Genomic DNA, 130,335 nt, shown 5'->3' on the forward strand with positions numbered 1-130,335 from the left:
ACACGGGACAGGGAGGCAGTTAGGAGCCGTGCAGGAGGTCAGGGGCAAGGCTACCGGAACCCTGACCCAGGCCGGGCCGCCGGGGAGCAGATTTGGCCAAAAGTGGGCCAAGATTTGGCATCTGACAGAGAATTGGGGAGGAGGGAGGGGGAGAAGGAGTAAAGGCTCTGGCAGGCTGACCGGAAGGGGGCGCTGCCCTCCCCAGGACGCGAGTTTAAGGCAGATGTGAAGTTTCTGAGGTGCCTGTGAACGTCCAAGTGGAACGGCCCGCGGGACGGGGGAGGCTGCAGCTCCCGCTCAGGAGAGGGGCGGCCGGACTTAGAGGGGTGGGACGCCCACTGCAGCCGTGGGAGCCACGAGGAACTCAGGTTGGCAAAACCTGGAGGCCCTGGCAGAGCCGTGGCAATGATTACCTGCTGCCATTGGAGCAGCTGGCACCTTGGTCTGCCTCCCTCCCCCCAAGAGGAGGACCTGGGGCCGGCCCAGGGCCCACGGGCTAGGAAGGGGAGGGCTGGACTGCTCCTCCCAACTGTCCTCCTGTCCTCCAGGGGGCGCTGCCCTTCGACGACGACAACCTGCGGCAGTTGCTGGAAAAGGTGAAAAGGGGCGTGTTCCACATGCCTCACTTCATCCCCCCGGACTGTCAGAGCCTGCTGAGGGGCATGATCGAGGTGGAGCCCGAGAAGAGGCTCAGTGTGAGTGAACTGGGGCGGGGAGGCTCCCACACTGCCCCGGGGCCGGGCCCAAAGCCCAGCGCCCTCCCCGGCCACGAGAGGGCGCCACACGCTTCGGGCAGGCTGCGGGCCTGGGCTCTTCCCAGCCCGAGCTAAACCCTTTTAGCCGTGGCCGCTAGGGGACGCCGGGAGCACCGGCAGCATTTCCCAGGAGGCTGGCTGGGGACCGGGCAGCCGCTGGCAGCTCAGGACATGAACGCTAGGGGGAGACAAAAGGGCTTGGGGAGGTGGGGCAGGAGGTAGGTTAATGGGGTTGAGACCCTCTCTCATATTGCTTCTCTCATTCCTTCCCCCCCTCTCGCAGCTGGAACAGATTCAGAAGCACCCCTGGTACCTGTGAGTTTGGGGCAGGGCTGGAGGACAGAACACCCAGGGTTCAGATGGGGCAGAGCTGGGGTCTTCCGGACCGGGTAGGGGGAGCCTGGAAGGGGGGGAGGACTCTGAACCCAATTCGCTCTTGCAGGGGAGGGAAGCCGGAGCCTGAGCCCAGACTGGAGCCGGCCCCCGGCCGGCGAGTGGCCATGCGGAGCCTGCCGTCGGGCGGGGAGCTGGACCCCGATGTTCTGGAGAGCATGGCATCCCTGGGCTGCTTCCGAGACCTGGAACGGCTCCACCGGGAGCTGCGCAGTGAGGAGTGAGCCTCCTTCCCCCTCCTCGTGCACGTCCTGGGGTTAGACCACAGAGGGAGGAGGGAAGGGAAGGCTAGGCTAAAAGTGTGCCCCCCCCCACACCCGCCATGTTGGGGAGACGAAGGGCAAGCCGAGAGGCAGGAGCTTCCCCGGACCTGGGAGTCTGAGCTCTCCCTAGGATGGGCGAGAGTCTTTGAGGAGATTTTGCCTGCAGACCCTCACAAAGGCTGGAGGAGGCAACAGAGAGCAGTCAGAGCATAGAGACCAGGAGCAGGGCCAGCAGGAGGCAGCAGAGAGCACAGTCGGAGCAAAGATTCCAGGAGCAGGGCCAGCAGGAGGCAGCAGAGAGCAGTCAGAGCATAGAGACCAGGAGCAGGGCCAGCAGGAGGCAGCAGAGAGCAGAGCCGGAGCATAGAGACCAGGAGCAGGGCCAGCAGGAGGCAGCAGAGAGCAGAGCCGGAGCATAGAGACCAGGAGCAGGGCCAGCAGGAGGCAGCAGAGAGCACAGTCGGAGCAAAGATTCCAGGAGCAGGGCCAGCAGGAGGCAGCAGAGAGCAGTCAGAGCATAGAGACCAGGAGCAGGGCCAGCAGGAGGCAGCAGAGAGCACAGTCGGAGCAAAGATTCCAGGAGCAGGGCCAGCAGGAGGCAGCAGAGAGCACAGTCGGAGCAAAGATTCCAGGAGCAGGGCCAGCAGGAGGCAGCAGAGAGCAGTCAGAGCATAGAGACCAGGAGCAGGGCCAGCAGGAGGCAGCAGAGAGCACAGTCGGAGCAAAGATTCCAGGAGCAGGGCCAGCAGGAGGCAGCAGAGAGCAGAGCTGGAGCATAGAGACCAGGAGCAGGGCCAGCAGGAGGCAGCAGAGAGCAGAGCCGGAGCATAGAGACCAGGAGCAGGGCCAGCAGGAGGCAGCAGAGAGCAGAGCCGGAGCATAGAGACCAGGAGCAGGGCCAGCAGGAGGCAGCAGAGAGCAGAGCCGGAGCATAGAGACCAGGAGCAGGGCCAGCAGGAGGCAGCAGAGAGCAGAGCCGGAGCATAGAGACCAGGAGCAGGGCCAGCAGGAGGCAGCAGAGAGCAGAGCCGGAGCATAGAGACCAGGAGCAGGGCCAGCAGGAGGCAGCAGAGAGCAGAGCCGGAGCATAGAGACCAGGAGCAGGGCCAGCAGGAGGCAGCAGAGAGCAGAGCCGGAGCATAGAGACCAGGAGCAGGGCCAGCAGGAGGCAGCAGAGAGCACAGTCGGAGCAAAAATTCCAGGAGCAGGGCCAGCAGGAGGCAGCAGAGAGCAGAGCCGGAGCATAGAGACCAGGAGCAGGGCCAGCAGGAGGCAGCAGAGAGCAGAGCCGGAGCATAGAGACCAGGAGCAGGGCCAGCAGGAGGCAGCAGAGAGCAGTCAGAGCATAGAGACCAGGAGTAGGGCCAGCAGGAGGCAGCAGAGAGCAGAGCCGGAGCATAGAGACCAGGAGCAGGGCCAGCAGGAGGCAGCAGAGAGCACAGTTGGAGCAAAGATTCCAGGAGCAGGGCCAGCAGGAGGCAGCAGAGAGCAGTCAGAGCATAGAGACCAGGAGCAGGGCCAGCAGGAGGCAGCAGAGAGCAGAGCCAGAGCATAGAGACCAGGAGCAGAGCCAGCAGGAGGCAGCAGAGAGCACAGTCAGAGCATAGAGACCAGGAGCAGGGCCAGCAGGAGGCAGCAGAGAGCAATCAGAGCATAGAGACCAGGAGCAGGGCCAGCAGGAGGCAGCAGAGAGCACAGTCAGAGAACTACAGAAATGGAGATTAAGAACTATAGGAAAGAAGGGGATACAGAGGCCTGGGAGACAGGGGGGTGATTCGGACCCTGAGATAGCACCAAGGGAACAGACTGGAGAGCAGAGCCTCAGTAAGACACCGGGACGGGCAGGGAGAAAGCAGATTGGCCTCTGCCTCCATATTTTGTTCTCTGCCTCTCCCCGGCCTCAGGGAGAACCAGGAGAAGATGATTTACTACCTGCTTTTGGACCGCAAAGAGAGATACCCGAGCTGCGAGGATGAGGACCTGCCACCGAGGAACGATGCTGGTGAGGGCCAGGCCGGACGGGCCCGAGCGGGCCTCGGTTTCCCCCTCCTTCATGGCGAGGAGAAACAAGAGCCCGTGGGGACCTTGGCCACTCTCCCTGCTTCCCGCAGACCCTCCGAGAAAGCGGGTGGATTCTCCCATGCTGAGCCGGCACGGGAAGAGGAGGCCGGAGCGCAAGTCCATGGAGGTGCTGAGCATCACGGATGCGGGCAGTGGTGGCGGAGGCTCCCCTGTGCCCACCCGGAGAGCTCTGGAGATGGCCCAGCACAGCCAGAGGTGGGGCCTGCCCCCCAGCCCCTCTCCCCGCACTCCTGCCTTGGCTAAGGCCCGAGTCTTGTCCCTTCTGTGAGCTTGGGCTGGGATGGGAAGCCTGGCTTAGATGCTCTCTTACCCGCCTCGCTCTCTAAGCACCCTCCCCCAGTTCCCTTCCCTGACCCCCTTGCTCCTGCTCTTTCCCCGTTCCTCCCTGAAATACAGATCCCGCAGCGTCAGCGGTGCTTCCACCGGACTCTCCTCCAGCCCACTGAGCAGCCCCAGGGTGAGGCGAGAGAGCCCTTGCTGGGGCCGGGTCACTATGGGCCCTCTCTGACTTCCCGGGGGCTCCGGGTCTCACATGGGAGGAAGGGAGGTGGGGGGACGGGGAGGTCTTTTCCAGCCCCCCAGAGTCCCCAAAGCCTTGAGGCAGGGAGTCCCGTCCCTCCGTACTGAGTGGGGGGCGGCGTCCCCAGCATTCAGACCAGTTTGGTCCAGAATAAGCATAACACATGCTCGGGGACCGCTGCTACCCAACCCTCTCTCTCTCTTCCCGGCAGAGCCCTGTCTTCTCCTTCTCCCCGGAGCCTGGGGCCAGTCCCGGGGAGGAGGCCCGGACTGGAGGCTGCCCGTCTCCCACCCCCAAGACTCAGACGCTGCCGTCTCGGGGTCCCCGGGGAGGGGGTGCGGGGGAGCAGCCCCCGCCTCCCAGTGCTCGCTCCACCCCCCTGCCTGGATCCCCCCGGACGTCTCCAGGGGCAGCCACCCCCCCACCCTGTTCCCCGCGGGCCAGCCCCACTGGCACACCAGGTGCCACCCCCCCTCCTAGTCCTGGAGCTGGTGGAGGCGTGGGGGGTGCTGCTTGGAGGAGTCGGCTCAACTCCATCCGGAACAGCTTCCTGGGATCTCCCCGATTCCACCGGCGCAAGATGCAGGGTGTGTGGCCTGCCCACCCAACCCCGGGGGGGGGGGGCACCATACTTGATGCTCTAAGCTGAAGCCAGCTGAGAGCCAGGCATGGTCCCCAGGGCGCCAGGCCCTGACCTGAGCCGTCTCTCTCTCTCCCTATCCCTCTGTCTCGCATCTCTCTCTCTTTTTTGCTGTCTCTGTAATTGTCTCTCATCATCCCTCTGTCTCTCTTTTCTGTCTCTACGTCTCGGTCTCTTTCTCTCTCCTCATCTCTGTCTGTCTCTGTTCTGTCTCTCTGTCTCTTTCTCTCTTCCTATCCCTGTCTCTGTCTCTGTCTCTGATCTCTCTGTCTCCTTCCTCATCTCTCTGTCACTCTCTTTCTCCATCGCTCTGTCTCTTTTTTTTCTGTCTCTCTCATTTCTCTCTCTGTCTCTGTATCTCTTATCTCTTTTTCTCTTCTCATCTATCTATCTCTGTGCCTGTCTCTTTCTCTTCTCATCTATCTCTGTCTCTGTGTCTCTTTCTGCCTCTGTTTCTGTCTTTCTCTCTCCTCATCTCTCTGTCTCTTTCTCATCACTGTCTCTGTGTCTCTTTCTGCCTCTGTTTCTCTCTTTCTCTCCCCCATCCCTCCATCTCTTTCTCTGTCTCTCCTCCAAACACTTTACCTCTCTGTCATCTCTTCTTTCCTCTCTGTCTCTCTCCTCATCCCTCCATCTCTTTCTGTGTTTCTCTCCCAACTCTTTATCTCTCTGTCATCTCTTCTTTCCTCTGTCTCTCTGTGTCTATCTCTCTCTTCAAACTTCTTTGTTCCTGTGTCTCTCTTTTTCCTCATCTCTCTGTCTCTCTCCGTCTGTCCCTCCCTCTCTCTTCTCCCTCCTCCTCCCTCCCTCTTTCCACACCCTCTCTAGTCCCCACCGCAGAGGAGATGTCCAGTTTGACACCAGAGTCATCCCCAGAGTGAGTCACGCTGTGATGTGGGAAGGGGGCGGGGCCATCCTATGCAGACACCAAGACTCTGGCCTGGACTTGACCTTAGAAAAGCTAGTGTCCTCTTGGGGTGGGGGGTGGGCCGGTGTAGCTTATCCTTCTTCGAGAAACAGGGGGGAATATCCCAGATTGCTCGGAGCAAGGCTCCTTTCTTCTCTGGGCCTCAGTTTCCCCTCTGGAAATGAGAGATTGCCCTCAGTTATTTCTGAAGTTCTCTCTGGAGAAATGAGCTAGGACTTTTCCCCTTTGACCCACCGGGTCATAATCCCATAATCCTATGGGATCCTGTGGTCCTAAACAGGCCCCTGCTCCTCTCTGGACCTCCTTTCCCCCCATCTGCAGAAGGGACAGGCTGAACTCAAGGATCTCTAAGCCTTCTCCCCTCCCCCCCAGGCTGGCGAAGCGTTCCTGGTTTGGAAACTTCATCTCCCTGGACAAGGATGAGCAGATATTCCTGGTGCTGAAGAACAAGGCGCTGAGCAGCATCAAGGCCGACATCGTCCACGCCTTCTTGTCCGTACGTGGTCCCGGCCTCTCGAGCCTCTTTCTACCTAGCCCTCTCATTGTGGTTGGGGGTGGGGGCCCAGTCTCAGAAGCTGAAGGCTGGAAGCTGCCACAGAGGCTAGCTAGACCCATTGGTCCATTTTACAGATGAGAATACTGAAGAAAGGGAGTGAGATGATAAATGTCAGAGAGGAGGTTTGAACCCTGGTTCTCTACCTGGAGGAGACGGTCCCCTAGTTAGACTGTAAGAAATCTAAGGCTAATGAGTATAACCCTCCTTCTCTGCCCCTCCCCCCCAGCAGCCGCCCTAGGACCCCACAAATTGGCTTGAGCTTCTTCCCCACCTCCCACTCACCTATGGAAATTTGTTAGGGAGAGACCCTTACCCTCTAGGAAATCTCCCTCATCCCTTATTCCAGGATGGGGATGGATAGGGGAAGATTGGCAGTGGGAACTACAACTCCCATCCTGCTTTGGGGCCACCTGCCTTCTTTGTCTGGCCTGATGGGAGTTGTAGGCTTTGTCAGAAATTCCCTCCTCCGAGGTTTGTGGATGAGGATAATACCCTTGTGCGGCCACTAGGTGGCGCCACACTGCACACAGCAGCCATTCTGGAGTCAGTCCTGAGTTCAAATCCAGCCTTGGACACTTCCCAGCTATGTGACTGGGCAAGTCACTTCCACCCTGCCTGCCTCAGTTTCCTCATCTGTATAATGAGCTGAAGGAAGAAACGACTCCATCCCCAAATGGGGCCATGGAGAGTCCCCCATAAGGTCCTCGTGGAGGCTGAGGCCATTGGGTCGTCCTGGCGCTGGGGCCGTGGGGAGCCTGGTGCCCCTGGGGCCCAGAACGCTGCAGGCTCATTGGTCAGCCCGGCGGCTCCGCTTCCGCCTGGGAGGGCTGTGGATTGCAGGGCCAGAGGTGGGCAGAGGGCTGGGGAAGGTGAGCGACAGGGAGGAGCGGCCCGTGGCCTCCAAGACCTCGCTGACCACTCCTCGGGCTTTCCCTGGGGCAGTCAAGCTCTGAGTTCTTGCGGTGAGCGGCCAGGGCCCGAGGGGAGCAGCTGCCTAGCCCATGGACTGACGGGACCTCTGTCCAGCCTGGGGGCTGTAGCCGTGAACCACGGGCTCATCCTCCCTCCCTCCCAAATCAGATCCCCAGCCTGAGTCACAGTGTGCTGTCCCAGACCAGCTTCCGGGCCGAATATAAGACCAGCGCCGGCCCCTCCGTCTTCCAGAAACCCGTTCGCTTCCAGGTTGACATCAGCTCATCCGAGGGCCCCGACCCCCCTCCCAGGCGGCGGGAGCGGGACGGCAGCGGGGTCTACTCAGTCACCTTCACGCTCATTGCTGGTGAGTCCCTCTGGGTCAGCGGACCCTCGTGGGCCCAGGGTGGCCCTTCCGTGGGTGACGAAGTTCCCCCGCTCAGGCTGCACAGACTTGTGGGAGGAGGCCACGGCCCACTTTCTGCCCTTGCCCAGCTCTCACTCATGGCGCCCGCCGCCTTCCCTCCTGTGCCCCTCAGGTCCCAGTCGTCGGTTCAAACGTGTGGTGGAGACGATCCAGGCCCAGCTCCTGAGCACCCACGACCAGCCCTCGGTGCAAGCACTGGCAGGTGAGGGAGCCCCGGCCGAGCCTTAAGGGAGGCGGGGAAGAATACGTGCCAGGATGGTCTTGGCCAACAGGGTTGGTCCTCGGCGTGGGGGGCCTTGGATCGTGCCTGGGCTCGGGGAGAGGGAGTGGGCCACTCCTCCACCATGTTCTAGCCATGGCAGGCAGCTTAGAGTCCCAGAGGGCACCCAGAGCCCACCCTTTCCTGCCACATGGCACCTAGGCCGGCCATGTAAGAGAGCAGGGGCAGGTGGTGGAGCCAGCTTTCTCAGACACCTTAGAACCCATTACCTCTAAGGGGCTAGGTTCAAAGGGCACAGGGTCCTGAGGAAGGCTCCCTACAGGCAGTTGCTAGGCAACAGCCCCTCCTTAGCAACCATGATCCTATCAGGTGTCCCCAGGGGTGCATTATGCAGTCTCAGTAACCAAGGTTTTACCAGGGCAGCACCTCTGAGGAGGACCAGAACTCCCTAGAAACCGTTGCTAGGCAATGACAGCACCTTAGTAACCACAATCCTAAGTGGGTAATGTCTGTGTGTGTGTGTGTGTTGGGGGCAGGGAAACCTGGGCTCCCTGGATCCTGTTGCTAGGCATTGACAGCACCTTAGCCAATATTCTAAGCCTGGGGCATCCCCTGAGCCAGGTCCAGCCCAGCATCCCCCGCATGGGGAGATCCCATTGGTCAGCAGCCTTGGCCCCTGGGGCCATAGGGAGCGGTGCTCCGGGGAGATGGGGCCTGCTGCCCCAGTGAGCCTGGTAAGAAGGGGCTTCTCAGACCCTCCTGGGGTCGCCCCCTCCCCTTGCAGCACCAGGCTTTGGGGCACAGATAGGCCTGGAGGGGGGCCATCTCACGCCTGCCTTCTCTCTTCCCATCGACGTGACGGCAGATGAGAAGAACGGGACCCAGCCGAGGTCCCCGGCCAGCACCCCTTCTCGAGGGCTGCAGCCCCCGGCAGGCCGGCCCGAGCCCCCTGACCTGGGCGGTTCTCCTCGGCGGGGGCCACCCCCCAAGGACAGGAAGCTGCTGGCGGCCAGTGGGAGTCCCCAGCCCTGATCTCCACCTCCCTCCCTTTCCCTCCTACATTCTGATCCCCGGCCCCCATTCCCTCCCCCTCGGGGGTCACTCTGGCCACAGATCCCCCATCCCCCCTTCCCATCAACCCCCACAACTGTGAAGCTGTAAATACGGCCAGGGCATGGGGTGGGGGCCCAGGGGTTCAGTGACCTTTGCAGGGAAGGGGTGACTGGGCTGGGCGGGGGTGGGGTGGGGAGCCATTTCTATTTTATTTATGATTAATTTATTTATTTATCTATGGGGAGGGGGAGGGCAGGGGATGTGGGTGGATTAGCCAAGGGGGCGGGGGCGGGGGGGCCCTCGTCTCCGTTTCCCAAGCCCCCCTCTTCCTTGTCTCTCCTCTGTCTCCCCCCTTGCGCTCTGTACGGATTTGCTCTTGCGAAATGAAAAGTTGAATTTTCGCGCCTTCCGTCTCATGTCTCCCGATGCCTTCTCGCGCCCCGACTGCCGTTGCCCCCCAGGGTCTGACACGTCAGGGCAAGGGGCCTTCCCCTGGGGTCCCCCAAGGTCCGTGCCGAGAGCCAGAGAGTGTATGGTGGGAGGGCAGAACGAGGTCCAGTCTCTGGTGGCCACGACAGACAGGTGTGGCTCAGGGGTCAGGAGCCCTCGGCCAGGAGACGAGAGCGATGTTCTGCTTTCCTCGTGGTCTCGGGCCCAGGCTCGGGTCAGAGGCCAATGAGCTGAGGCCCAGGGCAGGGACGGAGTCAAAGGGGGAGCTTGCATCGGCCGCCTCGGGGACTGGAAGATGAGGGGACCGCGGCAGAGCAAGGGGGCTAGAGAGAAGGCAGGTGAGCAGCCCCCGAGGGGCAGGAGCGGGGCCTGCTCTGCAGGCTGATGGTGAAGCCAGTCGTGTCGGAAAAGTCCACGGCCAGGAGGCCGAAGAGGAGGAAAAGCAGCATGGCCGTGGACCACTCGCACACGGCCGCCTCGGAGTGCCTGGGCCAGAAGTGCAGCACGATCACTGGGTGCCCGCGTCAAGGATCACAGCTGGGCACGGGCGTGGCTTTCCTGCTGTTCCCCTCCCCCAGCTCCCCCCCAGGGTGTCCAGCTGCTGCCCCCCAGACGCCCTGAGTAACCTCCAGCTGCCTCCCACACTCACCAACTAACCCCCAGCTGCCCCCCACATTCACCGAGTAACCCCAGCTGCCCCAGATCTCCCCGGCCCATAAAGATTCCCAAGATGGAGCCAGAGATGGTGGGAAGGAAGAAGATCCAACTTGGGGGATACAGGGCTGGCTCTCTGGCAGCAGGGGCCCAAGCCTGATCCCTGTCCAGCGGGTGTCCGAGAACCTTCTGCTCAGGCACCCCGGCCGCTGGGATCCTCCCCAGAGGGCAGCGGGGCTGACCAAGGCTGCCGTGTGGCGCCAGTGGCCCCCTCCCCGTGACCGTCCACCCCGGGCGTCTCCAAGGGGCTTGGGCCCTCCCCACCCCCGCTCCGTGCTAGGATACTGGCCACCACCAGGGCCGTGCAGAGCCCGCAGAGCAGCAGGCGCAGGGTCTCGATCCAGGGGGCCCCCGGCTGGGCCCGAGGCTTGGCCAGGCGCAGCAGCACCACCTGGGTCCAGAAGTAGGTCACCCCCACTACAAAGGCCAGGAAGGACCCAAACAGATGCGTGGAGAACTCATTTGTTTGCTGCGGGGAGAAGGGAGAGAGCCCATAGGTCAGAGGGCAGGGGTCACCTGGGGCAGTGAGGGGAAAACCCGGGATCAGCCTGGGAGCAGTCCGGGCTCTGGCCCTTCCCAGGGAGCTAGGGACTTGGTCCTGGCCTGCTCTGGGGAGGGCAGCAGTGAAGGGTACGGCCAGCAGGACACCCTGGGCGGGTGTTACCATGAGGGTAGGGGGTGGAAAGGGGGGAGGCCCAGAAACCTTTGCTGATGATTCATAGTTGAACCCAAGCAGTGACTGAGTGGACCAAGGGTTGGCTATAAGGGTGGGGCTCAATGTTGTCTGATAGACGATGGTCTTGGACTAATGACCACTGGGATGCTCCCTGGCCAGCTCCGGGTGGGTGGGGGTGGCTTTAGACGCCCCCCCCCCAGTCATACTTACTCTGAGAACTTAAATGTGTTTGTTGCCTTCTCTGGCCTCAGTTTCCCCTTCTGGTCAAAGAGACCTGCAAATTTCTTTTAACCTCCCTCCCAGCTCAGAAAGCTCCCCCCAACCCCTCGGGGCCCTGACTCCTGAGCTGTTCGGAAAGACCCGGGCCAGGACCCCAGAACTCTAGCCCCAGGGACATGACGGGAATCGTTGGGCCGGAAAGAGCCCCGCCAACAGAGGACCGATCCCTGCTTTGCTGCGTCTCCGCTTCGGAGGCTGCGCTGAGCGCATCATCTGCAAACAAAAAGGGGTGCACCAGCGTGCCGCCGCCACCTTAGCCTTGGTCTTGGCTTGAGCCTTTTCCAGTGGGGGGATTCCCATCAGCGTGATGGCTCCGAAGACCGCTAACAGCCCGGGGGCCGTCGGACTTCCGGCCTGAGGTCCCCGGCGCTCCAGTCTCACCTGGAAGTTGCCCACGATGGAGGCCCCCAAGGCACAGAGGAAGCCCAAACCCAGACACAGCCGATTGGGAAACTTAGGGATGCCCCATTCCCGGAACTGGACGTAGCGCAGGACGCAGATCCAGGCCACTTAGGGGGAGGAGAAAGGGGGGGTTCAGGTCGCTGGCGCTCTGGGCCCCACAGGGACGGGGCTCAGAAGGCCGGGGCCCTGAGGGGCTGTCAAGTCGGGGAGTTGAGGGGGGGGCGAATATAGGGTTAGAGTCGGGAGGCATTTAGGGGTGAGGCGAGCCGGCCTACTCACCCATGGCAGCCCCGACGTTCAGAAACTGGCTGAAGATACAGCTCTGAGGAGGGAAAGACCCACAGAGGCTGGGGAAGGAGAGAGGAGGGGTCACCCGCCGGCCGCACCCCGGCTGCCCCAGTGCCGCTTTCCTGCCCCGTACCTGATGTAAGGAAAGCCTTCCGTGAGATTCACCATCTTGTTGGACACGGCCAGCGCAAAGCTGCGGGGGAGAGCAGGGCCTCGTGTTCTGGGGCCGAGCCCCTCGCTCCCTGCCCCATCCATCCCCGTCCCAATGGGGGGGGCCTGGCGTCTCAGGCCCCGTCCCTCCTCAGGGCCTAGAACGGGGCTCCAGGAGCCTGCCCCCTCCTCCCCAAGCCCCCAGCATCCCCTGGCCGTGACTCACATTGTCCAGACTCCAACCGTAGCCCACAGCGCCAGGCAGAGGGGGAGCAGGGCCAGGGAGCCCCACATCACCAGGAGGCCGCCTGTGGGGAAGGAGCACAGAGGGCACCTGTGGTGGGGGGGGAGGTGAGGGCAGCCTCCCGGGAGGCCGCGGGGGATTGGGGAAAAGGGAGGGGCAGGGAGGAGGAAGACAGCTTCCCTCCAGGGGTCAGGGGCCTGCTCAGTCCTGGCCCAGATGTGGCCCCCGGTTTGGAGGAGGGTGCTCCGCACAGAGAACGGAACCTGGGGGCAGGCTCTGCCCAGGAACTGGAGGCCCCCCTCCCCATCACCCCCAGCCACCTCCACTCCAGGATCCGGGGTGGTCCAGGGGCCCGAGCCCGTCTGTTCCCCGAGTGGCTGCTGATTCTGTTCCAGCGTCTAAGGGGAGACCTCAGCCCTCAGCAACTGGGTGGGGCCCGGCCAGAGGGGCCAAAGCCTGGGAATACCCTCGAGAGGCTGGAGGACCCTAAGGGACTCTTGGGGTCCATAGCCTGGAGTTCAGGGAACCCCCCCCCCCCCCCCCCCCCCCCGTTGCTCTATCTAGAGGGAAAATAGGAGCCAAGAGGCAAATTACAAATCCAAGGCTGCACAGAGCCGGGGGTAAACATGGCTTTCTTCTCCACAGACTGGGGCCCCGACACCCCAACTCTTGAAATTGGGAGAAGCAAGGCAGGATGGGAGGGAAGCCTCCTGCTGCGTGGGGAGGGGGCGGGGCTTCAAGCCGAGCGAGGACTGGGGAGCCAGGTGTTCTGCTTCTGAAGCCCCCCCAGCTCCGAGGCTGTGTTTCTGTGGGAGCCCAGGCACGTGGCTCCCCCCCATCTCCCCAAATTCACCTACCAGCTGCTGCCCCTCGGGGACCGGCTCCAGTGTCCCATTCCCCGGGCCTCACGGGGATGCGGCTTCCCGGTATTGCTCGGGGCTCCCGGAGCAGGGGCCTCCAGCCCACCTCCTCCCCCGCGCTGCCTCCTCGGCTCTGCGGAGAGAACCCGAGCTCCTCTGGCCTCCGTCCTCCCCCAGCTGGACGGCCCGCGCAGGGTGTGGGTGGGAGGAGGACGCTAGGCCCGACCTCGCCATCCCCAAACCCTTCCCAGCGGGCCGAGAAATCTCACCTCTCAAACTCCCTCCCTCCAACCCTCTGGGGCCGGCGCGCCCCCGCTCCCTCCCCTCCCCACCTGGGCCGAGGGTCCGGCTCCCGGGGCCCCCAGCGGAACCGGGCGAGCCAGGACTCGCTTTCCTGAAAACCTCGCAGCCCCCTTGGGCGCTGGCCACTCGGCCATTTACAGGCGCTATGAGGGAAGCGCTGAGGGCTCAGCGTCCATCCTGGGAGGGCTGGGGAGGACAGATGGGGGAGGGTTCGGGACAGCGAGGCACGGGGTGGGGGGGGGGAAAGGAAGTGGGGGAGAGCAGAGGGGGCATGAACGGAGGAATAGATAGAGCAGTGATGGGAGGAGGGAGGGGGAGGAGGAGGAGGAGGGAGGAGGGAGAGGGAGGAGAGAGGGAGGAGGGAAAAGGAAAGGAGAAAGGGAAAGGAACCAGGCCAGAGAAGCAGGTGGATGGTCCTGGTGGGTTAGGGAAGGTCGGGGACTAGAACAGAGAGGAGGACGGGAACAGCAGGAGGGAGGGGGGGAGGGGGATGGAGCAGAAGCCTGCAGAGGGGGCGGCCTCGGGCTGGATTCTGAGGCCTGGGGCTGGAGGCCAGGGGCTGGGACAGCTGGGGCGGAGGCCAGAACCCCTCGGGGAGGACCCTGGCTTCAAGTCAGCAGTACTTACTGTGGAGCCTCAGGCCAGCCCTTCACCTCCCCTCCGCTGTAAAATGAGGAGGGGAGAGTAAACCAGATAATCTCTGGGATCTCCTCTCACTTGAGATCTCTGGGTTTGGAACTTTGTCCACTCAAGTCGCAGCTAAAAAGCCAGGGAGCTGTGCTTCCCGAGAGCGGGGGCGCCGGTCTAAGGGGCGGTCGGTGGGCTGTGGGTGCGGAAAGAGGCCCCTGGCGGGGGGCGCGGGGAGGGGGCGTGGGGGGGGCAGCAAGGGGGAGCCAAAGAGCCAAGCTGGAAGGAACTGAAGAGGCGAGGGGGAGGGAAACAGATACAGGCTGAGCTGGAGGGGGAGGGGCGGGGCTTCTGGCTGGGAGGTGGGAAGGAGGCAGGAGGGGCCTGCTCTGAGGGGAGAGCCCGGAGGGCGCGCACACACCTGCACACACTCACATACACACTCACACACACCTATCCACTTATGCTCATACATACACATGCACACAAGCACACACACATAATGTACACTTCTCCACACATACACACACAATACACACATATACTCACACACAGGCACTCACACTCGCCCACTGACGTCCCCCCTGGCTTGTGTCTGCAGGAGGCCTCCCCGCGGCTCCATCAGCTTCTGCTTCTTCTCCAGAGCTTATCTTGCATCTCTTCCATTGGTATCTTGGTTTTGTGTCCACATCAATAAGTGGATTAGTTTAAATAAGCAGCATTAAATCATTAACCACATAAATGTGCAAATGGCACAGTTTCCTCCTTAGAATTTTTATCAAATCCACAGGCCTGGAAGCTAACTGTGGGCAGAGTAGTTCATTAAGTGCTGAGGACACAAAGGCCAAAACCCAACAAAAAACAAACTTAGGAAATCTATCCCAGTTCTCAAGGAACTTTCAGGCTAAAGGTGGAGACCTCCAGCAAAGCAGCAGGAACAAACTGGATAAAGACAAGGGTTGTGGTGTCACAGTTTCTTTCTAATTGTCCTGCCTCAGTTTCCCTTGAATGGTCCTGCCTCATTTCCTAATTGTCCTGCCTCAGTTTCCCTTGAATGGTCCTGCTTCAGTTCCTAATTGTCCTGCCTTGGTTTCCCTTGAATGGTCCTGCTTCAGTTCCTAATTGTCCTGCCTTGGTTTCCCTTGAATGGTCCTGCTTCAGTTCCTAATTGTCCTGCCTCGGTTTCCCTTGAATGGTCCTGCTTCAGTTCCTAATTGTCCTGCCTCGGTTTCCCTTGAATGGTCCTGCTTCAGTTCCTAATTGTCCTGCCTCAGTTTCCCTTGAATGGTCCTGCCTCAGCTCCTAATTGTCCTGCCTCAGTTTCCCTTGAATGGTCCTGCCTCAGTTCCTAATTGTCCTGCCTCAGTTTCCCTTGAATGGTCCTGCCTCAGTTCCTAATTGTCCTGCCTCAGTTTCCCTTGAATGGTCCTTCTTCAGTTCCTAATAGTCCTGCCTTGGTTTCCCTTGAATGGTCCTAATTCAGTTCCTAATAGTCCTGCCTCGGTTTCCCTTGAATGGTCCTGCTTCAGTTCCTAATTGTCCTGCCTCAGTTTCCCTTGAATGGTCCTGCTTCAGTTCCTAATTGTCCTGCCTCAGTTTCCCTTAAATTGCCCTGCCTCAGTTTCCCTTAAATTGTTCTGCCTCAATCCCCCTGGTTGCAACATCACCTTCCCCCCCCCCCATCATTAGAACTGATATAATTTAGGGCTGGCTACACTAAGATTCTAAACTGTAAATGTTTAATCCAGATAAGGAGAAAGACCTTCTTAGACACGATGACCCCGGACCTTCCCAACTTATAGAATGTCGGGTGCCTCCCCCCCACCCTGTCAGAAGCGGTTCCTGCTCTCAGCTCCTGACTCTGCTCCCACCTCGGTCTACCCCAGCAGCTTGGATGCTGTGAGACATCAGCCCTGACGGCAGCATGCCCCCAGCACAACCTCTCCCTCTCAAAATAGTAAAAACTCTAGCTTGCCTCAGTTTCTCCGGCATTCTCTGGGGAAAGGGCTAGAATAAAGGCTTGGGAGAGAGGGCATCTTGTAGAAGCTGAGGATGGTGGGAGACAGAGCCTTGCAGGGCACCCAGAGTGGGTGGGCATCGCCCAGCTGAAGATCCAGCCAAGGAAACAGAGCAGAGGCCAGGAGGAGATTTGGAAGAGGGCAGGCTCACGGGAACCTAGAGGGGATGGAGCATCAGGAGAAGAGAGGGATCCCATGATGGCCAGAGTCGGGGAGAATGAGGACTGGGAAGGGACCAGTGGCTGTGGCCATGCGCTCCGGACATGAGTGGTCCTGCCCAAGCTGAAAGGGCTGGTGGAGGAAAGGGACCAGGGAAGCTGGGTCAACAGGAGGGAATCAGGCCTCACCGAGTCCTGGGAGAATTGGGTGGGGATCTAGTTGCCCCAAAGTTATGAAAATTGGAGAAACCGAGGAAACCTACATTAGAAATTCAAATCTAATTAACGGGAGGCTGGGATCTAGAACAAAGGATGTTATGGCGGGGGAGGGCTTTTCGATTTGAAAAGGAACCCTGGGGAATTTGCCCCCTTTCCTGGTTCCTGGTGTACTCTTCCCCCACAAAAATATAAATTCTTCTAGGGCAGGGACTGATTTTCAGCTTTTATTGGCATTCCCTGGGTTTGTGTTGGTACCTATTAAAAGGATGTAATCCAGGGTGGAGAATCAGGGGAGGTACTTTTGAGAGGTAATGAGTAGAAATTCAGCATAATTTCTATACTAGCTAATTAATAGGGAATGGGGGAGGGACTTCCTCTTCAAAGATAGCAAATAAAAGCATGCCTTTGCAGTTTCAAAAATGTGTCCACTAGCCTAGATACCCTCTCTGGCAACAAAGTAAAGTAAATCCTTCTAGGAGTCATGTGTGAGTCCTTGGAGTTCTTGCTAAAATGGTTTCCCCCAGGTGGAAGGAAAGGAAGAGAAAGGGAAAAGTCTATTGTGGAAGAGAAACAAAAGTAAAAATCTTTTGGAAGGAAATGGACTGAGGATAATTCTGCCTTTCCCCCCTGGGGGACACCTCACACCCCCTCAGAGGAAATGCTCCTTGCTATGGAAAGTGGCTTTTCTGAGTTGTGCCACAGCTCCCTTTTAATGTTAGGATAAAGGTCTTCTTAGACCTTAGGCTATCCTTATTCCTTAATGTTTAATGGGATAAAGGTCTTTATCCATTTTAGACTCCGTTTAGATTATCAGGAGCCTCTCCAATACCTGCTATGATGTCATCCTGGGTGCCTTCCCCATTGAGTCAGCCCTCCCTCCATCCAATTACCCCCCCCCATTATGTCATTGTTCTTGTTACCCTATAAAGAATCTGGTGTATCGGACATTGATGCTGGATTCTTGGAGACCATAGTCTCCTTCAGCCCTGGGACCAACCATGGATCCATTGGGTCCCAGTAAATCACTCCATGTAATAAATTATTGTTCTCTAATCTCTTTATCTTTCTCAATTTCTCCAGCATTACATCTGACCCTTGTGCAGTTTGATCTAGAGCTCTGCCAGGAGCTTCATGGATTCTTCTTGAATGGTCCAAGAGAATAGGAAGAATTGTTACTTTGAATTATATTTTTAACTTTTCCTTATTCAAGATTCCTTACAAAGTTACTTGGATGCATCTGGAGGTAGATCCTAAGAGGGCATGAAAAACTAGATCAGTCTGTACATCATCTCTCCAAGTTTACATAGATTGAGAAAATTTTCTGGCAGAACTGACTCTGAACACAAGGTACGCTATTAATAGTAATTTTTCATCTAATTTTTAATTTCTTCCCAATTACATATACACATTTTAAACATTCTTTAAAATGGTGGGTTTCAAAATTTTCCCCTCCCTCTATCTCCTCTTCCCCCTCCCTGAGATGGAAAGCAATTTGATCCAGGTTATACACGTTCAATCATGCACACATACAATATAGTCATGTTGTAAAGGGAGAAAAACAAATAGTGAAAACTAGCAGGATCTGCATTCAGAGCCACAATTCTCTCTCTGGGGATGGAGAGCATTTTTCATCCTCAGTTCTTCAGGAGGGCCATTATACTGCTGAGATGAGCCAAGCCATTCCAAGTTGATCACACAATCTTGCTGTTACTGTGTACAATGTTCTAGTTCTGATCACTTCACTCAGCATCCAGGTTTTTCTGAAATCGAATGTCATTTCTTAGTGATATAAACTGGGGGGGAAGGGTTAGAAAGGCCCTGATTTAAATTGTGTCCCCTTCAGAGGGAAGGGTGCTCCCCACTCTCAAACCCTCCCAGGTACACCCTTCTCAGACAACACCCAGATAAGCTCATTCAATTGGAAATCTCCTCCTGGGGCATCAATAGCGTTGCTCAAACTGCTTCAGGCCAAGACTAACCCAGGTCTTGTCAACCCATCTTTGCAGAAGTCCTAACAGAATATTGCCCACTAATGAAATTCTCAGTGTAAACTCATCTTTGCAAAAATCATCTCAACGGGATTCTTTGCCCACTAAGAAAGCTGTCTTAGTATCCTGTTTAAACAAACCCATTCTTTGCCACAAACCTTGCACCTGTATTTATTGGGGATTGCGAATTTTCGCAAAACCTGCCACTAGCCAAGGGGATCTCTTACCCTCAATTCTTGCACCTCATCATTAAAGAGCATAATATTCCAACACAGTTTGCCCAGCCATTCCCTGGATGGGCATCCCTTCAATTTCCAATTCTTAACTAGCACAGAGCTGTTGCATGTGTTTTTGTGCAAATAGGTCTTTTTTCTTTCCAATATTCAGAATGTGAGCTCCTTGTTGAGTGCAGGATCTGTTTCTGCCTTTCTTTGCATCCTCAGCATTTAGCGAAGTCCTGATCCATAGTAAGAATTTAATTCTTGTTAACCCTATTTTCCTAAAGGAAAAAATCTGGAAAAGTTAGGCTGGAGAAATATTTACTTCTTTTGCTTTTCAATTGGTTTAATGTCTTGATGACACGGAGAAGTGAAACGTGAAGGCAAAAGAATTGTAGCCCAAAGTATACCGAAATACAGCCAGAGTCAGGGGAAGGTGGGAATAAGGTGCTACAAACCCTGATCTTGACACTGAGTATGAGGGGTTCATGGGAAATCCAGGAGCACCTATTCAGCAACCAGGTGGAAATGATTTGGGGGCTGTTATGGTACACTGAGTATGAGGGGTTCATGGGAAATCCAGGAGCACCTATTCAGCCACCAGGTGGAAATGATTTGGGGGCTGTTATGGTAAGATACACAGTAGACATGGACACAAAGGGAAAAAGTAATGGAGACAAGCAAAAAACTGGCCTAGCATTTCCCAACTTCCAACTCCCAACTCCACCTGCCCCAATCCTTCAAGGCTTTGTTCAAACAGCCTAACTCCTCTCACTTTAATGTCTCTTTTAAAAACCATTTGCTTAGTAAACTTTTCTTAGAGCTGACCTGGGACTTTAGGAGTGAATTTCTAGCTTCCTTTGGTTTTTTGACAAGAGTCAGCCTGTTTTAACCTGATCTTCCCCTCAGTTCTGATCACTTAATGTTTAATAAGGAAAGAAAAGGTTAGGAGGAAGGAAGAGAGGAAGATAGGAGAGGAAGGAAGGTAAGTGATGGGAGGGAAGAAGACAAAGGTACAGGAGAGCAAGGGATCATTATTACCCTCCTAGCCTGGTGCCTGAAGGATCCTCAGTACCTTTTTCAGAGGATCCAACACTCTCGGTGTTGTAGTACTGAATGTCCAGTTTTATTGTGTGGGGGAGCCCTAAGAGCCAACATCTCCCTGTCGTTCTTGCTAAACCACACATCATGCTATTCCTAAATGTGTCCCAAATGAACAAATGTGTCCGTGTCCAGTCTCACTTTCCTGTCACCAGCAGGGCCCAAGACTTATCCCCTATCTCACCTTCACTTCAAAGATCCCCGAGTCAATGCTATAGTTCTTCCACAGCAGCTCTAGTTCTTGAGCCCAGCTCTCCCAGACCCACCGAGCCTTCCAACTCACACATCTCATCCCGAGATTGTAGTCCCTGGTCTCCAAGAGCCATCCGTGGAGGCTCCCCACAGCCAGCTTCCCCAAAGGTTTGCAGAGCTGCCTGGGACCATTTGGGTAAGACCTAATGGGATGGATGTTTCAGCAATTCCTGCCTTCTGATGTGTAGACTGGGCCTGTATCAGTTGGGAAACTTCAGGGTCACCTCACCTCATGACCACCTAGGAAAGGCTCCCTCCTCCAGCACCACCACCTTGGTGCTCACCAAGCATTTAGTGCTGTCAAGATCACCCTCAAGTCATCAAGGCCGGTGTCCTGGGGGTATCCTGATACCCCCACCCCCACCTCTTTCCCTTGCTTGACCCCTTGATTTCCTTTATTTTTTCTTTATTTCTGGTTCCTGGTTTCCTGGCATTCCTAGGACCTCATTTCTCCCCAGGCTCATTTCTGGCTTTCTCCTTTTGGTCCCCATTTCCTCATTTTCAGCCCCATTTTATTTCTGCTCATCAAGGAAACTGTCACACCCAAGATTTCGGCATGGTCCTGCTGTGAGCACCCTCCAGACCCCAAGTACCAGTCTGGGGTTTCCCCTCGAGTTCTCAATGGCAGGCTTGCTTTTTTACAGCCCTTAAATCTGTGTCCATGAATACCGGAGTCATGAGAGGGGGTTAGTTGAAGGCTCCAGGTCATGAAGAGTCTCCTATTAGAGGTCAAATGGGAGAGGAACATTTGGGCCCAGAGGTCAAAACGTGGAACAAATGGATAAGCCAAGGGGCGGCTAGAGGTCACCAGAACTTCCACAGAGGAGCTGTATACGGTTGAGGGAATGTCAATTTCTCCCTCCCCGGAAATCTTTAAGCCTCGGATACATAATAGACACTAGTCGGGCCTTCTGGGCTAGCCAGGCCAGAAGCACCCGGGCCTAATGGAGCCCTGCAGCCGAGGCCACCGTGGACCTGCTGCAACCACGAGGGGCCGGGCCGGCTTCCGCTTCTCAGCCCACGCTCCCACCGCCAGAGCCGCTGGGAGCCACTGAGCCCAAGCCCAGCTCGCTGGGACCCCAGGTACACTTCCCGGGTGAGTTTCATGAGATTTTAGCCAGTCGTCAGGGATGAGAGAAAGTTGCTCATCAGGCTTTTCAATACGCCTGAGGCCTAGTTATCTGGGCCGGGACTAGAGCTTCCTCCCCGCCCCGCTCCAGGAGCGAGGTGCAGCTATCCATAAAGTTTTGGTTGTCATGGCATCCTCAAGCCCAAGACCCAGGAGAGGGGGAGAAGGGAGCTGCGCGCGCAGGCTGGAGGGCGGGGAAAACTCAAGATGGGCAGCCGCGAGGTCCAATGGTGGAATGCACCACCCAGAGGTCCGGAAGGGCCAGGCTTCCATTCCCCAGGCTCGAGAATGACAGCTACCGACGTCCAATGACGGGAGGCACCATGGTTCTGGGAGAGGGCGCGCCGGCTCCCAATCCGCAGCGCCCTCTATTCTCCCTGGATCTGAAGGACAGAGCTTCTGGTCCAATGGCAGGAGGCTACGTCCGTCGACAAGCCAATCGCTTTGGGACTCTTGAGGCCTGGGAGGTTCCACCTTCTCTCACTCAAATCCTCGGGTATCCCGAAGGCTATTTAGATGGACGTGGAGAGAGACCAATAGTATGAAGGTGCTTTAGCGGAGAGCCAATCGCTTGCGAAGCTATAAGGACCCGCTTCCCAACCCTTGCACAGCCACAGCAGAGATCTGAAGAACAAGGAATTTAGACCAATGGAAGCATTCGGGCCTTAGGAGGCGGGACTTGGTCTCTCAAGCAAAGTAGGTGGCCGTTGAGGGTGTTGGGAGGGCGGGTGTATGACGGCGGCGCACAGGCACCATGGCGACAGTGGATTGACAGCACCAAGGACCAATGGATAGCGGCGCTGGGGCAGCGAAGCAGGGCGGAGAGGGCCGGCGCGGGGCGGGCCGGGGCGGGAGTCGCGGGGCCGGGGCGGCGGGAGCAGGAGTTGGAGGAGGCGGCGGCGGCGGCGGCGGCGGCGGAGGCGGCGGGAGCCGGAAGAGGAGGAGGGGGAGGGGGAGGTGAGAGACCGGGGAGGGCGGGGCCTGACCTCCGACCTTCGTTCCCCAGTCGCTTGAGTCCCTCCCCCACCCCGCCTGCCTTCCATTTCAACCCCCCCCCCAAGAAGCGTTCAAGGAGCCCCCGCCCGCCCGCGTTCTTTCTCCCTCCGCCCGCGTTCGGTGCACACCCCTTCCCACCACCCCGTTAGGTGCACATTCTCCCTCGGTGTTCTGTGCCCCCCCTCCTGGCCTCCCCCCTCCCTTCCCCCCCCCCCCCCCCGTTCGGTGTACACCATTCCCCTTGTGTTCGGTGCTCCCCCTTCCCCTCCTGTGTTCCATGCACACCGTTCCCTTGGTTCCGTGCTCCTCTTCGTGTTCCGTTCACCTTCTCCCCCGGTGTTCTGTGCTCCCCCCTTCGGTGCACACCCCTCCTCCCCATCCCCCACCGTGTTCTGGGCACTCCCTCCCATGCTCTTTCCCCCTCCTCCAGTGACCTATCGCTCCTGTGCACTCATGCATGCATACATACACGTGCCCCGTCCCCCTCCCTGCTGCTCTCCCCTTCCCCGGGTGCCCTGGCCCGACACCTGGGCTTTGTTCCCCTTCTCATCCCTTCCTCCTCCCTTTCCTCCTCTTTTCTCTCCTCCCTCCCTCCCTGCCTCCCCGCCTGCCTTTCTTCCTTCCTCGCTCCCCATTTGGGGGGTGTCTGACCCCTCCTCCCCTTCCTTCCTTGGGGACACTTGGCGGGGGTTCCCTGTGGCTGCCAGCTCCGCCCACTGAGCTCCCCCCTCCCCAGGGCTGCCGAGCAGCATGGTCCAGGCTGCACCATGGGGCCAGAGAGGGTGACAGCCAGGGAGCTGTGTGAGAACGATGACCTCGCCACCAGCTTGGTCCTGGATCCCTACCTGGGCTTCCGCACACACAAGATGAACGTCAGGTGAGGGGGGGGCCCCTCCCCGGGACCCTCCGGAGGGCCTGTGGCCGCTGCCCAAGTCACCTCCTTGGGAACGATGAAGTGAGGAAGCGGGCTCAGAGAGGCCCACCGGGGTCCCAGGCAGGCCAAGCGAGATCCTGAGCTGGGGGGGCGTCCCACGCTGCAAGGGGCAGCGTGCAGGGGGCCGCGAGTTTCCTGCGTCTGGAGGCTTCCACTTCTGCAGCGGGGCGGCCCAAGGGAGGGCCTTCCTCAGACACTGCTGGGACCCTGGGCCTGCGCTCAGCTTGTTTCCCCCTCTGGGACGTGGGGGCCTCCCCGGCGGCTGTGAGCATCACAGAGGGGGGATAATTTCACTTTTGTAAGGGCCGTGGAAGTGCACGCTCTTCACAGGGCTGGAGCGGCTCTGCCCCGGGGGTCCCCTGCCCCAGAGGTCAGCTCCAGCAGCGCCGTTGCGTCAGAGCTCTTTGCTGGGCTTGGGGCCTCTGACGTCGCTCTCTGTCCTGTGCCTCCAGCCCAGTGCCCCCTCTGCGGCGTCAGCACCACCTGCGTTCGGCGCTCGAGGCCTTCCGGAAACAGCGGGACTTGGAGGCCGCCTACCGGGCCCTGACGCTGGGCGGCTGGATGGCCCACTACTTCCAGAGCCGGGGCCCGCAGCAGGAGGCTGCCCTCAAGACTCATGTGAGAGAGACGGGGCCCCGTCCCTTCCTCAGCTCCCCAGCGGGAGGAGGCCCGGCACCCCGACCCCTTCCCTGCCATCCGGGAAGTTCCTTTAGTGACCCCGGGGTTGGGCTCCGACATCCAGGCCCTCTCCCGGCAGTCCTGGCACCGAGGGATGGCGCCGCCCCGTGACCCCCTCTCACCCCCTCCCTCCTCTGCCCTCAGATCTATCGGTACCTTCGAGCCTTCCTGCCTGAAAGTGGATTTGCCATCCTTCCCTGTACCCGATACTCCCTAGAAACCAATGGGGCCAAGGTCGTGTCCACCCGCTCCTGGTAAGGAAGGTCAGGGCACAGGGAGCCTGAAGTGCCAGACCAGCCCCTCCCCTATGGGGCTGGGCTGGCTTGGGGGGAGGGGGCAGAGGAGGAGGAGGGTCGCCTCTGGCCCCAGACCCCAGATGAAAAGCTCAAGGCTGCCCGTACCCTCGGGCCCAGGAAGAAGAACGAGAAGCTGGAGCTGCTGGTGGGCTGTATCGCCGAGCTGCGGGAGGCCGATGAGGGCTTGCTGCGGGCCGGGGAGAACGACTTCAGCATCATGTACTCCACTCGCAAACGCAGCGCTCAGCTGTGGCTGGGGCCCGCGGCTTTCATCAACCACGGTGAGGGCGGTGGTGGGGAAAGGCTGAGGAGCTGGGGAGGGTGGCGGCGGGATGGCACAGAAAGGATTGGGAAGGTGGGGAGGGTGACAGAAGGGGCTCGGGACATTGGGAGGGCTGGGGGCAAAGGGAGAGCAGTAGGGGTTAGCACAGAGGGAACCCCTGTGGGACCTGGGGACTGGCAGGAAGGATGGGCAGAACCTCACTTGGGTCCGTTTTTCTTTTCCATTTCCCAACCGGCCCAGACTGCAGACCCAATTGCAAGGTAGGCTGGAGGAGAGATCTGGGGGGCAGGAGCGGGGTGGTTCTTGGCTCTCACCTTCCCAGGGAGCAGGACGGATCTCCCGACTCCGCAGCTTCTGAACCAGGACTAAGGCCTAGCTGGGGGACAGGGCAGGAGAACTGAGAACCGGGCCTCAGCCACCCGGGAGGGCCGCCCCTGGATCAGTCCCCTCCGTGGGGAGAGCTGAGGAGGAGGGCCCCCTAGTTTGTGCCTGCAGACGGGAACGCGGCCTGCGTGAAGGTGCTCCGAGACATCGAGCCTGGGGACGAGGTGACCTGCTTCTATGGGGACGGCTTCTTCGGGGAGCGCAATGAGCTGTGCGAATGCTGCACCTGTGAGAGGTAAGGCCGGAGGGGCGCTCCGGGGGTGGGAGCGGCCCCAGCCCCTTCCCTCCCCCTTCCCGCCCAGACCCCCCCCTGCATCCTGGCTTCCTTCGGTTGCCCTCAGGAAGGGGGAAGGCGCCTTTCGATTGCGGCCCCGGGATGCGGCCACTGCCACCCCCAGGACCTGTGAAAAGTACGACCTCCGGGAGACCGAGCACCGGCTGCAGCGCTACTGGGAGTCCCGAGGGCTGCGGCAGGGCCTCGGGCCCCTGGGGGCCCAGCGCTGCTCTCACCTGCACACCCTGCACCGCCTGGACCTTTTGTGTGGTGAGCCTCGCCCCCCGCCCCGGCCCCCCCTCACCCCAGGAGGGCCCTGCTTCTCTCCTTCCCCAAACACCCCCTCTCCGGCCTCCCCCCCCGGCAGCCATCTTGTTTTTCTTCCAACAGCGCTGTGCCAGCCCTTCCGCCTGCAGACTTTCAGTACCCATTTGGACCCTTCTGCCTTGTGGGTGCAGTGGCTTCCCCGGCCTCACCCTCCCCACCGCCGCCGCCGGCGCCGCCGTCCCCCCCGCCGTCGACTGGCTCGGCCGACCCCGCACCCCCGCGTCCCCCGAGTTTCCCTGCACCAGTGGGGAGGCTGTGGTCCACAATGCCGCCTTCGGGGGGAGGTCACCGTGGCCTTGAATCCGGCCCCCGCCTCGGCCCCGGCTCGGCCCGCCCCGCTGCAAGACTGGCATTGGGCCCGGCGATACGGGCTGCCCTGTGTGGTTCGGGTGGACCTCAGCGGTGCCGCCCCGGTCCCTGCTGTCCCTGCCAGCCTTAGGCCTGCAGGCCCAGAGCCCCCAAAGCGGACCCTGGCCTTCGGCCCTTTCTCTCCACCCAAGCGTCTGCGCCTGGTGGTCCGCCACGGCTCGATCGCCCTGGATGTGAATGGAGGCCACTGAGGGCACGCTGGGGGGCACCTCTTCTGCCCGCAGCCGGCTCAAATTTACGGGAGGCAGGAGTTGTAGGTGTCCCGCCCCCCTGGCTGCCTCTCCAGCCACCGTCCTCTGCAGCCCCTGGAGTTCTGCCTCAGGGTGCCATCTCCCTCCTTCACCCCTTGAGAGTGGCAAGGCTCGAGGGGGGGCCGGATTTCTCTTTTCAGGGCCACCCTCTCCTGGGCTTGAGGGTCCCCGTGGACAGGTGACCTGACCCTGTGATTCTGCCAGGGCCAGACCCGCCATTTCTCTCTCTCGGGCCAGAGGGAGAGGGCACCTCGTGGTGCTGGTTCAGGGCTTCCTTTTCCTTTCTAATTCCCAGCTGCCTGGGGTCCCAAGGAATTGGGGTGGGGGTGCATAGATTGCAAGGTGCTGCCTCTCCCTGGCCACGACTGGGCCTCTTTAGGGCCCCTCAAGGCTTCCCCCCATTCCCCCCTTGGGGCGCCATTTTGATCCCCATACCTTTCACTAGGAGCCAGCTCCTTCAATTTGAACAGGACTAACCCTAGCAAGAGGTCCCTGCCCCTGGGGGCCGGGGCCTGGCCACCCTCCTCTCCCTGCAACCCAAGGCCTCCGACCTCAGCAGGCCCCAGATGGGGGAGGGGAGGAGCAGAAGGCCAGAGCCCACCCTTAGGACCCAGCAGGGATAACCTTAAGGGGCCAACCCCTTGACCCTAGCAGCCCCCTCCCGGGGGCAGAGGGGAGCTCTCTGCCTCGGTGGCAGGAAGACAGAGCCTAGGATCTGTGAGAGGGGGGGCTCCACTCCCGAACCCAGCAGGGAGGGACAGGCAAGGATCCCCCTCCCCCAAGCCTCAGGATGGTTCTTGACTTTACCTCCCGCCTCAGTGGCACACCGCCCCCCCTTCTTCAGGGAGGAAAGCCATAAAGAAAGGGGGGGATGGAGGGGGAGGGGCCCCGCCGACGGCAGTCTTCCCCCTCTGGTACACCCCTCTGGCTCTCAGGGAGGCCGCCCCACCTCATCTTTCTCATGGTGCTATAGCTCTGGTGCCTCCTGGGAGTGAGGGGAAGAGGGGGCCAGCACAGCCTGGGGCCCTGGGCCTCACGCCCCTCCCCCCGGGAGGGGGACACTGGGTGATGGGCAGTTTGCAACTTTGGTTTTTGATAAAAGTCCTTGTTGTTAAATGTTGTGTCTGAGCATCTCTTTGGGGGCGGGGGTCCCTGTGGGGCCGGCAGCCCTCTCCCTCCCCGGTGACAGCTGGTTTAAGCTGGAGGGAGGCCCCGCCCCGCCCCCCCCCCCCTCCCCCCCCCCCCCCCGGCTGGGAAAGAACAGCCGGCCCCGGAGTTGAAGGACATCACTTTATTCCGAGCGCCGGCCGGCCTTCAGATCTTCCCGGGGAAGGTGCCCTCCTGGATCTGCTCGTTCCAGCGCTGCACCTGCGGAGGGGGAGGCCACATCCAGAGCCCGCCCGCCCGCCCCTCCCCCCCGCCCCGCCCGCCGCCGCCCCGCCGCTCACCCAGCTGAGCGGGCACAGCGAGTGGAAGACCTTGCGGTAGTAGTCACAGGGGGCCACGTCCTTGCCCCTCCTCTTCATGTTCCGGGTACAGCGGTGAAAGTCTGGGGGGGGGCGCGGGAGGTCAATCCGGCACTCCCTGGCCCCCTCCCCCGCCCCGCCCGCCGCTCTCCCTTCCCCTCCCCCACAAACCCACGAAGTTCTGGTAACAGTTGCGGGTCTGGTTCTGGTTGGGAAAGCGGGGGTCGAAGGGCGGGGTGGACGGTTCGTCCATTCTCTCGGTCCTAGAGCCGGGTGGGGCTGGGGGCCTGGGGAAGAAGCGGGAGAGAGTCCACCGGAGTCCCGGCGGCCCCGCCCCCAACGGGCAACCCCTCCCCACCGTGGGCAGCCCTTCTCCCAACCGTAGCCCCGCCCTCGTCTGGCAGCCCCGCCCTCACCTGGCAGGCCTGCCCCAATTGTAGCTCCGCCCGCCTGGCGGTCCCGCCCCACCCTCCCGGGCAAACGCTACCCTCACCCGGTAGCCGGGAACTCGCACCGTGGCACCAACCGCCTTTGGATCCAACGAGGAAATGCGGCCCTTTGGCCCCCAGGTGCCCCGGGGACCCGGAGCGAAGCCTGATTGGCTCCGCGGGCGGCAGCCCGGCCAATGGGCTCCCAGCACGCGCAGAAGCTTCCAGAGCGCCTCTTCCCCAACTCTTGTATGGATCCCATTTCCCCGGCATGGAAGCCGAGGCTGCTGGGAGAAGGGAGGGGCCTCCTCCCGCACCCCAGCAGCCCAGTTGGGGGGCAATTCAACCGAGAGCCGCTTTCATCCAATCCCCCACCCAACCCTTTCTGTCCTTTGGTCTGGGATGAAGCAACACAAGGCTGAGCCCTTCTCCTCCTGCTGGGGGGTCCAAGGAGCCCCTGGAAAAGCACCCCCAGGGCACCCCTCTCCCCCTGCGAGTCCTGCCCGGCTCCTCCAGCACATGACCCCTTCTTTCACGCCCACTCTTCTCTTCTGTCCTCCTAAAGAACCCCACACTGATCCTCCTGCCAGGCGGGGCCTCCTGGGGGCTAGAAAGAAGGAACAAAAGTGCTTAACTTCGAGTAGCCTCCGCCCAAGGTTGGGTGGGGAAAGGGGGACCTAGGAGGGTGTTAGAGCACTGCGAGACTTTAGAGAAGGGACGGAAGGTGAGAGAGGATGACGGAAGGGGTCATGTGTTGGAGGTCATGGGGAGGCAGGGGGAAGCAGAGAAGCTGTCTCTGCCAAGTCCTTCATTGGTGTCCAAGGGAATGAATCCCAATGCTGTGCAGACCTTTCTGGATGTCCTCTGCCATCCCATAGGCTGGTAGCTCTGCTCCTAGACCCACACTGGGCTGGTTTACTTCTATCCCAGCCATTGGTGATAAAACAAAAACTAGAGCAGGCAGACAGCAACTGGGCGTGGCCATCAGGGACACTTCCACTGGAGACTCCTCTTCACACTGAACCATTAATGGCGGCCGTCCAACCAGCTGGCCTTATTGTCTCCATCTCCCAAGTGGGATCATCAAAAATCCTGCTAGAGGGGGAGCTAGGTGGCTGACCCTGGGCAGCTCAACCCCAAAGGCCTCAGCAAAAAAAAAAAAAAAAAAAAAAAAAAAAAAAAAAAAAAAAATCTTGCTAGAACCCATGGAAGTTTTGTCTATATCATTTTCCTCATCTCCAGCTCCTCCTTTTTGGATGTGGTGCCTTTCTCCTTACTCCTTCCCCATGCCGTGGGCTTGCTCCCCTTAACTCCACTGTGCTTCCCAACCCCCCTTCTCCTCCTTAAACTTGTAACTAACTCTTTTAGGGTGCCGAGTCCCTTTTGGGATTTATCCAGCCAGCTTATCCATGCCCCAACCTCCTGGGGTACTACTCCCTTTCTCCTGGGTAATTGTGAGTTCCACTGAGGAACGCTCGTATGCTCTCTCAACTAGATTTCATATTTACCATTTCTGGCGTCTTTGTGTCCCTTCATTTTGTCTGTAACCTACTCCCCTAAGGAAATCTACTTTTTGCCAGAGAGAATGGCCACGGTGAATGCTTCACCCCAGCTTTTGCCACGTGCCATTATTTGGTGTCTACATCACCCCTATCAGCAGAGCCAAGCTGGGTTCTCCTTCTTCTTTCCCTTACCCTCTATATCCAATTGATTGCTGTTTTTTCTTGTTTCTGTGTTTGGATTATCTCTTATTTATGCATGTTCCTTCCGCTCAAGCAGCCATCACCCAGTTCAAGGCCTTTATCGATTCTCTCCTGGACCTCAGGAAAGCTGCGCTTTCTTTCTCAAGTCGTTCTCCATTCCAATCTATTCTCCACTCAACTTTCAAGGTGACTTTTCTACAGCATGAACTCAGCCATGTCTCACCCCAATCTCCCTTTCCCCTCTTCCCCGGTGAGCCCCATTGTCTACTGAGAGAAATTAATATTATACTATTATGATAATAACTAATTATTAGTTTGTGATCTACCCTTTCCCCTCCTAGTTCTGTTAAGGTCCAGTTCCTGAAATAGTCTCTGAAGGACATGACTAAGGAGATTGCTCCTAGTTTTCCAGGCACTTACTTTTGGGATGGACCCCAACTGGGAGACCTAATTTTTCCTTAGAGTATAAACAGATTCCAGTCTGGGAACCCCAAGTCCTTGATCCCCTTCGTTAGAGTTTAAGGCAACTCAGTCATGAAGGAGAAAACTAGCCACATATGTTCAGATGGGAATTGGTTTCCCCTGGCCCAGATGCTTTGAGATTTATAATTAATTCAAATTCTCAGCAGGAACAGCTGAAGACTTTTTTTTGGGGGGGGTACTTAATAGTATTTCATTCATTCATTTATATTTCTGAGGCAATTAAGCTTAAGTGACTTGCCCAAGGTCACACAGCTAGGAAGAGTCTGAGTTCAGATTTGAACTCAGGTCCTCCTGACTTCAGGGCTAGTGCTCTATAACTGTGCCACCTAGCTGCCCCAGTATTTTATTTTTTTCTCTAATTTACATGTAAAGATAATTTTCAATATTCATTTTGTAAGATTTCGAGTTCCAAATGTTTTCGTCCTCTCCTTTCCCTCCTCCCGTCCCAAGACGGCAAGCAACCTGATGTAGGTTACACATGAACAACCACTTTAAACATATTTCTGTATTAATTATGTTGTAAAAGAAAAATCAGAACAAAAGGGAAAAACTCCGAGAAAGAAAAAAATCAACAAAAAGGTGAAAATATATGCTTTAATCTTCATGTCGTCTCTATAGTTCTCTGTGTGTATTTGAATGGTATTTTCCATCCCAAGTCTAGCCCACCTCCTCATTAACTGTTTATCGATCAGGTTAATTTCAAGAGAGTTCCCGTTAATATGGGATTTAAGGCATTTCAGGTCTCCCTGGGTGGCTTTGGTTCCTGAAAGCAGCCAGTGGCCATCAATTTATTAATTGTCAGATAGTCTAATTCATTAACTGATTATTAATTACCCAGAAACTCTTGTTTCTTGGGCTTTTATTTGTCTCACACCTAATTACCTGCAAGATCAAAAATAAAGTGCTTCCTATTTGTGCAAAAATATTTGGAGTTCTTCTTTTGTGGTGGCAAAGAATTGGAAATTGAAGGGTGCCCATTAGCTGAGGATTGACTGAATGAGTTGTGGTAAATGATTGCAACAGAGTCCTATTTGTGCTATAAAGAATGACCAGTAGGATGGTTTCAGAAAAATCTGCAAAGATTGATATTATATGACTGAAGCAAAGAACCAGGAAAACTGTACACATGACTAGCCACATTGTCAGTGATCATCTGAAACAAGCCTCTGATCAAGACAGTTCCAAAGAACTAATGCTGAAAAATGGTTTCCACCTCCAGAGAGAATCCATAAACTGAATGCAGAGTGAAGCAGATTCTCTCTCTGTCTCTCCCTCTGTATGTTTTTTTTTTTTTTTTTTTCTGAGACAATTGGGGTTAAGTGACTTGCTCAGGGTCACACAGCTAGGAAGTGTTAAGTGTCTGAGACCAAATTTGAATTCAGGTCTTCCAGACTTCAGGGCTGGTGGTCTATCCACTACATACCTAGTTGCCCCATGTGTATGTTTTCTTTTGCAAAATGGCCAATATGGAAATGTTTTACGTGATTTCACATATAAAATCAACATCAAATTGTCTCTCAAAGGATGGGGGGGACTGAGAGGAGAGAAAGAATTTGAAATTTTTAAATAAAAGGTTTTCAGTTCCAATTGTTCATTAATGAAGAGAGCCTTCTATACACACAGAGAGAGGACTATGGGAAATGAGTGTGGAGCACAACATAGCATTTTCACTCTGTTATTGTCTGCTTGCATTTTTGTTTTCCTTCTCGGTTTTTTCCCCTTTCTTTCTAGATCCTATTTTTTCTTGTGCAGCAAGATAACTGTGTAAATATGTATACATATATTGTATTTAACATATACTTTTAACAGATTTAACATGGATTGGACTACCTGCCATCTGGGGGAAGAGGTGGGGGGAAGGAGGGAAAAAGTTGGAAGAAAAGGTTTTGCAAGGGTCAGTGTTGAAAAATTACCCATGCATATGGTTTGTAAATAAAAAGCTATTATAATTAAAAATAAAAATAAATAAAAGGTTTTTACATGTATTTGGGAAATACTTAATGAAAAAATATATAAATTGAGTTTTTTTGTTTGGCATTTAAAGCAGCACTTTTTTGGCTTTTTCCAATCTTTCGAGTCTTTTGTCACTTGCATTTTCTTTTATATCTCATGTTCCCCTGAGATCCAACTCCATTGTCCTGCTTTCAGATAGTTCTTAGAACATCTCCTTTACCTCCAAGTCTTTGCAGCCACCAGGCTTTTCCTAATCTCAGAATGCTCCTTCCCCACACCTCCATGTAATTGTTTACTTGGCTTCCTTCAAGCCTTAACTCTAATCCTGCTTTCTGTAGGAGGCTTTTTCTGACAACTGATGTCTTCCCCTTTTCAGAATTCCTTCGTGTACTCTGTGTGTATCTTGTATAACCTAGCTATTTACATGTTGTTTTTCCCATAAAAATGAAAGCTCTTTGGCATCAGGGACCACTGGTTTTTGATTTTCTTTGTATCTGATGCTTAGCTCAATGGCAGAGACACAATAAGTAAAATGAATGTTTCTTAACTGGTTGTTATTACCTCATAAATCAAAATATAAAATCTTGTAGCGAGCTGTTGTCTCCAGAAGCTGCCGGATCACTCTCTGGGAAGAGATCTGTTGTGTCTACTCAAATCTCTCAGGCAGATTCTTCTTCTTGTAGTGAACCGTTGTCTCCAGGCAGTTGCTGTTAACTCTTGTCCAGAGAAGTGACTTCCCTTCCTGCAGAGAGCCCAGTCAGGCCTGATGTAATGCAGAGACTTCTCCTCTTCCTGGAGTGCTATCGTCCAGCCCTTGTCCTTCCCCAGGCAGACTGCTCTCCAGGCCCAATGTTGCCTCTTTTATCCTCCCAGAGAATGGGCGTAGGATAATGCAAGGGCTTCTGGGAAGAACCACTTCAACCAATGAGCTTGCTCCTTCTAGGATTCCTAAGGTGTAAACTCCCTTTATAGGTCTGAGCCAGAGAACTGTCAAGTCAACCTGAGTTCTCACCTTATAATTGTCCAGACAACCTGAGTTCTCACCTAGTAATCCTAACAAAATCTCTCTCATTAATTGAACAAATAAGCTCTGAACCTCTGGTCTTAGGTTAGAAAAACTGAAGAAATCTATTTTCTCATAACTTTTTTCTCTTACTGGTGTAAATCAAGAGGCTCTGAGAATCAGAAAGTCATTGTTGAGAGAGCAGCTCAGTTAGCCATCAAGATCACCAATCCAAATGCTAGACTGAATGAAGAAAATGAGTATGAAGCTTTGCCCAATTTTATTTGTGAAAAAACCAAAACTTTTCTCTCTTTTTTTCTCAGTAACAAATTGTGGCATCCCTAGATGACTTATTAACAACAATAGTTATTGCCAAGCTGTATATGTAAAGATATGAATATTTGACCAATGTATCAACTGTGAGTAAGATCACAGCTTGTGTCGGCTTCAATCATTGGTGGCCATTGCTATCTTCTCCAAAGCACAGAAATCACAGGTCAGTGAAACTCGATTCACTCAGAAGGGTGCCTAAAGTCTCTTCTCAGGATGTTTTCTCCAAAAAGCAATTAGTTTTCTCAAAATGTCTTCGCTACATCTTTCAAATAGAGCTTCTAATTTTTGCATTTCATCTTAAATTTTTTTAAAATAACAATTAATGCCCCCAAACTCAAAGTGTCTTTAGTCTTTTCCTAGATCTTACTTGTCACATGACTTAGCTTTGATCTTTTCCGCATTACTTTTTCAGTCTACATTCTGAGTTTCAGGGCATTTAGGTGGTGCAGTGGATAGGGCACCAACCCTGAAATTAGGAGGACCGGAGTTCAAACTGACTTCAGACACTTCATGCTTCCTAGCTGTGTGACCCTGGGCAAGTCACTTAACCCCAATTGTCTCAGAAAAAAAGAAAAAGAAAAAAAAAGTATCTGACTGCTGAGTTTCCTGTACATTGGCCTATGTTTCCATTTGGTCCACACTAGTCTACATTTGCTTTTGGTTCACGTTGGCCTATGTGTCCATTTTGCCTACATTCATGGCTAGATCATTCTTCAGTCATTCAGCTATGGGAGAAGATGAAAAATCTCATACTAAGTGTCAGTCACTACACATGTTTTCCTTATTTTCAGAACTAATGAAGCTTTATAGCCTTTTAAAAAAACCCATGCAAATCTTCTTTTCCTTTTCTTAAAGTTGTACAGATGACATTTTTTGCTGTATTTTATTTTTCCCAATTATATGTCAAATTTTTAGCATTCATTTTTGAAAATGTTGAATTCCAAGTTCTTTCTTTGCTTCCCTTTTCTTCCCCTTCCTTCAGAAGAAAAGCATTTGATATAGGTGATACATATGCAATTAAATAAAATTTCAATATTAACCATGTTGTAAAAGAAAACAAACAAACAAAAAAACCCAGAAAAAGAAAGTTTGAAAAAGCATTATTGGATATGCATTTATATTCTACCAACTCTTTCTCTGGAGGTGAAGAGTACTTTTTATGGAAAGTCCTTTACTATATTGCTGAGCAAATTTAGGGTTAAGATTAGGGTTAGGGTTATACAATGTTCTCCTGGCCCTGCTCACCTTACATTGCATCATAAGTCTTTCCGGATTTTTTTTTTCCTGAAAGTATTCTGCATAGATAACTTATCCAAGTAGATAATTATACAATGTTACTCTTAATGCTTCTGCTCACCTTACTTTATATCAGTTCCTGTCAGTCCAGGTTTTTTCCTGAAAGCATTCTGCATAGCTAAGTTATCCATATAGGTCATCATACAATGTTACTCTTACTATATACAAAGTTCTCCAGGCTCTGCTCACCTTACTTTGTAACAGTTCATTGAATCTAGGTTTTTTTCTGAAAGGATTCTGCATAGCTAAGTTATCCATGCAGATCATTACACAATGTTACTCTTTCTGTATACAATGTTCCCCTGCCTCTGCTGACCTTACTTTGTATCAGTTCATTAAGTCCAGGTGTTTTTTTTTCCTGAAATCATTCTGCATAGCTAAGTTATCCATGCAGATGATTATACAATGTTACTCTTAATGTATACAATGCTCTTATGTTTCTGCTCACCTTACTTTGTATCAGTTCACTTAAGTCTTTCCCCATTTTTTTTTTCTGAAAGCATTCTGAATAGCTAAGTTACCCATGTAGCTGATTATACAATGTTACTCTTAATGTATCCAGTGTTCTCCTAGGTCTGCTCCCCTTACTTTGTATCAGTTCCTGTCAGTCCAGGTTTTTTCCTGAAAGCATTCTGCATAGCTAAGTTATCCATGCAGATCATTACACAATGTTACTCTTATTATGTACAATGTTCTCCTGGCTCTGCTTACCTCACTTTCTATCAGTTCATTTAAGTCTTTCCAGGTTTTTTTCTGAAAGTATTCTGCTCATAATTTCTTTTAGCTTAATAGTTTTCCATCCCAATCATATAATACAACTTGTGAGATGTAGAGATGTTCACGGAGGCCTAGTACCTCTGGTATGAGGGCTATCGAGGCCTTTTCAGGATTACTTTTCAGTTTTGGTCTACACCTGCCACCTAATTCTCAACTGTGCATTAAAAATCCGGAGCATGCTTAGTAGTCAGAAATTATTTTTGACAGATTGACAAGTTGAGGGTAACTGATGGAGCCTCAAACCTGTTAGTAATTGATGGGCTTGACTACTTCAAGCATGTGAAAATTTCCCCTCGTGGAAAAGATGGATGAGAAACAATTTGTTCCAGTGTACATGAGGGTGACTGAAGTAGACATTGTGGAGTACTTAGAACCCTGTTAGATGTTGAAGATGGCAAGGACATCCATTGCACCCAGATCCATTACCCATCATCGTAACTTTAGTCTGGCTGCTGGATCTTAGCTGACTCTGCAAGAAAGAGTGAGGCTGATAACTCTACAGGATTCTCACTCATATAAATACAATTTACACATGAATCAAAAGACATCACTCATTTTTGACTTATTTCAAAAAATCCTGTGGGGATTGGCAAGTGATGAAATAGTAGGTGTAGATAGCTGGGAATTGTTGTCACAACTCTACCTATAGGCAGCCAAGGCCTTCTTGTGTCTTCTCACTGGAAGCAGCAGTGGGATTGGATAGGCCCCTCAATGGGTGAGCAGCCTTCTATGGATAGTACTGCTCATCTCCTGATGTGAGGAAGGGTTTAGAAAAGGTGCTATAAGCACCTTCTGCTTACCCAACCCTGGCAGGTAGTGACAGCACATCCTTTGGTTTTTTTTCTTTCTAGTTTTTTTAAATTTTCTAAATTTTTATTGAAGTTTTTTATTTTCAAAACATATACAAGGACAATTTTTCAACACTGACCTTTGCAAAACCTTGTGTTCCAATTTTCCCTCCCTTCTCCCATCCCCTTCTCTAGATGGCAAGTAATCCAGTGTATATGTTAAACATGGGGGGAAATATGTAAATTGAATATAGGCCTATATATTTATACAATTATTTTGCTGTGCAAGGAAAATCTGATTAAAAAAAGAAGAAAAATGAGAAAGAAAATAAAATTCAAGCAAATAACAAGAAAAGAAGTGAAAATGCTATGTTGTGACCCACACTCATTTCTCACAGTCTTCTCTCTCAGGGTATAGGTGGTTCTTTTCATCACAAGATCATTGGAACTGATCTCAATCATCTCATTGTTAGAAAGAGCCACGTCCATTAGAATTGATCATTATATAATCTTGTTGCCGTGTACAATGATCTCCTGGTTCTGCTCATTTCACTTAGCATCAGTTCGTGTAAGTCTCTCCAGTCTTTTCTGAATTCATTCTTATAGAACGACAATATTCCATAATATTCATATACCACAATTTATTCAGCCATTCTCCAATTGATGGGCATCCACTCAGTTTCCAGTTTCTTGCCACTATGAAAAGAACTGCCTTGAACATTTTTGCATATGTGGGTCTCTTTCCCTCCTGTAAGATCTCTTTAGAATACAAGCCCAGTAGGAACACTGCTGGATCAAAGTGATGCATAGTTTGATAACTTTTTGAGCATAGTTCCAAATTGCTCTCCAGAATGGAGATTAGTTCCAAATTCCAGCAACAATGTATTAATTATAACAATTTTCCCACATTCCCTCCAACATTTGTCATTATTTTTTCCTGTCATCTTAGTCAATCTGACAAGTGTGTAGTGGTATCTCAGAGTTGTCTTAATTTGCATTTCTCTGAACAGTAGTGATTTGGAGCACCTTTTCATATGACTAGAAATTTAATTTCTTCATCTGGAAATTGGCTGTTTGTATGCTTTGCCCATTTATCAATTGGAGAATGTCTTGAATTCTTATAAATTTGCGTTAATTCTATACATATTTTAGAAATGAGGCCTTTATCCAAACCCTTAAATGTAAAAATGTTTTCCCAATTTATTGTTTCCCTTCTAATCTTGTCTATATTAGTTTTGTTTGTACAAAACCTTTTTAACTTTATATAATCAAAATTATATATTTTGTGTTCAATAATGAGCTCTATGTCTTCTTTGGTCACAAATTCCTACCTTCTCCAGAAATATGTGATCCTTTGTTCTTCTGATTTGTGTATATAATTCTTTATATTTAGATCATGAACCCATTTTGACCTTATCTTGGTATATAGTGTTATGTGTGGGTCAATGCCTAGTTTCTGCCATACTAGTTTCTGATTTTCCCAGAAATTTTTGTCAAATAGTGAGTTCTTATTCCAAAAGCTGGGTCTTTGGGTTTGTCAAACACTAAATTACTATAGTCATTGACTATTTTGTCCTGTGAACTAAACCTATTTCATTGATTGACTACTCTATTTCTTAGCCAGTATCAGATGGTTTTGATGACTGCTGATTTATAGCATAGTTTTTTGTTTTCTTTTTTCTTTTTTTCTTTTTTTTTTTTTGCTGAGGCATTTGGGGTTAAGTCACTTGCCCAGGATCACACAGCTAGGAAGTGTAAAGTGTCTGAGACCAGATTTGAACTGAGGTCTTCCTGACTTCATGGATGGTGCTCTATCCACTGTACCACTAGCTGTCTCTATAATATAGTTTTAGGTATGGCACAGCTAGGCCATCTTCACTGACATTTTTTTTTCCCATTAATTCCCTTGAAATTCTTGACTTTTGTTCACCAGATGAACTTAGTTATTATTTTTTCTAAATCTGTAAAATAAGTTCTTTGGAGTTTCATTGGTGTGGCAATAAATAAGTAGATCAATTTAGATAGTATTGTCATTTTTACTATATTCACTTTTGAGCACTTGATATTTTTCCAGTTGATTAGATCTGACTTTATTTGTATGGAAAGTGTTTTATAGATGTGTTTATATAGTTCCTGACTTTGCCTTGGCAGATAGACTCCCAAATATTTTATATTATTGACAGTTATTTAAAATGGAATATCTCTTTGTATCTCTTGTTGCTGGACTTTATTGGTAATATATAAAATTGCTGATGATTTATATGGATTTATTTTGCATCCTGCAACTTTGCTAAAGTTGTGAATTATTTCTAGTAGTTTTTTAGTTGATTCTTAGGGTTCTTTAAATATACCATCATATCATCTGCAAAGAGTGATAATTTGGTTTCCTCATTACCTACTCTAATTCTTTTAATCTCTTTTTCTTCTCTTATTGCCAAAGCTAGCATTTCTAATACAATATTGAATAGTAATCATGATAGTGGACAACCTTGTTTCACCCCTGATCTTATTGGGAATAGTTCTAGTTTGATCAACACTTCTGCAAAGAAGCACTCACCATCATTATATGGAATGTGTGCATACTTATAGACAAGGTGAAATCCAGTAATCTTCAAAGACAAATAGCTCCTATCACAAGAAATCTCAATAGATGTTGCATCTAACAGCCCTCAGTAGAACAAGGCTGGCAAATGAAGGTCAGCTTACCAAAGTCAGAGCTGAATTCAGATTTTTCTGGAGTGGTCATAGGGATGGAGAGCATCATGAAGGTGGTTTAGATTTTGCAATCAAAACTAATCTACTAAACAAGCTCACGTGCCTTCTAAAAGGAATAAATGACAGGCTCATGACAATGTGATTTCTATTTGCAGAAAAACACCATACAATGGTCCTCAGTGCCTATGCTCTCATCATAACAAACCCTGATGAGGTCAAAGAAAATTTTTATGAAGACCTGGAGACCCTTATCATCAATGTGCCAGAAAAGGACAAGCATATAATTCTGGGTGACTTTAATGCTAAAGAAGGATCAGGCTATCACACATGGCATGGGAGAAATGGAGTTGTAAATAGCACAGCAATGGTTATCTACTATTGAAGACTTGTGTACCTTATGACCTTCTTATCACCAACACAGTCTTCCATTTACCTAAATGCATTAAAACTTCACAGATGCACCCTCACAGGGAACATTAGCATTTGATAGACTATGTGATTGTAAGGAGAAGAGACAGACAGAATGTAAGAGTTATATAACTTAATAACTCTTACATTAAGGCAACATGAGGTACAGAGTGCTGGACTGATATCAGTAAGACTTATCCTCTTCAAGCTGAATATTTTCATTTAACGGAAATGGCGGCTCCAAGGCAAAAAGGTTATTAGAAGAATTAATGATGACAGATTAGAGGGCTTTTCTGAGAGGGAATCATTTGTTGCCAACTTGGAGAGTAAGTTGAGCTGACATACAACTGGCAACAATGGAGCAGAAAAAGAGTGAGCAACTTTCAGAGATGTGGAGTACAGCACTGCATTTGCTCATCTGGGTCAGAACAATCATAAACATCAAGATTGGTTTGATGAAAATGGGGAAATTCAGAAACTGCTAAATGAAAAATGAGAACTCCATAGGCTGTACCAGCAGGATAGTTTATCTATCTCTAAGAAGGCAGCATTCAATTCCATCAAAAATAAAGTACAACTGAAACTAAGAGAGCTGCCGGATTCTTGGTTCAGTAAAAAGATAGATGAAATTCAATTTTATGCTGATAACAACAATTCAAAGCATTTTAATGGTGCACTGAAGGCTATTTATGGGCCAAAGAGCTATGGTGCATCTCAACTACTCAGTGCTAATGGTGCCACACTGATTATGATAAGGGCCTGATCCTAGAGAGATGGGTTGAAAACTTCCATAATGTTATCAACAGACTATCATCAATCAATGCTGAAGCTATTGACTGTTTACCCCAAGTTGAAAGCAATCGCTCCCTAGCTGAAGCTCCAACTGAATTAGTTTTGAAGGTAATTATCCTACTTTTGTGTGATAAATCATTGGGTGCTGATTCTATACCAGCTGAGATTTACAAGGTAGGAGGGGTCCATTACTCATATAAAAACTGACCAAAATCTTCCAGATCATATGGCAAGAGGAGGGTATGCCCCAAGAGTTCAAGGATGGCTCCATAGTCCATCATTTTAAAGGTAAAGGGAATAGATTGTGCCATGATAATCACAGGGCTGGGGGCTGTCTCTCAATCATTGCTGGCAAAATTCTTGCCAGAATTTTCCTTAACAAGTTGATCCTATACAAAGGGAAGGAGAGATGTGCAAAATTAGAGAAGCCACCCCAAATTACCATATAGACCATTTGTGCCTGGCTTGTGATAGAGCCTTCCAAATTCATATTGCTCTGGCCAGTCACAAATACATCATACCTTGACTCTCACATAGTAACATTATTTTGGTCCTTTTTGAGTATGAAGGAAAACCACTGACCATACAACAATTTGTTTAGCCATTCCCTAGTTGATGGTCACCTCTGGATTTCCAATTCTTTGCCACCACAAAAAGAACTGCTATAAGTATTTTTGTACATGTAAGTCCTTATCTTTTTGAGATACAGGCCCAGTAGTGGTATTACTGAGTCAAAGGGTAAACACAGTTCAATAGCCCTTTGGTTTAGTTCTCGTTTTTTTTGTTTTTTGTTTTTTTCCCCAGAATGGTTGTACCACTTCACTCTTCCACCAATAATTCTCTAATGTGCCTATTTTTCCTGTGGTTTCCTGCTTTCCTTTTAATCATGGCTGCATTGTGTGTGTGTGTGTGTGTGTGTGTGCAAACACCTTTAAATTTAATTAAAACTATCCATTTTACATCCCATAATGCTCTCTGTGTCTTGTTTGGAAATAAATTCTTCCTTTATCCATAAATCTGACACTTTGAAACACATAGTTTCTAGAGAATTGTCATTTTATTAATAAGGTCAGCACATTTATTAATAAAAGATCATTTGGCATGTCTCTTAGACTAAAGATTCCTCACGGCAGTGAGATTATAGTTTATATCACCTTGGAAAAGCAGGGATTCCTGAAGGTGGCAATTTTTGATTGGTTAACAATCAAATGAGATAATATATTTTCTCATTGAGAGAGTGGACTATATTACAGTGAGGGTCTTAGAATACTTGAGTTGAATCACCCAAATCTTGGTCAAAGAGATTTATTAATTTCCATGTCACCTTTCTTTTTTTTTTTTTTTTTTTTTCATCTTTAATTTTTTATTTTATTTTATAATTATAACATTTTTTGACAGTACATATGCATAGGTAATTTTTTACAACATTATCCCTTGCACTTACTTTTATTCAGATTTTTTCCCTTCCTCCCCCAACCCCCTCCCCCAGATGGCAAGCAGTCTTATATATGTTAAATATATTACAGTATATTCTAGATACAATATATGTATGTAGAACCGAATTTTTTGTTGCACAGGAAGAATTGGATTCAGAAGGTAAAAATAACAGTTTACATTCATTTCCCAGTGTTCCTTTTCTGGATGTAGCTGGTTCTGTCCATCATTAATCAATTGGAATTGGATTAGCTCTTCTCTATGTTGAAGAAATCCACTTCCATCAGCATACATCCTCGTACAGTATCATTGTTGAAGTGTATAATGATCTTCTGGTTCTGCTCGTTTCACTCAGCATCAGTTGATGTAAGTCTCTCCAAGCCTCTCTGTATTTCTCCTGTTGGTCATTTCTTATAGAACAATAATATTCCATAACATTCATATACCATAGTTTACCCAACCATTCTCCAATTGATGGACATCCATTCATCTTCCAGCTTCTAGCCACTATGAAAAGGGCTGCCACAAACATTTTGGCACATACAGGTCCCTTTCCCTTCTTTAGTAGTTCCTTGGGGTATAAGCCCAATAGTAGTATGGCTGGGTCAAAGGGTATGCACATTTTGATAACTTTTTGGGCATAATTCCAGATTGCTCTCCATAATGGTTGGATTCTTTCACAACTCCACCAACAATGCATCAGTGTCCCAGTTTTCCCACAGCCCCTCCAACATTCATCGTTATTTATTCCTGTCATCTTAGCCAATCTGACAGGTGTGTAATGATACCTCAGAGTTGTCTTAATTTGCATTTCTCTGATCAATAGTGATTTGGAACACTCTTTCATATGAGTGGAAATAGTTTTAATTTCATCATCTGAAAATTGTCTGTTAATATCCTTTTACCATTTATCAATTGGAGAATGGCTTGATTTCTTATAAATTAGAGTCAATTCTCTGTATATTTTGGAGATGAGGCCTTTATCAGAACCTTTAACTGTAAAATTTTTTTCCCAATTTGTTACTTCCCTTCTAATCTTGTTTGCATTAGTTTTGTTTGTGCAGAAACTTTTTAATTTGGTGTAATCAAAATGTTCTATTTTGTGATCAATAATGGTCTCTAGTTCTCCCTTGGACACAAACTCCTTCCTCCTCCACAAGTCTGAGAGGTAAACCATCCCATGTTCCTCCAATTTATTTATGATTTCATTCTTTATGCCTAAATCTTGGACCCATTTTGATTGTATCTTAGTATGTGGTGTTAAATGTTAGTTTCTGCCATACTAATTTCCAGTTTTCCCAGCAGTTTTTGTCAAATAATGAATTCTTATCCCAAAATTTGGGATCTTTGGGTTTGTCAAAGATTAGATTGCTATTTTTATTCACTATCTTGTCCTGTGAACCTAACCTATGCCACTGATCAACTAGTCTATTTCTTAGCCAATACCAAATGGTTTTGGTGACTGTTGCTTTATAATATAGCTTTAAATCAGGTACACTTAGACCACCTTCCTCTGACTTTTTTTTCATTAGTTCCCTTGCAATTCTTGACCTTTTATTCTTCCATATGAATTTTGTTATTTTTTCTAGGCCATTAAAATAGTTTCTTGGGAGTCTAATTGGTATAGCACTAAATAAATAGATTAGTTTGGGGAGTATTGTCATCTTTATTATATTCGCTTCCATGTCACCTTTCTGACAAAAAGAATAATCAACACTTTTCCAGATTTGTAGGAGTAAACACTTGTTTGAGTAAAGCACCTGTTACCTTAAGCTTACAATTTCTTTTACTGTTTGATTAGATCTTGGCCTGGGTAAATCTCTGCCTAAATTTCCCACATTGGTTGATTTCTGAATGAGGAAATAGAAACAGGAAAAAAACCTTGTTTCTGATTCAACTACTAGTTTAAGACAAGAAAGAAATAATCATTTTCCCCTCTTCTGCTATTCCCCATGGCTTAGGCCCCATTGATTCAATGTAGCTTTAACACACACACACACACACACACACACACACACACACACACACACACATACACAGAGAGTGGGAATAGGGGAGATAGAGACATAGACATCCAAATTTCTTTCATTCATAGACTTTTAATAGGTTGATCTGGGAACCACAAGTCCCTTATCAGTCCCCAATACATTTCAGACCAAGAGCATGTTTGGATTTCATCTTCCAGTGGGGTAGGGAAAGTGAAGGCATGTCCCCAACACAAAGATACCTATGTAAAGAGGAAGGTGATAGTAAAGGGATCTGGTGGCCTAAGGTCTTCAGGAAGGACAGAGCTGTTGGCCTGGACTCTGAGGAATAGCAAAGGGAATTTGAAGACTAGGTGAGTCTGAGAGGGTAAAGGGATGGAAGTTTGGACTCTAGAATCCATGAGCATAACATTCATTACCTTAACTCAGGATCCTACCATGGAATTTTTGACTGAGGTTGTGAGTCATGGGTGTGAGCAAAGGTAAACTGGAGGGATTGAGAGAGAGGAAAGCTGCAGTTAGTCCATTTTAAGTCCTTAAAGAGGATGGGATTAAGACAAAGAATACCCTATTCTTTCAGGGAGCTTGAGATTTGGGGAGAGATGATTTGATTTCAGAGACAAGTGAGGATTGAAGGGGAGGAATACCTAGATCTCTAGGAGGAATTAAGGGGTGGGATACTTGGGACCTTGAGAAAGCAAGGGATAGAAGGCTTGGGACCTTGAACTTTCTTATACAGAGGCTTAATCTGATCCCAGAATGTCCAGCGGATGAGTCCCAGAGCCCATGGAAAGAACTCCCCAATTTGGGGGTACATTGGATTGACCATGATTCACCAACTTGGTATGACATGAGGCCTTTGTAGATGGGTAAGATGAAGCCGTTCTGGACCGCTGGGTAAAGTTCTGCCAGATGGTTAGGACAAGGCTCTGGGGAAGGCTCTGTTGGATGAGGCTTTTGAGATCATCTTGGACTGATCAGATAAAATCTTGGAGGGTGGGTAGGATGAAGTCCTCTTTGAGTGGCTGGGGGAGTCTGGAGAGTACAGTGTGTGTGAGACAGTAGTGGACTTAAGGGAGTGACTGGAAGGTGACCTGTCTGCCTGGCTAGTGGAAGCCTTCTGGGGGTATGCATTTGAATCCTTGGTAAACTGGTCAGGTGAGACCTTGGTAGTTGGATGGAAGGAGGATTTCTTGGAGTGTTTGGGTGAAGCTTTGGTGAACATGTGGAAGGAGGACTTCTTGGAGTGTTTGGGTGAGACTTTGGTGAAGAGGTGGAAGGAGGATTTCTTGGAGTGTTTGGGTGAAGCTTTGGTGAACATGTGGAAGGAGGACTTCTTGGAGTGTTTGGGTGAAGCTTTGGTGAACATGTGGAAGGAGGACTTCTTGGAGTGTTTGGGTGAGACTTTGGTGAAAAGGTGGAAGGAGGACTTCTTGGAGTGCTTGGGTGAAGCTTTGCCGAAGAGGTGGAAGGAGGACTTCTTGGAGTGTTTGGATGAGACTTTAGTAAATGGGTGGGGTGAAGCTTCCTTTGAGTGAGCAGTGGAGTCTAGAGAGTACAGAGTGAATGAGACAGCAGTGGACTTAAGGGAGTGACCAGAGTGTGACCTGTCTGCCTGGCCAGTGTAGGCCTTCCTGGAGTGTGTATTTGAGACCTTGGTAAACTGGTCAGGTGAGGTCTTGGTAGTTGGATGGAATGAGGGCTTCTTGGACTGTTTGGGTAAGGATCTGGTGACCTGGGGGGGTGACACTTTGGTGGACTGTTCAGGTGTGACCTTGGTGGAGGGGGTGGACTGTAGGACCCTGGCAGAAGGGGAGGGTTGTAGGACCTTGGTGGAGGAGGAGGGCTGTGGGGGGGAAGGAAAGGGTTGTGGGGTTTTGGGGGAGTGGGAGGGAGAAGGCCCTGAAGCTTTAATAAGATGGTTAGGTGAGGCCTCAGGGTATGGGTAGAGGGAAATCTTGGTGAAAATGTGGGACATTTTGGTAGACTCGGAGGATATGGGCTTGGGACTGGACTTCTTTGCAGCTGTCAAGGACTTGTCCTCTTGCTGGGTGAGCCCCTCATGGACTAACTCTGCCACTTCCTCAGGCTCTGTAGAGGCCACAGTCTGTTCTAAGTGCAACCTGGAATCACAAAACCATACACGTCCCGTCATTGCTGAAAACCTCGGCTCGTACCACTTGCCTCTTGATTTCTGGGGGCGTCCCTCTTCCAAAAGACCTAGAAACAGAGAATCTCAAGACTGGTAAGGTCTTCAAAGGAAATCACCAAGTCCCAACTGCCCTTGAATACCTCCAGTGATGGGGTATAATGGGCCAGAACTCTGGAGAAAGGTGTTAACTCAATAGAATTGATAAAACAATGGTTATCTAGTTTAACATAGTGATTAATAATTCTCTAGTTCAGTATGATTGATTTATTCTTACAACAAATAATGGTTCCTCCCCCTTTTTTTTTTTTAAAGTCCAAAGTCTTTATTGTCTCCTTCACAGTCTGTCTCCTTCCCCTGGGGCCAGGCTAGCTTTCTAGGGGACCTTCAGATGGGCCTTGGTCTTAGTGGAGGAATGCAGGAGGTAGAAAAGCTGGTCAAGTCTTCTCCTCCATGGCTGAGTTTGTCCCCAGTTTATATACTCTGTTACAATTAAATCAATTCATCATACTGAATATAAGCCAATCATTATATCACTAGGGAAGAGTGAGAAAACAGGGTAGGAGGACAACACCCAAAATCCCATGTCCAAATTGCAACAGAGGCTTCTATTGGGCCTCAGAATGTAGACTGATTCAGGGAAATGGGATGAGGGGCCCCAGGGCCCCAGGCAAAAACCACTTGGAGCATGATGGCAGCTGAGGTTATGCCCAGAGAGTCTTTAGAAGTTCAATACTCAGACATGATCAATCAGCCAAAAAACAATCTGATGGGAGAAAGGGATTACAATTGGGGAGAATACAGGTTTTATAACCCAAAAGAAGGGCAGTGTCCAGTGCGAGAAGCTACGAGATAATCACCAGGTGATGTGGAGAGAGACCCAGAAAGTGGTGAATGGAAGGGACCAGATAGGTTAACTGCTTGGGCGAGAGGGTTTGCTTGTATCTCTACAGATGGAGAAAAAATCAGATGGGTGTGAACAAGCCATATTTGCCTCAAAAAAAAAAAATAAAGAAGAAACCTCAAGGAGGTTTCTCAAAGGAGAAGACCTAAGAAACATTTGAGACTGAGAAAGCATAACTGTTAACCCAATGCATGTGGCAATTGACTCATGAAACATCAAAAAATTGTTGATAAGACTTACAGAACTTCAAAACCCGCAGAAATCATTGGCTTCCCTAACACATAATAATGTTGTTGCAGCCCTTCAAAATTTGCAGGAATCATCAGATTCCCTGACACGTGAAGCGATGGACAATAGATTGGTTTGGGACTATTTCTAGGACTTATGGACATGTATAATTCCTCATGTTGTTTGTTATATCACTACTTGCATGTACAATCATGTACTTGCATGTCTGTTACACCACATTGAGACTGCACCGGCTGTGGGGAGTCATCACTACTAGCCTGTGCTTTATTGCTATGTGCTCATGTAATACCTCTCGTGTTGATGGATGTTTCAAATAAGACCCTTCAGAAACCCGCTAACAAAATCTGGTTTGACTTCCCATTTCCTTTTGTGGTTTCACCTCCCTTCCTGAGACTGCAGGGAGGGTGTGATCATCTCCTTTTTAGTCTTTTCATCCCCTTTCCTGAGAAGTCAGGGAGACATGATCACCTCCTTTTTGGGGTTCTCACCTCCCTGAGAAGTCTTTTGTTCTAAAACAAAAGAAAGGGGGAGATGTAGAGGGCCAGAACTCTGGAGAATGTTGCTAACTCAGTGGAATTGATAAGATAATGGTTATCTAGTTTAGCATGGTGATTAATAATTCTCTAGTTCAGTATGATTGATTTAATCTTACAACAAAATGGGGATATCACAACTTAAGTTTCTGTTTTCTCAAGGACTCCCCACCTGTTCTAGGCACATTAGAGCCACCAAATGGTTCCTCAATAAGCCCTCTCTTTTGGATGTCCCTTTGAATACCTCCAGTGATGAGGAGATTGCTACGTACTTGGAAGACCTCTTCCTTTGGGACTCAGCAGTTAGTGGAGTTTTGCTTGGAACCCCGTGCTGGCTATGTTGGACATGGCTGCTGGGCCAGGCCTTGGAGAGGCCACTGGCATGTCTCTGTGGGTGTTCATTTTTCCGAGCCATGGGAAAGTCTTTTCGGGACTGGGAGCTAGAGTACAGGTATTCATTAAGAGAGTCTGAGGAGTAAAACATTTCCTTGACTGGTTGGCGGGAGCCAGGCCAGGAAGATGAGGTCTGGTGGGGAACCACACAGGACTCAACACTGGAGCACCCTGAATTTGAAGTCATTGGCGTGGATGCTTTGGAAGCCTGGGGAGACCAGAGGGAGGAGGTTGTGAGGCTCTCTTCAGGGGTCCTGGTGTCCTGAGCCCTTGATCACCCAACCCCTAGGCTCATAGACCCCTAGTACCTTGGGACGGCTCAGGATGCTGGAGATAATGCTAAAGAGGGTCCAGATGGTGATGGTGGACTGCCCTGAGAAGGGGAATGAGGACTGTATTAGGGATCCCAAAAGCCATGGCTGGAGGGTGGGGGAAGCTGCAGAGAGCTGGGATGTAGAGCAGTACCTTACCTTCCTCTCCCACTTGAGTCCCAGAAGAGTCCGTCCTGGGATGCTTATAGAATGATCTATGGGAGTAGTTGTGTTGGACCCCGACCTTTCAAGGCCCCAGGCATCCTGAATGCCTGCTCTTGTCCCCATCTCTTAGGGACCCAAAGGCTTTCACCCCAAACCTACCGCCGCCCTTCCCTGCCTTGCTGGGAACCAGATCTTGGAGAATGAGTCAGACTGCCCCAGCCCAGCCCTTTCCCTATGCCCTGAAGCACCCCTGGACCCAGGCCCACTTTTTCTCCTCTCCTTTCCAGCCTGGGGACTCCAGCTGCGTCATGAACGGGATGGAATCACCGACTGCTCTCGACATCATCTGGAGGGAGGGGGGGAAGCTTTCCAGTCAGAGGAGGGGCAGGATACCTCATGGCTTTGTCCCAGGCCAGCCCAGGTCCCCCCAGGCTCATTACCTTGACCTTTGCTGTGGAGACACAGACAGGAGATTCAGAGAGAGGGCTTGGAACCAGTTCGAGGCAACCAAGGAGGGACAGTAGCTCAGAGACAGAGACAATCATGCAGAGATGGCCAAGTGGGGAGATATGGAGGGGCAAAGGAGAGATATAGGATTTTCTCACCAGCTTGGGACATCTTGGTCTTGTTCTGGGGAGAATGAAGAGCTGAGGTCACAGAGGAGAGCCCATGTGGGTCCCCTGCCACGGCTTCCCTCATGGACCCAGACGTTCCACAGCCCTAGCTGCCTCCTCCCTTAGGGACTTAGGTGTTCCACAATCCCAGCTGTTCCTTCCCTCAGAGACCCAGGCATTCCATAGCCCCAGCTGCCTCCTCCCTCAGGGAACCCAGGAGTCCAAATTCATCAGCCTCCTTCTCTCCAAGGGCTGAGGCATCTGGATTCACCAGCAGCTTTGTTGCTCAGGGAACCCAGGAGCCCTGATTCCTTGGGGGGATTCCCTGAGGTCCTTGTGGGGGATTGGGAACTGAGTTCCAAAAGGGGAAGAGACTGAGCTCTCCTTGTTTGCACTATGGTTTGGGGGGTCAAGGTCCCCAGATGCCAAGGTTCCCCAAGATCCCCGGCTGCGGTGCACCCCTCACCTTGAGCTTGTGGCCTGGGTTCAGCGAGCCAAGGGCTTGGTCCTTGTGGGCCCCGGGGCCCCAGGCCGGCCCGGGCCGGCGCAGCAGGTAGACCAGGTACCTCCAGCGGTTGAAGAGGAAGCAGCCCTCCCTCGGGCCAGCGTCTAGCTGCAGGTAAAAGCTGCGGCCTGAAGCCAAGCGGAGCTTCAGCCTGCGGCTGGCCACGTGGTGGACGGACAAACGGGCCAAATTCATGGGCAGCAGCCTGCAGGGACCACAGGTGAGGGAGGCGGCTCCGTCAGAGGGGGGGGCCCAGGGACAGGGGCAGGGGGGGCCGGGGCCACACTCGGTCACCTGGTGAGCTCCAGGCCCTGCTGCTTCTGGTCCCCGACGGGCCGGGCAAGCAGGATGAGGTCCGGGAGCAGGCGCCCCGGAAGGGAGGACGCCACCCCCATCGTCACAGGGTTCTCCTTGTTGTGCAGAAAAATCGGCTCCCCCCGACTGGTCACCTAGGGAGGGTGGGGCAGGGAGCTGGGGAGCCCCCTGACACGACCGTCCCCTCCAGGAACCCCTACCCCCCACCTCGCCCCGGCCCCCTGCAGCCCGGGCCCACCCCGCCCTCCCGGGGGGCACCTGCAAAAAGTCGCTCTCAAACATCGGTAGCAGCGGCCCCAAGGGGAGGTACTCCCCCTCCATCATGGTTCTCTGCAGATGGCCCAGCAGCGGGACCCAGGGCTGAAAGGAGCGCTCCATGGCATTCAGGAACAGCCCTTTGCGCAGAACAGCTGAGGTCCAGGAGGAAGCAGGGCATGTGAGGACGTGTGGAGCTCACCCTCCCCCCCAATCCCATGACCAGCTCCAGGACTTGGGGGTCTCCGGCCCCTCGGCCCCAGCTCTTGGCCCCACCTGGTGAGGATACCGGAGGCACCATTGATGCCAGGGGATCTGGGTGTCTCTAAGTAGGATCAGGACCCCCAGAAGTGGGGGGTCTGGCAGGGGAGTCCCGGGATACTCCCCGTGGGCGGGCAGGACTGTCCATGGCGGTCTGGGAGGGCTGGCTGGCCAGCACACTTGGGCTCTCTCTGGGACCCGGACCCTGCGCTCAGAAGTAGGAGGCTGATTGTGACCTCACAGGCCAGGAGCCCAAGGAACTTCGAGGGGCCCCAGCCTCAAGCGTGGAGCCAAGGGACAGCATTCCCTGGGTCCCCTCCACGAGGGGTCAAGGAGTGTGGAGGACAGGGCTGAGGATAAGCACGTGGGGGAGCATCGCAGCCCCGGGAGGGGCTGGAACTCTGAATGGGGCCCCGGAACCAAGGGGGAGGGGAGGAGAGGGGGGTGGTTAGGGTGGATAGAAGGAGAACTCCCTGTCTCGGGGGCAGGGAAATGAGGCTGGGTGCCCTGTCAGGGACAACAGGGGCCCTGTGCTGGGAGAAAGGAGGGCAGGAGCTCTGGGCCCTGAGCGGCTCTGGAGGAGGAATGGGGGGGGACCTGGGGCCTTGGATGGTGGCGCCAGAACTCCAGGCCTAGAAGCTGAGCCCAGGGTGCTGGGGGACCTCCGGGGTTCAGGGGCAAAAATGAATGGAGCTGGAGTGACCCTGGGGCCTCCTCAGGCTCTCCTTGTCTCCTTTTCAGGGAAACCTCCAAGAGAAGATGGCCTTCCTGCACAATGGACTGGAGGCCTGGGCTGTGGGCCCCCCCGGAGGCGCTTGCAGCCCCCTCTCTCGGCTCCTGGGGAGAAGGTGGCCCTGCTCAGGCCCAGTGAGGGCCTCAGGCTTTCTGCCCCTGGGAGGGAGGGGTCGAGGGGCTGCAGCCCTGCAGTCAGGAGGAGGCTGTGACACCAAATATGACCCGGAGCCCACTCGTCCCCCCAAAAAAGCTTCCCCCAGCCAGTCCCTGAGGTCTGCGCTTGGGGGTGAGCCCCTCCTGGGTGGCGGGACCTTCTCTTCCCGGATCCCAGGCCTCAGAACCACCTCCACTGTAGCTCCCCTTTCCCTCCTCCCCCTGGGGCCCTACCAAGCCCACCTGCCCCTCCCAATGCTCTGCCTGAGCATTGGCCATTGAAGTGCTGGACATCCCCTCACTGCTGCCGACCACGCCTGGCTCCCCTCCCCCACTGCTGGAATAAGGACGCATCCCTGCCCACCAGCGCCCCCCTCAAAGGTCCTGAAGCCCCTTTGTTGTTAACCTGAGGAGCCCTTGGGCCAGGCCTAGAGAATGAGGTGAGGGAAGCTGGCCCCCACGTCTGCTTTGCCCCTCCCCCAGTCTGCTTCTCCCTCCCCCACATCTGCTCCACTCATCCTCCATATCTGCTTCACCCCACCCCCACATCTGCTTCACCCCTCCCCCAGTCTGCTTCACCCCCCACATCTGCTTTGCCCCTCCCTCACATCTGCTTTGCCCCCCCACATAGGCACCACCCTTTCCCACATCTGCTTCACCCCATTCTTCCATCTGCTCCATCCCATCCCCTCATCTGCTTCGCCCCTCCCCCACATCTGCTTCCCCCCCACTTGTCCCCCCCCCTTCCCAAGCACCCCAGGCCCTGAAGAACAGCACCCCGGACCAGGCCCTGGACTTGGAGAGAAGATATCAGTTTTTATTGATCCAACTTTATCTCTTACATTTCTTTTGTACAAAACACAAGGAGAAAGAAGTACAATAAATAGGGCCCGGGGTCAGGGCTGGGGCTGGAGGAACGCCCAAGCAGGGTGGCCATGTCAATAACTTAGAGGTGGGGAGCGGGGAGGGGGGGGCTGGTCCCCTCAGCCACCGAGCCTCCCCCTCTTTGGGGGTCCCAGCATCCAGACCAACAGCTCCCCCCAATAAATAGCTATAAATAGAAAGCATTGCTGTCCAAGGTCCTGTAAAGTGGGGGTGTGGAAGGGCAGACAGGGGAGGTGGGAACTGCTCCGAGGGGGCCCAGAGCATACAGGCCAGCTCTCTAGAGCCCCAGGCTTCCTCGGGACCCCGCTCTCTGAGCCCCCAATAAATAAATAAATTAAAAGGGTATTAAGGGGGGCAGGCCAAGGACTCAGGCCCCACACGGGAGCCCGAACTTCTCTCCCCTTGGGGGAGGTCAGAGCCGAGCTTTCAGCAGCAGCAGGCCCCGCACGGCCCAGTCCAGGGTGAGATGTAATCCCCCCAGCACGGCGTGGGCTGCCTGGATCCCCCCCCAGGCTGAGCCTGGTGGGGCCAGAGGCGGGTTTGGGGCCTCGGGTGGAGGCTTAGGCAGGGAGAAACGAGCCATCTGTGAGAAAAGAAGGGACAGAAAGTCAGCAAGCCAGCGGCCAGGAGCGAATTGGGGCGGGGGGAGGCCTCCCGGACACTGGCATCAAGAATGCCCTGCTCTGGTTTCAACCCTGGGATCTCAGGGTGCCCTAGAACCCATCTCCTGTGTTCTGGATAAGGGATTGCTGGAACCTCCTGGGGGAGAAGGAACCGGACCCATACTTTCAGTCTTGGAAGAGAGGGCTTGGGTCTGTGTGTGTGTGAGGGGGGGAAAGAAGGTTCTAGGTTTGTGCCTTCATATCCAGTTATAAGACCTGAGTTGGATCTCACATCCAGAGGGCTGAGGGGTCTAGAGCCTCAAAGATCAGACTGGGGGTCTCCAGGTCCACGGTTTAGGGGCTCAAGGTTCATGGTCTCCAGGCCTGCGTTAGACATTTGGAGCTATACTCTCTCGAGAGCCAAGAAGATTCATACTCTTGAGAGCCAGGGTTGGCCAGAGGTTATGGCGTGAGGGCCCCTAGGGCCTCAGCCAGCTCCCTCATGGCAGTTCTAGGGCTTATGACCCCAGGCCTAGGTCCTGGGGGAGGGCACAATCTCATAGCCTTTGGGCTGAGGGGAGCCCAGTCTCCCTCTGCCTCAAGATAGGGGGCTGCGTTGGGGGGGTCTGGGCCCTACCAAGATTTGCAGTCTCTTGAGCAGTCGGTCCAGCCGCACTTGCAAAGCCCCCAGCTCCGGGTCCAGGCTCCGAAGGGCCGGGCCCCCTGCTCGGCGGAGCCAGTGTACGTGCCAAAGGTAGCAGAGGAGGTCAGTCCGCAGACGGGTCAGCACGCTGGGGAGCTTACAAAGGGGACGCACAGTCATCGACCTTCCCCCAGCCCCAACCACCTTCGCCGCCCCACCCCTTTGAGTTCACTCACCTGCAGGGCCCCCATGGCCCCAAAGCTCATCCCAGGGGTGGGCAAGGAGTCCAAGCTGTGATCTCCCTCTGCTGGGAACTTGGCTTTCTGCAGGGGGGGGGGGCAGGAAGGAAATGAGGAGGGGGGGATCCTTCAGGACCCGCTCCCTCATGGCTCCTGACTCAGCTTGCTCCTCTCAAATCCTGACTTAGAATGAATGTCTGTCTCCCCCTGGCACCCTACCTCCCCATCTGGCTCTGGAAAGCCGGGTCCCCGTCTCTTCCATGGCTCCATCCCGCCCTCCCTTCATTTCTGTCTCTGGATTTCCCACTGGCATCCTACCGCCCCGTCTCCCTCTGGAAAGCTTGGTCTCTTCCATGGCTCCAGCCATCCTCCCTTCATTTCTGTCTCTGGATTTCCCAGTCTCTCCCCCCGCATCATGTCTGTTGCACAAGCTCCCCTCTCATCCCTCTCTGTCCTTGCTTTTAGCCCGTGCCCACTTCTGTGCCAAGCAGCCAGCCATCTGGGGGTCTCTGGTTCTGTCCCTGAGCGTTTCCTTACCTACCTGCGTATCTCACTGGCTTCCCATCCTCCTCTGCTGTCTGTCTCTCTCTCTCCCTCTCTGGCCACCTCGGTTTGCCTTTCCGTCCTTGAGTGTTTCCTTGGCAACCTGTTTCTATCTAACTCTGTCCCTGGGATACCACTCCCTCCCTCCCTCCCTCTCTGTGTGTGTCTGTGTGTGTGTGTCTCCTCTGTCTCTCGCTCTCCTCACTCTGTCTCTCTCTCCTCTGTCTCTGTCTGTCTGTGTCTGTGTCTGTCTGTCTGTCTCTCTCCTTTCTTTCTCTCTCTCTCCTCTTTCTCTCTCCCTCTCTCTCAATTTCTCTGTCTCTATTTCAATCTTTCTCAATTCTCCTCTCCCCCCCTCCCTGTATCCCTCCCTCGCAGCCCCGCGTCTCGCCCCCTCCACCCCCTAGCTTTCTGTCTCCTTTCAGCGTTCGCCGACCCACCTCTGGTGTCTGGGTGTCTCTGTCTCCCGCCCCAGCTCTCTGGGTGCCGGGGCCTCTCGCTTTCTTTCCCGGGCGAGCCCAGATGGGGAGGGGGAGGAGGGAGGAGAGCAGAGAAGGGGGCGGGGTCTCACCAGCTGAGCGGCGAGCTGCCGGGTTTCTCGGAGGAGCCCCCGGGTGAGGAGCACGGCGCTGTCCAGCTCAGCTCGGGACTCCCCGGGGCCCGGGGCGGGGGCGCCGCGGGGGGCCCCGGGGGGCAGCGGGGGTGCTGAGGCCCCAGCTCGGCTGGGCCACAGGCTAAGCACGGCCAGGACTACGCGGCACAAACCTGGGGGGAGGAAACAGCCACGGGGAGCGACGGGCTAAGGCCGGGGCTCCGGGGACCTCGGGGCCCTGAGGGGGCGGACGGGATCGGGCTCCCTCCCCTCCTCCCTGGAAGGCAGGGGCCCCGCCCAGCAGAGCAGACGCGGCCCGGGGCGAGCAGACGGGCCGGGCGTCTCCCTCCGCCCCCGGACGCCGGAATCCCGGCCCTGAGGGGTGGGGGGTAGAGGGGAGGTGCAGGCCACGACCTGCCCCCCGCGCCCCCCAGTCCGCAGACGCCCACAGCCAGGACCCGCGGGGAGATCCAGTCGGGGGCAAGGTCTCCCCGAGTCTCTGTTTCGGATTATTCCCGTCTCCCGGTCTCTGAGTGTGTCTCTGCCCGAGTCCCACCCACCCCCAGCCCGGGCCCTAGACACAGACTGCGGGGGCAGCGGCCCGGCGCCCGCCCCCCTCGACAGCCCCGGGCGCGGGCTCAGCTGCCTCCACACTCCCGGGGAGAAGCTCACACACGGGGATTCACACGCTGGGGCACAGAGAAGCGGGAGCAGAAACCCAGAGACCTGGGGACGGAGAGACAGTGGAGGAGAGAGACAGAGACAGACACAGAGACAGAGATAGACAGACAGAGACACAGGGAGAGAGACAGAGATAGACAGACACACAGAAAGACAGAGACATAGAAACAGAGACAGAGAAAGAGACACAGAGAGAGAGAGAGACAGAGAGACAGAGAGAGACAGACAGACAGAGACAGACAGTCAGACAGAGACACAGGGAGAGAGACAGAGATAGACAGACACACAGAAAGACAGAGACATAGAAACAGAGAAAGAGATAGATAGAGAGAGAGAGACAGAGACAGACAGACAGAGACACAGGGAGAGAGACATAGACAGAGAGAGACACACAGAAAGAAAGAGACAGAAATAGAAACAGAGACAGAGAGACAGAGAGAAACAGACAGACAGACCGCAGGGAGGGAGACACAGAAAGACAGAGAGACAGAGACAGGCGGAGAAACTAATAGAAACGCCAGCCTGGGAAAGAACCCGAGGCAGGTGCAAAGGCCACCCAGACCCGAGCCCTTGAGCTAGGGCAAAAGGCAACAGATTCAAGGCAGCCCAATGGAGAGATAAGGGACAGAGCCACTGAGGCAGGGGAGAGACTTAGGGAACGAGGCTGGAGCTCCCGAGGCAGGCTTGGGGAAGGATCTAAGGAGTGAGAGGGACAGAGCTGAGAGACTGGAAGAAAACCAAAGCCCAGGCTCTCCCCCCCCCCACTCCCTAGCCCTAGGCTCAGCCCTGGGGGAACCCCCACCCCGCCTGCCCAACGGAGCCAATCAGAGGCTCCCCCACAGCCCAGCCTCCTTCCCCTCCCATCTCCTCCCCTTTCCCTGTCACCCAGAGTGTCTTTGCTCTTTCTGGGTCCTTCCGGCCCGGCCTTCGGATCTGTCTGTGGGCTACTGCCTGGCCATTGGTCCCCAGCCCTCCTGGGTGCTGGACCTCCGCTCTCTGGGGGCCGGCACCTCCGCTTCATGCCTGGCTCCCTCTCTCCCGGCCTTCTTGTGGGCTCCCTCTCCCCAGGGCTGGCTGTGGCTCCCTCTCTCCCGGCCTTCTTGTGGGCTCCCTCTCCCCGGGGCTGGCTGTGGCTCCCTCTCCCCGGGGCTGGCTGTGGCTCCCTCTCCCGGGGCTGGCTGTGGCTCCCTCTCCCGGGGCTGGCTGTGGCTCCCTCTCCCCGGGGCTGGCTGTGGCTCCCTCTCCCCGGGGCTGGCTGTGGCTCCCTCTCCCCGGGGCTGGCTGCGGCCCCCCTCCAGCTCTGGGCCCTCCACTGCCTTCACCTCCTGTAGCTGGCTGCCTGCGGGCCCCACCTTCTCTTGGGTCTCATTCATTCATCGCCCTCCGCCTGCCTCTGTCCCCCTCCCGCGTGCTCCCCCCTGCCCGGGGTCCCTCCCCCTCGCCCTCCCTCTGCCCCACGCCCTATGAACTTGAGGGAACTTACTGTCCATATCCCCACACTCAGGCTGGGGTTGGGCTCCAGGCTCCGTCCCCAGGGACGGTGGGGGAGGGGGCGTCTTGGTCTTAACCCCTCCCAGGCCAGGTCAGCCCAGTGAGCCTCACTTTGGTGTCAGGGGACCCTGGGGTCAGGCAGGCCAGATCAAGGTGGGGGGAGGCATGTGGCAGCGTGTTGGGTTGGATTGCCTGTGTGTGTGAGAGAGAGGGAGGGAGGGAGAGACTGGGAGAGACAGGGAGAGAGGGAGTGAGACAGAGAGAGAGTTGGGGAGTAAAGGAGTATGTGAGTGAGGCCGGGGGGTTATATAGGGGGCTGGGACCGGGCTCAGCCGGGTAGGGGCTGGGGCAGGGGCCAGGGCCCAGCCACCGCCCGCTCGGGAGGGGAGGGAAGGGGGGGAGGGAGGGAGCCTGACACATCCTGACTCACTCTCCCCAGCCCCAGCCCCAGCTCCAGCCCCAGCCCCGGCCCGGCCTGGGAAGGAGGGGGGAGGAGGGGAGGGGGGAGGCCGAGCCGGGACACACGGGGGGCCCGAAGGGGACCCACTGAGCTCATCACCCTTCCCTCCCTCCCACCACACCGAGCCCGAGACAGGGAGGACACCGGGAAAATGGTGGGGCACTGAGAGGCTCGAGGCTGGGGACCGGAGGGAGGGAGCTGCCCAGACACATTGGACAGAACGGATGCAAGAGGGCCCGGGCAGCTCAGAATGGGAGGGGGCACACAGACACCCAGGGACCCGCAGGGACAGCCGGCCGTGGTGGGGACGGAGGGCCGTGGTGGGGGACAGCAGGCCGTGGTGGGGGACAGCAGGCCGTGGTGGGGGACAGCAGGCCGTGGTGGGGGACAGCAGGCCGTGGTGGGGGACAGCAGGCTGTGGTGGGGGACAGCAGGCCGCGGTGGGGGACAGCAGGCCGTGGTGAGGGACAGCAGGCCGTGGTGAGGGACAGCAGGCCGTGGTGGGGGACAGCAGGCCATGGTGGGGGACGGAGGGCCGTGGTGGGGGACAGCAGGCCATGGTGGGGAACGGAGGGCCATGGTGGGGGACAGCAGGCCATGGTGGGGAACGGAGGGCCGTGGTGGGGGACAGCAGGCCATGGTGGGGGACAGCAGGCCGTGGTGGGGGACAGCAGGCCGTGGTGAGGGACAGCAGGCCGTGGTGAGGGACAGCAGGCCGTGGTGAGGGACAGCAGGCCGTGGTGGGGGACAGCAGGCCATGGTGGGGGACGGAGGGCCGTGGTGGGGGACAGCAGGCCATGGTGGGGAACGGAGGGCCGTGGTGGGGGACAGCAGGCCATGGTGGGGGACAGCAGGCCGTGGTGGGGGACAGCAGGCCGTGGTGAGGGACAGCAGGCCGTGGTGAGGGACAGCAGGCCGTGGTGGGGGACAGCAGGCCATGGTGGGGGACGGAGGGCCGTGGTGGGGGACAGCAGGCCATGGTGGGGAACGGAGGGCCGTGGTGGGGGACAGCAGGCCATGGTGGGGGACGGAGGGCCGTGGTGGGGGACAGCAGGCCGTGGTGGGGGACAGCAGGCCATGGTGGGGGGACAGCAGGCCGTGGTGGGGGACAGCAGGCCATGGTGGGGGACAGAGGCTGAAGTGAGACACCCAGAGGGAAGAAAAGATTAACTAAGGCTGAAACCAGGATGCCCAGGGACCCAGGACTGGCAGGCCCAGAGATGGGCAAGGACACACACATAGGGCCATGCGGAGTCACTATGGAGAGCAGGCGCCCAGAGACCCACCCGCTGAGCCGCCCAGGTGTAAAGCCACTGATCTGGAGACAAGGAATGAAGGAGACTTAGAGGGTTACGGCCCGGATGGGGAGAGAAAGACCTCAGTGAATCTAGAGATGGGCAGAGATGGGCAGACTAACGAGAGCAAACCAGCAGCACCTGAGACCAAAACCCTGAGCGGGGAGGGGGAAAGGTGGGAGAGGGGAGAGACACAGAGACAGAGACAGTGACAGTGACAGAGACACACACACAGAGGAGGGAGGGAGAGAAGGAAGGAGGAGGGCAGAGGGAGAAAGGGGGAAGGAGAGACAGAGGGAAGGGAGGGAGGGAAGAATGAGGGAGAAAGGTGGGAGTGTGTGTAAAAAAGAGGAGGGATGGGGTGAGGAGAAAGGGAGGGAGGGGAGAGAGGAAGGGAAAAAAGAGGGAAGGAGGAAGGGAAGAAAAAGAGAGGGAGACAAGGAAAAAGGAAGGGGAGAGAGAGAAAGGGGGAGGGAAGAAAGGGAAAAGGAGAAAGAGGGATAGAGTGAAGGAGGGAAGGAGGGAAAGAGGGAGAGAGAAGGAAGAGGGAGGAGAGAGGAAGGAGGGAGGGAAGGAAGAGGGAAAGAGAGAGAAGGAAGAGGGAGGAGAGAGGGAGAATGGGGAGGGAGAGACAGGGAGGGATGGGGTGGAGGAGAGAGGAAGGGAGGGAGGGAGAAAGGGGGAAGGAGAAAGATGGAGGGGAGGGAAAGAGGGAGAAAGAGGAGCGGGAGGAAGAGGGGAGGGAGGGAGAATCTTAGGGACCCCCGGGAGAGACAACCGAAGGGTAACCTCTCAAAGCTGGCAAGTGAGAGTGAGACGAGCCCAAAGGATAGCAAGCGAGGGGGAGGAGACTGAGGCAGGGAAGGGGCAGAGCCCCTGAAACGGAGCCGGGGAAGGAGACCCCGAGCTAGAGAGCAGCCGGGAGCGCCAGATGGAGAAAGGCTGAGAGAAGCGGCGCCAGGAGGGCAGGTTGGGTGGGGGCCCTGGCCGGCTCTGGCGGCCCTGCCGGCTTTGCTGACGAACGGGGGAGGGGCAGAGGGGGTCCCTTGTGGGGGGTCCTGGGGAAGGTGACATCATATACCCCAGCGTGGGACATGATCTCATAGGTCAGGTGATCAAGCCCTACCTTCCCAACTACAAAGGGAAACCGAGGCAGGGGGGCACCCCCGGCTCTGACCACCAGCCTCCTGGTCTCCACCCCGCAGGGGGCAGTTTCCGGGAGGTGACTCAGTGTGGGGGGCCAGAGGCCGCATCAGCCCTGACGTAGATGCCATTCCCCCACCCCCACCCCAGGTCAGCAGTCAAAGTGAGTCAGGCCCCGGGGCAGGGGGATTCACTGACTGGGGGAGGGGAAGAGCAGCTCCAAGTGTCAGGGACCTTCCCCATGGCTAGACTTTGGGACTGGGTCCTTGTTCCCTTGGGGCCCACCTGGGCCGGGGTATTCACTCTCATGGGGAGAGCCAGGGGGAGTGGGGGGGGAGGGGCTGTGTCAGAGACCTGACCCCTCCACTGGAAGAGGGGGAGGGGCTGCCTTAGCCCTGGGAAAGTCTAGAGCGCCAGAAGGATGCTTACCTGGCAAGGAATCCTATGGGACCATTTTACAGAGGGGAAAATTGAAGAGTGTGATTGAGTGTGTGTGTGTAAATGTGTGTGAGGTATGAGTGTGTGTAAATGTGTGTGTGAGATATGAGTGTGTTTGTGTGTGTGTAAATGTGTGTGAGGTATGAGTGTGTGTAAATGTGTGTGTGAGATATGAGTGTGTTTGTGTGTGTGTAAATGTGTGTGAGGTATGAGTGTGTGTAAATGTGTGTGTGAGGTATGAGTGTGTTTGTGTGTGTGTAAATGTGTGTGTGAGGTATGAGTGTGTTTGTGTGTAAATGTGTGTGAGGTATGAGTTTGTGTAAATGTGTGTGTGTAAATGTGTGTGTGTGAGGTATGAGTGTGTGTGTGTGTAAATGTGTGTGAGGTATGAGTTTGTGTAAATGTGTGTGTGTAAATGTGTGTGTGTGAGGTATGAGTGTGTTTGTGTGTGTGTAAATGTGTGTGTGTGAGGTATGAGTGTGTTTGTGTGTGTGTAAATGTGTGTGAGGTATGAGTGTGTGTAAATGTGTGTGTGTGAGGTATGAGTGTGTTTGTGTATGTAAATGTGTGTGAGGTATGAGTGTGTGTAAATGTGTGTGTGAGGTATGAGTGTGTTTGTGTGTGTGTAAATGTGTGTGAGGTATGAGTGTGTGTGTTTGTGTGTGAAGTATAAGTGTGTGTGTTTGTGTGTGGTATCAATGTGTGTGAATGTGTGTGTGAGGTATGAGTGTGTGTTTGTGTGTGAAGTATGAGTGTGTGTGTTTGTGTATGGTATGTATGTGTGTGAATGTGTGTAAATGTGTGTGAGGTAGGAGTGAGTGTGTTTATGTATGAGGTATGAGTGTGTTTGTGTGTGTGTAAATGTGTGTGAGGTATGAGTGTGTTTGTGTGTGTGTGAAGTATAAGTGTGTGTGTTTGTGTGTGTGGTATCAATGTGTGTGAATGTGTGTGTGAGGTATGAGTGTGTGTGTTTGTGTATGGTATGTATGTGTGTGAATGTGTGTAAATGTGTGTGAGGTAGGAGTGAGTGTGTTTGTGTGTGAGGTATGAGTGTGTGTTTGTGTGTGTGTAAATGTGTGTAAGGTATGAGTGTGTGTTTGTGTGTGAGGTATGAGTGTGTGTGTGTTTGTGTATGGTATGTATGTGTGTGAATGTGTGTAAATGTGTGTGAGGTAGGAGTGAGTGTGTTTGTGTGTGAGGTATGAGTGTGTGTTTGTGTGTGTGTAAATGTGTGTAAGGTATGAGTGTGTGTTTGTGTGTGAGGTATGAGTGTGTGTTTGTGTGTGTGTAAATAAATGTGTGTGAGGTATGAGAGTGTGTGTGTGTGTGTGTGTGTGTGTGTGTGTGTGTGAGTTTGCTGAAGCTTGCTGGCCATAACCCAGACGGATCTCCTCGGGCTCTCACTTTGGGGGGGCTCTGAGGGGCTGGGGCCCGAGCCCGAGGCTGACCCGGCACCGTTCTCAGGGGATTGGGGGGGGGGCCGCGAAGGAGGGGCCGGGAAAGCCCTTGGGCATCCAAGGGAGCCAGGCCGGCCGGGAGGCGGGACGCAGGGGGGAGAGAGGCCGGAGAAGGCAGGGGCCGCGGAGGCCGAAGCCGCGCAGGAAGCCGGAGCGCGGGAGCCAGGGGGCGGCTGCTCCGGGGGGCTCCCTAGGTGGGGTGGGCTGTGAGCTCAGCGGGCGGGGGGGGGGGTGTCTGCCGGGCCGAGGCCGCGGGGGGCCGTCTGGGCCGCGGAGAGGGTGACGGGCCGGCGGCCGCAGGAGCAGGGGCAGCCTGTCATTAGTGGTGTGGGCCAGTGACGGAGGGCCCGGCCCCACAGGGAGCCCGCCCCCAGCCCCCCACCCCCTCATTGATCTGAAAAGAATCCCAGGAATGGGAAGTTGGTCCGGGCGCTGTTGACACAGGAAACGCGGCGGCCACGGCTCGGGCCGCCCCCCCCACCCCTCCCACCTGACCGTGGCAACTCTGACGGAGACGCCGGCCCCTCAGCCCACATGTTTACTGGGGGGGGGGGGGGGGGGGGCGGCGGTTACCGGCAGTCTCACCTCCTCCCCATTCGCTCTGCCCCGGCCCAGGTGCCTTCCCGCTGCCTCATCGCACTCTGGGAGCCAGCCGGGGCCCACGGCCACATCCCTTCCCTTCTCAGGGCCCCCCATCCGGAGTCCCGGTTCCTGAGCCTCCTCTATGAGGGACCCCCATTCTGAGTCCCCTGCACCCGGTTCCTGAGCCTCCTCTATGAGGGACCCCCATTCTGAGTCCCCTGCACCCGGTTCCTGAGCCTCCTCTATGAGGGCCCCCCATTCTGAGTCCCCTGCACCCGGTTCCTGAGCCTCCTCTATGAGGGACTCCCATTCTGAGTCCCCCTGCACCCGGTTCCTGAGCCTCCTCTATGAGAGACCCCCATTCTGAGTCCCCTGCACCCGGTTCCTGAGCCTCCTCTATGAGGGACCCCCATTCTGAGTCCCCTGCACCCGGTTCCTGAGCCTCCTCTATGAGGGACTCCCATTCTGAGTCCCCCTGCACCCGGTTCCTGAGCCTCCTCTATGAGGGACCCCCATTCTGAGTCCCCTGCACCCGGTTCCTGAGCCTCCTCTATGAGGGACCCCCATTCTGAGTCCCCTGCACCCGGTTCCTGAGCCTCCTCTATGAGGGACTCCCATTCTGAGTCCCCTGCACCCGGTTCCTGAGCCTCCTCTATGAGGGACCCCCATTCTGAGTCCCCTGCACCCGGTTCCTGAGCCTCCTCTATGAGGGACTCCCATTCTGAGTCCCCTGCACCCGGTTCCTGAGCCTCCTCTATGAGGGACCCCCATTCTGAGTCCCCTGCACCCGGTTCCTGAGCCTCCTCTATGAGGACCCCCATTCTGATCCTCCCAGGCCCCTCAGGGACCTTAATGGCTCATCCATGTCTCCCTTCAAGGAAGGAGGCTCTACCCCAGCCTCTGGTATATGCAGCCCTCTCTTCCCTGGGGATGCAAACACTCTCTCATCTCACACACAAGCACACACTGTTATCTCACACATATTCACACACACTCATACCTCACACTCACACAAGCTCTCATCTCACACACAAATTCACTCTCTTACCTCACACTCACACACATTCACCCACACTCCTACCTCACACACACAAAGTCACACACTTTCTCATCTCACACACAAATTCACTCTCTTACCTCACACTCTACATTCACATACTCATACTTTACCCTCACACTCACATATTCACTCTCTTACCTCACACTCACACACATTCACCCACACTCCCTACCTCACACTCACATATTCACCCACACTCCTACCTCACACACACACTCATTTCACACAAATTCACACACTTACCTCACACTCACACACATTCACCCACACTCCTACCTCACACACACAAAGTCACACACTTTCTCATCTCAAACACAAACTCACTCACTGTCATCCATTCATTCATCTTAACACATACACATTAATCTCTCTCCCACACACATACACACTCACCTCACACACTCTCATTGCACACTCGTCACTCACACAAATACATTCGTCTCAGACACTCACGAACACTAATCTCGTACATACACTTTTCTCACTCACACGCATTTATCACATACACACACTCCTCTCACACACATACACATTCTCTCATCTCACACTACACAATATACAATACACACAAATACACAATACATGATACACAACACAATCACACATACACTCATCACACACTCCTCACATACATTCTCATCTCTCATACATGCACACTCTGCTCACACTCACACACATTCTCTCATCTCACAGCCACACTCCTCACACATTCTCTGTCATGCACTCACACACATACTCTGATCTCACACTTCATCTCACACACTCAAATACACTGTCATCTCAGACATATACACTCATCTCATACATGCACACTCTTCTCACACATATCCTCATCACACACACACACACACACACACACACACACACACACACACACTCCTTTCGCACACACATTGTCTCATCTCACACACACTCTCTCCCCATTGAGGTGTCCCAGTCCTGGGGGTCTGGCTCCAGGTCGAGGGGTCCAGAGGCTCCCTCCCCAACTCCTCAAAGGCTGTGCACCCCTCTCTACATCCTGCTCCCACACCCCTTTTCTCCAAATTCCAATCAGTCCCCTCTCCATCACCAACTAGTTATTGTGCCTGGCACTGGGGGCTGAAAGGCAACACTAAGACTGCTCCCCCCCCCCAGGAGCTTCCCTCCTCTCAGGAGAGGTGCCTCAGGGAACGGAGCATGAGCCTAGGGCCGGGAGGACCAGGCTCAAATGCTGGTTCTGAGGCCCTGGCCCAGCCCCCTTTCTTCTCCTGGCCGCTGCGCGTCCATCTCCTAAACCCACTGGGAGCTGTCGGGAGGTGGGGGAGAAGGCTTCAGGGAGGAGGTTGCTTTGGGTCTGAACTTGGAAGAAGCTCGAGATTCCAAGAGGAGGTGGCCAGGAGCTGTGCCAGGGCACAGCCCATGGAAGCATGGGACAGGGGGAAGGAAGAGCAGGAAGCGAGGGCACTGAGCCCCCAGGGACCCCACCCTTAGGGACACTGGTAGTCACGGAGAGACCCACCCCAGCATTCTAGACTCTTGGGGCCTGGGGCGGGGCCGGCCTGGGTTGTTTGGGTTACCGGGAGAGCTCCTCAGAGACCCCTAGAGGTCAGGGGAGGAGGAGCCCAAGTTAAGGGATCCTGGGGGGCATCATGATGGCTGCTGCCCTCCCTGCCATCAGCCTCCTGCTGCTAGTGATGGGCAGAGCTGGTGAGGGGGAGGGCATGCTGGGGGGGGGAGGCTGGAGGCTAAGAGGTTCCTAATTCTGTCTCCCCCACACACACCACAAGGCTTCCTTCTTTTCTTCCAGAGGGGAACGGAATCCAGGGTTTCTTCTACCCGTGGAGTGAGTTGGAGGACTGGAGACCCGGACCCCTGGGTCCCCAAGGGAGGAAGCGGCTGTGTACAGATCGTTGTGCCTGGCTTCCTGAGGGAGGAGAGTCCTTGAGGGAGGAGAGGGCTGGGGAGCAAGCTAGTGGGGTCCTCAATAAAAGAACAGGCTAGATTGTGATCCTTGGTTCCCAAGGCAGAGGGTGCTGGGAGTTAGGCCCCTGAATCCATTGTGGGAGGAGGGATCTGGGATGTTTGGTCCCCATCCCCTCCCATAGGCTGCGAAGGGGATGTCTGGGACAGGGAAGCATGTGGGGGACAGGCGGCCGTTGAGAACCCCAACCTCTGCCTTCGGCTGCGCTGCTGTTATCAGGAAGGGATCTGTTACCACCAGAGGCCTGACGGTGAGTGAACATGTTCCAGGAGTTGTGTGGTCTGGGCAATGAGGACCTGGAAGTTTTCCTGGGATTTCTGCCCCCCCCCCCCATTTGGGTAAGAACAAGGGCTGACTGTACGATTCCTAAGGGATGACACAAGGCTAGGAAGCCATGGGAAACAAAAACAAGAGGGGGGAACCTTGGCGCACCCAGATGGCAAAGAGGATGTAGCACTTGCCCTGAAGTTCAGGACCTGAGTTCAAATCCTACCTCAGACACTTACTAGCTATATGGCCCTGGGAAAGTCACTTAATTCCCCTTGCCTTGTGAAAAAAGATTAGGGGGGATCTGGGCCTGGGATCCCAGGCTAACTGGGCTAGGTCCCCCTCCCCCCCGGGGAGAAGAAGGAGGGCTGAGTTCCCACCCTCCCCTCCCAAAGTGGGGCCTAGGTCTCTGTGGGGGAGTGAAGTGGGGCCAGGTCTCCCCGGGGATAGATAGGGTCTTTCCCAGGATATGGAAGAGGCTGGGGAGTCCCAGACAGCCCCTTCTGCCTGCCTTCTCCCCTCCAGAGAACATGCGAAAGAAACACCTCTGGACCTTGAGCCTAACCTGTGCTGGGCTGGTCACGCTCATCTTTCTCATCTGCTTCTTCTGGTGAGGGGCTAGACTGGGGGCTCGAGTGCAAAGGGAATCGGGCTGGGAACCGGGGGACCTCACACCAGCTCCTCTCTTGACTTCCTTTCTGGGGGCCTCGCCTTTGAGGCTGCCTTCAGCTCTGCTGGGATGTGATTCTGTACTAAATTTCCTTCTAGTTCTCCATCCATGATCCTCTCTGAACCTCAGTCCCTTCCTCTGTGAAAGGGGAATAATAATGAACCCATTTTGCAAACTCTTTAAGGACTGTAGCAATGGGAGCCATTTTTGATAGCCAATCAATTGATTCAGGGGCCATTGTTGATGGCCAATGAGGGGCCATTGTTGATGGCCGATCGATTGATTTAGGGGCCATTCTTGATGGTCAAGCGATTGATTGAGTACCCGATCATCTCCTCATCCAGGTGGGCCAAACGCCGGGGCCTGTACAAGCATCTGAAGATGCCAGGCCATCTCAACAGAATAAAGAAACCCAAACTGAACAAGAAATTCTCCAGAATGTCCCCCAATTCCTTTTCCTTCAAGAAGAAGGAGAAGTCTCCTCTCCTAGGAGCAGAGGGAGGTGACCCTCAGCAGTCTGCTGCTGATGGCCCAGAGGGCACGGAAGGCGCTAAGGTGGAACGGGGACAGGAGGGAGGTCCGGATGAGGATGATGGAGAATAGGGGGCACCATGCCACTTGAAAAAAATAGAGCTTTGCTCACAGCCACCCTTGCCTTAATTTTCAGCCTGACCTGGTGTGTGCCTGTGCTCGTGGGCCTGATGCAAGGCTCCAAGGGGAAAGAGGGGGTAAGGGGTCTTCCTTTGGCCACAGCTAGATCCAGGGCTCTGGGAAAATCTTCTAGGGAGGCCCTGGAGGCAGTGGGAGATGTGCCCTGTGCTTGCCCAAGCCCCATCCCTCTGGGGAGCAGTCTTCTGGGCGGCAGGACTCCCCCAGGGAGTGGAGCAAAAGGAAATCTGAGGGAAGGGCCAAGAGCACTCACTGAGGACTCACTGGGCATTGAGTAAACCCTCCTCAGAGCTCAACGGAAACTTCAGGCATCTAGTCCAACCAGTCCTAGGCTGAAACAAGAACGCTGTTTACAATTTACCTCCACATGGTCATCCAGTTCTTGCTTGAAGCTCTCGAGGGAGCGGGAGCTCACCACCTCCAGAAGCAGCTCATTTCACTCTGGGTCAACCTCATTCTTAGGAAACTCAGATCTGCTGGGAATTTCATGCACTGCTTGGCTTCTCCCTTCTGGAGATAGAACTAAGCTGATCCCTCTTCCCTGGGGCAGCTTTCCAATACTGAATTTAGCCTCCTTTTCTCAGGGAGAAACACCCCCAGGGCCTTCTCTGGACTACTGTATCCAGCATTCCAGGCACCTTCCCTTGGGAAGAGCAGAACTAGATAGCTGATCTAATCAGGCCCCAATACAAACAAGACCTTTGCCTCCCTGGAGGGAGGGCCATTATAATGTTTTATATATATATATATATATACAATATTATAATCATAATTATTGATATATATTATACATTATAATATATATTAATATAATATATTATTAATTATATAATAAAATATATTAATTAATATAACATATTATAATAATATACTATAATATACATTATATAATGTATAATATCCTGGACATTAAGCCACTCTCCCCCCGAAGACCTAAGATTGCTCTAGTTTCTATGTTCTAGTTTCCACATCACTCCAGTGTCTTGTTTGTAGTCCACTAAGACCTTGAGTCTCTTTCTTTCTTCCCCGCCCTTCTCCAACCTCTCTCCCTATTAGACTTGTGGTTTCCTTGGTGTAAGGAAATCAACAATGAGGAAACTTCCTCCTCTGATGCAGATGGGGAACTGTCCTGTAACTTAAAAGTTTCAAGGAGCCGCTCAGGGCACCAAGAGGTTAAGTGGTTGGGACCAGAAAGCCTGTGCATGCCGCCAGCAGGTAGGTCCGGCCATCAAGGCTCCCTGTCTCCAAGGACAACTCTCTATGAGGGCCTCCTGGACGGATTACCCACGAGCCCTCCTTTCGACATGTTTGTCAGACCTTGGATTTTGCTAAATTACATTTCATCACCTTCCACTGACCCGAGACCTGGAGCAGAGAGGAAGTCATTTTTCTGAGGGTGACACTTAACTGACATAGTACTCTGCTGCCTCCTCGTGTCATGGACGTGGGCCCAGTATTTTTGCCAGCCAAGTCAGCAGAGCCCAAGAGGCTCACTATCACCACGCTGATCCCCAAGGAGCGGAGGGTGCCAGCCAGAACTGGAAGGAGACTGCGGATTGCTTATAACTCATTCCTTGGGTGCATTTTGTTCAGCTTGGCCTAGCCCAGTGGTCCTCAAGACTTTTGAAATGGGGGGCCAGTTCACTGTCCCTCAGACTGTTGGAGGGCCGGACTATAGTAAAAACAAAAGCTCACACTCTGTTTCCATCCCTCAGCCCATTTGCCATAACCCGGCGGGCCGCATAAATGTCCTCAGCCATAGTTTGAGAATCCCTGGCCTAGGCTCTGAAGAGTCTTTGGGAAGTCCTGGGGACATCCGCCTATTTCCAAGCTTACGCCACCTTTGGGCCTCAACTCTTGTGATCAATATGCCAATTTTTTCACAATACCGAGAATTTCTTTTGTGTGTGTGTGGCAATAAGTGACTTGCCCAGAGTCATATGGCTAGTATGTGTCTCACCTGGATTAGAATTTAGGAAGATGAGAACTCCTAATTCCAGGGCTGGGGCTCTGTGCTCTGCTCCACCTGGTTGTCCCTCAAAGAGGATTTCATTTGGCCCTGTACTTACGAACTTACGGCAAGAGTAGCCACAGGTTCTCTTCTGAAGTTCTCAGAGATCTCCCCTAGCCCTATCCTTTCCTTCCTGAAAGTAGAGAAGAAAAATCCAAGCAGGAGTCTAATTGTTCACCTTTCCTTCACCCATGTACTCCTGCAAACCCCCTCCCAGAGCCACTGAACAGTGTGCTCTATTTGCTGTTCTTTCCCCCAGTATTGCTGCTTAGAGGCACAGTGGGGAGCCCGCATGTCTGGGAACAGGAAAACTCATCTTCCCAAGTTCAAATCCAACCTCAGACACATACTAGCCATTTAACTCTTCACTCTGTTTGCCTCAGTTGTGTGAGCAGTAAAATGAGCTGGAGAAAGAAATGGTGAACCACTCTAGTATCTTTACCCAGAAGACCCCAAATGGGGTCAGGAAGGGTCAGATGCCACTGAAATAACTGAACAAGTACCCTTAACATTCTTTGACAACCTCAGATCATTAAATACTTTTGTCCTGATAGTTTTATAGGGCTCTGCCTCATTTTGACATTCAGCTTCAGTTACATGCTCTTAGTGTCTAACGCACATTTTCTTACAGTTTTGAGTTCTTCCAAGGGTTTCCGGTGCATCCACGTTTCTCTTTAGGTGGCGTCTTCATAATTTCACACATGAGAATTCTCCATCCCATCTGGGGCCAGTGTCCCACGCTCGTTCTTCAAACAATTTTAACTCCATTATGTCCAAATCTCTGGGTCTTTGCGTTCCCTCCGCTTACCCAGCATCCACCTCCACTACAGAGATTGATGGATAATTACAGGGATGCACACAGACAGACTCCCATGATACCTGGGGTCATGGGATCACCGATTCAGACTGAGAGGGTCCCAGGATATATATACATATAATGCCCTCATTTCATATGTGGGGAGCCCAGGAGAACAAGGGATTTGTCTAGAGTCATGTGGAACAAGCCAGAGCCTGAAGCCGGACTTAGGCCATGTGACTATAGATCCAATCACTCCCTCTGCCATCTTCAAGGAGACAAGCAATCCAAGGCGTGAGGAAGGACGAGAGGAGGAGGTCGCAGTTGGCTTTATTGCTCCTGTGTGGCAGAATTCCTATGTACCAACAGGAGGCTGAAGTGCAAAGGGAACGGGGCGTGTGGGAAAGAGATCTGGTCCTTCATCTCTCCAGCTCCAATTAGTCGGGGGGAATCTTTGAGGCTCCAAGGAAGGCAGAGTCTCCTTGGCGCTGAAAGTTGGAGGTCTCCCACACCCAGGGTTCTTAAACTGATTCCTAACATTGTCCCAAGATATACATGGGAGTCCAGGGCAGGATGGGAGTGCTTAGCCAGAGGGCAGCTGATGGGGAGGAAGGAGGAGGCAGGGAACTATGTCTCTGAGGAAAAGGGGGCTCTTCCTTGGCTCTGGGGCCATGGCGGTCTCTGTCATTCCATCCAGATTTGGGCAGGACACCTGCTGGAGAGAAAACAATGTCAGCCTTTACCCAAATCCCTCAAGAAGCAGGGATGTGCTATGCCTCGGCCATCTCCCCCCCGCCCCAAGGATGTGGTGATTGAGGGGAAACTGGAATGGGCACGTGTCAGGAACTAGCTGGGAAAGGAGGTGGGGGAAAGAGAAGACACAGAATGGGATTGGGGGGAGAGGGGAGAACAGTGAAAGAAAAAAAAATATGGCTGGGAATAGCAGAGGTTGAAGAGACAGATGTAGGAGGGGGTTCAGGGAAGGGAATGGAGGTCAAAGAAATCACACTCAGCTGAACACATCCCCTTCATAACCCCAACCAGTGGTCTCCGGCCTTTGTTTGGATACCCACAAGGCCACACTTCCATTCCTTTCTTTGGCGGGGAGACAGTGATCTGCCACATCTGAGCGGCTCAATCACTTCAGTCCAATAAAACAACTCTAAAGGCTGCCGCCACACTGAGACTGGCAGCGTGGCCTCGGTGGCCAGACCCCGGCCGCTGGGGGAACTTCCACCATCGGAGGACTCCAAGGAAGAAGCTCGTGACCAAGACGCCAGCAAGGAGGAAACGGGGGGGAACCTAAGAAATGTCTTGGAGCATTCGAGGGTCAGAAGGGAGGCAAAGCGATTGGGCTCGTCCTGTTTGGCCGCAGAGGGAAGCAGCAGGCTCAGTGGTGGGGAGTTTCCAAGAACGGAAACTTTCTAGGGGCCAGAAAGGGCTTGGGCTCCGTCGGAGGCCGAGAGGTATTCAAAGGTGAGGCAGGTCCCCCCGGCCATGCTGTAACTCGGGGATGGGGGGGATGAGTTGGACCAGACGGTCTAACTCTAACATCCTTTAGTTTTGAAAAGGAAAGGATTGAGACTGCGGGGGATGGGCAGAGGAGAGAGAAGGCAGCAGGGGAAGATGGGAGAAAGGCGGCGGGAGGTTGGGCCTTGCACACAGTAGGGGCTGTGCTGGAGCTTGGACTGGGGTGGGGGAGCTAGGGAAGACTAACCCACTTTATGGTCCATTTCCTGAGCGGGCAGACCAGGCAGTGGCAGGGCGGCTGGGGAAGGGACCGAAGGGTGGTCGGGGACGGGAGCGCAGGGTGGTCCTCCCGTTACAGAGGCCCAGATGTAACAGTGCAGAAGAGGGCCTCGCCTCCTTGACTTCATGTTTAAGGGGGTGGGAAGAGGGAAAGGGGGGTGCTGATAGAAGAGAGATGGCAGCCAAGCAGCGGGGGTCCCCGCCCTCTCACCTGGGCCTCTGTCACTCCATCCCTGCTCCTGCCGCCGAGGCCTCCAGTGGAGTCAGCTGCAGGCGTACCCGGCGCGACGTCTGGGCCTGATGCTTGGGGGCGCCCCGGCCCCCCCTTCGGCCCCCGGCCCCCCCACCGGGGCCTGGCGGGGCAGACCAGCGCCGGGACAGCTTGTGGGCCAGCCGGGCCAGGGTGCCCGGCCTGCGGCCGTAGTCCCTCTCCAGCTCTTGGCGGGAGATCTCGATGTTGCCTGTGTACCAGAAGATCCAGCCGAGCAGGCTGAGGAAGACCATGAGGGCCCCGGAGTAGATGAGCAGGTCTCCGAAGTCCCGCCCTTGGATCTGGAGGTGGGCAAAGACTCCGGTCAGCAAGGCCACCATCCCCGCCACGTCCAGGCCCACGGCCAGCAGCAGGGCTGCCCGGCAGCGGCCCAGGCCCGAGGAGGCTGGGGATGTCCGGGGGGCGGCAGCCGGGGTGCCCGGGGCCACTGAAGCTGGCCCCGGGCCTGGGGAGGAGGAAGAGGAGGAGGCGGCCATAGCCGGGCTAGCTGGAGAGGGGGGAGCCCCAAGGAAACCGGTCGGACAGGTTCCGGGGTGAGAGCCCCAAGGGGCGGGGTTAGGGGAGGAGGGAGCCAGGAGTCCTCGCCATTTCTTCCTGGGTATGGGGTGGAGGTTGAGAAAGGGGGGAGGGGCCCCCAGCTACCCGAGAATGAGGAGGGCCGGGCAGAGGTGGAAAGGTCAGGGAGCTGAGCCTTGGCGCCCAGGCCACACACAGGGAGGGGAAAGGCGGACCTGAAGGGGGCTCTGGACCCGAGAAGAAGTGGGGGTCCTGAGGGGCTGCAATGGCCCTGGGCAGCGACCAGGTATTTTGCCGAGACTTGGAGAGATTCTGGAAGTCACCCAGGCTGGAGAGGCAGGGCGCAGACGGGGTCCCTGCCTCAGGCTGTCGCAGAGTGGGTCCCCCCGTCCCTGGGAGCCTGCCGCGTTCAACCGGGGCCCAAGGGTGCTCGCGCCAAGAAGCCGTCCCTGGGTGCGCTGGCTGGGGCGCTGCCCAAACCGAGGGACTTCAGGGGCCAGGAGGCAGCACCTGGAGAAACTGAGGCACAGAGAAGGCAGCCCCTGCACGCTCCACGCTCGCCACTGGCACTCGGAGACCCTTTAGAGAAGGGGGCACAGAGGTGAGGAACTGCCCAAGATCACCCAGTCAGTGCTCAGCAACCCCGAGGGCTGGCACTGTGCCTGGCCCCCAGTAGGTGCTTAATAAATGCTGATTGATTGAGAGCCCTAACTGGTATCCTCACCTTCCACTTCACTCCTCTGCAATCTGCCCTTTGTGCGGTTGAACTGTGGGCTCTCCGAGGGTTTGGTCACTACGTCACACCCCTGCTCAGTAAACTTCAGTGGCTCCCTATTGCCCCTGCAGCCAAGTACAACCGCGTTTCCGGTTGGCACGGTCTGCATCCCACGCATGGTTCTAATGTTATGTTCCTCCCGCCCACCTCCCCACCTGGGTGGTCTTCAAACCTGCCCGGGCTGGGCCACGCCCCCTGCTCTTTGGCCTCCCTGGGGGAGAGTGACCCTCGGGACCCTGGGGAAGTGCTTCACTCCCTCTGCGCCAAGTGTTAGAGCAAAGGAGCCCTGAACTTCAGTGGGCCCCGAGGCCGCTGCCGCTCTCTTTCCTCTGGGTTGCTAAGGGGCCTGCACACAGTAGATACTTAATAAATGGAAGCCCGAAAAGGCTCAAAAGGAAAAGGCATCTTTTCAATGCTGGGTCAATTCCCAGCTCTGAAGGTTCCTCCCTAGTGACCCTGGACAAGTCCCCTACTTTTTAAAAAAGTTCTTAGCTGTCCAAGCCTGGCCTGGGAGGGAGGGGACTACTTTGTATGGCCTGGGGGAGGGGCCGCCACATATGGCCTGGGGGAAGGGCTGCCATGTATGATCTGGGGGAAGGGCTGCCATGTATGGCCTGGGGGAAGGGCTGCCATGTATGATCTGGGGGAAGGGCTGCCATGTATGATCTGGGGGGAGGGGCCGCCATGTATGGTCTGGGGGGAGGGGCCGCCATGTATGGCCTGGGGGAAGGGCTGCCATGTATGATCTGGGGGGAGGGGCCGCCATGTATGGCCTGGGGGGGAGGGGACTGCCATGTATGGTCTGGGGGAGGGGCTGCCAAGTACGGTCTGGGGGGTCTGGGGGCTGCTTTAGCACGGAGGGTGGAAAGCCAGTAGCAGTGTGACCCAGTCCTGGGCACATAGTAGGTGCTTCATGTTTTTCAGTTGCAAATCAGTCATCCAGAAGCATTTCTTTGGCCCTTCGGGGGCGGGGCCTCAGGGAGGTGTGGGGGGAGGGCACGGGGACGTTTTCGGCAGGGGAGACTAAGGCCCAGCAGTAAGAGACTGAGGATCCGAACTCGAGCTTGGCTGCCTTCCGGCCCAGAGTCCCGGATGCGCCACCTAGCGGCCGTGCGCACCCTTCCCACACGGTCGGCTTGGCGGAGCCCTCGGGAGCGACCCGGCCGAATGGCTCCGGAAATGCCCGAGCGAGCCGGGCCGGGGGCGGGGCCCGAGAGAGGCTGCCGAAGGATTCCGGATCCTCCCGAGTCTGGCCGAGCGGAACCGGAAGCGGAAACGCGCAGAGTTATTAAAGGCTCCGCCCCGCCCCCAGCAGAGCCTTTTCCGTCTCCGGGAGTCGCCGCGAGTGCAGGTAATGGCGGACTCGGCTCTCTCCTCGTGCTCCTGAACGCCGCCGCCCGAGGTCTCCGGGAGCTCCCCTTCCCCTCGCGGCCCGAGGTCTCCGGAGCGCCTCCTCTCTCCCGGCCGCCCGAGCTCTCCGGGGCCTCTCCTCCCCCTCCCGGCCTGACCCCCGGCTCCGGCGCCCGCGGTCTCCCCTCCCCCTCGCCTGAGGTCTCAGTCCTTGGCCCCCAGCCCCGCCGCCCGAGGTTCCCCCCCTCCCCGCCCGCGTTCTTTCAGCCCCGCTGACTTCCCCTCCTCCCTCTCGCCCCAGCCCCGCCGCCCGAGGTCGCCCTCTCGCCGCCCGAGATCGCCGCCGCCATGTCGGCGCACCTTCAGTGGATGGTTCTCCGGAACTGCTCCAGCTTCCTCATCAAGCGCAACAAGCAGACGTACAGCACGGTGAGGTGGGGGGGCCGTGGGGGGGGGTGCGGGCGGTGGGGGGAGGGGGGCCAGACCCGGCTCACCGGCCTCTTCTCACAGGAGCCCAACAACCTCAAGGCCCGGAACTCGTTCCGCTACAACGGGCTGATCCATCGGAAGACGGTGGGCATCGAGCCGGCCGCCGACGGCAAGGGCATCGTGGTGGTGCTGAAGCGGAGGGCAGGTGCGCAGCGGGGCTGGGGGAGGAGCCGGGAGGGCCGGACCTCAGCACAGCTAATACTGGCGGGCACCTGGATTCTGAGGGCTCGCGGAGCCCCCACGGCAGGTCCCCGGGGTGTGGCGCAGTGGTCCTTTCTCCAGGGCGCTGACCTTAGGCAGGGGTAGTGGGTGTCATCCCACTGCCCAGTCTGCCACCCTAACCCTAACCCTTTGGGGCTCCCCCAGGCTCAGCCCCACCCCGGGGTCCCCAGCCTGGCTCCCTCTCGGGGGCACTTGGCTGCTCCCTGGGCCAGGGCCCCTCTTCCAGGGTGAGGGTCCCCCAGATGGCTCTTGTTCCCCCTGCAGGTCAGAGGAAGCCCGCCACTTCCTACGTGAGGACCACAATCAACAAAAACGCCCGGGCCACGCTCAACAGCGTCAGGCACATCATCCGGAAGAACAAATACCGCAAAGACCTCCGCATGGTGAGTGAGCCTTCCCGGAGGTCACTGGGCACTGGGTGGCAGGAGGGCACCAGGTGGCACCGGGCTGACGGACACCTCTCCTTCCTCTCCAGGCTGCTCTGCGCCGCGCCAGCGCCATCCTGCGGAGCCAGAAGCCCGTGGTGGTGAAGAAGAAGCGGACCCGTCCCCCCAAGAGCACCTGAGGTGCCCAGCTCCTTGGGCTAATAAAAGTCATTGTTCTGTAGTCTGTGCCGCCTCCTGTTTCCTTCGCCCAAGCTCTAACAGTGGGTTGGAGGGAGGAGAAAAAGGGTCCCAGGCCCAAGCTCAAATGGCCTCTGCTCCTAGAGTCAGAGATGAGTTACTCTGGGGGCCGGAGCTGGGAGGACCCCTGTTCTGGTCCAGCCTCAGGTGTGATCCTGGCCAAGTAACTGACTCCTGACTGCTTCCCCAACCGAGGAACATGGCGGCTGTCGGCCCTCTGGCTCTAGGCAAGCTGGGCCTCCCCAGGAAGCATCCTTTTGGGAGCACTTTTTGGGCATCCTGGTGCCCTTCCCTCTAGCCTGGGCTGAGTGGCCAACTGAGTAGTTGGCCCATCTTTTGAACAGGGGGACCATCTGCTCCTGCTGATAGTCTAGGTTTTGCCCCTGCCTTCCCAGGTCACTTATTGGAGTCACAGCTGTTGTTCGTGATGTGTCCCCCATCTCCCCCTCTGTGGCCCGGGGGCTTAGGCCTCCATCCTTCACAGGCCTTTAGGAGCCAGTATCCACCTTTCAGGGAGCCTGTGGCTGGGGAAGTTTGGGAAGGGTCAGGGAGCAGCTCTCCACTGCTTCATGGTTCCTAGCAGCCACTGGTTGCTAGGGAGCACCTGCCTCCGGTTGCCATGGAAAAACTCATTTGGAGTTGCCATGGCTAAACCATCATCCTGCCTATGCCCCGCCCCCTCACGTTCTGGAGCTAGGGTCCTCTCTTTGAGGATTATTTAGGTACCCACCAGGGCTGGCGATGTCTTTAATTGAGGGGCTTGCCCTCTAGACTGGGGGAGCAGGGCTGGTTTTGGGGTAGCTGATGGAGATGGGTCCTGGATCAGGACACTAAATCATTTTTCCCCCACCTTTGAGTTTCCACCCATACATAGCGGGGTGATATTCAGGGGAGATAAGGGGGGGGGCTGGCGTGTCGCCCCCTGAAACAAGCCTTCGCTGCCACCAATGGGAAGGTACCTTTGTCGGGGTTGCTATGGAGTGCACTCTGTTGCTAGGGGATTGGTATAAAGTGACCCCCGTTGCTTAGGGTTTGCTGTGGAGCGATTTCTGTTGCTAAGGGGGAAGCTAATGGAGGCCCTTTGCTCAGGAGTGGGGGAGGGGGAGCAGGGAAGGCCAGTGGCACACACCTTCCTCATTATGTGGCAGGAGCCTTGTTCTGGGGGTGTCATCTTGAAGACGGCTTTGGGGGGGTGGAAATGGAGTTGGCCCAAACGAGTTTGGTGCATTAGGGAACATGGACGATGGGGCCACAATTGGCAGTCAATATGGCAAGCCTGTGTGCCAGCCACTGCCAAGAACTGGGGCTGTGGGGCAGGGCCTGCTCTTGGGGATTCTCAAATATCCAGAGTTCGAGACATTAAAAGAATAAACTGCCAAGGAAGAAAGCTTCCTTACTGAGACTTGGGGGGAAAGCTGGAGATTGGGGGGCCCCAAGGGAAGGAAGAAGGGTTTTGAACCCATCTAGAATTCCGTCTTTAGTATAAAGTAATAGGGAACCACTAGGTTTTTATTGAGTCAGGATCAGACTGGGCAAAATTCAGCCCCAGGTTTGGGGCTCGATAGAAATTGGCCTAAATGTCAAAAATAGGAAGCTACCAGTGTCGGATGGGGGAGTGCAAGCCAAGTCAAAATGCTGTCCAACAGGACCAGCAGTGGATCTAGCATATAGTGTAGGAGCAAAATTGGGGACACTTGAGGTGAGCTCACTTAGGATACCTCCAGCCGCGGGAAAATGGTCCGTGCAGGGAGGTGCTGTCCTCCTGCCTCAGGCTCCCTTTTACTCCACTTTCAGGCAGGACTGGCAGGTCCCATTATGTCAGTGCTATCACCTCCCTCCAGCCTTGGCTGTCAGAGTGCCTGGGTGAGGGATCTCCTGGCCCAGAGGCCCTGCCCTCCCTCTAGTTCAGCTGCTCCCCATGAGCCCACCCCTCAGCCCTGGTAGGCTTGTCCAGTCGGACACTTCCTTTCTTCCCAATTTGTTGCCATCCAGCCCAGCACTGTGGGTCAGGGCTGGGAGGGCAGAAGGTGGCCCCTGGCCAGAGGAATAGGCACAGTGCAGAGCCCAGGCGCCACAGCCCAAGCTCCAGCCTCAGCGTTAGGAACGGGCGACAAGTCCTTCCGGCCCGATGGCACAAGGGACGCTCAAGTCCATCCGAGCAGGCCAGCCCATGAGGGCAGGGTTCTCAACCTCAATCATCAGAACCTTCAGCTGCTTTTTCAACTTTATTTTAGAAAAAACCCAGCCCCCCTCCCTTCCCTCCCCTCCCCCCCCATAATTTAAATAACTTAGTGAGATACAAAAGCTGCCCCTCCTCCCCAGGCCCTCCCGCAATGGGGGAGCCCTCCTACAGCCTGCGCAGAGCCCGCTTCTTGTCCGTCTTCTTCTTGGCGGCCTGCTTCTTGTCTCGCTCCCCTGCATGCTTCTTGGCCATGGGGCCTTCAGCCCCGGGGCCGGGTGGGGAGGAGGAGGAAGCCCCGGCCTCTGCTGGGCCAGCCTCTGCCCCACCAGAGCCCCCCCTGGCTGCCCTCAGGGCCCCAGGGCCCCCGGCCCCGCCATGGATCTCAGTCAGCAGCCTGGCCCGAGCTGCATACTCCTCGTAGTCCTCCAGAAGCAGGCGGCCGGCCTCCTCATTCAGCGCCGACTCGGGGTTCGGGTGGATCAGAAGGCACTTGATAGTCTAAACAGGGCAGAGGGCACATTAGGGGGAGGGGCTTCCAGTCTTCCCCCTCACAGAACTTGACAGCTCAGCCTGAGAGATGAGTAGGGGTGCAGCCCCCAGAAGGGAGGACTCCAGACTGAGCCAGACTACAAATCCCATGATGCTTTCTGGGATGAGAAAGCAAGGCCCTATGGGAGCTGTCATTGTGGGGCATCCCCAGGTGGGTACTGTTAGAGCTCCCTGTCCTCTGCCTCTGCCATGGGGTCCCCACACCCCCTTTCCCCAAAAAGCTGGCCCTCCCCTTGTGCCACTAGTGGACCCCTCCTCCACTCTCTCGGGGGACAGCCCCCCATGATGCGGGGGGACTGGCTTGCCCCGGGGGGCTCGGCACTCACCAGCAGCACATGGCGGATGCCCAGTTCGGCGGTCCAGTCTCTCTTGAGCACGTTGACACAGATCTCCCCGTTGGCCCCCACGTTGGGGTGGAAGATTTTGGTGAGGAAGAAGCCCTTTGGGGGGGCTGCAGGGAAGTCCTTGCCCAGGAGGAGCTTCATGCGGAACAGGCCTCCCGCATAGGGGGTACCCTCTGACCAGAGAGAGAGAGAGAGAGAGAGAGAGACCTGTGAGCTGGGTGGGAGGCTGGCGGGGGGTGCGCAGCCGGGGCGGAGCGGGGCTCACCTGGGCCTTCAATGGTGACCTGCAGGTCCGTGACGTCTTCCTCGTTGGGAAACACCTTGATGCCATCTGGAGGGTCCGAGGTGAGCGTTGTGACCTCCTTGTACACCAGGCGGATGATGTGGGGGGGGCAGGTTCTCCACGTTGGAGTTCTGGGGGTCAAGAAAAGGAAAGGCAAGAGGATGGATGGGGGGCGGCGGTCACCGGGACCCTCCCGGCGCTGCCCCCTACCCAGAGATGTAGACACGGACACGCGTGCGCGCACGCGCACATATGCACACGCAATCAAGGGCTCATTCATTCAGCCCAACCACTGGGGGGGACGGGATCTCCCCCCCCAAGACACCCACCGGGATGTGCCCGGAGCCGCCGCCTTCCTGGACGCCGCCGGGCCTTATCCTGGCCAAGGCCACCTCCTCCAGGCTGGACACCAGGCCTGCCCCCGCCCAACTCACCATGACGCCGGGGCCCGGGGGCGGCTCCCCCCAAGCCCCCTCCTCGGGGCGACCTCCGGGATTAGGGGGTCGGGGGAGGGGGCCGCCTCCCCCGCGTGCCCGGTGCGCCCGGGCTCCGATTCCTCCTTCTCTTTCGCCGAGGCCCCCTCCTCGGCCCCGGCCCCAGCGGGCCGCTCCTACTCCCGCTGTCCTGCGTAGCCGCCGCCGCCGCCGCCGCCGCCGCCTCCGCCTCCGCCTCCGCCTCCGCCGCCGCCGCGCCCGCTCCCGCGACCGCCGCGCCCGCCCCTCGGCCGCCCCGCCGCACTGAGCCCGCCGCGCGCGCAGCGACGCCTTTTTATATGCGCCGGGACACTCCCCCCCGCACCAACGACGTGGGCACGTCCGTTCCAAGGCGTATGTGCACCCGCCCGCCCGCGCTCCCGGACGCGGCCTCGCGCGTGCGCGCCCGCCGGCCGTTGGAAACACGGCCGTCCGACCGAAGGGACGGGATCGGCCAATGGGAGCCGAGGGCCAGGAGCGGAGCCGGGGCCTCCCGGAGTTGGAAGGCCAATGGAAGAGTGGAAGGCGACGCACGCCCAGAACCGGGCGAGGACCGGGAATTGATGGGAGGAGGCAAGGGCTGATTAATACGGAGAGGGGGTGCGGGCGCCACCGATTGGACGGTTTGAACCCGGCCCGTCACGCGGCCCCTGCGGGGAGGAGAGGGGCGGTGTCTCGGGGGCGCGCGCTCCGTAGCTCGGGGGCGTGCGCGAGAGAGGGAGGAGTTGTTTACGCGAGTAACGGTCGCGGCGAGGGGCGGGGCGGGGTTTTGAACCGTCTGAGCGACGGGCAGCTGGGCCAATGAACAGAGCGAGAGTCCCGGACGCCGATCCGGTGCTCGGGCCCCAAGAAGGCTGAGCCTATCCGGGCTGGGAGCGGCCGGGACTGCGCTACCCCACTTCGCTGTGGCCCATTGCGGGGTTGGGGGGTAGGGGAGAGTTCGCCGACGCAGAGCCGCCATCTTGGATCTGGGATGCTAAAGGGGTGAAGAGATAAAATTGACAAGAGGTCAAAGGTCACCCTGGATACCCGGATTCTGGATTGCCCTTTACGGTCTCTGACTCCACCCCCAAAGCAGCAGCCTCAGTCCCCTCTGTCAAATGAGGACGGTGCTGGAAGGAGAGACGGTTCAGGTCTCAGTTTACCCTTTTCCATACCAAGAGGGCGGAGAGAAACTCAAGACACAAGTGGATGCAGCTTCAGACAATTAACTACCGGCGGTCCCAAAGGGCCACTTAACGAATGTTTGCCTGTTTCCTCATCGGTAAAATGTAATCATAATAGTGGAGAAAGGAACAAATGGGATAATAATTGTAAAGGGCGATAAAGGCTCTATAAATGCTGTCATTATAATGCTCGTTACTGTTATCACATAGATTGAGGCAAACGCAGATGTTCTGAGAGACGGGGACACTGGCAGAGACATGCGGGGGGAAGGGCGGTGCTCCCTGGGACACTTAGACGGACAGAAAGACGGACTGAGGAAAACAGGTAGAGACTCTCAGAGGCCGAGGCACGGAAAGGATAGGTGGAGAGGCCGATAGTCAAACATTAAGCCCCAAGGCCTGTGCTGAACGAGGAGGACACAGAGTAAAAGGCAGTCCCCGGCCTCAGAGAGCTCACGTTTAATGCATAAAAAGCTGACGCGGCTTAATGTGTGGGAGGGGGCGGGGAGAGTAAGGAAAGAAGAGCTGGCCACCCCCAGCCCCCTCCTCAAATGGAGGCTCTGGGAGGTTCTCCAGGCCCAGCCTTCGTTCCGCCTAGGGGCAGGGGTGCCGAGGCTGGCAGAGTTTCCGGGTGGGCGGGATCCTGCGGAGTGGCTTCCCCTCACCGCACTGGGGGCACTGCCTGGATAAAGCAGGCCGCGCCTTCCCCCGGTCTCCGGCCAGCCCGGACGAGGAGCTGTGCTTCACCATGCGTCCGCCAGGGGGCATTGCATTCTAGCAGCCCCCCGGGACCGGAGGGCCGAGGTCTCTGACACATGTATCCCCTCCCCCTCCCCCAGCTACTTCGCTCCGTCTCTGCTTCCCAGATTGATGTCGGGAAGGGATGATTTGCTGGCCACGCTGCCGGGCGCCTCAAGGAACGTGGCTGAGGAGCCCGGAGCTAACGGTGGGAAGCGCCTTCCGCCTTCCTCACCCACTGCGGAGGCCGCCCCCCTCCCCCAGCGGCGTCTTCCTCCCCTTCCAGCCAGGGCGCCAGGGCTGTGTGCCAGCCAAAGTCTCTTGGCAGGATTCCAGGCCCCGGAAAAAGGCCCGGTGCTTTCTAAGGACAAGCCCCCCCCCTTCCACTGGGTAGGCGCCCCTGGGCTCGGATGGTCTCTGAACGTTGCGGTTCTCAGAGCCCCGGCCTGGCTTCGGGCAGAGCCGGAACGTTCCCACCGTACCCCTCGGCAGGGAGGCTTCTTCCTCGGCCCCTTTGGCTTACTTCAAATGGCGCAGCTTCCCCACCGTCTCCCTTAAACAAATTGTGATCTTCAACTGATAGATAATATACATTTTAATAGTGCTTTAGGTTTTTGGTGTTTTTTTTTTTGTTGTTTTTTGCTGAGGCAATTGGGTGAAGTGACTTGCCCAGGGTCAAACCGTCACACGAGTGTCTGAGGGCAGATTTGAACTGGGGTCCTCCTGACTTCAGGGCTGGTGCTCCAACCACTGCGCCACCTAGCGGCCCTGTGCTTTAAGTTTTAAGTGCTTCCTTTATACCCTCTAAAAGGATGAATTATCACTGTTATTGAGATCATCATTTCAGTGGGACAAGGGATCATGTCTCTTGCATCCATACCCCCTAAGCCCCTTCAACCAATCAGGAACCACCAAGGCTGGTCGGGAACCCTGAACCTCAGCACCCAGAAAAAGGTCTCAGAGTATCTGAGCAGAATTTCCTGTAGATCATTCCCTTTAAAAAAAAAAAAAAAAATTATTTTCCTCAGATATATGTGGAACAATTTTTAACACTTGTTTTTAAAACTTTGAGTTTCAGAATCTCTTCCTTCCTTCCTTCCTTCCTTCCTCCCCAGCCCACAGCCCCATTGAGGAGGCACCTGGGAAGTTATGCAAACCATTTCTATAAAACCCTCAAATAATATAAAGGCGGTGGGGGTGGGGGGTGAAGCATGCTTCAATCTGTGTTCAGACATAATCAGTTCTTTCTCTGGGTGTGAATAGCACTTTTCATCATCAGTCCTTCAGAGTACTCTTGGATCATTATATTGCCGAGAATAGCAGTCATTCACAGCTGATCATCCCACAACGTTGCTATAATTTTGTACCAAATAATTCACTTTAAATGAGCTCAGGGAGAACTTTCCAGGTTTTTCTGAGAGCATCCTGCTCATCATTTCTCATAAAACATGGTCAACACATAGCACAATTTATTTAGCCATTCCCCGAGTGATGGGTCCCTCAATTTCCAACTCGTTACCCTAAGAAAGCTGCTATAAATATTTCTGTACATATTTTTTTCCATTAAAAAAAATCCCTTTGGGGATACATGCCTACTAGTGGTTTTGTTAGCTCAAAGAATGTGCATAGTTTTATGGCCCTTTGGGTATAGAACACATCTTTTAATGTTTATCATTTGGGAATGGCTTTTTTTTTAAATATATATTTGAGAATTAAGGCCTTCATCAGAAAATTTTGCTTCAAAAATCTTTTCACAATTCCTGTAGAACATTCCCAACAAGTCCTCATTTATTTTAAGATCTCTAGTGGAAAGGGACCCCACTAATTAGTATGCATTAGCATGTTCTGGTCTTGGACAGCTTAAATTCTTAGGAAGGTTTTTTCCATTATATATACACACACACACACACACACACACACACACACATATATATATGTAAAGGGCTGAAACTCGAGTCAATGCACTGAGGTCTGACAATCAAGCACTTGAGGCTAATTCCCGATTGGACAATACTCTTATAAAAATATGCTTGGAAAATGGCCCTTCCCACTATTCTGTGCTGGCCCAGTCATTTGGTGTACACAGAGAATTGTGGGAGGGACCAGGAGGTAGAGAGAGACAAGCCAGACTCACTCTGGGCGGGAGACTAAGAGGTGAGGTGGCCGAGATTCTGCTTCCATCCCCTTGATTTCTACTGCTGAAGACCAAGAATAAAGACTTTTGCTTATCCTGACTGCGGCTGATTCTAAGGCATCCAGGGTGCTCACGTGGTTGTCACATGTATAGTGAGAGAAATTGAGAGATAAATAGATGTACATGTGGGAATGTCCACATATCTACATATGTCTTATGTTGATAGTTCTTCTTTCTATTACCATGCTCCTGGCCCAGCTCAGACCCTTGTCACCTCTTTTCAACCATTATCAAAACTTCCTACTTGTTATTCCAATGCATCATTCAAATGGAAAAAGAAGATAAGCATTTATTTAGTATCTACTATGTGCTAGTCTCTGCTAGTCTCTATGCTAAACTCCGGACGATTATTTTATTTACTCCTTACAACAACCCTTTGAGATGGGTTATCATTACCCCATTTTACAGTTGTGGAAACTGAGGCAAACTGACCTTGAATAGCTTTCCCAGGATCCCACAAATGTTAGCTTTGAACTCAGGCCTACAGATTCCAGGCCTAACTGATACAATCAGTTCCTCACACACCTCCTCTGATCTTGCTCCGTGTCAACTCAAAGTCTTTTATAATTTCCCCGCCACCTCTTAGGAAAGTACTAATTGCTTATCCTGCTATTTAGGGCTCTTTGAAACGTAGCTCTACTCTACCCTTTTCTCCATAATTGAGGCCCCACAAGAAACTGGAAACTGAGTGGAATGCCCATCATTTGGGGAATGGCTGAATAAGTTATAGCATATGAATGTAATGGAATATTATTCTGTAAGAAAGGACTAACAGGATGATTTCAGAGAGGCCTGGAGAGACTTATAGGAACTGATGCTGAGTGAAATGAGCAGAACCAGGAGATCACTGTACACAGTAACAACAAGACTATACGGTGATCAATTCTGATGGACATGACTCTCTGCAATAATGAGATGATTGATGATGGTCCCCAATGATCTTATGATGAAGGGAGCCATCTGCACCCAGAGGGAGGACTGTGAGAACTGACTGTGAATCACAACATAGTATTTTCACTCTTTTTGTGGTTTGTTTGCATTTTATTTTCTTCCTCATTTTTTCCCTTTTTGATCTGATTTTTCTTGTGCAGCAAGGTAATGGCATAAATATGTATGCCTATATTGGATTTTAACATAATTTTAACATGGTTAACATATATTGCACTACTTGCCATCTGGAGGGGATGGGGGGAAAGAGGGGAAATTTTGGAACACAAGGTTTTGAAAGGATTAATGTTGAAGAAATCCATGCATATGTTTTGAAAATAGTTTTAATAATAAAAAAAAAGATTAAAAAATATAATTGAGGCCCCAGAATCCTAAATTTGACATAGATCCAGTTCGGTCTTGGAAGGTTTGCAAATCTTTCTGTTTAGCTCACTGTAAAGGGCTAGAACTGAGCAATGCACTTGGATAATGAAGCAAGTGAGACTAATCACCAATTGGACAGTTCCCTATTAATTTGTTTGGAGGTTGACCCTCCTCAGCTGTTCTGTGCTGTCTTGATTGGTGGGGCAAAGAGGGGGAAGTGACGTGTGTGGGAGGAGTAGGAGGAGGAAGAGGAATTGAAATGCTGACGCTGAGTCAGTCTCTTCTGGCGTTTGAGGGAGGAAGGTGTGAGATTGCTGGGCCTAAGCCCCTGACCTTGACTGTAAAAGATCAAGAATAAAGACATTTAGTGATCCTGACTCCGGCTGATTTCTGGGAAGACAGAGTTCCAGCAGCTCACAATGAATACAACATTATCAATGGAAAGAACAACCGTAAAACCATTAAGAAGAAGTTGTCATTCTGGGGAGTGATTTACAACTATATCCAAAGGGCAACCAAACTGTGCATATTCTTTGATCCAGCTATACTATTACAATGTTTAAATAGAAAAGAGATCATAAAAAGGGGGAAAGCCCTATATCTGTGAATATATAGCAGCTCTTTTTCTGGTGGCAAAGAATCAAGTAGATGCCCATCAATCGGGAATGACTAAATAAGTTGTGGTACATGATTGTGATGGAATATCATTGTGCCATAAGAAATGATGAGTGACTAAATCACTACTGATCAGAGAAATGCACATTAAGACAACTCTGAGATACCACTACACACCTGTCAGATTGGCTAAGATGACAGGAAAAGATGATGATGAATGTTGGAGGGGATGTGGGAAAACTGATACATTGTTGGTGGAGTTGTGAACTGATCCAACTATTCTGGAGAATGATTTGGAACTATGCCCAAAGGACTATCAAACTGTGCATGCCCTTTGACCCAGTAGTGTTTCTACTGGGATTATATCTGAAAGAGATCCTAAAGAAGGGAAAGGGACCCATATGTGCCAAAATGTTTGTGGCAGCCCTTCTTGTAGTGGGAAGAAACTGGGATCTGAATGGATGCCCATCCATTGGAGAATGACTGAACAAGTTGTGATACATGAATGTTATGGAATATTATTGTTCTATTAGCAATGGAACTCTCTGCCTCAGCAGAGAGGCCTGGAGAAATTAACATAAACTAATGCTGAGTAAAATGAGCAGAACCAATAGAACACTGTATATAGCAACAACAAGATCAACTGTGATGGACTTGGCTCTTCTCAAAAATGGAGTGATTCAAGGCAAATCCAACAGACTTGGGATGGCAAATGCCATCCAATGAGAGAAATACAGACACTGAATATGTGTCAAAGCATAGGTATTTTAGGAGTTGGTTTCCTTAGTTTAGTTTTTTCTCTCTCTCTTTTTTTTTTTTTTTCTTTTTTCTTTTTTCTTTTTAATGTACTCCCTCTCCAGCAGGCTGGGCCCTGGGGTTTTGCCTTTGGCCATTGCCATTTCCAGATGCAGTTGTTCTCTGGGGAATGTGGCAGAAATGAGCGTGATCCTCTGGGCCTTGCCCAGTGGCCAAAGGATGCTCTTCAGTCCTGCCAACCCTGAACAGTCCAGCTTAATCTGTGGGTACCCTCGTAGTCCCCTGCCCTTCCCCTTCAAGCTGCCACATGGGTTTAAATGGGAGTCTCTCATAAGATTTGCAAACTCCAAAGCTCTCAATGTCAGTCACAGTACTGGTATTATGGGAGGGGAGGACTGGCCAATGGCCCCATCCTTCTGAACATCCCTACTGTGTGTAGTTGACAGAACCCCCACATGGATTGGGAACATTCGGAGACAGTTTGCGATTGAGCCTGGTCTGTTAAACCTGGGATAAAGCTGCTGCTCTGGGGCCCAGGAGAGGCATTAGGCAGCCAGAGTCCCGGCTCCCCTTCTTTTTTGGCTCCAAATGCTGTCAGCCTCTGGAGGGGAAACGGCCTCAGGTCTTTTCCCTCAGGGGCTGACACATGGCTTGGCTGTGTGAGTTAATTCTTCCCTGCTTGGGGGGAAGGACTGTTGGATATGGTCACCCCTTTGGGAGCCTTGGAAGGGACTGCCGGCTCGCTGCCAGAGGTCCATGAGCAGGCCGGTGTTCAGGCTCCCTTGCTTCTAGACTTCCCTACCACGCTTCTGTCCCGATGGGGCCCCCTCATGGCGGAGCGTCCCACCGGACTTATGTTCTGCTCATCCTGGAATATCCTCTGCTAGGCGGCCCTCCTCTCCTTGGTCCATAGGGCCTGTGTTTTTGGAGGGGCTCAGGCCAGGAGCCTTCTCTCCCTTCCCAGTCACAACCACTTCCGCTCCCTTTTGTGAATCCCCTGCTCTCTGAGGGCAGCCATAGTCTTTCCATTTGCTTCTATCTGAATTCCCTGCGCAGCCCTCAGCACAGTGCTGGAAACGTGGCAAGCTTTAATACATTGTGGTTCCTAACTTCCTCCTTCCCCCAGCATTTCCTTGGACAAAAGTTGAACCTCCACACGGGCTCAGCCATATGCTCCCCAAATGTGTCGTTCTGCTCGTGATTTGCAAGCACTCTCCCTGGGGATGCTGGGAGCATGTGCCCCCAGTTCTCAGAGAGTGCTTCTTACCATGCCAGTTTAGTAAATGGCTTTCCTCCAAAGGCAGCTGGGCATCACAGTAGCTGGCCCCAGGAAGACAGAGTTCAAACTGACCTCAGAGACTATGTGACCTCTAATTGCCTCTGTTCCTTTAGCTGCTAATTGGTCTATTAATAGCAGCCACTTCATGGGGTTGTTGGAAGAAGTAAATGGAATAATATTTACAAAGCACTTAGCATAATGCCTGATACTTTCTACATGCTCATCATCATCATCATCATCTAGCCTCAGCTACTTCCCAGATGTGTTACCTTGATCATCGAAAGTTTCAGTTTCCTCATCTGTAAAATGGAAAGAGGACCTCCACCACAGAATTGTGATGTACAAGTCATCTACACAATACACTTAATAACCCTTAAAATGTTTAATAAATGCTACTCTGATAGAGTGGACCTTGATCTGACTGGTAAGTGCGATTTTTGCATTGTATTCAATAGGGCTGTGACATTGTTCTTAAGTTCTTTTTTATATTTGTTTTGCAGCCAATTGGAGTTAAGAACTCGGGCTAGGAAGTATTAAGTGTCTGAGGGCGGATTTGAACTCAGGGCCTCTTGACTTCAGGGCTGGCCATCTAGCTGCCCCTTGTTTTTAAGTTCTGACGGATCGGTGTGATGTCCGGGGAACAGCGGACAACGGTTGTGTCCATAGTAATGCTCCGGTTTCAGTATAACCTTTGCATTCTTAGGGGGTTTTGTGTAGTCCGGGGAAGGATCTGGCGGCTCTTAGTTGTGGAAGAGAATGAACCGCTAGTCTTACTTCTCACCACCTGGCTGTGTCTTTCCAGGTGCTCAATGGGGGTGCAGTGCCCAGTTTTTTAACACTTCCTTCCTTTGCTTTGATAACATCCTGGATCCTAAAAGATAATGGTTCTGCATCACCCTCCTTGATCTGCTTGGCTTGGCCACTTGTTCGGTGTGTGTCAACATACTCTGCTCTGAGTGGTCATTGATGCCTGTTACCTCTCTTTCCCTCGCATGACAGTCACCTGTGTACATGCTCTTCCTGCTCCCAGACTGGGACTTTCTGGAGGGCAGGGGGTTCGGTGCTCGGTGGGGATTTGGTGAGAGAGATGCGGGGCAGGAGAGAGGAGCAGAAATGTAGTTGTTTTGTTGTTTTGTTCAGTCACTTGCAAACCTTAGTGAGCCCACTGGGTTACTTGGCAAAGATACCGGAGTGGTTTGCCGCCCCTTCTCCAGCTCGTTGGGCAGGTGAGGAAACTGGGTAAACGGGGTTAAATGGCCTGCTCAGAGTCACACAGCTAGTGCGTGTCTGAGTCAGGAAGGATTCAGGAAGGTGAGCCTTCCCTACTGCAGATCCACAACTCTATCCACTGCCCCACCTGCTGTCCTCAGAAATACATAAGCCATTCGCATAATGGTGGTCTCAGATAGTGAGACAGTCTGGAATAGAACAGGATGGGGGTTCGGCGCAGGCCTTGGGTTAAACCCACAGTTAAGGAGTCCTGAAGGGCGATGCAAGATAATATGGAATAGAAAAGGATGGGGGTTCAGGTCAGGCCTTGGGTTAAACCCACAGTTAAGGGGTCCTGAAGGGCGATGCAAGATAATATGGAATAGAAAAGGATGGGGGTTCAGGTCAGGTCTTGGGTTAAACCCACAGTTAAGGGGTCCTGAAGGGGGATGCAAGATAATGTGGAATAGAAAAGGATGGGGGTTCAGGTCAGGCCTTGGGTTAAACCCACAGTTAAGGGGTCCTGAAGGGGGATGCAAGATAATGTGGAATAGAAAAGGATGGGGGTTCAGGTCAGGCCTTGGGTTAAACCCACAGTTAAGGGGTCCTGAAGGGGGATGCAAGATAATATGGAATAGAAAAGGATGGGGGTTCAGGTCAGGCCTTGGGTTAAACCCACAGTTAAGGGGTCCTGAAGAGGGCTGTGGCTCCTGACTCTATTTCTCTGGCCAACAGTTGGCAAACTCTATTCAGATTGAAGCGTTCTTGTAAACACACATCGGGGCAAGCCTTGGGGAGCCCGATGCTCCTGGTTGTCCTCAAGCAAAGACAAATTCCCCAAGAGTGAGTCTGGGGGGGTCGCGAACAGCAGCCTTAGCTCTCCTCCCACGGGGCACTGGAGTGGCTCCCTGGCAATCTGTAACTTGTTGGACTAAGGCCCTGCAAATCTAGGGTGGGGTGCCTGGGGACAGCCCTGGCCGTCCTAACGTGTGTGCTTAAAGTGTGCTAGGGAACATCCTCCCTGACCATCTGCTTAAAGGAAGCGAGACCCCCAGCAATCCGGACACCTCAGATGCGCTCCGGGGCCCCCAGGTGCTCACATCAGCAGCACTGGTCACTTTAGGACTTTTGGAGCTTTAGGGGGAGGGTTTCCTTGGGTTCTCAGAAATCCAAGTCCCTCCTTTCCCAGATGGAGCAAATGAGATGGAGGGGTGAGACGGGGCCGCGACGGAGGGGCCTGGTCCGCAGCCGAAGTGGCACACCAGAGGCGCTCCATATGCTGGAGAAGGGTCAGACTTTCCCCAGCGCCAGAGCTCCCATGGCCTAGTAAAAACAGAGCCTCCTAAAACAGGAAGCAGGAAAACACCTGTTTATTCCAAAAATCTCAAAGATACAACTCTGGCTTCACTCAGGCCGAGAGCAGAGAGAGGGAGAAGCGAGGGCTGGAGCGTCCTCTCCCATGGAGGGAGGGCTGCAGCGTCCTCTCCCATGGAGGGAGGGCTGGGTGTCCTCCCGGGGAGTGCTCCCTCTTCCCTCCTCCACCCTGGCAATTCCAGAACAGAAAAGGTCCGAAGCCGTCCTGGAGGGTGGGAGAGGCTGGATTCCTGCAGTTTTGCTCTGCTCCCCAAAGCCCGTCCCCCCTCAATCCCCCTTCCCACCCTGCCCCTGGCCCTTTTCCCATTATGGCTTATAATCATCGAGGGGGCACAGGCACCCCAGGCAGATGGGCTAGCACCCACCTGGATCCTTGAGAGGGAAACAGAGGGGAGGGACCAGGATCGGGCGAGAGACAAAATGGAAGAAGAGCTCCGGTGTGTCCGGGGAGGAGAGGAGCTCTGGATTGGGGAGGGCGGGAAGGCCCCGTTGTATGTGGGGTGCGGGACGCGGGCCCGGGGGCCTTGGACAAAGCAGTCCTGCCGTGGAGCGTCGGCTCCCTCCCCAGCCCTGACAAGGGCCTGGTCTCACCATTAAGGTGCAGCTGGAGCTGAGGGCAGAAGTGCAGGCATTGGGGGGGAGGACTGGGGACGGACGGGGACAGGAGCCCCCCACCTTGCCCTGGAGGCTGGGGAGGGTTTAGCCCTTAAGTGTTGGGGTGTAGGCACCCCCGAATCATGGCTATGTACAAGGGGGAGGATGAGTTGTGCATGGGGAATGGGGAGCCCCCAGACACCAGAAAGGTTCCCTGGGGGAGGCAAGGGGGAGATGCCTTAAGAATGGTCCCAGCCCACCCTCCTGCCGTCCACTCCGGGATTCCCTCTGCCCACTCCTCATCCCCAAAAGGAAGCCCAAGTCTGGGGGGGGAGCCTGAGGTCGAGGCAGTCCAAGGGGGCAGAGCTCACGGCAGTGAGGGCAAAGAGGCAGTGATATCACGGAGGGGGGGGGCCGCTCCCAGGGGAGGCCATCCTCAGCGGGGGAGGGGGACGCCATCGCAGGACCCTCGGGGAGGAAGCGCTCCTCGCAGGCAGACACGAGCCGCCTCCTCCTGCGGGGGTCGCCAGGCCAGCAAGCAGTGAGATCCGCTGGGGGGGAGGGGTCCCCGAGGAGGCGGCCACCCCGAAAGGAGGAGATGTCATCGGGCAGCCGTCCAGGCAGCAGCGGCGACGGCGGTCACCGAGGGAGGCAGCGACGCGTCCCTGGGGACACGCAGGAAGGAAGCGACGACGGCACGTCCCAGAGGAGACCTCCAGGCTGGCGGTGGGGGCCTCAGGCGCAGGAAGGCTCTCCTCGGGACCTCCCGGGGACCCAGACCCTCGGTAAGAGGTAAGAGTCCTCCTGCACGCTGAGCGGGCAGAGCTCACCCACCAGGCTGGGCTGGTTCTGGGAGCCCCAGGGCAAGGAGGCCGCGGATCAGCCGTGCCCAGCATCCGGAGGGCCCGGCCATGCCGGGGGAGCCTATGAGAGGATGGCATGAGTTCTTGGGGGGAACAGGAGAGCTGCCTCCAGCACGAAGGAGGTTCTTCTATTTGCCCGCGGAGGCCGGGGCTGGGCATGGCGGGGGACCCACCAAGATGCTGAGTGAGCCTCAACCCCGACTCCCCGACGACGGGAGCTGCCCCCAAACCTAGGAGATGGTCGGGGCCCCTCCCTGGAGTCTCCAAGAAGGGGAGGTCGCGGCCGGGGCTGGATGAGATGGCCGGCCATCGGGGGTTCCAGCTGCAACTTCCCTGGCTCCTTTGAGGGAGGTGAGCTCCTCTGAGGAGGAGCCGGTGGTCGCCAGGAGGGAGGAAGACTGGACGGCCGAGGGGCAAGGCCTGAGCCGGGGGGCCAGAGGGCTGGGCCAGGCTCCCCCAACGCCCCCCGCGATGGCAGCGAGTTCACAATCTCCAGGGCGGTGGGAGCCTTCAGGAAGGAATGGTGGGGGGCGGGGGGGCTCTGGGAAATGACATCACGGTCAGAGGGAAGGGCCCGGAAGGAGTGCGGGGATACTTGGCCAGTCTCCTGCTGACCCCGCTTCTCCCTGGACGCCTCCCAAAGGGTCGGAACCACCGGGGAGAACGTCCCGCAAGGCAAGGAGCCTGGGCGGACGGACGGCGTGTCCAGGAATGGCGTCGCCCAGAGATGGACTTGGTGGGGCAGGAAGGGGGGGAGATCAGCACATGGCATCGTGGGAGGGCCACGTCCCCCGGGAGGGTGCGCCGTGGGCCAGGGGGCTAGCAGCGGGGTAAAGCCTCTAGCACCTCGGGACAGCCAGGAACCTCGGGGGGATGTCGTGGGAGACGACGGCATGGGAAGAGGAGCACTTGGCAGGGGCGAAGGCTTTGGCAGTGATGTCACAAGAAGGCGATCTACCGGGGACATTGTCGAGGGGACGGTAGCCGGGGGGACGACGTCCCAGGAAGGCCCCGAGCCTCTGGAGCTCGTGGCCCAGAAGGGACGCGGTGGCCGGGGCAGAGCCCCAGAGGCGCGGCCCCCCCGTGGCCGGGCAGCCCGGCCAGAGCCTCGCGGGTGGGCGCCTCCGGGAGGGCCAGCTTCGGGCCCTCAGACCGTCACCTCATTCTTGCTGGCTGTGCGCAGGTGCTGCGGGTGGTGGTGGCCGGGGATGAACTGGAGGGTCTCCAGGCCTCCCTGGTGCTGGAAGGGCGGGCGCCGGGCCAGCGTCCCCCCCCCACCCCCCGCCTCAGGCCCCATGCCCCCCCAGGCCGCAGGGGACAGGCCGTGGCGCAGGTGGTGGGGGTGGTGGGCGTGGTGGGTGTGAAGGGGAGGGGGCAAGCCGTGCAGGGGTGTGGGGGGCCCGGGCCCCAGGAGCAGGTTGGTGTGGGAGGCCGCCAGGCCCCCTCGGGGTGGGTCTGGAGGCGGGGCGGGGCTCCGGGGTGGGGACAGGAGCCGTTCCTGGCTCTGGAGGGCCTCCGGAGAGGACAGCAAAAGGCGCTCCTGGGAGACCAGGCGGGCCCGGGGCAGGGTGAACTCGTAGTGGGACCCCCGGCCGCCGTCGGACAGCAGGTGCTCCTGAGACATGACGCGGCGGGGGTTGGGCATCGGGGCCTGCTCCTCGGGGCTGCCCCAGCCTTCCCCGGCCCCGCCGTAGCCGCCGCCCCCCGTGCCGGGCCGGCGCATGGCATGGAGGGGCAGCGTCCCGCGGGGCAGCTCGCCCATGTGCCTCCTCTTCATGTAGGCGTCGTCCAGGTCCTTCTCGGCTGGACAAAGCAGGGAACCGGGGCCGTCAGCTCCCCGGCCTCCCTGCGTCCCCCGCTCCCGACCCCCGGCTGCCCTCGCCCCTCCCAGGAAAGGGAAGGGGCCCAGAGGGAGACCCGCAAGGGAGGACAGAGGCCCGCCAGGCAGGGGGGAGTCAGGCAGGACAGGGGAGGGCCGGGCGTGCCCAAGGCCAGCAGCCACCGGGAGCTCCTCAGACCCCACCCCCAGCTTGGGAGAGAGGGAAGCTCTGGCCCTCCACCCCCCAGCGGGCCCGGGGCCCGGCAGCCTCCCCATCCCAGCCCCGCTTGGGCCTCACCAAGCCTCTTGAGGGAGGAGTAGCGGCTGAGCTCCGACTTGACGGCCGCCTCGTAGGAAGGGGGCAGGTGGGAGAGGTTGTGGAAGGACCTCGAGCAGGAGAGCGTCGAGTAGTGGAGGGCCGGGCTGGGGGGGGGCTGGGCCCGCCAGTCTGGGACCAGAGGGGGCAGCGGCAGAAGGAGGCCGGTTGGAGCCGGAGGCCTGGCCGGGCGGCCTCCCTGTCCCCTTCCCTCCTCCCCTTCCCTCCTCCCTCCCTCCTCCCTCCCCTCTCCCCTCCCCCACCACGGGCGCCCCTCCATACCCAGGGTGGCAGCATGATGTTTGGGGCTGTTGACGTTGAGGTGGATGTAATTATGATGCAAGGTGTCTGTGTGGGAGGAGGAGGAGGCTGTGCATTAGCTGGCGAATGATCGCTCTCACCCCGTCTTTAGAGAGCCCCCAAAAGGACTGAGGGCCCCCCTTGCCAACCCCGGGTCACAGCCCTCTGCAGCCACCCCCAGGAAGGTGAAGACCACAGCCACAATGGCCCCATTTTCCAGAAGGGGGAGTTAAGGCCCAGCCAGCTTCGGAGTCGGCCGGGTTGTTCCTTCCCACCCCTAGAGGGGCACGTGGCAAGCCGAGAACAGTCTGGGGGAACAGGGAAGGGGCTGGAGAGGCAGAGGAGGAGGAGGGGGAGGACGGGAGAAGGCAGGCGGAAGCTGGAGCTGCAGGCTGGGAGGAGGAAAGGGGAAGGGCCCTAGCAATGGAGTGAGGAGGCGGCAGGGAGGATGGGCGCTTGTGGGGGATGCGATGGGGGGAAGAGGCAGAGGCAGGTCCTGAGAGGGATTGTGGGAAGGCCAGGATGGCAGGGGGAGCCAGGGAAAGAAGCGAGGAGCAGCCAGGGATGACGAGACCCCCGGGGCCCCTGGCTTACCATGGTTGGAGGCCTTGACGGGATTATAGAGGTTTTTGGGGGGGCGGGGCGGGATGCTATCTGGTCCTCCCAGGCCTGGGGTCAAGGAACTGCTCCTTGCCCGGTCCGGACGGGTGGTGGGGCCCGCCTGGTGCCTCAGGATATCCACCAGGGCCCTGACGCAGGGGGTGCAGAGAGGTCAGGGGCGCTGGGTCCCAATCCCCTTAGGGCCAGCCCCTGCCCTCCCCTGGCAGAGGTCCTTCTGCTCTCTCCGCCCCCGCCCCGCCTGGCTGGCCCTCGCTCGGTGCCATCCCGGGTGCTTCTTGGCACCTCGCCTCATCAGTGGCTAGAGCTGAGGCAATCTCTGGGGGAAGCCAGAATGGCCCATAAGGGCCATGTTCCTCTGGGGGTCCCGCCCTGGGTACAGATCTAGGGCATGCAAACCTGCAGCAGCCCCCAATCTCCTGGCTGTTCTGCCCATGTGCAGTTGGGTCCTGACTCCCGGAAGCCCCTCTGTCTGGGATGACTCCAGCTCCCTTGCCCCTGCCCCCCGCAGCCCCAGCACCCCCCCACCCGGCCCCAGCGGGGATACCTGGGGACGTTGATCTCCCGGTGGGCCCGGGGAGCCCGGGAGGCTTTGCTGAAGGCCACCTTGGCGCCCACGCCCACGGCGAGAGCGAAGCTGATGACGCCGCACACCACGTAGGCCGTGCTGCCCCCTGGTCCCTCGCCGCCCCTGCCCCCAGCCCCTCCGGCTCCAGCCCCCGCCCGGTTCCCATCCAGCCAGCCTGGCTGACCGGGCCCGGGCCCCCCGCCATTGCCGCCCGCCCCGGGCCCCCCGGCATCGGAGGGCTGGGGGGTGTAGGCCCAGACCGGGGTGTCATAGTTGGAGCAGGAGGCCTGCGCCAGGCGCATGTGGCGGTGCTCGCAGCAGAAGCGGTAATAGCACGTGCCGCAGCAGAAGCGGAAGGAGCCGGTGCTGCAGTTGAAGGTGGCGTCGTACTGGCCCATGACATCGTAGTAGCCGTGGCACAACTCTGCGGGCAGGGGCGCCCGAGCCGCTTGCCCTCCGCCCCCGCCCCCCGAGGTCCCGTTGCTGGGCGCACCGCCGCCCCCTCCGCCGCCCCCCGTCACGGCCCCTGTCAGCCTGCGCAGGTGAGCCAACAGGGCTGGGAGGGGACCCGTGGCCGCCAGGCTGTCGGTGCCGTTGGGCAAGTGGGCCAGAGCCAGGGCCGGGCCCAGGGAGCAGGCCAGGAGGAGGGGGCACAGGAACAGGGCAGGAGGCATGGCCGCAGCAAGGCTTGGCGCTGTGGGAGAGAAGAGGGAAGAGATGAGCCATGGAGGGGGCAGAGAGGGGGGGCTGGCTGCAGGGGGCATGGGGAGGGCCCCAGAAGAGGAGGCAAGCTGGACTGGTGGAAGGAAACATGGGAAGGACCCCACGCAGACTGCTGGGGGAGCGCCCGGGGCACCCACACAGGGCTCAGGGGCCCAGGGAGAGCCGAGGTCGGCTGGCCAGCCACCAGGGAGTGGGCAAAGGTAGAGGCGCTGAGGAGGGAACCGAGGCAGGGCTCTCGGGCTGCTCTGCCACATGCCTCTGCCCAGAGCTGAGAGAGGGAGCCTGACAAAGAGCCGGGGGTCCAGAGAGACCCAGGCCAGAGCTGAGAGAGGGAGTGAAAGTCGACAATGAGCTGGGGCCCAGGGAGTCCCAGCCCAGAGCTGAGAGAGAGGGAGCCCGACAAAGAGCCGGGGTCCAGAGAGACCCAGGCCAGAGCTGAGAGAGGGAGTGAAAGTCGACAAAGAGCTGGGGCCCAGGGAGGCCCAGGCCAGAGCTGAGAGAGAGGGAGCCCGACAAAGAGCCGGGGTCCCAGGGAGGCCCAGTCCAGAGTTGAGAGAGGGAGCGGGACAAAGAGCCGGGGTCCAGGGAGTCCCAGGCCAGGGCTGAGAGAGAGGGAGCCCGACAAAGAGCCGGGGTCCAGGGAGTCCCAGGCCAGGGCTGAGAGAGAGGGAGCCCGACAAAGAGCCGGGGCCCAGAGAGACCCAGCCCAGAGCTGAGAGAGAGGGAGCCCGACAAAGAGCCGGGGTCCAGGGAGGCCCAGTCCAGAGTTGAGAGAGGGAGCGGGACAAAGAGCCGGGGCCCAGGGAGGCCTAGAGCTGAGAAACAGCAGGAGCTGGCGGGCCGGGCCATGCTGGGAGGAGGCGGAATCAGGCCCCTCCCCTCGGGCAGGGCCGGGCGCACCAGGAGCCGGGCCGTCACCTTGGACAGCTCCCGGCCTTTCTGCCACCTGTTTCTATGGCGGCCACTCACCGGGCAGCGAGCCCACCGTCGGGGGGACGCAGCGGCCCCCGAGCCACGCGGCCCGGGCCCCTGCAGGTACACACAACTTGTGGCCAGCGCACTTCCTTTCCCCGGATGGGAGCTCTCCGTTCCGCTGCACACGCACACACTCACACACACTTACACGCGCGCTCACACTCACAGCGCGCTCACACTCGCACGCGCACACGCAGTGACAGACGCATCCGCGCACACAGGTGCACAATTCGCTCCCACAGGCAGGAACCCATCCCCCCACCCGCAGCCACCGCAATCACGGACGTGCCCAAATACCCAGAAACCCCGAGGTCCAGCTCCGGCCCCAAGGCACGGGCGCGGAGGAGCCCCCTCCCACAAGTGGGGTCGGGCCGGAACATCTCCGGACACACCCGCGGAACCCCCCCTCCCCCACCCGCGCCCGCAGGCGGACCCCCTTAGCCCCTGACGGTTTCTGGTGGGGGGCGGCCCCCCAGGGGCCATCCTCAGGCAGGAGAGCCAGCACATCCCACCCACCGAGCGCCCACACCCAAAGGGGGAGCCGGAGAGACGAGGGGGGCAGACAAAGGAGACGACACAGACTGACGTGGGGAGACGGGGAGGAAAATGAAGTCGGGGGTGGAGAGGGCGCCGAGGCCGGGGAGGGAGGGGCAGCCCCCGCCCCAGGCTTCCTGGGAAAGCTCCAGTGGCCGCCAGCCCCCGTCTCCCGGTCCGCTCCTCCACCGGCTCATTGCCAAGCAAAGAGACTCGACGCCCCCCCTCGCCCATCCCCCCCAGCGGGAGCATGGAGACGGGCAGGGGCTGGGCGCGGGGCTCCGCCACCCCTCCTTACCCAGCTCGCCAGGGGCCCCCAGCTTCGGCCTGGGCGCGCGTGAGGGGCCGGGCCGAGTTCCGAGCGCTGTGCGCGGCGCGAGCTCGCTCCCTGTGTGTGTGGGGGGGCAGAACCCTGTGTGTGCCTGTGTGTGGGTGGCTGGGGGGGAGCTGGGGCACTTGGGGCGTGTGTGGCTCTTTCTGTGGGCAGATTCTAGGGGCGGGGGAGGATTTAGGGTTAGGGAGAAGGAAGCCTTTGGGAACGGCAGGGGCGAGGGACGGAGCGCTGGGGGACAGAGGGACAGGGGCCCGGGGCTGCAGAGTGGGGGCGGGGTTCTGGCTGAGCCCGGAGGAAGCGGCAGCGCCCGTTTACGGCCCCCCCAGGCTCCCCCCAGGCTGCGTGCCTTCCTTTGCTAGGCTCCTTCGTCCGGGCTGGCTCAGGGCTCCATCGCCTTTCTTTGTTCCAGGCGCCTGAGTCCCGGCCGTCATCTCCCCTCCATCTCTCCCCGCCGGGGGGGCTCGGCGTGGGGAGGGGGGCCACAATGGCAGAGACTCTAAGAGCCCCTTCCCTTCCCGGAGCTGGGGGGGACGGGAAGGGGAAAGTGGGGGGAGGGCCCGGCTGCGGCAGGAGCGGGTTATTCCAGGCGCAGAATAGACTCCTGTTGCCATGGAGATGGGAGCGCGGGCCTGGGGAGGGAGGCAGGCTTCTGCATAGGTATGGGGGCCAGGATTCCGGGGTCCTTGCGGGCGGGAGCTGAGGTCAGGACTCTCGGGGGCGTGGGGGAAGGGAGGAGAGAGAAGCTTGCGGGGTCCCGGGAGGAGAAAACGGCTTGGGGACCAAGGATGCCTGGGGATCAGGCCACCTGCGAGAGGGGATGAGGGGCCCCAGAAAGGAAGAGCTTGGAGAGAAGCAGCGTTCCCCCAAAAGGGTCTGGGTTCCTGCCGCGGCCCCCGAGGCAGGAGGCTGCGCCCCGAGACTTCCCAGCCCCTGAAGATTGCGGAGACGCGGTCCCCCGGTCTCTGAGGGGGCGGGGGTAGGATGCCTGGGGCTGTCGGGGAGGGGGGAGGTTGCTTCGGGTAGCTGGATCTCTCTGGGGGGGGTTAGAAACGCGGACGCCTGGGTCTCTGGGGAGGGGGGCGCTGACGGAGGCAAAGGGGGCTGATGGGCGCCCGGACTCCGGAGCTGACGTGCTGTGGACTCGCCCCCCTCCCCCTTTCTCTGTAGCTCACCTGGCTCTTCGGATGTCGGGCTTCCGGATCTCGGGACAGACGGGCTTATCCTCTGCGCCCGGTCCTGCCCCGGACGGCCCCCTGCCTGCCCCTCCCCGTCTCCAAGGATCTCGGAATAGCCGCCACGCGTCTCTTGTCTCTGAGCATCTCTAAGTCTCTGAGGACCCCCCCGCCAGTTCCCAATGGCCCCTTCCTCCCCGCGCGCCCCCTCCCGTAATCAAGAATGGTTTCGTCCATATGTGGAAGAAAGCTTTTATTCCCCGAACTCGGCTCCGAGGGTCACCTCCTCCCAGTCCGCCCCCTCTAGAGCTTAGCCAATCCCCTCCTTTTCCTCCACGATCATTTGCATAGAGGGAGGTGGTCGGCCAATGGGACAGGTGCTTTCCGCTGAGGGAGGGGGAGGGAGGGTCCGTCTCAAGTGGGAAGCTTTCCCCTCTCCCCGGACTGAGCCCTTCGACCCCAGGGAGGGGTCCCCACGCTGACTCGTGGCGGGTGTGTTTGGGGGGGGTCTGAGGGTGTTCAGCTGAGGAGCGGGCTCTGGCCCTGGAACAAGCCGAGGAGACCGCTATCGGGGGCCGGCTCCCTAATGAACCTCTGCACCTGGAGGGAAGAGGAAGAAGGGGGAAGTGGAGACAGGAGCAGTGGGCTACAGGGAGGAAGAGGAAGAGACTCCAGGGGCGGAGCGCAGGGTTGGGGGAAGCTGCAGGCCCAAAGAGGGAGGGGAGCCCGAGGGGCTGGGGGGAGGGTTACCTCCTTGAAGCGGGGATGGGCAGAATCGCCCACCAGCTGCAGTATGAGGCACTCGCTGGTGGTGAGGAAGACCCCGCTCTGGCGCATCCTGGACAAAGCCAGCAACCGATCCACCTGACTGGAAGAGGAAGTGAATTGGGGGTGGGGGTGCCCTGCCCCACGGTGAGAGATCGGCTGGCTCTGGGCGGGGGACCTGGGCTCCGGCCTCTGGCTCAGAAATGGGGGAGGGAGTGGATGACTGATCTCTCAGAATTACAGCAACACCCATTAGGCCCCAGCTGTGTACCAGGCACAGTGCTAGGCCTGAAGGAGGCAAACGGCATGGGTCTGGGGGGGAGGGGGGTGGGACCAAGAGCCCCGGGTTGGGGGAAGGGAGGGCTGCTAGAAGGCCCAGACTTCTGTGCCTGAGACAAGGAAGGAACAAGGTGCGGATCCTGCGCATGCCCGTGACACTGACTACAGGAACCCGGGGACCAGAGCTTACTTATGCAGGGGATCGAAGCCGGACCTCCCTCTTCTGGCTGCCTGGTGGTTCAGTCCAAAGGGGAGTGGGCTCCAGGGGCCTCCCCTCCACCCACCCAGGGCTCCGGGTGGTACAGTCCACTCCCTCATTCACTTCATTGCACAAGTGTCCCCAGATCTGGGCCCCTCCCCACCACTCACTGACCTTCGGGAGGAGCAGGCATCGGCCACCACGTGCACGTCCAGGCCTCTCTCCAGCAGGTCCAGGGCTGTGCTCTGGGGAGTGGTCAGAGGTCAGGGCCCACCCCAGGGTCTACCTGGGGGGGGGTTGTGTGGGAGAGCCTACCATGACACAGGCTTGGGCCTCAATGCCGCACAGCAGCACCGACTTCAGGCTGGGCTTGGCCTTCATCAGCTGCTCCACTTCGGGCACCACCATGCTGAAGGTCGTCTTGGGCACGGCTCGGATGCCCTGGGCCCCCAGCTCTGGCACTGTGGGACCAAGGCCCTCGGGGTACTGTTCTGTCAGCATCACCGGGATGTCCAGCACGCGGGCCACCTGGGGTCAGGGGGACAAGTGCAGCCCATGGGGGTCAAGTGGGGACGAGACACCTGCAGGGTGGGTCAGGTACGAATAAGACAGTGGGGGGGTAGGGGAAGACAAAACAGTTAGAGAGGGCCAAGTGGTACCATCTGGGGGGCTCAGGTGGTACCCCGACACCTGGGGGGGCTCAGATACCAGACATCTGGGGGGCTTGGGTAGTACAGACACCTGAGGGGTCAGGTTGTACTAGGCACCTGGGGGCTCAAGTATCAGATATTTGGAGGGGCTCAGGTGGTACCAGATACCTGCAGGGGAGGGGGGCTCAGGTGGTACCAGATACCTGCAGGGGAGGGGGGGCTCAGGTGGTACCAGATACCTGCGGGGGAGGGGGGCTCGGGTGGTACCAGATACCTGCAGGGGAGGGGGGCTCGGTTGGTACCAGATACCTGCGGGGGAGGGGGGCTCGGGTGGTACCAGATACCTGCGGGGGAGGGGAGGCTCGGGTGGTACCAGATACCTGCGGGGGAGGGGAGGCTCGGGTGGTACCAGATACCTGCGGGGGAGGGGGAGCTCGGGTGGTACCAGATACCTGCGGGGGAGGGGAGGCTCGGGTGGTACCAGATACCTGCGGGGGGGGGGGGGGAGGGGGGCTCGGGTGGTACCAGATACCTGCAGGGGAGGGGGGGCTCGGGTGGTACCAGATACCTGCGGGGGAGGGGGGCTCGGGTGGTACCAGATACCTGCAGGGGAGGGGGGCTCGGGTGGTACCAGATACCTGCGGGGGAGGGGGGGCTCGGGTGGTACCAAATACCTGTGGGGGAGGGGGGCTCGGGTGGTACCAGATACCTGCGGGGGAGGGGAGGCTCGGGTGGTACCAGATACCTGCGGGGGAGGGGGAGCTCGGGTGGTACCAGATACCTGCGGGGGGGGGAAGGGGGGGCTTGGGTGGTACCAGATACCTGCGGGGGGGGGGGGGGCTCGGGTGGTACCAGATACCTGCGGGGGAGGGGGGCTCGGGTGGTACCAGATACCTGCAGGGGAGGGGGGCTCGGGTGGTACCAGATACCTGCGGGGGAGGGGGGGCTCGGGTGGTACCAAATACCTGCGGGGGAGGGGGGCTCGGGTGGTACCAGATACCTGCGGGGGAGGGGAGGCTCGGGTGGTACCAGATACCTGCGGGGGAGGGGGAGCTCAGGTGGTACCAGATACCTGCGGGGGGGGGGAAGGGGGGGCTTGGGTGGTACCAGATACCTGCGGGGGGGGGGCTCGGGTGGTACCAGATACCTGCGGGGGAGGGGGGCTCGGGTGGTACCAGAACCTGGCGAGGCAGGTAGAGGGCTGGGGCGGGGCCGCACCTGGAGCATGCGGGCGGACACGGCCACGATCTGGGGGAAGAAGGAGATGACGCCTCGGAATTTCTCCTGCATGTCGCACAGGAAGAGAATGGAGGAGCCGGGCAGCACGCGGCCCAGGGCCGGGCGGGCTGCGGCCATCGCTGGGGAGGGGTCACAGTGGGCTGGGAGCCGGACCGCTCGGACCCCGCTCTGAGAGAGAGAAGCGAGGCGGGGCCCGGGACCCCGGCCAGGACTCGAAGCGGAGCCCCTTCCCCGCTCCCACTTGGCCTCCGTCCCCGGGGTCCGAAACCAGTCTCGCCGGGTACTCACTGGCTCCGCGACCTTCGCGATTTCCTCTGAAATACAAGACGTTCCGCCCCCGGAGCAGGGGCCAATCGGAGCGTAAGCGGGACCCGCAGAGCCAATCGGGGCTCAAGGACCCACTGGGCCAGGGGTAAGAGGAGGAGCTTCTAGGTCCCGCCTTTGGCGCTCCTATTGGTTAGCTGTAGATCTCGCTTCACCAATTAGAAACCTGAACTGGGAGAGGCGGGGTCAAGGGGAAAAATCCGAGGACCCCCTACCGGGCCGTAGGTGGAGAGATCTGCAGGGAGCCGGCCGCGGGCCGTGAGAGCCAAGGTTTCGAGGCTTATTGTCCGGACCAAGGAGGAGACTCGGGGTGGGTCCCGGCAGAATGACTACCTGGCAGAATGATTCCCTCCCCACTCCCCCCCCCCCCCGTGCCTGCGGCGTATCTGCGCGTGTGCAAGCGGGGCGTGAACGCCCAGAGAAAAGACTCAAGTTCAGTTCTGTGCCAGAGTTTATTTAACACCTGCTGAGTCCTGGGCGCCGCGCTAGGGGCTCGCGGGGGCGGGAGGGGGCCACCTCCTGAGAGGAGACCCAGATTGGGAAGCCCACCCCCGGGGCAGCTAGCAGAGGAGGGGGCGGGAGAGCTCCGGGCTCCTGCAGGGGGGGGCCCACGTCCCCTCAGCCAGGGGCCCCGCCCGAGACCCCCGGGCCCTGGTGGGGCGCGGTCCTGGGTCCCGGATCCCTGGGGGCAGGGACGAGACCGGAGCCCCGGGGGGCGGCGGGACAAAGCCGGACGGGTCTTCGGGAGCTGCCGGAAGAAGGGCGGGCCCGGGGCTCAGGGGGACGATCTCCGCCAGCTCGTGCGCTGGCAGAGCGCTGGCGCTCAGGGCCAGCCCCGGCCCCGGACTCTCGGGGGCCGCCAGGGCCTGGGCCACCCCAAGGAAGGGGGACGGCGGCCGGAGGGGGCGGGGCCGGGGGCCTGCGCCCTCTGGGGCCGACGGCTGGGGGGCGTCCTGGCCATGCGCGGAACTCCTGGGGAGATGGGGGGGAGGGGTGGGTCACCGCGCTGGGTCTGCCCGCCCCCCCCCACCCCGCGGCCCACCTGTCCCGCCCCCGCGCATCCCCGTCCTCGCCCGGCTCCGTGCCTGGCAGCCCCTCCGTCTGCCCCGCCCTGGTCTCTGTTTCCGCCCGTTTCCCAGGGGCCCCGCGGTCCAGTTCTCACCTGCGCGCGGGACTGTAGGGGAGTCTCCGCGGGGTGGATTTTCTCCGGGGGGGGCGAGTCTTCCGAGGCTGAAGGGTCTTGAGGATCTGGGCAGCCACCCCGCTCATGAAGGTGCACAGCTCCTGGGGTGCGGGCTCGGGGAGCCAGGAGGCCGCCGGGGTGCCGGGGTGCATTGCCCTGCCTCCAGGACCCGGGGGGGGGACTACGAAAGAGAAAGTGAGAGCCGGGAAACTGTCCCCCCTCCCCCAACACACACAGAGACCCCAGCCGAAGGCCCTCTCCACCCCGGAGGCGTTGCCTGACTCTGGGCAAACCCCTGAGCTTTTTTTTAGGCCTCAGCTTTTCCCTCTGGAAAATGGGTGGGGGTGGGGGTGGGGTGGCTTTGATGTTGCAAATTCCTGAACTGCAGTTCTCCGGTGCTAAGGAGAGAATAGGAGGAGAAAGAAAGGGAGGAGAGGTGACACGGGACTGAAAGAGAAGGGGATTGGGAGAAAAGGGGCTGGGAGGAGTAAAAATGGGACCGGGGGAAAGGGGTGAGAAGGAGAAAGGAACACGGGGTGAAAGAGAAGTGGGGGGAGGGAGGGAAAAGGTTAGGGACTGGCAGAGAGGGAAGAAGGAAGAGGGGGATGGAGGAGAGAAGGGGATAGAAAAGAGAAGTGGGGGGAGGGAGGGAAAAGGTTAGGGACTGGCAGAGAGGGAAGAAGGAAGAGGGGGATGGAGGAGAGAAGGGGATAGAAAAGAGAAGGGGAGAGGAGATGGAATAGGGAGGGAAAAGGCTCGGGACTGGGAGAGAAAGGGAGGAGAGAAAAGAGGATAAAGGGAAGGAGGATGGAGGAGAGGAAGGAGGTAGGGAAATGGGGAGGTACTGGGAGAGAAAGGAATAAGAAAAGAGAAGAGGAAGAGGAGATAGAAAAGAGAAGAAGGGATGGAAGAGAGGAGGGGTGGAAGAGAGAGGATAATAAGAGGAGAGAAAAAGCTGGGACTGGGAAAGAAAGGGATGAGGGAAAAGAGAGAGGGAAAGCAGATGGAGGAGAGAAGAGGGGAAATGGAGAGGGAAGGGAAGGGCTAGGGATTGGGAGAAAAAGGAATAAGCAAAGAAGGGGAGAAAGGGAAAGGAGATGGAAGAGAAAGGGTGGAGGAGAGAAAGCAATGAGAGAGAAAAGGGGATGGGGAGAAAGGATGAAGGAAAAGATAGAGGAGAAAGGGAGTGGAGAAAAGTATGAGAGGTGACAGGGAGAGAAAGGGATGAAGGAAAAGAGGAGGAGAAAGGGAGAGGAAATGGAGAAGAGAAAGATGAGAAGCAGAAGGAATGAGGAAGGAGAGAAAAGGCTAGGGACTGGGAAAGAAAGGGATGATGAAAAAGAAGAGAAGAAAGGGAAAGAGGATGGAGGAAAGAAGGGGATGAAGGAGAGATGGAACAGGAAGAGAGAGAAAAGGCTAGGGACTGGGATGGAAAGGGATGATGAAAAAGAAGAGAAGAAAGGGAAAAGATGGAGGAGTGAAGAGGATTAAGAGGAGAAGGGGAAATGGGGAGGGAGGGGAAAGGTTAGGGATGGGAGAGAAAGGAATGAGAAAAGGTAAAGAGAAGAAAGGGAGAGGGGATGGAAGAGAAGGTGGAGGAGAGAAAGCAATGAAAGAGAAGAAATGGGATGGGGAGCAAGGGATGAGAGAAATATAGAGAAAGTGAGAGGGAATGGAAGAGAAGGGAATGAGAGAGAAACAGAAGGGATGGGGGTGGAGAAGAGGCTAGGGACTGAGAAAGGGATGAGAGAAAAGCTAGAGAAGATAAAGGGAGAAGGATGGAGAAGAGAAGGGGATGAGAGAGAAGAAGGGATGGGGACCTGGGGAAAGATATGGCAGTGGAGGAGAGGGAAACAGCGTGGGGTCTGCAGCTCGTGTCCATACCTTCCTCCGGAGAACTGGCTTCCTGATCCACTGGGGGTGGGTGGGGACTGATATAGAGTGGGGGGGGGGAAGCATTTCCCTTCCCTGCCCCCAGTCCAATTAGTACATAACTCTGACTGGGATTCGGAGACTGGACCGAGGCGTTGAGGAGAAAGGCCGTGGAAGTGCCAATTATGGGCACAAAGAGATGAATCCAGGGCGTGGGGGGAGTGGGAGAGATCAACTGCAGCAATCAAAGTGAAGGGCTCTTAATTGGAGCTGGGGAGGCAGAACACCCGGGTCACCCAGGGCTCTGGGCTGAGCCAAGAAGGTGACGTCATGTATAAGAAGTCACTTGCCATCCCCGGCCCCCCAGTGCCCAAAACTTAGCTAGAGAGCCCCCGAAGGCCCAGCTCTCCACCTGTGAGTCTCTAGTAGTCCCATGGAGTGCTGGGAGGGTCCCTGAGTGCTGGCTGCCCTCTGACCTCTCTGGCCATCCCCCGGGCCTGGATCCCTCTCCCTTCTTCCCTGGGTGGGGGGGGGAAAGACCTCTCTGCTTCCTTTAAGTTCCAGTTTGAATCCCCAGTTCTCCAGGAATCCTTCCCACTGGGACTGCCTGTTATCCAGTGTATACACTGGATGGATATATATATGCTGTTGGGTCCTCCCCCACCAACTTTAAATTGTAAGCTTGTCGAGGGCAGGGACTGCCCTTAAATGTTTGCTGAATTCCTCTGGATTGGGTCTGGGAGGAACCATTCTGTTGGGGGCCGAGTAAAGCAAGGTCAGCAGTCGGGAGTCCGGACCCTACTTGTCCAGCTGCCCAAGGGTCATCAGCTCCACGGTGGGCCGGGGAAGGGCCGTGCTTCGACACGAAAGGGAAGAAAGCGGGAGATGGGAGCGGGTGGAGGGTGGGAGATGCAGAGGCAGACGGAAAGATGAAGGCCAAGGGGGAGAAATGAGCTCATAGGTTCCTGCTGTGTGCCAGGCTCCCTGCTGAGCACTTTACCAGTATCTCACAATGACCTTGCTAAGTGACTTCTAGGACGAGCTCCATTTTACAGCTGAGGAAACTGAGGCAGGTAGAAGGCAAGGAAGGGCAAATTTGAACTTGGACCTTTCTGACTCCAGGCCTGGTGCTCTAGCCACTGAGCCACCTAGCTGTACTAAAGCGCTGGAGGGGAACAGGGAAGGGGTCCAAGGGGTGCGTGGACTGGGGGACAGAGAGCTTGGATGTTGCCTGGCAGTAAAGCAAGCATGGGGCTAGCTACTTTCTCAGTGGGCACCTGGAAGGGCTGGCTTGCCCAGGGGCCCTGGGGCAGGGAAAGCCAAACAGGCCAGAAACTTCCTGGGGTGGGGCGGGCAGGGGAGAGGGGCTTAGTGTCCAGCAGGGACACAGCTCAGGATGGTAGGAAAAGGCGCCCCCTGGGGGCATCCTGCCCCAGAGCCTCTCTGGCCTGGGCCCTTTATTTGGAACCCCTTAAATAGCCTCCAGACCTCTGGGCCTTCCCAATCCCCCTGCGCTGACTGGGTCTGCTGGGCCCGCTCTCCCATTCCCAGCCCGAGCTCCTTGAGGACGGGGACCATCTGGCTTCTTTCCTTGCTTCCCCAGCATCCACTTTGCACATTGACTGGCACGTAGTGAATCTTAATAAAATGTATTTTGAAACTTCTCCAAAAGTTCATTCATCATCAAAATATTGCACTATGGGGCAGCTAGGTGGCACAGTGGATACAGCACCAGCCCTGAATTCAGGAGGACCCGAGTTCAAATCTGGTCTCAGACACTTAACACTTCCTGGCTGTGTGACCCTGGGCAAGTCACTTAACCCTAGCCTCAGGGGGGGGGGAAATCTCACCATTCATCATTCTCTCCCTCTTCCCTGTTGCAGCCTCCGGGTCAGCCTGGATCCTCCTATCACCCCCAAAGCCTCCACCACCAAGTAATCCTCTGAGCTTTCTAGCCTGTGACCCTGCTCATGTGCAGGGGCCTGCTTCAGGCCTGTCCTCCCCAGCTCCTCCCTCCCTCAGCTGCCCCAGGTTTGGCCGGAAGCCCCCATCCCATTCCAGGGTCAAATAAACCTGACCCCTCCCACCTCTCCATTTCTGCTGCCCTGCCCACCACACTCTGCCACGGACACTGCCGGCCTTTTCTCCACCTGTTCCTCATGGCTGAGCTTCTGGCCAGGCTCTTCTCTGTCTCCTGGCTTCTGGCTTCCTTCAAGCTTTACCTTGAATCCTCCTTTCTACAAGAGCTTTCCCCCTCCCCTTAATGTTAATGCCTTCCTTCTGTTGATTAAGGCTACAGAACATGTTTAGGGAGGACCAGGACCGTGGTGGGAGAGCTGCTGAGCTTTCTGGGGCGGTTAATCCATTATGGGCACTCACTGGGGGCCAAGCTCTCACCTCTGGCTCCGGGGCGCTGTCCCCTCCCTGGTAAACTGTCTTAAACACGGACTCAACCAGGTTGAGGGGCCAAAACCCATTGCAGCCCATTGGTGAGTCAGGGGCGTGTCTACCTCAAGAATAGGAAGACATCTCCCAATGAAATGGACTATTTAGAGCAATTCCTAGCCAAGAAGGTGGCTAGAGCAGGTGCTCAGGGCTGGAATACCACTCAGGGCTGGATCATCCACTCTGTGGCTGGCTGTCCGGGCTTTTGTCGGGTCACAGGGCATCAGCCACTCAGAGAAGGAGTAAGGCTGATGGCTTTGTACAATTCTGCCTCACTTAAACCCAGTTCCTGCACAAGTCAAGACTTCAGTTCTTAAATGTGAGGGGATGTGGGAAAACTGGGACACGGATGCTGGTGGAGTTGTGAACTGATCCAACCGTTCTGGAGAGCAATCTGGAACTAGGCTCAAAGAGCTGGAAAACTGCATATGCTTTGACCCAGCAGGGCCATTACTGGGTCTGTGTCCCTAGGAAATCATAAAGGAGGGAAAGGGCCCCCCATGTGAAAAAATGTTTGTGGCAGCCCTTGTAGTGGCAAGAAACTGGAAACTGAGTGGATGCCCATCAGTGAGAGAAGGGCTGATTGCGTCATGGGAATATTATGGTTCTATAAGAAACGATGAACAAGTCAATTTTAGGAAGTCCTGGAAAGTTTTACACGGACCGATGCTGAGTGAAAAAAGCAGAACCAGGAGTAACGGCAGCAAGAATGTGCGATGAGCGGCTCTGAAAGACTCGGTTCTGCTCAGCGGTTCAGTGATCCAAGGCAATCCCAACAGACTTTGGACAGAAAATGCCGTCTGTACCCAGGGAAAGAACTAAGGAGACTGAATGCAGATCCACAATGCCATGTTCACTTCTTTTTTCTGTTTCTATTTCTCCCTTCTGCTCTGATTTTTCTCTCATAACACAATTCATAGAGTAATATGTGTTAAAAACAAACACATTTACTAGGAAAAAATCAAGACTTCGTCCATCATCGGTCCTCTTCACAAGGGAAGGAGCAACAACGTCCCTCGGTACCCCGCATGCAGCTGGCTTGCATTGTCAGCCTGAGATAAGGAGGGCCTCCAAGGGGAGTAGCAAGGCTGCTTGCGGAGGAAAGGGGACCGAGATCCGGGATGCCACTTTAAGGTGGGCTGTCTCCAGTTGAGTGGGACCAGCGGGCCCTGCAGTGCCAGGGCTGGTGAGGGGCTGACAGAAAGGTAGTCAGAGGGGCAGCTAGGTGGTGCAGTGGATAGAGCACCAGCCTTGAATTCAGGAGGACCTGAGTTCAAATCTGGTCTCAGATACGTAACACTTCCTAGCTGTGTGACCCTGGGCAAGTCACTTAACCCCAGCCTCAGGAGAAAAAAAAAAAAAAAAAAAAGAAGGGTGGTCGGTCCTTTGTTCTCAGAGAGGATCCCGAAAGCAGAAAGGTTCCATCCCAACATGCAAGCTTGAGACAGGTACCGGACTTTGCCTTTCTTGCTATTCCAAGCAAGCTCTTAACACAGTGCCCGGCACATAGTAGGTGCTTAATAAAGGGTAGAGCGATTGATCCTGTGAAGGGACAGGGCCCAGTGGCCATGCCATGGGTTGGGGTCAGTACATGTGGGAGGGATCTGATGGGCATCCTGGAGACATGAATCAGTTGGTCTGGAGGGCATACCCACCGGCAGTGTCTCTGAGGCTCCCTTGCTGGGGCTCAATCCTAGCTCCCTCCCAGCTGGTTGGAAGGGGAGCAGGGCCCTCGGTCTGGTTTTTCCAGCTGGGGCAGCTCCTCTTGGGGTTCCTAACAACCAGGAGGAGACCCAGAGAAGGATGGCAACAAGGCAGGGTCAAGAATGGGGATCAGGACAGAGGAAAATGAAGGCAGGCTCAGGGGAGGGATGGGGATTCACATGATCCTAAAGCCCCCACTCTGAGCTAAGCGCTCCCCCAATAACACCGGATTTGATCTTTCGACGGCCCTGGGAGGTGGCTTCTATTAGGTTCCAAACTGAGGCAAGAGGGGTTAAGTGACCCGTTCTGAGTTACACAGCTAGAAGTGTCGGAGGCTGGCTTTGAACTTGAGTTTACCTGAGTCCAGGCCCAGAGGTCTGACTGACAATGTCTTTTTTTTAAAATTTTTTTTTATTTTCATATTAATTTAATTTAATTTAATTTTTTTATTTTATTTACCAGATATATGCATGGGTAATTTTACAACATTGACAATTGCCAAAGCTTTTGTTCTAATTTCCCCCCCCCCCTTCCCCCAGATGGCAGGTTGACCAATACATGTTAAATATGTTAGAGTATAAATTAAATACAATATATGTATACATGTCTGACAATGTCTTTAAAAAAAAAAAACTTTCAATAATAGCTTTTAACTTTCCAAACACAAGCAAAGATAGATCCCCACGATGACCCTTGCAAAACCTTGCGTTCCACATTTTGCTTCCTCCCTCCTTCTCCCCCTCCCCTGGACAGCAAATAATTCAGTATAGGCTAAACGTGGGCGATGTTTCTAGATGTATTTCCGCATTTATCCTGCTCCGCAAGAAAAATCTGATAATGTTTTCACTGACAGGTTTCTACTTTGGCACCCCTATAAGACAGCGTTGGAGGGCAGGTAGCCATTGGCAAGTTAAAGGGCCCCCATGTCCCTTGTGGCCTTCTAAGAAACAAAATGGGGAGCCAGCTGTGAGGGGTGTGAGCTTTGCCCGGCAGGAGCTGGCCCCCGAGTGAGCACAGTGTGCTGCATGCCATAGGTGCTTAATAAATGCTTTTGAAAATTCATTTTTAAATTCAAAGCCCTCCTGGGCTGGTATGCCGGACCACTGTATCCACCTGGCCTAGATTTCTGGGTTTCCAGACTCCCTAGGGCTCAAGGCAAACACCCTGCACCCAGAACCCTCCCAGCCTGAGGGGCCATGTGGCCTAAAAGGATATAAGATAGCCCTCCTGACTTCCTGAGTAGGGAAGGGCCGGGTCTCCTGGGTGTGCGGGCGGGCACAACCTGGGAAAATGCCCAGAGATGGAGAGCCATGCTCCTGGAACAGCAGGAGGTTCATGTCCAGGGAGGGAAGTACGTGGCATAGAGATGGTCGCAAGGTTTGGAAAGACTGGAAAGGTAGGATGGGTCATAAAGGGCTTTGAATACCAAGAGTCTGGGTTTGGTCCAGGAGATAATGGGGAGCCACTGAATGGGGGAGAGGTGATATGACCCCTGTGGGTCCACGATGCCATTTCTGTACATATCTTGGCTTTGAACTTTCAGGTTCTCCTGGAGGAAAGCTAAGTGTTTTTTTTGGCGGGAGTTTAGGAGGCCAGACCCAAAAAGTATCTTGATTCTGGGGTAGGACCCCCCCCAGAGGGACTCAATATATAACAGGTGAATTGGGGGATGAAGATAGACTATTTGTGGAAGAGACAAAGGAACTACAGAAAATAAATGGAGAAAGAACATCCATAGAGAGATCTGTCAGTTTAGTTGTGAAGGATGGGTTCACAAGGTATCTCAAAGCGAGGATGACCCCAAAAGACATGAAACAAAATTGGAAAGAAGAGCACTTGAGAAAGAATGGAAAGGGAGTGAGATTTATGGGAGAAAGAATTGGAAAGCAATTAATGGTTTGGCACAAGAATTACAAAGCATTGGCTAAGTAACAAATTCTGAAAATTTGAATGGACTAAATAGAAGTCAGTAACTCCATGAAGCAACAAGAAATATTAAAGTAAAAAGCCTGGAAAGAAATGTAGAGTAGGTCCTAACAAAAATAACCGATCTGGAAAACATATTGAGGAGAAAAAAAAATTAAGAATCATTGGGCTTTCCAAGGCAATCCCAATACATTCTGGATGGAAAACACCATCTGTATCCAGAAAAAGAATGATGGAGATTGAATGTAAATGAACACATGCTATATTCATTTCTTTTTTCTGTTTTTTTTTCCCTCTCTCATGGTTTTTCCTTCTCATTCTGATTTTTCTCACCCAATATGATTCATAAAGCTATGTGTATTCAAAACTAAATTCATTAAATTGCATGAACAAAAAAGAGTCATTGGGCTAACCGAATGCCTCAGCAAAAATAAAGAGCCTAGACATGATATTTTAAGACATTTGAAAGAAAATTGCCAGAAGCAGAGGTCAGAGTGGAAATAGATAAACTCTAATAATCATCTGAAAGAATTCCAAAATGAAAGCTCTCCAAATTCAGAGCTTCCAGGTCAAAGAAAAACAACAAACATACTGCAAGAAGCCAGAAAGAAAGAATTGAAGTACTAATTGAGCCACAGTCAGGAACATGCAAGACATAGCAGCCAACTCAGGAAAGAAGTGTAGAGGTTGAAATGTATTCCAAAAGGCAAACGATTTGGGCTTATAGCCAAAAGTACTTAACTCAGCAAAAATGAGGACAAGAATACCTGCGAGATACTGAGAGTTTGGTTCTAGACCACTGCAAAAAAGTGAGTCACAGGAATTTTTCCATTTCTCAGTACAAATAAAAGTTATACACTTAAATGCGAGATACTGAGGGTTTGGTTCTAGACCACTGCAAAAAAGTGAGTCACAAAATTTTTTCCATTTCTCAGTACAAATAAAAGTTATACACTTAAATGGTCCCTTAAGTGGTCTTATGTCTAAAGTGGTATTATGTCTAAAATGTACATTGTATAGGCTTGAATTGAAAATACTTTATTGCTAAAAAATGTTAACCATCATGGGAGCCTTCAATGAGTCACAGATAGACAGAGGGTTTTGCCTTGCTGATGATGGCTGCTGATTGCTCAGGGTGCTGGGGGCTGAAGGTTGGGGTGCTAAGTGGCAATTTGTTAAAATAAGACAGTGATGAAGTTTGCTACATTGATCGATTCTTCCTTTCATTTGAATACTTAGAGGCCAGTTTAGAGTTATGGATTGACCTCATTCCAATATTGTTGTGCCTCAGGACACAGGAAGGCTGGAAGAGGGGAAGCCAGATGTGAGACAGCTATGGAATGATCAGAATATATACAACATTTGTTGATTAAATTTGCCATCTTATATGGACACAGTTTGTGGTGTCCCCAGACCATTACAATAATAGATCCCTGTGACAGACATATCAGGAAAAAAAAAATGGAAATACGGCCAGAATTACCCAACTGTGACCCAGAGACATGATGAGAACACATGGAAAAAGGGCAGGGATAGATTTACTTGATGTAGGATTACCACCATCCTTCAATTGGCAAAAACCCACAAAATCTGAGAGGCTCATTAAAGCAAAGGAAATAAAAGGAGGTCTGCCTGTTTAAGGTAACAAAGGGAAAAAAAAGATCTTCAGTGAAATAAAAAATTCTTGGTGAACTGATGAGAGCTGAGGAAAAACTGAAATTCAGCCCCAAGAGTAAAGGGAAATATTAAAAAAAAAATTAAAAACATAAAAAATATTAAAAAAAAAAACCCCAGTAAATTCATATGAACAATGATGAAAGATGAGAAATTGCTTATAGTCAATTATAGGGAGATGATATACTATGTTCTCAGAATAAGATTGTCATCTGGGGTTCTAGAAGGAGCCTGAGTAGAAAAAGGCCAGGGGGGGGGGTGTGATTGTGTTAGAAGTTGATGATTTTAAGAAAAGAATGGAAGGAGATGAAAAGAGGAATAAACTTGCTGGGGTAGTTTAGGGTGCACAAGTAGACATCTCTACAAAAAAGGAGAAGGGGGTGCAGGGAGAGGCTGACATTTGAACCTCACTCTAAGCTGAACTGATGAAGAGAAGAAACCCAGGTAGAGAGGGATTCAGAAATACATTTTACACATTAGGGAAATAGAAGGAAAGGGAAAAAGCAAGAATAGAGAATAAAAGGGAGAGGAAGTTAAGAAAGGGACTATTCATTTCAAAAGTTTAATTATAGTTTTTTTTATTTTCAAAATACATGCAAAGATCATTTTCAACGTGCACTTTGTATTGGGGCTGCTAGGTGGTGCAGTGGATAGAGCACCAGTGCTGAAGTCAGGAGAAGCTGAGTTCAAATTTGCCTTTAGACACTTAACACTTCCTGGCTGTGTGACCCTGGGCAAGTTACTTAACCCCAATTGGCTCAGCAAAACAAAACAAAACTAAAAAATCCTTGTATTCCAAATTTTTCTCTCTCTCTTCCCTGTATCCCCTTCCCTAGACAGCAAGTAATCCAATATTAGGTTAAACATGTACAACTTTTCTAAATATATTTCCATGCTGCATAAGAAAGATCAAATCAAAAAGGAAAAAAGAAAAAGAAAAAAAAAAATCACGCAAACAACAAAAAAAGTGAAAATGCTCAGTTCCCAGTCCTCTCTCTGGGTGTAGATGGTTCTCTCCTTCTCAAGTCAATTGGAACTGCCTGAATCACCTTAGCACTGAAAAGGTTTGCCATAATCTTGTTGTTTTTGTGTACAATGTTCTCCTGGTTCTTCTCACTTCACTCAGCATCAGTTCATATAAGTCTCTCCAGGCCTCTCTGAAATCATCTTGACAAGCGTGAACTCTGTAAAAATTGTATAAAATAATCACTGAAACCATGTCCCCTTTGATCTGCAAAGAAGCGAGATCAGGGTTTCCCAGGGTCCAAGGAGTCTAGAGAGAGGGCCCATCCTTCCAGGATGAGAAAAGCAACATTATTCAAGGGCAAATCAACTCCCATTTTTCTTTTTGGGAATCACATCCTCATTCAGGAAATTCTAAATTTTCATTCAATTGGGGAATCCTGGTCTGGTTATCAATTCAAACTGCCTCAGATTTGCTCTTAAAGTGGGTCTTTGCTAGTCATTCTTTGCAAAATATTTCTTCATTAAGAAGTAGGCCCACTTTCTAGCCATATAAATAGATGCTCCAAATCATTAGTAATCAGAGAAATGCAAATTAAGACAACTCTGAGATACCACTACACATCTGTCAGATTGGCTAAGATGACAGGAACAAATAATTATGAATGTTGGAGGGGCTGTGGGAAAAGTGGGACACTAATACATTGTTGGTGGAACTGTGAATGGGTCCAACCATTCTGGAGAGCAATTTGGAATTATGCTCAAAAAGTTATCAAACTGTGCACACCTTTTGATCCAACATTGTTTTCTACTGGGCTTATATCCCAAATACTAAAGAAAGGAAGGGGACCTGTATGTGCCAAAATGTTTGTGGCAGCTCTTTTTGTAGTGGCCAGAAACTGGAAACTATGTGGATGCCCATCAATTGGAGAATGGCTGAATAAATTGTGGTATATGAATATTATGGAATATTATTGTTCTGTAAGAAATGACCAGCAGGATGATTTCAGAAAAGCCTGGAGAGACTTACAGGAACTGATGCTGAGTGAAATGAGCAGGACCAAGAGATCATTATATACTTCAATGACAATACTGTATGATCAATTCTGATGGACGAGGCCCTCTTCAACAATGAGATGATCCAAATCAGCTCCAATAGAGCAGTAATGAACTGAACCAGCTACACCCAGCGAAAGAACTCTGGGAGATGAGTGTGAACCATAACACAGAATTTCCACTCTCTCTGTTTTTTTTTCCGCCTGCATTCTTCATTTCTTCCTCAGGTTATTTTTACCTTATTTCTAAATCTGATTTTTTCTTGTACAGTAAAATAACTGTTTGGAAATGTATACATATATTGTATTTAACATTTACCATATTTAACATGTATTGGTCAACCTGCCATCAGGGGGAAGGGGTGGGGGGAAGGAGCGGAAAAGTTGGAACAGAAGATTTTGCAAGGGTCAATGCTGAAAAATTACCCATGCATATATCTTGTAAATAAAAAGCTTTAATAAAAAAAAATTAAAGAAAAAAAAAGGAAAAAGAAATAGGCCAGCTAAGGGAAAGCCTCTTAGTTAAAATAAAACCGACTCTTCTCGCCATAGCCTTTGGGGTTAGCGAAATTTTTTGATTCTGAATCTGTCTCTTGGAGCAGAAGGGATCTCATTCAATCATACACACAACTCATCAATCTTGCTGATTGTTTTTTATAGAACAATAATATTCCATAACTTATTCAACCATTTTCCAAGTGATGAGCATCCAGTTAGTTTCTAGTTCCTTGCCATTACAAACATTTTTGCACTTGTGGGTCCTTTTCCTTTTTTTTTTTTTTTTTAATTTCTTTGGGATACAAGCCCAGTAGAAACACTGCTAAATCAAAGGGTATGCAGTTCGATAGCCCTTTGGGCATAATTCCAAATTGCTCTCCAGAATGGTTCAATCAGTTCACAACTCACTGACAATGTATCAGTGCCCCAGTTTTCCCACATCCCCTCCAACATTTATCATTATCTTTTCCTGTCATCTTAGCCAATCTGAGAGGTATGAAGTGGTTCCTCAAAGTGTCTTAATTTGCATTTCTCTAATCAAAAGTGATTTAGAACATTTTTTTCCCTTATCAGCAAAAATGGCTTTAATTTTATCTGAAAACTGTTCATATTCTTTGACTATTTATTAATTGAAGAATGGCTTGTATTCTTATAAATTTGAGTCAATTCTCTATGTATTTTAGAAAAGAGGCCTTTACAGAGCCGTTGGATGTAATAATTTCCCCCCAGTTTTCTGCTTCCCTTCTAATTTGGATTGCATTGGTTTTATTTATACAAAAACTTTTAAATTTAATATAATCAAAATGATCCATTTTGCATTTCATAATATTCTCTAGTTCTTCTTTGACCACAAATTATTCTTAATCAAAATAAATTCATAAAGAGTACCAAAAAATTAAAGCTCTTTTTGAGATGGCAAAAATGGGAATCTGAAGGGCTGTCCATAAACTGGACATCTGGAGGAAGAAATCATGATCCATAAATGTGAGGGCACACTGTTGTGTTGAACTCTTAGCAGCATAATGACTAACCAGAATTCCAGAGACTCATGATGGCAGCTGCTGATAGAGAAGCACAGTGCTGGGAAGACAGAATGGGACCGAACTTTAGGACATGGCCCTCTGGAGAAATCTGTTTGGATTGACTAGACGTGTGTAATAGACTTTGTTTTTCTTCTGCTTTCAATGTGGACTGGGGGGGAAGAAGGAGAAAGTGGATCTTGACTGATTAAAATAAATTGTAGCCATAAACAGAAAACTTGGGATCTCCAGAGAGACACAATGACCAGCAATAATTCCTGAGGACTTGTGATGAAACCTGCTGCCCTCTACTGACAGATGCAGAGAATAGATTCATGCTGGGCTTTCCATATAGCCAATGAGAAATTTGTGTGCAAAACATGGGTTTTTTTTTTTTTTTTCATGCTTTTTCAGTGGTGAGAGTTAAGGGAAATGGGAAGAAGAGAAAGTTGATATTTCCAAATGAATTTATTTTATTATTATTAATTTTTTTTCCTAAGGCGATTGGTTAAGTGACTTGCCCAGGGTGACACAGCCAAGACGTGTTAAGTGTCTAAGATTAGATTTGAACTCCTGACTTCAGAGATGGTTCTGTATCCACTACACCAATTAGTTACCCCTCAAATGAATTTATTTGAAAAAAAAAATACAAAGCACAAAGGGAGTAGATTGTAGACCCTCTTGATAGTGAACCCTGAACCTATCCTTGACTTTTGGGGTGAGCCCTGAAACTCTCCTGACAGGGACCCATCCTTCAGGGCAGTTAAGTGATTTCATAAAGACTGGCCCAGGACCACTCCCTACTTAACTGGAACTTAAGTGGTCTCATTTAGGTGGAGATCTGGCCCTGATATGTCTATTGAGTAGCTGTACCCTCTACTGAACTGAAAATTAGTCCAGGACCAAGCCTGGTAGCTGGAACTTAAGTGATCTCATTTGACTGGGAATCTAGGCCTGGGGGTAGTGACAACATTAGAGTAGTTTCATTCAGTTGAAACCTCAGTCTCAGATTTCCTATTAAAGGGCAATTTGGGCTCATTTCTTTGCAAAGGCCCAAAGCCGGATCATGCCTTGTCAAGGAACTTCTCTCTCTCTCCTTGGCACAGCTGCCTGCCAGGACCCCTGCCTGCAGAGAAGACATTCTCTTCTCAGTGTTACTTCCTCTTTATCTCTCTACTAGGACCTTTATCTCTCTGCCAGGACCTTGCCACTGAATAAGTCAGTCTCCTAGCAAAAGCTGACTCCTGCAGTGCCCACAATAAACTTCCTTCTGCCAGTCTAATATTTTGGGCTCGTGAATTCTTTCACGTTGCATGACCAAAGAAAGCTTCCCACAACTCTCTGCACTGCCACTGACCGCCTCATTTGGCTCCCTAACCCCCTCAGTAGGCTTTCAGGGGCTAGCCCACACCCTCCCTGGGAGAGGCACTTCACTGCTGGGGCAAAGGCACTCCTCCTCCGGAGGAGACACCTGGGGGCCACTGGTGTTTGGCAGAAGTAATGGAGCCTCAGGCTAGGAAGGCAGTAGCATTCGAGAGAGTTTGGGGAACCATAGAATAGGGACAGTGTGGTGACTGACTTCCCCAAGCCCATGGAGGAAAGGGAAGATGAAGGTGGTGATCCAAAAGGGGCAACAGTCACTGGTCACTTTCCAGTTGTCTCCTGGGCAGAATAGGAATGAATGGAACTGTCTCTATGTGAGCCCTCTTTCCCCTTCACTGATCTGCATAAAGCATGGTTTTTTTTCCTAGAAAATCATTTATTTTAAATACATATTGCTTTATGAATCATGTTGGAAGAGAAAAATCATAGTAAAAGGGAAAAACCACGAGAGAGAAAAAATACAGAAAAAAGGTGTTTATTTCTTTTTACTTTTTACAACAACAATGTGTTGATTTACATTCAGTCTCTTTAGTTCATTTTCTGGATGCAGACAGCCTTTTCTGTCCAAAGGGATTGTTTTGGATTCACTGGAACCGAGTCTCTCATAGTTGATCATCGCTCATTCTTGTTATTGTGTATTGTGGTTCTGCTTGTTTCACTCAGCATCACTTTGTGTAAATCTTCCAGGCCTTTCTAAAATCAGCTGGTTCATCATTTTTATAGAACAATAATATTCCATGACCTTCATGTACCACAGCTTGTTCAGCCATTCCCCAATTGATGGGCATCTACTCGTTTTCTAATTCTTTGCTACTACAAAAAGAGCTGCTACAAACATTTTTGTACATAGGGTCCTATACGATTTCCTTGGGATAAAGACCCAGTAACACTGTTGGGTCAAAGGGTATGCAGAATTTTATAGCCCTTTGGTCATAGTTCCAAATTGCTTTCCAGAATGATTGGATCATTTCACAACTCCACCAACAATGTATTAGTGTGCCAGTTTTTCCACATCTCCTCCAACATTTATTACCTTTTCCTGTTATCTTTTTTTTTTTTTTTTCTTTTTCTGAGGCTGGTGTTAAGTGACTTGCCCAGGGTCACACAGCTAGGAAGTATTAAGTGTCTGAGATCAAATTTGAACTCAGGTCCTCCTGAATTCAGACCTGGTGCTCTGTCCACTGCGCCACCTAGCTGCCCCCCCTTTTCCTGTTATCTTGGCCAATCTGAGAGGTGGTACCTCAGAGTGCAAAGAACATTTTTTTTTTTTTTTTAATGCTAAGGCGACTTGCCCAGGGTCACATAGCTGGGAAATGTTAAGTATCTGAGATCAGATTTGAACTCAGGTCTTCCTGACTTCAGGGTTGGACAAAGCACATTTTTAAAGAATATTTTAGCCATCACATTACTCTGTTTGTCTCTTCACATAAGCCACACTTAGGTTGAACTTCAATATGTGCTTTTTCTTATATATAATACATATAATTTAAACCAGAAAGAGTGTTCAGGGGTAAGCAGCCTTCTTCATCTCCCAGAGAGTGTAGGTTGGGAATTTTGACTTGGACGCCAAGAATGAGATGTTGATTATTAATTCCACAACTCTCCCAAAAGGCAGAGTTCTTGGAGTACAGAATGCTTTCTCTGCCTTTTTTACTGGAAACCCAATTTCCTTTTAACCCATGAAGGAACCTCAACTTTTAGTATTTTATTTATAATATTTATTTTAGTTAATATTTATGGAGCTCAGTCAAAACACGTGATTAAATTATTTCCCATTTCTCTGTTTGGGGAGAAGATCAGAAGATCTGAGAGGAATGGGCTTCAACTGGGAGGGAAGGCCCAAACCTAAGAGGCTCCAGGAGACACAACTGTAGAGCTCTTGGCTCCATCACTTTTCAGGTTGGGGAGTTACCTCATGCTCCCCACTGACACCTAGAGGTTACCTCAGCTTGTTGAGTTTTGCTGAGATGCAGCACCGAGTCCAATTCCAAGAGAGCTCCCCTATGGGTAGTGAAATCTTCCAGCTGCTCCTGTTTTCAGATACAATTGTGATTTCGTAAATCCTAAATATTGAAGAATCTCCTGGAAGAGAGCCTGATCATCCACACGGGAAAGACCAAGTGGACGAAGGATGTCGATTGCCCACAGTATGACATACATTTGAATTGATGACCTGTATACTTGGTAATCAATATATGCATTTGTGATAGATGATACAGATGGGTGAGATGGGCCCAGAATCAAACGGGAGGAAGAAGACAGGCTGCATTGCCTGTAGGAAATCATAAATCCCCTTTAATGACGTCAAACTTCTCCCAGAAATAAAGGCGTCTGTTTGTGTGGTTGTATGATTTGGGAATTTGGAAAAAAAAATAATCCTGGGGTGAAATGACTAGGCTGGGGATGGGGCCTTTTGTTGGAGGTGGGAGATGGAATTTTGTGCAGAGAACAGCAGTTTGGCTCTTTATGAAGAGACATTTGTAGTCATGTGGAAAAGCTGCTAAAGGGTTTACAAAGACAGAGGAGCTAATATTTTATCCTGGAGGGGTGGGGAATAAGCACTTACCTGCTGCCTCCTATGTGCTAAGTGCTTTGCAGACACCTCACTACAATCTTGGGAGGCCGATGCTATTATTAGCCCCATTTTACAGATAGGGATACTGAGGCAAACAGTTATGTGATTTGGCCAGGGTCACGCAGCCAGTAAGTGTCCAATTTGATTTGGTCTTCCTGACTCTAGGCCTAGCACTCTATCCACTGTGCCCCCCAGCTACCTGACAGCCAATAGGAAGCCACTGGAGGTTCTGGAAGAGGGAAGTAACATGACAACAGATGCACTTGTCACTGTCACTGTCAGCAATGTGATAGATGAGCAAGAGAAGGAAGGGGCTCGATGCCAGGAGATGGATTGGGAGGCTATTGAAGCAGTAAAGATGAGACAGGATGAGAGGGACTGAAGGGGAGTACTTACGGTGTGAATGAAGAGAAGGGACAAATTTGAGAGACTCACAGAGAGATGTTGAGAGGGAGGGAGAAGGACCTCTCTCCTCCTTCCTCCTCCTCCCATGATGAGGTGGCTGGGCTCTGGACCAAGGCTAGTTTATCTGGGAGTCCCAGCCAGCCCATCTCCTCCAATAGCTCATCACTCCCACTCTCTCACTTTTCTTCCATCTCTCCCTCTCTATTGGCTCATTCCCTCCCTCCTACACACAGGCCCACCCCTTCCCCCATCCTGAAAAAATCCTTGATCCCTCCATCTCTGCTAACTAGCACCCATGACTCTCCTGCCCTTTGCTGCTAAGCTCCTCCAAAAGGCTATGTCCACAGTAGGTGACTTCTCTTTTCTCTCACTCTCTTAACTTTTTACAACCTGACCTCTGACCTTCTCAATCCAATGACCAAGTGGCCAACCCAATGGCCTTTTCTCAAGCCTTCTCCTTGACCCCTCTTTAGTCTTGGGCACTGTGGGCCACTCTTTCCTCCCAGATCTTCTCAGAAGAGAAGATGTGCAGGACATGGTTCTCTTCTGGTCCTTCTCCTCTTTCTTTGACTGCTCCTTGTGTCTCCTTTGATGAATCCTCCTCTAGGTTATGTCCTCTAGCCATAGGTATCCTTCAGGACTCGGTCCTGGGCCTTCTTTTCTCTTGTCCAGCTGCCCTGGATTGAATGACCATCTCTGTGTGGATGATTTCCTCTTTTCTCTTGTCCAGCTGCCCTGGATTGAATGACCATCTCTGTGTGGATGATTTTCACATCTGCCTCTCCTGCCCTGACCTCTCTACTGCCTTCCAAGAATTAGGCCAATCAGCATCTTCTTGCTTAGCTCTAGTGGGAATTGGTAGTGCTTCCTACAATCAATTCAAACTCCCACTCCCCACTCCAGGGCCTTCCCTTTGGGGACAAATCAAAGAGAAGTTGACTTCTCCCCAATGCAACCTTTCAGCTATGTGAAAAGCACCATCACATTCCCTGCGCTTCTGCTCCCTCCTGAAAGTTTTTTTTTTCTCTCTAGGATGAATATTCCCAGGATCTCCAATAGATCATCATAAGACTTGAAGCCCTTCACAGTGCTGGCTGCTCTCTTCTCAACGCTCCCCATCTTGCCGTGTCCTTGAGTTGGGAAGCTCAAAAGTAAACACAGTAGTCCAGACATGTTCTGACCAGGCAATATTTGAGCAGACATGTTTTTGTCTCTCTGCAGCATTGGACACTGCTATCTTTCTCCTTTTTCCTTTCTTCTTACTTATCTTCCTTCTTCCTTTTTCTCTTCTTCCTCCTTGTGCTCTTGGATAATCTTTGCTCTCTGGGTCTTTTGTGGCCCCACTCTTTCCTGATTTTCCTACTCTCGTCTTTTTTTTCCCTGGGTCATCATATATACTCTCCCTCTAATATTTCTCATCAACCCTTCTGTCCTCTGACACTGCCTCTAGCTTGGCCCTCACCCTCAATGCTTCATACCTGAACTATTGTAATCCCTAGCTTTCTACTCAATGAACAAATTCCAAGGTCAAATATATCATCTTCTGTTTGATTTTTTAAAACCCTTCATAATCCAGATCCTTTCCTTTCTTTCAATCTTCTTGCTTTACTCCCTACTCTTTCTATATACTCTTGTTAGTGTTACTGGCTTCCCTAAAATCTCAGCTCAAAAGCACTTTTTACAAGAAGTCTTTAAGGTTTAATGTTTGTACCTTTCTTCCGTTTATAGAAGACAAATGAACATTAGATGTCCATTTAATATGTTCCTAACAGTTGTCTGCATGTGGACTTGGAACTCCTTGAGTATGGAGACCGTCTTTACCCTTTCTCTGTATCCTCAAAGCTTAGCACGATGCCTGGCACATAGTAGGTGTTGTCTTTACCCTTTCTCTGTATCCTCAAAGCTTAGCACGATGCCTGGCACATAGTAGGTGCTGTCTTTACCCTTTCTCTGTATCCTCAAAGCTTAGCACGATGCCTGGCACATAGTAGGTGCTGTCTTTACCCTTTCTCTGTATCCTCAAAGCTTAGCACGATGCCTGGCACATAGTAGGTGCTGTCTTTACCCTTTCTCTGTATCCTCAAAGCTTCGCACGATGCCTGGCACATAGTAGGTGCTGTCTTTACCCTTTCTCTGTATCCTCAAAGCTTCGCACGATGCCTGGCACATAGTAGGTGCTGTCTTTACCCTTTCTCTGTATCCTCAAAGCTTAGCACGATGCCTGGCACATAGTAGGTGCTGTCTTTACCCTTTCTCTGTATCCTCAAAGCTTAGCACGATGCCTGGCACATAGTAGGTGCTGTCTTTACCCTTTCTCTGTATCCTCAAAGCTTAGCACGATGCCTGGCACATAGTAGGTGCTTTGTAAATGCTTTTTCGTTTGATTTACTCGATGCTTTCAGCATCGGTTTGCTAGGAAGGAGGTTGCTTGCTTAGCATCTCCCAAATTGTGTTTACCTTCTGAAAAAGTCCAAACCAGTCACTCAGCCTGTCAATGAACATTGTCAACAGCGTGATGCTATGAATCTTGGGACGTAGCCTTATGGAAAAGAAGGGAGGGAGAATAGGGGAGTAGCAACTAATCAATTCCATTGCGTGGATGGCTGAGATGGGGATGTTCTAGTTGAAGGGCTGGGAGGTGTGTTTATGCCTTTCTTAACCCTTAATTCTATTGCCTTCTCTGAATTACTGAAAATTCCCTCCCTAGTTTGTCCGTAGTTTCCCCCGTCAGCCCCGGAGCTCCTTAAGAGAAGCTTCTGTCTTTTGTCTCGGGATCCGCAGAACTTAGCCCAGTGCCTGGCACACAGGGGTCTAATAAGTGTTTGTTGCGGGAGCGTGGGGTGAGGACGTCCAGATGCGCTTCTAGGCGCTCGCCTCGGGACTGGGGCGCTTTTAATCACTGTTGGAGAAATGCCTGCACAAGCGGTGGGGAGGGGTGTCCGAAAATGCAGGTCTCGTCTCGTTCATAAACTGCAGTGGCTCCCGGCCGCTTTAGCTCTGCTCCATTTGCAGCTTTCTTGCCCCTCCGTGCACGGTGCACGCCGGGTACTGTGCATTCGGCGATTCTGGCCGCGAGGATGCTGGTCCGCATGACACCCCGCGTCTGCGCTCCCAGCATTCTTTCCTGCCGTCCCCGCGAGTGGACAGCTCTCCTTTGGCTCCACCCACTCCAACCCCACTTTCTACGGGAAGCCTTAGCCCCTCTTTCCTATTTATCCCGTACACAGCTTGCTTTGTTATGTTTATTTGCCTGAGATTTCCCCCTTTAGACGGTAAGTTCCTTGAGGGCGGGGACCCCCGTGTGCTTAGCGTTGCGCCCTACACTGTGGTCCGGGTGAGCTCCGAGCCTCCGGGGATTACAGGCTAGTCCCCTCCCCCCCCCCGGGATTTAGCATCTCCCCTCCCCCAGCCCCACCCGCACTGGGGGCTCGTGCAGAATGGGTGTGGGAGGCGGGGGAGGCAAAGCTTTGAACGCTGGGCAGATGGTGGCCAAGTTCTCCAGCTGCTTCGCTTAGGGGTTAGGTGGAGAGGGCCGTCGCTGGGCGAATGCACCCCGGGACGTGTGCACCCCAGGGCAGACTATCCGGGTGGTCTTTCCAGCCTAGAGGCTCTTGGGGGAGGAAGCGGCCATACCTCCGGCAGCCTCTGCGTCCCGGGCCGAGGAAAACGGCTGGGAGAACTACAAGTCCCAGAAGCCCCAGTGACAGAGGCGCCGGCGGCGAGAAAAAGGACATTCTGCGACTGCGCAGTGAGGCGGCAGGCCAGAGGGTGAGGGATTGGACCGAGGCAGGCCGAGGGCGGGCCCTGAGGGAAGGGTGGTCGGAAGGGGTCGGCGGGGACAGGGTTTGGGTTCGGAGAGGCGGGTGGAGGTCCTGGATCCTATGGAGAGGCGCGGCCGGCACGTGCGGGGGGAGGGGGGCAGAGAAAGGTGGAAAGCAGCCAACAGGTCTCTCCTCCGCCCGGCCCCGCCCCTCGCCGTCGTCTTGGCCCCGCCGGAAGTCGGGGCCCTAAAGCGAAAGGGGCTTTCCGGCGAGGCCTGACGCATTTCCGGCAAAGATGGCGGCGCCCATTGCTGGCAGGTGCGGGCGGCGGCGTGGGTCGTGAGGCCCGCGGAGGTGAGGCCCAGGGGGCGAGGGCAGGGACCCTGGGGAGTGCCGAGGGGACAAAGCCCGCTGCAGAGACCCGCGGGGATTCCGGAGGGCGAGTGTCTCGGAGCGAGGGGCAGAGGCGCGGTTGCTATGGAAGGCGGTGCTTGTTGCTAAGGAGTGAGGGAGGAGTCCGAGCCGCCAGCTCTGAAAAAGAGGAGGGGGTCTGTTGCCGTGGCTATGGGCGGCTTCCCCGAGAAGTTCGGGAATGGATGCCTAAAGCCCGTTGCCATGGAGACGGGGCAGGGCCGGGTCACCATGGAGACGGGAGAAGGATGAGCTGCGGCGGGGACTGCCATGGGTGGGAAGGGCCGGGTTTTAGAAAGAAGGAACGGGTCCCTGTGGGTGGAGGCGAGGGTCAGGGTGAGAGGGGATGTGTTACCATGGAGACAGGGGAGGGGCCTGCAGAAGTGAGAAAGTTTCCCCCCTTGAACAAGCCAGGTAAGGGCGGGGGCAGGCCCCCCCCTGGGGCGGGAGCATGGCCGTCCGGGAGCCCACCCCTTCCACAGCCGGTCTCCCCGTGCCCCACTCTTTGCAGATCTCCCACGACACGGATCAGCTCCTTCCGGGACATCTCCCCAGCCACACCCCCACTCCGGCATCCCCAATGGCGGACCCGGGCTCCGGAGGTAACCGCCTCCCCCTAGCCCTGCCTCCGGCCCCTGAGCAGGCCAGCACGTCGGCTTCCATAGGGAACCCCGGGCACCCCCACAGCCTCCAAGGCCTCCTGCACATGGCAGTGACAGCTTGCCCCGCTGACCCCGAGCCACCGCCCGAGCCTATGACGGAGGAGGTGAGCCTTGGGGGCGGGTTGGAACCTGGAGAGGGGAGCCTGGGGATGGGATGCTGGGGAGGGGGGGCTGGGAGCCGCAGGAGGAAGCCCCACTAACCCCCCTCCCCCCCAGCGGCGTCAGTGGCTGCAGGAGGCCATGTCGGCAGCGTTCCGAGGCCCTCGGGAGGAGGTGGAGCAGATGAAAAGCTGTCTTCATGCTCTGGGGCTCCCGACGCCCTCCGCCGCTGGGGAGGCCGAGCTGATGGCTGACCAGCAGGAGCGCGAGGGGGCTCTGGAGCTGCTGGCGGACCTGTGCGAGAACATGGACAACGCTGCAGGTAACCCTGCTGCCCTCCTTCCTGGCCCATGTGTGAGCAGGCGGGGTGGGTGCGGCGCCCGGCGTCCTGCCCACCCTGAGGCTGATTCGGGTCCTGGGGGTGTCTGATGACTGGGGGCTCCCAGAGACTGCTCTCCCGTGGGGAATCAGCCAGCGGGGGCTCTCCGGGCTCCCTGCCTCAGTCTGGTTGGAGAGATTCACGAGGCTCGCCCATGGGATAGGGCGGCCAACAGGAGAGAAGGATGCCCCAGCCTGGGCGGTGGTCCGACCCCGCTGCGGGGGGCAGCGGGCTCCTGGGAGGTTTCCAATAGGCCTTCTAAAGACTGCAGTGGGAGGCCTCAGCCTTAGTGTCCCATTTCTGCTACTTGACCGGCCGCCACATGGCCACGGCAAACGCCGACCTCTCGCAGCTCGGTTGACCATCTGGGCAGGACCTCCCACAGAGGCTGGTGGGAAAGACTACGGGACAGGACTCCGTCCGGGCCCTGTCCCTCGCAGGAGCCATGACCAAAGGAGAGGGGCTATAACAGGCTCAGAAAACTGAGCCGGGATTGGAGACCCCCAGCAGGCAGTGCTAACCCCCCCCCCCTTTCTCCTTTTCTCTTGGCTCGGTCCAGACTTCTGCCAGCTGTCTGGGATGCACCTGCTAGTGGGCCGCTACCTGGAGGCAGGGGCAGAAGGCTTGCGGTGGAGGGCGGCCCACCTCATTGGCACGTGCAGCCAGAATGTGGCTGCCATCCAGGAGCAGGTGCTGGGCCTGGGTGCCCTACGGAAGCTCCTGCGCCTGCTCGACCGGGACCCCTGCGACACGGTGCGAGTGAAGGCCCTCTATGCCATTTCTTGTGAGTGCACGGGGAAGGACCGAAGAGGGCCTTTGGGGGAGGGGAGGCACGCCGCCCTGGGCACCAGGGCCCTCCAGGTGCTGCCTGAGAGCTCAGGTTCCCCGCTCTTTGTGACCACGCTTTCATCAGCGGCCTGATGGTCCGGCCTCTGACCTCCCAGCGGCCTCTGCTCTGTCTTCGGGTCCTCCCTCCCTGACTGCTGCCCTCCCCGCGAACTCCTCAGCCCCCAAGGATCTCGTCCCTGTTCCCAGCCTCTGCCTGTCCCCACGGCCAGCAGCCTTTCAGATCCCTCAGGCCGAGCGGGCACTGAGACCCATGAGCCGCCTGTGAAGCCCCTGGAGAAGGGGCCTGGGGACAGAGAAGGAGGGCTGGCCATGGGGGCAGATACTCTGGCAGGGGTGTGGGAGCAGGCAGAGCCCCGATGAGACTCCCTCCCCCTGCCCCCGGGGTGTTTGGGACAGGGATTTCTCTCAGAATTCTTGGCACAAGGTCACACTTGGGTAATGTGGATTTTCCTCGGGAACTGTCCATGTGTCCGAGAAAGGGTGCCTTGCTCCCCGAAGGTCCCAGCCTACACATGCCCCCCCATTCTGACAGGCCCCTGGGGTGGCCCCCCAGCTCTAGGCTGGTGCTTCTGGGAGCGCCCAGGGGGTCTGCTTGCCTGCCTCCTGCCCCATCTTCCATCCAGCCACTGGCGGGATGGCCAGGGCACCCCACAAGAGCACCTCGAGGTCTCTGTGACCTAATGGGGTGGCTTGGCCTTCTGAGCTGCCTCCCGGCTCTCCCCCGCCCCTCCTCGGGGACCCAGCCGGCCCCCTGCCGCGCTCCCCGGCCTCTGCCCAGCGCCTGGCACACAGTAGGTATTTCACAGTGCTTTCTGACTGAGGAAGCAGGTGTTACAGCAGGCCCTGCTCTGGGCACCGGCGCCTCCGGGAGGGCCTGGCGCTGGGAGCGCCTGACCCTTTGTTGCCACCCCCAGGCCTGGTCCGGGAGCAGGAGGCTGGCCTGCTCCAGTTCCTTCGCCTGGACGGCTTTTCGGTGCTCATGCGGGCCATGCAGAGGGACGTGGTGAAGCTGAAGGTGAAGTCGGCCTTCCTCCTGCAGAACCTGCTGGTGGGCCATCCTGAGCACAAAGGTGGGGGGCGGGCGGGGGGCTGGGGGAGGCAAAGGGGGAGGTGCGGGCTTTCGGAGGGGAGCTGTGGGAGGGCAGGGCAGACTGCTGGGTGGGAGCCCCCGGTGGAGGGCGGGCGGGCGGGCCTCCGAGGCGCTCTAGGGTCACCTGCCCGCCAGTCCTGGGCAGGCCGGGAACGCCTGGCTTTGACCGCTTCCCCTCCGTCCTTAGGCACCCTGTGCTCCATGGGGATGGTCCAGCAGTTGGTGGCTCTGATTCGCACAGAGCACAGCCCCTTCCACGAGCACGTGCTGGGGGCGCTTTGTGGGTGAGAGGAGCCTTGGGCAGGGTCTGGGGCAGGGGGGCTGGGCGGGGGGCCCGGAGGGACTCCCCTGGGGCCTAGGGGCCCGACCCTGGGATGGGAAGCGGGGATGACTTCCTTGCCTCCTCCCCAGGCTGGTGACGGATTTTCCCCAAGGGATCCGGGAATGTCGGGAGCCCGAACTGGGGCTCGAGGAGCTTCTGCGCCATCGGTGTCAGCTGCTGCAGCAGCATGAGGAGTACCAGGTACTGGGGCTGCTCCTGGGAGACCCCAGGGCCCAGCTGACCCTGCCAGGCTGGCCTCCTTGGGGGGCACGAGGGATGGGGTGGGACCTGGCCTGCAGCCCTAGGGGTTCTAGCTCAAAGGGTTCAGAACTTTTGCTCTAAGGGGTCTCCCAGTTCTCCATGTGTGGGCTGTGGGGAGGTGCCCTGGCCTCAGGTGAGGACAGCTCCCCAAACCCACAGGAGCCAGGGCAAGGCCGAGATGAGACCCCCTGGGGGCCAAGAGGGGGCCGTCTAGGGAGTGTAGCCCCTTCCTTGTAGAGAATTCCCCCTGGACAGTGTAGAAGGGCCCCCGGGGGGGGGGTGTAGAGTGCTCCCCCTGGACAGTGTACAAGGACCCCTGGGGGTGTAAAGTTGTAAAGTGCTCCCCCTGGACAGTGTACAAGGGCCCCCGGGGGGTATAGAGTGCTCCCCCTGGGGGTGTAGAGTGCTCCCCCTGAGCAGTGTAGAGTGCTCCCCCTGGGCAGTGAAGGGCCCCCGGGGGGTGTAAAATGCTCCCCCTGGACAGTGTAGAAGGGCCCCCGGGGGGTGTAAAATGCTCCCCCTGGACAGTGTACAAGGGCCCCTGGGGGGTGTAAAATGCTCCCCCTGGACAGTGTAGAAGGGCCCCCGGGGGGTGTAAAATGCTCCCCCTGGACAGTGTACAAGGGCCCCTGGGGGGTGTAAAATGCTCCCCCTGGACTGTGTACAAGGGCCCCCAGGGGGGGGGTTGTAGAGTGCTCCCCCTGGACAGTGTACAAGGGCCCCGGGGGGGGGGTGTAAAGTGCTCCCCCTGGGCAGTGAAGGGCCCCCTGGGAGGTGTAAAGTGCCCCCCCCTGAACAGTGTAGAAGGGCCACAGGGGGGTATAAAGTGCTCCCCCTGGACAGTGTACAAGGACCCCTGGGGCTGTAAAGTGCTCCCCCTGGACAGTGTACAAGAGCCCCCCGGGGGGTATAGAGTGCTCCCCCTGGGGGTGTAGAGTGCTCCCCCTGAGCAGTGTAGAGTGCTCCCCCTGGGCAGTGAAGGGCCCCCTGGGGGGTGTAAAGTGCTCCCCCTGGACAGTGTAGAAGGGCCCCCGGGGGGTGTAAAATGCTCCCCCTGGACTGTGTACAAGGGCCCCCGGGGGGGGGGTTGTAGAGTGTTCCCCCTGGACAGTGTACAAGGGCCCCGGGGGGGGGGTATGTAAAATGCTCCCCCTGGACAGTGTACAAGGCCCCCCTAGGGGGTGTAAAGTGCTCCCCCTGGGCAGTGAAGGGCCCCCTGGGGGGTGTAAAGTGCTCCCCCTGGACTGTGTACAAGGGCCCCCGGGGGGGGGGGGTTGTAGAGTGTTCCCCCTGGACAGTGTACAAGGGCCCCGGGGGGGGGTGTGTGTGTGTAAAATGCTCCCCCTGGACAGTGTACAAGGCCCCCCTAGGGGGTGTAAAGTGCTCCCCCTGGGCAGTGAAGGGCCCCCTGGGGGGTGTAAAGTGCTCCCCCTGGGGGGTGTAAAGTGCTCCCCCTGGGCAGTGAAGGGCCCCCTGGGGGGTGTAAAGTGCTCCCCCTGAGCAGTGTAGAAGGGCCCCAGGGGGGTATAAAGTGCTCCCCCTGGACAGTGTACAAGGACCCCTGGGGGTGTAAAGTGCTCCCCCTGGACAGTGTACAAGAGCCCCCCCGGGGGGTATAGAGTGCTCCCCCTGGGGGGTGTAGAGTGCTCCCCCTGAGCAGTGTAGAGTGCTCCCCCTGGGCAGTGAAGGGCCCCCTGGGGGGTGTAAAGTGCTCCCCCTGAGCAGTGTAGAAAGGCCCCAGGGGGGTATAAAGTGCTCCCCCTGGACAGTGTACAAGAGCCCCTGGGGGTTGAGTAGTCCCCTTGGACAGTGTACAAGGGCCCCTGGGGGTGTAGAGTGCTCCCTCTGGGCA

At 54.8% G+C, this 130,335-nt stretch overlaps 14 protein-coding genes and 1 long non-coding RNA gene across 28 annotated transcripts in view; 5 read left to right on the forward strand and 10 right to left on the reverse strand.

Moving 5' to 3' along the window:
* Positions 1-9,154, forward strand: part of BRSK1 (BR serine/threonine kinase 1) — an 18,648-nt gene extending 9,494 nt beyond the window's left edge. Inside the window, 12 exon segments of the mRNA XM_074307256.1 lie at positions 549-695; positions 1,039-1,070; positions 1,198-1,368; positions 3,316-3,413; positions 3,523-3,688; positions 3,890-3,950; positions 4,225-4,600; positions 5,482-5,530; positions 5,954-6,077; positions 7,218-7,416; positions 7,589-7,678; positions 8,481-9,154. Coding sequence (XP_074163357.1) covers positions 549-695; positions 1,039-1,070; positions 1,198-1,368; positions 3,316-3,413; positions 3,523-3,688; positions 3,890-3,950; positions 4,225-4,600; positions 5,482-5,530; positions 5,954-6,077; positions 7,218-7,416; positions 7,589-7,678; positions 8,481-8,728 — 1,761 coding nt within the window. The 3' untranslated portion in view covers positions 8,729-9,154.
* Positions 9,155-9,239: 85 nt separating this feature from the next.
* Positions 9,240-13,983, reverse strand: TMEM150B (transmembrane protein 150B). 3 transcript variants are annotated; one of them, XM_074307257.1, is made up of 8 exons: positions 13,145-13,676; positions 12,810-12,945; positions 11,935-12,016; positions 11,692-11,751; positions 11,550-11,617; positions 11,250-11,377; positions 10,199-10,382; positions 9,240-9,710 (listed from the first exon to the last, which is right to left on the reverse strand). In XM_074307257.1, the coding sequence occupies exons 1-8, from the start codon at positions 13,247-13,249 to the stop codon at positions 9,523-9,525; spliced, it is 951 nt and encodes a 316-aa protein (XP_074163358.1). In that variant the 5' UTR covers positions 13,250-13,676; the 3' UTR covers positions 9,240-9,522. The 3 variants fall into 3 exon arrangements, with proteins under 3 accessions (XP_074163358.1, XP_074163360.1, XP_074163359.1); XM_074307259.1 differs by lacking the exons at positions 11,692-11,751; positions 13,145-13,676 and adding an exon at positions 13,743-13,983 and having other exon boundaries at positions 11,550-11,691; XM_074307258.1 differs by lacking the exon at positions 13,145-13,676 and adding an exon at positions 13,743-13,983 and having other exon boundaries at positions 11,550-11,751.
* Positions 13,984-17,532: 3,549 nt separating this feature from the next.
* Positions 17,533-23,971, reverse strand: LOC141564605 (uncharacterized). Of its 2 annotated transcripts, none has more exons than XR_012488665.1 (5): positions 23,835-23,971; positions 23,590-23,684; positions 22,667-23,017; positions 18,933-21,333; positions 17,533-18,850 (listed from the first exon to the last, which is right to left on the reverse strand). It is a non-coding gene; the product is annotated as an uncharacterized LOC141564605 (long non-coding RNA). The 2 variants fall into 2 exon arrangements; XR_012488666.1 differs by having other exon boundaries at positions 17,533-17,897; positions 18,353-21,333.
* KMT5C (lysine methyltransferase 5C) lies at positions 21,333-26,733 on the forward strand. Of its 2 annotated transcripts, none has more exons than XM_074307261.1 (9): positions 21,333-21,521; positions 22,558-22,698; positions 23,208-23,373; positions 23,578-23,687; positions 23,847-24,010; positions 24,253-24,272; positions 24,495-24,631; positions 24,738-24,940; positions 25,061-26,733. In XM_074307261.1, exons 2-9 carry the CDS (start codon positions 22,589-22,591, stop codon positions 25,555-25,557), a joined length of 1,407 nt encoding a protein of 468 aa, XP_074163362.1. In that variant the 5' UTR covers positions 21,333-21,521; positions 22,558-22,588; the 3' UTR covers positions 25,558-26,733. The 2 variants fall into 2 exon arrangements, with proteins under 2 accessions (XP_074163362.1, XP_074163361.1); XM_074307260.1 differs by lacking the exon at positions 21,333-21,521 and adding an exon at positions 21,645-21,782.
* Positions 26,734-26,893: 160 nt separating this feature from the next.
* Positions 26,894-28,445, reverse strand: COX6B2 (cytochrome c oxidase subunit 6B2). Its single transcript, XM_074302645.1, has 5 exons — positions 28,416-28,445; positions 27,500-27,867; positions 27,255-27,370; positions 27,066-27,166; positions 26,894-26,985 (listed from the first exon to the last, which is right to left on the reverse strand). The coding sequence occupies exons 1-5, from the start codon at positions 28,443-28,445 to the stop codon at positions 26,932-26,934; spliced, it is 669 nt and encodes a 222-aa protein (XP_074158746.1). The 3' UTR covers positions 26,894-26,931.
* A 16,611-nt stretch (positions 28,446-45,056) lies between these two features.
* GARIN5B (golgi associated RAB2 interactor family member 5B) lies at positions 45,057-50,027 on the reverse strand. 2 transcript variants are annotated; one of them, XM_074307262.1, is made up of 10 exons: positions 49,851-50,027; positions 49,578-49,729; positions 49,299-49,453; positions 48,966-49,209; positions 48,491-48,515; positions 48,152-48,336; positions 47,880-47,935; positions 47,718-47,782; positions 47,289-47,617; positions 45,057-45,304 (listed from the first exon to the last, which is right to left on the reverse strand). In XM_074307262.1, exons 1-6 carry the CDS (start codon positions 49,873-49,875, stop codon positions 48,209-48,211), a joined length of 729 nt encoding a protein of 242 aa, XP_074163363.1. In that variant the 5' UTR covers positions 49,876-50,027; the 3' UTR covers positions 45,057-45,304; positions 47,289-47,617; positions 47,718-47,782; positions 47,880-47,935; positions 48,152-48,208. The 2 variants fall into 2 exon arrangements, with proteins under 2 accessions (XP_074163363.1, XP_074163364.1); XM_074307263.1 differs by lacking the exons at positions 45,057-45,304; positions 47,289-47,617; positions 47,718-47,782 and having other exon boundaries at positions 47,881-47,935; positions 48,152-48,231; positions 49,851-50,025.
* A 1,492-nt stretch (positions 50,028-51,519) lies between these two features.
* IL11 (interleukin 11) lies at positions 51,520-56,658 on the reverse strand. Of its 4 annotated transcripts, XM_074307269.1 has the most exons (5): positions 56,392-56,658; positions 54,207-54,400; positions 53,090-53,176; positions 52,848-53,009; positions 51,520-52,191 (listed from the first exon to the last, which is right to left on the reverse strand). In XM_074307269.1, the coding sequence occupies exons 1-5, from the start codon at positions 56,396-56,398 to the stop codon at positions 52,021-52,023; spliced, it is 621 nt and encodes a 206-aa protein (XP_074163370.1). In that variant the 5' UTR covers positions 56,399-56,658; the 3' UTR covers positions 51,520-52,020. The 4 variants fall into 4 exon arrangements, with proteins under 4 accessions (XP_074163370.1, XP_074163371.1, XP_074163372.1 ...); XM_074307270.1 differs by lacking the exons at positions 54,207-54,400; positions 56,392-56,658 and adding an exon at positions 54,076-54,179; XM_074307271.1 differs by lacking the exons at positions 54,207-54,400; positions 56,392-56,658 and adding an exon at positions 53,634-53,739.
* Positions 56,659-62,239: 5,581 nt separating this feature from the next.
* On the forward strand, positions 62,240-67,093 carry TMEM190 (transmembrane protein 190). Its single transcript, XM_074307273.1, has 5 exons — positions 62,240-64,520; positions 64,621-64,656; positions 64,919-65,044; positions 65,587-65,671; positions 66,076-67,093. Exons 1-5 carry the CDS (start codon positions 64,463-64,465, stop codon positions 66,332-66,334), a joined length of 564 nt encoding a protein of 187 aa, XP_074163374.1. The 5' UTR covers positions 62,240-64,462; the 3' UTR covers positions 66,335-67,093.
* A 1,735-nt stretch (positions 67,094-68,828) lies between these two features.
* Positions 68,829-71,757, reverse strand: TMEM238 (transmembrane protein 238). 2 transcript variants are annotated; one of them, XM_074307276.1, is made up of 2 exons: positions 71,168-71,757; positions 68,829-69,922 (listed from the first exon to the last, which is right to left on the reverse strand). In XM_074307276.1, the coding sequence occupies exon 1, from the start codon at positions 71,701-71,703 to the stop codon at positions 71,179-71,181; it is 525 nt and encodes a 174-aa protein (XP_074163377.1). In that variant the 5' UTR covers positions 71,704-71,757; the 3' UTR covers positions 68,829-69,922; positions 71,168-71,178. The 2 variants fall into 2 exon arrangements, with proteins under 2 accessions (XP_074163377.1, XP_074163375.1); XM_074307274.1 differs by having other exon boundaries at positions 68,829-69,919; positions 71,168-71,753.
* A 155-nt stretch (positions 71,758-71,912) lies between these two features.
* RPL28 (ribosomal protein L28) lies at positions 71,913-75,185 on the forward strand. Its single transcript, XM_074307268.1, has 6 exons — positions 71,913-72,344; positions 73,603-73,869; positions 74,170-74,297; positions 74,379-74,502; positions 74,844-74,962; positions 75,055-75,185. The coding sequence occupies exons 2-6, from the start codon at positions 73,611-73,613 to the stop codon at positions 75,142-75,144; spliced, it is 720 nt and encodes a 239-aa protein (XP_074163369.1). The 5' UTR covers positions 71,913-72,344; positions 73,603-73,610; the 3' UTR covers positions 75,145-75,185.
* Positions 75,186-77,414: 2,229 nt separating this feature from the next.
* UBE2S (ubiquitin conjugating enzyme E2 S) lies at positions 77,415-78,997 on the reverse strand. The gene is given in 5 exon segments (XM_074302646.1): positions 77,415-77,882; positions 78,260-78,450; positions 78,543-78,669; positions 78,671-78,691; positions 78,890-78,997. Coding segments are annotated over 5 exon segments (780 nt in total). The 3' UTR covers positions 77,415-77,549.
* A 10,659-nt stretch (positions 78,998-89,656) lies between these two features.
* On the reverse strand, positions 89,657-98,683 carry SHISA7 (shisa family member 7). The gene is made up of 6 exons (XM_074307264.1): positions 98,492-98,683; positions 94,733-95,447; positions 94,162-94,316; positions 93,550-93,615; positions 93,250-93,399; positions 89,657-92,935 (listed from the first exon to the last, which is right to left on the reverse strand). The coding sequence occupies exons 2-6, from the start codon at positions 95,425-95,427 to the stop codon at positions 92,280-92,282; spliced, it is 1,722 nt and encodes a 573-aa protein (XP_074163365.1). The 5' UTR covers positions 95,428-95,447; positions 98,492-98,683; the 3' UTR covers positions 89,657-92,279.
* Positions 98,684-98,729: 46 nt separating this feature from the next.
* Positions 98,730-101,959, reverse strand: ISOC2 (isochorismatase domain containing 2). The gene is made up of 5 exons (XM_074307265.1): positions 101,603-101,959; positions 100,050-100,262; positions 99,909-99,979; positions 99,242-99,359; positions 98,730-99,091 (listed from the first exon to the last, which is right to left on the reverse strand). The coding sequence occupies exons 1-5, from the start codon at positions 101,738-101,740 to the stop codon at positions 99,011-99,013; spliced, it is 621 nt and encodes a 206-aa protein (XP_074163366.1). The 5' UTR covers positions 101,741-101,959; the 3' UTR covers positions 98,730-99,010.
* Positions 101,960-102,391: 432 nt separating this feature from the next.
* On the reverse strand, positions 102,392-103,616 carry C3H19orf85 (chromosome 3 C19orf85 homolog). The gene is made up of 2 exons (XM_074307267.1): positions 103,110-103,616; positions 102,392-102,919 (listed from the first exon to the last, which is right to left on the reverse strand). The coding sequence occupies exons 1-2, from the start codon at positions 103,280-103,282 to the stop codon at positions 102,508-102,510; spliced, it is 585 nt and encodes a 194-aa protein (XP_074163368.1). The 5' UTR covers positions 103,283-103,616; the 3' UTR covers positions 102,392-102,507.
* A 20,149-nt stretch (positions 103,617-123,765) lies between these two features.
* HSPBP1 (HSPA (Hsp70) binding protein 1) overlaps positions 123,766-130,335 on the forward strand; it is a 6,961-nt gene continuing 391 nt past the window's right edge. Inside the window, exons 1-8 of one of the 5 annotated variants that reach the window (XM_074307282.1) lie at positions 123,766-123,921; positions 124,250-124,417; positions 125,333-125,587; positions 125,700-125,904; positions 126,521-126,745; positions 127,725-127,880; positions 128,088-128,184; positions 128,312-128,423. In XM_074307282.1, the coding sequence (XP_074163383.1) occupies positions 125,402-125,587; positions 125,700-125,904; positions 126,521-126,745; positions 127,725-127,880; positions 128,088-128,184; positions 128,312-128,423 (981 nt within the window). In that variant the 5' untranslated portion in view covers positions 123,766-123,921; positions 124,250-124,417; positions 125,333-125,401. The other 4 variants (XM_074307286.1, XM_074307283.1, XM_074307287.1 and 1 more) reach the window with 4 other exon arrangements.

The sequence above is a fragment of the Sminthopsis crassicaudata genome, chromosome 3, assembly GCF_048593235.1.
Source record: "Sminthopsis crassicaudata isolate SCR6 chromosome 3, ASM4859323v1, whole genome shotgun sequence".
Lineage (NCBI taxonomy): Eukaryota > Metazoa > Chordata > Mammalia > Dasyuromorphia > Dasyuridae > Sminthopsis > Sminthopsis crassicaudata.

What these genes read in the sequence shown, in the direction of transcription:
- C3H19orf85 (XM_074307267.1), bottom strand. Translation starts at nt 103,282, where the DNA reads ATGCACCCCGGCACCCCGGCGGCCTCCTGGCTCCCCGAGCCCGCACCC. An exon ending in CCCTACAGTCCCGCGCGCAG is followed by an intron (nt 102,920 to 103,109) that starts GTGAGAACTGGA and finishes CCATCTCCCCAG; the next exon opens with GAGTTCCGCGCATGGCCAGG.
- KMT5C (XM_074307261.1), top strand. Translation starts at nt 22,589, where the DNA reads ATGGGGCCAGAGAGGGTGACAGCCAGGGAGCTGTGTGAGAACGATGAC. An exon ending in AGGCTGCCCTCAAGACTCAT is followed by an intron (nt 23,374 to 23,577) that starts GTGAGAGAGACG and finishes CTCTGCCCTCAG; the next exon opens with ATCTATCGGTACCTTCGAGC. An exon ending in ACTGCAGACCCAATTGCAAG is followed by an intron (nt 24,273 to 24,494) that starts GTAGGCTGGAGG and finishes AGGGCCCCCTAG; the next exon opens with TTTGTGCCTGCAGACGGGAA.
- IL11 (XM_074307269.1), bottom strand. An exon ending in GGGCCATGGGGGCCCTGCAG is followed by an intron (nt 53,010 to 53,089) that starts GTGAGTGAACTC and finishes CCCCTTTGTAAG; the next exon opens with CTCCCCAGCGTGCTGACCCG. An exon ending in TCAAGAGACTGCAAATCTTG is followed by an intron (nt 52,192 to 52,847) that starts GTAGGGCCCAGA and finishes CTTTTCTCACAG; the next exon opens with ATGGCTCGTTTCTCCCTGCC.
- ISOC2 (XM_074307265.1), bottom strand. Translation starts at nt 101,740, where the DNA reads ATGGCCGCAGCCCGCCCGGCCCTGGGCCGCGTGCTGCCCGGCTCCTCC. An exon ending in TGTCCGCCCGCATGCTCCAG is followed by an intron (nt 100,263 to 101,602) that starts GTGCGGCCCCGC and finishes CCCTGACCCCAG; the next exon opens with GTGGCCCGCGTGCTGGACAT. An exon ending in GATGCCTGCTCCTCCCGAAG is followed by an intron (nt 99,360 to 99,908) that starts GTCAGTGAGTGG and finishes TTCCTCTTCCAG; the next exon opens with TCAGGTGGATCGGTTGCTGG.
- COX6B2 (XM_074302645.1), bottom strand. Translation starts at nt 28,445, where the DNA reads ATGGCTGGGATAGAAGTAAACCAGCCCAGT. An exon ending in TAGAAGTAAACCAGCCCAGT is followed by an intron (nt 27,868 to 28,415) that starts GTGGGTCTAGGA and finishes ATTGGATGAAAG; the next exon opens with CGGCTCTCGGTTGAATTGCC. An exon ending in CGCTGTGCCCGCTCAGCTGG is followed by an intron (nt 26,986 to 27,065) that starts GTGAGCGGCGGG and finishes CCCCCTCCGCAG; the next exon opens with GTGCAGCGCTGGAACGAGCA.
- RPL28 (XM_074307268.1), top strand. Translation starts at nt 73,611, where the DNA reads ATGCGCCACCTAGCGGCCGTGCGCACCCTTCCCACACGGTCGGCTTGG. An exon ending in GGTGCTGAAGCGGAGGGCAG is followed by an intron (nt 74,503 to 74,843) that starts GTGCGCAGCGGG and finishes TTCCCCCTGCAG; the next exon opens with GTCAGAGGAAGCCCGCCACT. An exon ending in ACCGCAAAGACCTCCGCATG is followed by an intron (nt 74,963 to 75,054) that starts GTGAGTGAGCCT and finishes CTTCCTCTCCAG; the next exon opens with GCTGCTCTGCGCCGCGCCAG.
- TMEM190 (XM_074307273.1), top strand. Translation starts at nt 64,463, where the DNA reads ATGATGGCTGCTGCCCTCCCTGCCATCAGCCTCCTGCTGCTAGTGATG. An exon ending in GGGTTTCTTCTACCCGTGGA is followed by an intron (nt 64,657 to 64,918) that starts GTGAGTTGGAGG and finishes CCCCTCCCATAG; the next exon opens with GCTGCGAAGGGGATGTCTGG. An exon ending in TTACCACCAGAGGCCTGACG is followed by an intron (nt 65,045 to 65,586) that starts GTGAGTGAACAT and finishes TCTCCCCTCCAG; the next exon opens with AGAACATGCGAAAGAAACAC.
- SHISA7 (XM_074307264.1), bottom strand. Translation starts at nt 95,427, where the DNA reads ATGCCTCCTGCCCTGTTCCTGTGCCCCCTCCTCCTGGCCTGCTCCCTG. An exon ending in CGGGAGATCAACGTCCCCAG is followed by an intron (nt 94,317 to 94,732) that starts GTATCCCCGCTG and finishes CCCCTGCGTCAG; the next exon opens with GGCCCTGGTGGATATCCTGA. An exon ending in CGTCAAGGCCTCCAACCATG is followed by an intron (nt 93,616 to 94,161) that starts GTAAGCCAGGGG and finishes CCTCCCACACAG; the next exon opens with ACACCTTGCATCATAATTAC.
- TMEM150B (XM_074307257.1), bottom strand. Translation starts at nt 13,249, where the DNA reads ATGGCCGAGTGGCCAGCGCCCAAGGGGGCTGCGAGGTTTTCAGGAAAG. An exon ending in CCATCGTGGGCAACTTCCAG is followed by an intron (nt 10,383 to 11,249) that starts GTGAGACTGGAG and finishes TTCTCCCCGCAG; the next exon opens with CAAACAAATGAGTTCTCCAC. An exon ending in CACGGCCCTGGTGGTGGCCA is followed by an intron (nt 9,711 to 10,198) that starts GTATCCTAGCAC and finishes GCGGGCACCCAG; the next exon opens with TGATCGTGCTGCACTTCTGG.
- GARIN5B (XM_074307262.1), bottom strand. Translation starts at nt 49,875, where the DNA reads ATGGTGCCTCCGGTATCCTCACCAG. An exon ending in TTGAGAGCGACTTTTTGCAG is followed by an intron (nt 49,454 to 49,577) that starts GTGCCCCCCGGG and finishes CACCCTCCCTAG; the next exon opens with GTGACCAGTCGGGGGGAGCC. An exon ending in CAGGGCCTGGAGCTCACCAG is followed by an intron (nt 49,210 to 49,298) that starts GTGACCGAGTGT and finishes TGGTCCCTGCAG; the next exon opens with GCTGCTGCCCATGAATTTGG.
- TMEM238 (XM_074307276.1), bottom strand. Translation starts at nt 71,703, where the DNA reads ATGGCCGCCTCCTCCTCTTCCTCCTCCCCAGGCCCGGGGCCAGCTTCA.